We start from the raw sequence: 116,128 nt of genomic DNA on the forward strand, positions 1-116,128 counted from the left end.
GCAGAGACATCAGAGGAAATCTTTGACATGACTTTGCCTGACAGCCAATCATCCAAGATGCAACTGTGTGTCACAGCACAGAAATAGAGGATCTTGTTTTTTCCCCCCATCAGTCTCTAGCCTTCTATAAATACTCCAAAGCTCTATGTTCTCTCTCTGTCTGTCTCTTTGCTTTATTCTTTGCTTGGTGCTTTATCTGCTCACACCCTCCTTCCAATCATTTCTCCTCTTCTCACTAGTTGTCCTTTTTGATTCCCTTTTCCACTGCCTCCCACATCTTCCCTTTCCTTTTTGCTTTTGGAACATAACACAGGCATGTGTTACTTGTCGGCCTAGAATAAGGCTGTAGTGTATGGTGGAACAAAAGGCAGTTGTTCTGCTTTAGCGTTTCCTCTCTGTGAAATCTCTTTACTTTTGTTATTTTCCATTTATGAACAAAACAATTGTAACTCTTTTTTTCCAGCACAGTGACTGATTTTTGTTTATTCTCTGCTTTTATTGTTTAAGTGTTTGATTCGAAAATAGAGGTAACCCAGAAAGGCTGAGCTGATTATTTTTATACAATTGCCAGTTGGATGAGAATGCGGCCCCAAAATGCCAGCGTAGCGTGCCATTATCCTATCAGTGAGAGACGTCAGCGTGCCACCTATGAAGTCAGCAGTCCCCCTGCCCCCATCCTCAACACATGTTCCACATCCTCCAGGCACAGCACAGCACAGCACAGCACAGCACAGCACAGCACAGAGATGTAGCTGAGAATTAGAGAGGGAGAGAGCAGTGAAGTGGAAATATGAGTGAGCATCAGAGAAGGATAGAAATAGAGCAAGCAATAAAGCAGTGAATTAGGGAGTGGGAGGAGGAGGAAGAGGAGAAATAGAGGCAGGCTCTGGGTGAGTCTGTGACGCTTCGTGCTGACGAGGTTTGCGCACTCGTAGAGCTCTCGTCCTCTGTGCTGATCTCACAGCCGGGATATGGATACGACGTCAGTCTGAATCTCTGTGGAATTTATCACATCTGGTAGCAGAGAATCTGCGGATGAAGGATGCTTCTGTGTGTGGATGTGAGGATCGCTGAGGGCCTGTGACGTCTGCACCTCACCACGTTTACCTTCACCACTCACATGAGGATGGCTTCAGCATCACGGATGACCCAGATAGTGGTGGCGTAGCTCTTTGCTGTGTTCTACTCCTTAGGTGGTCAGCTAATGTGATGTGAATGATCAGAGGTGAACACTCAGCTCACCACTCGCCTCTGCTGACATCTGTCTCCGTGGAAACGCTCAGCCACTGGCAGGGTAAGGATGCTCCGCTATGACCTGCACGTGCAAATGTCACAATGATGCATTTCATGGCTTTGTGGAGCCCTGTCAATGTCACACATGTAACAGCTTCTGTACAAATGTCGACTGATTTCATTTGAGAGATTTTAAACAAACTGCCTCACATCCTAAATCTGCTGGGATAGGGTTGGTTCCAGCATCCCCTGTACAGGATCAGCAGTTATGGATGACGAGACAAGGTTTTAAACCATCCAAATATATTTGCTGTGGAATGACCTTAAAGCCTCACTGTTTGCATGCACTTTGCAGAATAGCTGCATGCATAATGCATGACCTCAGCGATATCATGCTGAGCAACAAGTAACGGCTCTTCCTCCAAACTGGAAAATAGGCCAGGATGGCCCAGACTCAGCAGACCTCAATAAAAAATTCATTCATGTCCTTTTGGTTCATGAAGGGTTTTTTTTTCCTTATCTGATCTCCTGGAGACAAACATGTAGAGCACAAGCCAATGCCATTTGTTTTTCTTCAAAAGATGGAAGAACTACTTCACTTTGCACAGTCCCATCCAAACCAGTGCAATAAATCCAATTTAGATTCCTTCCTGCCTGTTCAGCGTATTCAGGTCAGCTAAGGTCAGCGCTGTACAGTTGAATCATCTGTGAGACAAGCAGCCTTCTTATTGGGTGCAGCACACAGGCCTAAACTGAGTAGTGGGTGTCATGTCGTCAGAGGTCAATAGTTTACCAATGAGCAGTTACACACATGAATTAGCACAATGAGCATATTGGATTCTGGTCTCGGCCAATGTGTTTTGTTTCCCACTGGTATTTTTTATACAATTGGTGCTGCCGAATCAATCAGAGACCAGGCAACTTTTTGGTAATTTAAACACAAAAAATACAATTATGGAATATGAAGCTGGTGTGTTTATTTCTAAGATTGAGATGCACAATCTGCAATGCTTCATTGCTACATTGACATATAGAAAAAAGAAAGAAAACCAAACATTTGTTGTTACAGACAGAACTGATATTATTACGTACTGATACATAACAAATATCATCTTCATCAATATCAAATATTTTTGACAGCGGCAAATACAATTTTGAGCATCACTTTCCCCACTTTATCCATCCTACTCCTGGAAGTGCTTATAATTATAGTTAAAAGAGGTGGCAGTTAAAATATTTCAAATAAGGAACAAAATTAGTGAAGTTATTGGTTATGCTAATTTAGAAAACAAAAGGGAGCTAATCTTATGCATAACTGTCAAGTATCCCGTTTTGGCCCGGAAACTCCCGTATTTTACCCCTCTTTCCCACCATCTTCCCGTATTAGTATTTTCCCGTAAATATCCCATATTTTAATATAATAATTAAAAGATGCCTTACTAAAGTGAACGCCATCACTAGCCTCGCGAGAACTACCACCTGAAATGGCCTGAGTGGCAGTGCTCGCGAGATCAGTGCTGACAGCGGCAACAAACCCGGAAACAACTCAGAAAAGAGATGATGAATGAATGAAGATGTTCTGGCAAAAAAAAACAAAGAACTCGTGTAAATACGTTGTGAAATGAGACAGAGTTTATCTTCCTAAAGAGCAGCAGGATGTTACACAGTTACACGTTCTGTTAGATTAATAACTGAGATTTTAACGTCTACCACAGCAGAAGGAACCACGTAAGTCACCATTAAAAATCATTCAATCACAAGCGTCACAAATGTACACCGCTTTATAAAGTGTTTAAGAATGTAAAATCTGCAACAAATGTGTCTAACAAGTCTTTAGTGAATACCAGAGAACTACATGAGTGAGCATGAGAAACTAAAAGAAAATATATAATGAAAAAAAAATGTTAATGTCTGACTTAAAGAAATTAACAGTAAATATGCAACGTGTTGACTTGTATATAAACTGTAAGTATATTAAATAAACACATGTGCTTCATATATATATATATATATATATTTCTTATACACCTATTTTAAAATATAAGGGATACTGGAGCTTAGTTGGGTGGGTAGGACGGCTCGCAGTGGGCGCCAGAAAATGTCCCTTAATTTCAAATCCAAAACTTGACAGGTATGATCTTATGTTGTGATAGCAGTATACCACCTCCTGATTCCTGAAACTTTATGGGTGAAACAGAAGTGTGGGAAAGGGTATCTTGTGTGAAAATCACGCCCTTGAGAAATAACAAATCAACTATAAGCAGTTATAAAATGTCTCAGATATACAGTAATAATAAACACATTCGCATGAACTACAGCCGAGCCCGTGGAATGTCTCCGCGCTGAATAGCACGTACCAGGTTCCAGAGAATTCAGTCAAATGACTCGGTTCCACTGAATAAAAAAAGGTCTCCAAGAGGCTCTTGACATCCGCTCATAGAATATCCATGTCAAATTACATCCCGATTCAACGAACATTAACATCATTTGAAAAATCTCCGTGGCACATAATGGGCCCCATTCATATATTGGTATGTGTCAATGATTTGGTAACACCAACTTTCTCAATATTTGACTCACAAATAAATGAGAAAATGACTTGTTAATGGAAATTCCTGAAACATGGGGGTGGGCCCCCGGGCACCTCGGGCCCCTAATCGAATTGTATGAGGCATAATCATAATCTACATTGAATTACCTTTAAACAGTATATCACATGACTATGTTCCCATAAATTTGGAAATTACTGGGTCCCATTTAAAAAAAAAGGGCTCCAAGCGTCTCATCATATTCATTCATAGAGTATTCATACCAAACTGCATTCTGATCTAACAAGAACTAACGGAGGAGTAGTCATTTGAAAAATAGGGCCCCCTGGTGCCCCCGTGACATGTCTGGGGTAATGGACCCTATATATTGGTATGTGCCAATGATTCGGTACCGACCTTCGTAATATTTGATTGGAAAATAAATGAGAAATCGACTTTTGTTTACTTTTTTTTCTTTTGGGGCCCCTAATCGAAAACCGAGTTCTGAACGTCAATGCGTACACATCCATAGATTATACATACCAAATTTCAGCCCGATCCGTTCACGAATAACAGAGGAGTAGCGATTTTAACAAGTGTACATAACAACAACAACAAGAACAAGAAGAACAAAGTGAGGGGCATTTTGAGTCTGGTACCCCGGCCTAAAAATAGCAATGTGACAAAATTCTGTAAAAACAAAAACAAGGGGTTCATGTACAAGTCGTATCGCAGCCAATTCCATCATACAGAGAGCTCTATACAGATTACACACCGAACACTGTTAGCTAGTCCTCAGCCGTAAATGTCATAGGCACAACAGATTGATCCAAAGACATGTAGTTATGAAAAAGAAATTTTATATATCTTAAGAGGTAATTTACTTTTATAAAACAGTAACAGTAAACAAGCAGTAGAAGTTTTCCAAAGATTTGGCAGTAAAAGAAGCAGTAAAAGAGCCAATCAGTTAGACTTTGTTGGTAATGTGATACTGTTGTATTAAGGCACATAAAGACTAAATGCGCTAACTCAGGCACCATCACTGTAGAAATCATGGCATTGCTGCTTTGAAATCATCAGCTATGATGCCATGGTACTGTTAAAAAGATGTCTGAGTAGTATAATTGCTGCAGCATGACTGACCTGACCTCGATGTGGAAAAAGCCTTTAAACAGTAGCTTAAGGCAGATAAATCGCCATTGTCTGTTGGTACTTTTATTCCACATTTTTAAGCACTGAAGCACGTAGTCTAATGCATTCGATTAGAGGACTACATTGGGGCATTGTGCGGTCACAGAAAAGGGGTCAGTACTTGCCTTAAGGTTCAAGAATCTTTTTGATAGGAACAGCTAATATTGCTGAAAATATAGGTGAGAGGTGTATGCATTATCACAGAGTAAGACTGAGTCATTTACCCCCCTGTGGAGTGGTACTTTTGGCCTAATTGCCAAAACATTATGTCCAATATAGTCAGATATGAACAATTTAAGTAGAGTTAAAAGAGCAGACTGCAGATCAATGAGCATGGAGAAAGTGTGTGTCTGTGGGAGTGTGTGCTTTTAACAGTTTGTTAATAGTGACCCTCTGAGCGTATCCAGCATGTTCATGCACAATATTACTATTGACTACATTGTGTGTCTGTGAAACTTTATAACAGAAAATTACGCTTTATCCAAAGTGATGTACAACACGAGCAGCTAGGGTTAAGTAGGGTTAAGTGACTTTGTCAACATCTCACATTGATCACCGAGGTCGGATTTGAACCAGTGACTCTCTGATTCCAAGCCTGTTTCCTTAAAGCTCCAGTATGTAAAATATGTTTAACCCTTTGATCAAAAATCATCTTTGCACATATTGTAATTCAAAGTGTTCTGAGTGGACACTGAACCTCTTCTTTATTTATTTATTTATTTATTTATTCAGTTCATTTCCGACATGGTTGCATTCACAGAAATTCATTTGACATTCAGAGCAAAATCACATCATTGTTTTTTTTTTTTTTTTTTTTTTTTTTTTTTTTGTCCTTTTTCATGCCGGAAAGGGCGACGGAAAAAAGCATTATGCTTGTCTAGATCCGTCCCCTAATTTGAACACAGATAATTTTACATCCAACCTCGTTTCTTCCCTTTTTTTTTTTTTTTTTTTTTTTTTTTTTTTTTTTTTTTTTTTGTGATGTGTTCTCGTCTGCAGTCATTGTTCCTGCTGTTACTCCTCTTCACAGTCTTTTTCCCCCGTATTTCCTTCTTCTTCTCTTGGCTTTATATTTAGGCTTTAGAAATCCAGGAGCATGAAGCTGGATTTCAGCCAATCAGAGATCTTTCTACAAAGTGCTCCATGAGCTGTTTTTGGCGCTACTATTGGCTGCTTGACTGAAATCAATGCATTCACATACCATCAATAGTATAGTTTGCAGTCTAGATGTGCAGTGGAGTCTGTCTGCTCTGCTGGGATCGCTGCAGCTGCTTGTGTGTGAGCTTTGTGGCAGTGGAGGAGCTGTGAGCCTCTTACTGTCCTCACAGCATGAAATGCTACTTGCTTTCAGGTCTCTAAAACATCAGAAAACTCTCCTATAACACAAGATAAAGTCCCTACTTTGTCACTAGTTTCTCTTGAGAAAAAAGTCACAAAGGGCTGCACAGTTGTGCCCGTTCATGAGGATACCAGAAAGGGTCGATAGGTTTTGAAACAGGAAGGGAAGGGGGAGCATGGTGTCTCACAATTCTACATGCTGCAGCTTTAACCGCAGCACCAACACCCCTAAATAAATATCCAACCAGCCTCTGTCACTGAGAGAGTGTCACTTGAGCCACTTGCTCTTATTCTCACACACCTCGCATCACTATCGTTGAGTTGCGTAATACTTGAGTGTTTATGTGGTGGTGTGTACATAGGGCATGTGCTTTACAGTTAGGGTTAGGGTTTGGGCAAAACAAAAAAAACCCCTGTTGAAGTTTCTTCTCTGTTGTTCTAAGTTTTGTTTGTTGGTTAACCTGTCTTGGCCATCACATTTCTGCATCATTTTAGAACTACAAGGTGCAGTAACAAAACACATTTTATGTTTGGAGCCATAGGGTAACGTGGTGTAAAGGTTAAGGAAATGGGCTTGTAAATAGAGATTCACCGGTTTGAAACCAGCATAAACCATCACTGAGGGATGGTGAGCAAGCAAGTCCCTGAACCCTTATTGCTTGAGTTGTAAGTCACTTTTTGGATAAAAGCGTCTGCTAAATGAAATTGTTATTGTTTTATTTTTAAAGTCTCCTTTGCAGGCCAAATAAGAACAGACGGTGGGCCGCATTTGGCTAGCAGGCTGTAGTTTGGACACACCTGATGTAGAACTCAATGAAAGTGCAAAACATAACAAACTTGTTATGATGTGTGTAGATATGTTTAGAAATAAAAACACAAAAAGTTAGAAAATACATGCAAATAGATATTGTGGAGGGGTGTCCTACTTTAGGATTATAAAGTGGTGCAGGGGTTAGCATGTGTGTTTAATCACTTGGGTTGGCTCAACCAAAAAATGAGCTTGCATTATATCACAAATACCAAAATGATGTGCATTGCTAGTCATGACTGGTAAATTAAATAATCGACCCTTCAGTTTTTCCACATTGTAATTGGGTTCAAATCTTAACTGGAGGAATCAGACATTTTCTCTCACGTCTGTTGCCTAATACCTATGCCCCCAGCTTGTCTTGCTTGGGACCTTTCTGTGTACTTAAAGCTCGGTTTACAACTTTCTAAATACATTACGGCATTTGATGGATTTTTTAAGCTTCGCTACATGGTAGAATCAAGGCACAGAATCTTGAGCTGGTAGAGCTGTCTGAAAGGGGTTATGGAATAAAAATATAACATGTAATTAGTTGACTACTGAGTGCATTTGCACTTGGAGGACTGCTTGTTAGTCTGTGTTACTTAAAACATACAAGCTTTATAATTTTACATTTCAATATTTAAAGCTCAGACAGACTGATGCAGCAAGTGATGCAGCAGTTGTAGAATGCTGCTCATGAGCGATCACAAAATTCCCATATCCAAACCTGAGCTTCAGATATTCATTTTATTTCTGATTTAAATGTAGGCGTACAAACATAACACCACATTTAATGCTAAATATCCAGATCCAGCCTTATATCTGCTGTGATTTTATCTTCTCCAGGACAGGAGAAAAAGCTTGGAAAATAAAGCAAACACCAGTAACACAATGTTTGATTCAGGCATTAGTGAGGTGTGATTAAACAGTTTAACAAAAGGAAACTGAGAAAAATGCATGTTTGCCAAGCTGAGTCATTCCTTAAATATGTAAATGTTAAGAAGTGGTAATAAATAGCTCCTCATCAAAGATCAAAGCAGCAGAGTGCTGCAGAATCAGATTAGAGACTTGGGATGATAGGACGGTACAAACATTGCTGAGAGTTTGAACCTTTGCAACATCAAATGCATAAGAAATAGCTTTGTGCTAAAAATATCTCAATCTAGGACTATTTGTGGTTGAAGCTAAGAGGGGTGCATAAAGTGTACATGTTTCCCAGATTAAATAGAACCTCTCAGAGTTAGTTAAATCTGTAGTTATGAGAGAAAATGAGTTCATACATGTTTTAAGTATCTTACAATATGTTTTTCTTCACAAGTTAAAGACATGCAAGGTTTCTGGGCAATGCATTAAAAGAGGCGTCATCACTTGATTGGTCACAAGTTTGCTGTTTTTGTCATTTTTACACTTTTTATGCTGGAGCTTGCAAGTATGCCTTTCATTACTTCTGGCTATTGTTGAATATTAGATGATTAAAAAAGATGTTTCAGCAGATATTGCATTGTTCAGCTTTGATGCTGCACACTTTGTTGGCATTTGAACTGTCATTGAACCTGTGCTAACAGCTTGACTCCTGGGATTGCACTTTACCACTTGTTTTTGTGCACTTACCATTACAGCCTGCACAAAAATATCCCTACTGCAATTTAGATGGATGGATATGTTATATACAAATTAAAGCTCCCAGTGCATGCAGTGAGCTTCAAATGGAAAATAAATGAAACGCTATGAAGATGTCACATCATGTAATCAGGTCGTTTGTGAGCTACATTCATTAGAAATCCGATCATCTGTTTTCACGGCCGATCTTGGTCGGATACTAAGATGTTCACTAGACAAATAAGTTAGAAATGCACTGTGCTCAAGTTCAGAATTCTATCTGGCCACAAACCAAAACCTAAAATTATGTAACAGTATAAGAGGAGAAAATACAAAAACAATCATCAAAGTATCAATAAAATTCAACGGATGCACGGAAATCAGATCAGAGGCTTCATGTACAAAAAGGCCATTCACAAAAAAAAGGTTTTTTTTCCAAGCAAATCTTTGGCCCCAGGACTCCTGAATTTCGGACCTTGCTTGCCGCCGCTGTTTGGTTAATCCTACATTCCCTCCATTCCAATTCGTCCTGTTTTTCCTTCTCCAAAGTCATTCAATTTTAAGTCAGTAGTAAAAACAACAGAAGTGCACTAAAATATGTTAACGCATGAGGAACAGGAACATCAAACTGCATACTGAAGATAATGTTCATGTACATTTTCTCCATTGTTTACATGGTGTGTTAAGCATCATTTCCATGCTTCATTCACTTGTTCAACACGTCACTGCATAGATGAACATCAGCGCAGCTCTATTGCTAAGATGGAATATATGGAATGATACAAAACTATGGACTAACAAATACATTGGTATCCATTTCACTTGATGTTGTTTTAAAATACTCACCAAAAAAACTCCTAAAACCCATATACAGTTGCTTTCTTTTTCAATACAACCAATTTGAATATGTGCATATCACATGTTTTATTTCATTACTTTAAACGATACACTCAATGTGCTCATATAAACTCAATTCCACCTCCGTTGTTGTTGTTATCATTAAATGCTCTTAGAGAATTATGCAGAATAGATTATGAACAATATATATATAGAATAGACTTTATTGTCATATATGTACAGCTACATACACGAAATTTGTTCTCTGCATTTAACCCATCCCTGGGGAGCAGTGGGCTGCCACAATGTAGCGCCCGTGGAGCAGTTAGGGTTAAGGGACTTGCTCAACATCCCACAGTGATGGCCCAGGTGAAATTCGAACCACCAATTACAGGCCCGCTTCCTTAACCACTAGGCCACCACTATATCTCATGAGGATACTTTGGGTTAATGCTAGTCAGGAGTGTTGTTTTGTAACTGGTGCTCAGGGCAGAAAGTTAATCAACTTATTTATAAAAAAGTTAAATGAGAGCTCATGAGAAAATGATGTCAGTTTGTTTGTTTGTTGTCTGGTGCTTATCTGGGTCCTGGTTGTGGGGGCAACATCCTCAGCAGAGAGGCCCAGATGCTCCTTTCCACTTCCACTAGCTCCCCATGGCAAATCCCCAAGGTATTCCTAAGCCAGCACTCTGTAGAAAAAGGTCCAGGAGGCATCCTTCCTTTATGCCATAACCATAACCTGCTCCTCTTGACATAGAGGAGTAGCAGCTTTATTCGGAGTCTCTCCCACATGACTGAGCTCCTCACTCGATCTCTAAGGCTGAGCCCAGCCACCCTTTGGCAGAAACTTATTTCATTTGCACGCACTGATGATCTTTTTCTTTCTGTGGATACCAAAGACTTATAATCAAAGCTATGGGTTGCATAGGAGACCTTCTATCTTAGCTCTTTTTTCACTACAAAGTGCCTGTTGATCACTCGCCCATCCTATCCTCATAACGAACAAGATCTCAAGACACTTTCAACTCCTCGTGGCAAGACCTCTTTCTTGACCAAGAGTTGACAGTCCACCTGTTTCCGACTGTCAACTATGGTACTGATCCTCATCCCATCCACTTAAGACTGGGCTGCAAACCTTTCCAGCAAGAGCTGTAGGTCAATGTTTGATGCAGCCACTGAGAACAGGTCTGACTTAGCCCGCTATGCGGACCAGAATCCTGCTCCTTTGGTATAAGAGCTGAATGGCCTTTAGTAAAGGAGCACCCAACCCCATAACCCATACTCCCAAAACATCCCCCACGGGACGCCTTGGGGGACATGGTCATATTTTCCAGATCCATAAAACACATGTGGACTGGTTGAGTAAACTCCCATGATCCTTTTAGTACTCCTGTGAGGGTGAAGAGCCAGGGCCTTATTTATAAAGCTTGCTAACTTACAAAAGGGGTCTGAAAGTTGCACAAGTGATTTCCTCCAAAAACGGGATTTCTGAAAAGAATATATGCATACCTGTACGCTGACTTTGATCATTGCGCGTGGACATTTTGGAGACAGGGTAAACGGGCTAGTGAATTGAAGCCAAATTCATCTGGAAGTCCAGATGATTGGACCAGCAGAAGTCCAATACCTGAACACCTCTCGGGTTCAGATTGGGCAAATATAGATCTAACACTGACAATTGTTGTTCTCCATGTCTCTGTTGCTGCAGCTTTATTCTTACTGTGATGATGAATTAGATACTTCAGTATCTATAAGTGACTCCACCCAAAAATACTGTATATATATATTTAGATCAGCCATAAAATAACAAAGATGAATGGAAATAACAGAGACAATTCTGGATCTGGATAATGTGTCTTTAGATGATGAATTAATTTTCAAGTACTGCTACAATTCAAGTTCTACATCGACACAACCTACACATCGTTATAAGTACACATACTTGTAACAATGGCAAATGGACTTGATTTATATAGCACTTTATTACCACCAAAATAGCCCCAAAGCACTTCACAATATCAGCTCATTCACCCATTCAAACCCACATTCACACACAATGGGACAGAGCTGCTCTGCAAGGTACTAGTCAACTATTGGGAGCAACTTAGATCAGTGTCTTACCAAAGGACACTTTGACAGGCATAGAATATAGGATCAAACCCTCAACCTCTCGATCATAATCTCGTACTCCAAATTTTACTTGACCATGACATCTATAGTCTTGCAATGAACATACACTTTCAACAGTTTACTTTCCATTGCCTGTTTCCAGCACTGAGTTATCAGTGTTGGCTGCAGAGTTACTAGAGTGACAAACACCACCCTATCAGCAGGATGTGAGTTCAGAAGAAAAGTATTCATGTAAAACCCAAGGGAAATTTTTTTCAGCAAACTCCTGATGCATTCCAACTAAACTGGAGACTTTTGATTACGCTAAGTTATGCTTCCACCCTCCCAAAATGAAGGCATGTAATTAGTCTATTTACACCGGAGAGCTATCTCCTGAAAATCCCTAACACGCATGCACGCACACACTAAAACATTATAGCATAAACGTAAAGCATACAGTTATATTAATCTAATATATTGTCTTTCTAAATATACAGAACTTATTAAAACAAACTACTTTTAAAAACTATGTGTGTGATTATGTGGCCGCTTTATGGGAAATACATTGCCGAAACCGTATAAAACCTGACCAAAAATTTCATACACAGTTTAGAGGAGGTCAGTATCTCAGAGGAGGAAAAACACTTTTGAGTGAACGAGACAGATACAGAACACAGCCCTACACTTCAAAACACAGAAACATCCAGAGAAAAAACAATCTTTTCATTGGAGTTAAATTTAAAAAAAAAATACAAATGTTCGAAGTATTTTTAGAGGCAGATGGCACAGAAGTCAAAACAAAGAAAACAAACAAAAAAAAATTATATTGAGGGTAAGGTTGTTGCAGCATTGACCTCTTGATAGGTAGGAACATTTTTGTGTTACTGCTGCATGTCAAAAAAAAGGAGACTAGATTTGTCCCTATTGGATCGCCTGTATCTGCTGATTTTAGCAACTTATAATGAATCTATCTGCAAGTGGGATTTGGATTTGAATATCACTGACTTCAGCCCAATGTCGTCTGGATTATGCTCTGTATCACTAGTAGTAGCTCAGCAGATGGACACCAACAGTAATGGTTCAAGTAACACTTGCTGTGCCCACTGACCTGCCATACAGGCGAGTTTGACAGGATAGTTCGGCTGTGTACAGTAGAGCCCAGGTCTGCTTAAACATCATAAAAGTGCTATTTGTGCATCAAACACATGCCCAAAGTGTTTTTTACATTGATTTCCTCAATCGTTAGTTAGAGGGTGATTTGCTCCTTTCTTACTGCAGGGCGAGCCCAAACACCTCACTCCAATTTGATGACGTGTTCCCACTTTGATGACGCATTTGACGCGGCACTGAGCTGGAGAAGCCACTCCTCCAGAAAGCTCTCTGCCATGATTGACATGTAAACAGACACGCCCACGAAGCTGAGAATTTCAGCGTCCTTTGCGCAGTGCTATGTATGTATTTTCTACAGTCTATGTATGTACCGGCGAACGCTCTGCCCCCACGCTCTGTCTTGTGTTTATAAAGCAGCATGAACTCAGCTACTGAGTGGGTGGGAGGAGGGCGCGCCGTCCTCTGACCCTACGTCACCGTGTGGGGAGGAGGAAGTCAGTGTCCCGTCTATAGACACGCCCACTCATGAACATACATAAATAGGCCGCAAATCAGCCCGTTTCTGTAAAGTTTCTCAGAAAGTGACTTTTTAGAGGCTAAAACTCTGTAAAACAGCCGGGTTTGGGAAAATAAAAATCAAATGTTAAGTTTTTGAGGTTCTTAGAACAAATGGAAATGGGTAAAAAATAGCATGATATGGGACCTTTAAAGGGGACATATCATGGTTTTAAATCCTTCCTTTTTACATATAAATCATACAGTTGTGGTCAATATAAAGCGGAACTGCACTGCTTGGGTCTGAATTCCTCATTATTATAGCTCCACCCCTTTTCTACCCCTTTTCTGATGTGCTTCTAAGAGCAACTCGTTTTGGTGCGGTCTCTTTAAATGCAAATGAGACACTTCATACCCCGCCCCCTCTCCAGGTTCAACTCCACCCTGCTTGGCCATTTTTGTAGTTTTATAGAAGAGATATGGCTATGTAACGGCACAGAAAAAGTTTATTTACACGTTATTTACACAATGTCAACAACGGAATACTTGTCCATCCAGCTTTACATGTTTGAGCCAGAGTCTGACCCGGCGGAGCGAGATGAAAATGAAGATGATGAACCTGCAGAACCCTAACAAGTGAGCTAACACAAGCACCGAGCTAACGCTAGCGCCAAGCTAACATCACAAAATGCATTTTAATACAGTCTTTTCGGAGACAAAAACGGCAAAATGAAATGATTAATGAAAACTTTAGACTTAAATTAAATCACGTAGGCCATATCATCAAGGATCTAAAACGAGCACACAGCGCTAACATATGAAGACGGTGCAACTGCTAATGCTAACAAAACAATGACAGGGACGTCTTATCATCACACTTTTTAGCGTTATTTACAGCTTACCGAAGTGCTCTGTTCGTCGTCTCCAAAGATAGAAGGAATTGAACCCTCAATCAGACAAAGTCTTTCGGCAAATCCTTCTTTATACTGGCAGAGGTTGCTGAAGCAGTCATCCTTGAAGTGCTTCACGCACACAAAAATGACTTTACCCACAGATGTGGGTACATTTCCGTGAAAAATAAAACTCAACCAGACACTTTGAAAAGGTTCTGATGCTGGGAGACGGTGTAATGAAGCGTGTGGGTTACTACATCCAACAACCAAACATTTTGACTTATCCTCTCGTAACTTCTGCATCCTGGAGCTTGGACTACAAAATAAAAGCGAGAAATAAAAATGGCGAATTGCTCGAAGTGTTGGGCCTGGAGTTGATGTTCTAATTTGGCAGTTCCGCTGACGTTATTGTTCAAAAAACGTAATGGAGAATCGAAAAATCGAAACAGATTGAAAAATATGACCAAAACAGAATATAAAGATAACAACGGAGCACCTGAAGAGATGAATTTGAACTTTTCTGTGCTTCTAAACAATCTAAATATACAACAAAATGCATTTATGGGCTAAAAAAGTGGATTTAGTATGATATGTCCCCTTTAAAGAACCAGAGTCTCTGCTTCAAATCTACTGTGGGCCATCACTGTGGGCTCTTGAGCAAATCTCTTAATCCTTACTGCTCCCCAGGGATAGGTTAAATGCAGAGAACAATTTTCTATATATCTGTACATATAGAACAATTAATTAAAATACACACTGGGCCAAAAACAGTCATGGGTGGAGGAAGTTTTGACAGACCTAAGCTCAGAGATAAGGAGGACGCAGGCTGGGAGGTATGATGCTCCAAACCAGTCATTTTATTGAAAAAAAAAAAAAAAAAAGAAGCAAACAAACACAGAGCTAATAACTTGTATTAATTAATAATGAATCAACTGACTTACAAAAAAAAAAAAACACTGACTCAGGAACTGAACAAGAATGAATTACTCCAACATCATGACAAACATTATTAACAGAAGCTAATTACAACCCAAGTGAAAAAGATTACTTGAACTCACAATGTACAAACTCAATAATGTGTGGCACACAAATATAATTTAAGACAAATCATCCTAGATTCTGACAGAAATACATTTGTATAACAATTTACAATAACTACCCATTATAGTAGTTAATAAATCATTATTAAACTGTTAGTTAATGAGTTATAAATTGCTTGTTCAATATTTGCTAACAATTTGTTAAGAATGTCCAACTGTGTCTTATAGATAGCCAATTTATGACTTACAAGCTGTGAGTTAACAATTTATAAATTACATGTTAACTGCATGTTAATGATTTATAACTACAGTGGGGGAAGTGTGTATTTGATACACTGCCGATTTTGCAAGTTTTCCCACCTCCAAAGACTAGAGAGGTCTGTCATTATTATCATATGTACACTTCAACGGTGAGACACAGAATATGTATTTAAAAATCAAAATAAACACATTGTATAATTGAATGGAACTAAATATTTTTTACAGTAGCATTTGTTTACAATTACAGATGTCAGACATTTCCTGTAGTTCTTGACCAACTTATATACATTTATATGCGTTAGTAAATGAGGAATAGTTGCAACTTTAGAATATATATATAACATTTTTAACTGACACTTAACAAGTAATAAATAAGTAGTTTACTACTAGCTTATTTATGATCTATTGCTAATTTATTAAGTATAGTTATAAATCATTAACATACAGTTAACATGTAATTTATAAATTAACTGACAGCTTGTACGTTATCTATTTGTTGTCTATAAGACACAGTTATAAATCCTTAACAAACTGTTAGCAAATATTCAACAAGCAATAACTCATTAACTAACAGTTTATTAATGATCTAGTAAGTACTTATAACAGATAGATGTTATAAAGTGTTCTCTCAATTTGGATAATATGAAGAAAAAGTTCAGAAAAATGTGACCATGGAGTGACAAGCTACATGCCTTCATATCAATGCAGTTGATTGGAGTTAAGTATTCTTTGGAACGTATGAGAAATGCTACAAGAAAACTTTGAAATGAACGGAAGTACGCATCCTATATTGTCCATTTCCAAAAATCCATCTGATCCTCGTCTGAGTATAGTTCACAACTTCTCAGCTGATCGGCTGTTCTTTGTGAGTGTTCCTGTGTGATTTCTGAAGTGAATTCCTGTGCCTATTGCAAATTACAGTTTTTTGAAGGAGCATTATATCTCCTGCAGTAAACAAATTTAAAAGTGTGAATGTTGCATTCTATGAAAAATGCTTTGGTTCAAGAAAAAATATTCTGACAAGATGTCTTTCCACGTGTGAATTATTCATATATTTATATATATATATATACATATATAATTTCAAATATTAGTAATAAAAAAATGCTGATCAATTAATCAAGCTTTTGTGCTTTTCATTGTAGGTTAAAAATGGGATATGTACTTTTTTGTTTTATTTGGTCAACAATCCATAATCATCTTATTATATTGTAATCCAAAGTGGTCTGAGTGGACAGTGACTCTCTGCTCCTTCTCCTGTCTGTAAATGAGCTTTTGAAATACAGGAGCATGATGCTGGACTTCAGCCAATCAGAGATCTTTCTACCAACAGGGCGATCCCATGAGCTGTTTAAAGCATTACTATTGGCTGCAAGAGCTGCTCGTCAAAAGTCGATGTGAGTTCTGGATCTGAGAGTAGGGACGGTCCCATGGCTTTATATTCCATCTGAAGTCTCTAAAGCGGCTGTTCAGGAGGAATGCTTTCCACGGAGTCAGTGTGTGCAGCAAACTGTGAGCGATCCACTTTCAGTCAGCGCAGTCCGCCCCAAGTCAGACAGAGAGAGTAAGAACAGACAGAGTAAATCGCTTATTAATCATTATCTAAGGAGGAAAGAACAGACCCAATTCATCTGCAGTGTGGACGGAGTGTGTCTGCTCTGATCAGTTGAGCTTGGCTGCTTGTGTTTGAGGAGCAGCTGTGACTCTGACCCTCTAACTGTCCTCACAGCAGCAAGTGATACGTGTTTTCATTTCTCTAAAACATCAGAAAACTCTCCAATAACACAAGATAAAGTTCCTACATTTGTTACTCGTCTCTATGGAAGAAACAGTCACAAAGGGTTTCACATAGTGCGCGTGAAGGAGGGGAGGCGGGAGAGTGGAGCACCTCACGATTCTACATACCCCAGCTTTAATGGGTTTTTAGGTAATAAGAACTATTTTTTTTACCATGATACAATTTGTTGAACAGAAAATAAGGATGTATTTTGTACAGGTGAACACTTTCAGGTCAGCTTGTATGAAACTGAATTATTTCCTGGGTAATTGTGAAAATGTTTTGTTGTGTGGCTCTTTACATTGCTCTTTGTTCGCTCCAACGCAGACTGATTAACCAGCCCTGTTATGATGAGTACAATAAGTAACTCAATTTAAGACTCTTTTATAATTTTGCATATTTTGTATTTAATCAAAGAAGCTTCAGAGTTTTCAAACAACTACCGGGATGACTCATCATACTTGCAAAATGGCCGATGTTCAATATGCAATTATTTAAGTCCAGTATAGTATTTTTAGAAAGGAATATATCTAAACCCACAGAGCAAAGCAGGACAGTTTATTACTTTAAAGGTCTTTCCGCCTTTCAGCACAGCCTTATCCTGGAAACTGTGATTAGTCCTCCTTCATAATCCCTTTTTTTATTTAGTTGAATACAGTGGTTCTCAATCATTTTTGTCCCGTGTACCCCTTTTGCATTTTTTGTCAAATCATGTATAGTATACCCTCTCCATAATTTCATATGTTGTTTTCATTTGTGGTACATAGGGCTCTCATAAACCCCTAAATGTGTCTCCAACATTGGTTCCCTGAGGCTTAATCTACAAATTCAAAACAATGAGTGTAGTTTAAAGTGATATATATTTTTTTAAATACCAATACAACTTTAATGTGATTACTTCAATAGTAAGTAGATACAGTCTCCTATGTGAAATGTAGCTAATTATTGTCTCTTATTGTCAGAAGTGTGATAAAATGTTAAAATAAATTACAAGATAATATAGTATTTTATTAAGCAATAGTACTGTTAGTTTCTGATGAATTTGTCCAAAAATATCCTAAAAATGGTACATTCCCCAATTATTTTTAAATAATTGTTAAATCTTTTCTAGTGCCCCCTGCAATGTGCTCCTGTACCCCTGTTTTGGAACCACTAGCCCAATATATTGTATATACTGAATAAATCAAATGAAACACGTCTTAATTCTTTTTTACGGGGAGATGTAAAAGTTAATATTTTAGTGGATTTTTAATGCTAAAGTGCAGACCTTTTGGGTAGAATGCTTCAAAACCCAACACATTGTTGAATGGAAAAATGTAAATAAGTAGGAGAAAGATAGAGAAGAAAGAAGCTGATCATTCATGGACTTATTGAATAGTTTATTCAGCGCTTAGTTAGTCAGTTTAAAGTGTTTTAAATGCTGTGTGAGTCGTCTCTTTTGATAGATTTTGTAGCACAAGCTACATACCTGCGCTAACACCACTGTCCGCTAGAAAAATCATATCATTAATTTAATGCAAACTAAACAATGTGTTAGAAATTTAGTACATTTGTTTTGAAAAAAGAGTCTTCATATCTTACAAAGGATAGATCCTTACTTCCTGTATATTTCTTTTACAGCAGAGGTTCTCAACGGGGTCACGGCCCACATGTTGGTTCCAAACCCTGTGCCTGTGGGTCACAGGCACAAAAAAAAAAAAACCGTCCTCTAAAGATCTTCAACTCTTCTTTTTATTTTTATTTATTTTTATTATTTGCATCTTTGACAACAGAAGTTCAGTTTTACAAACTAATTAGAAGAAAGACTGATTTACAGTAGTTCTAATGCATTTTTTTCCTTTTACTTTTCATTTAATTTTGTTGGATTCTGCAGATAAAAACTGCCTTTCTTCTTTCGTGTTTTGTTTTGTTTAGAATTCTCCATCTCTTTGTGTCCGTAGTGTGTGTGGAAGCCTTTCTTAAAAGTCTCTTTAGGGTGAGTAGACAAAGCTTTGCAGAGAATGGACTCTGGGAACACTGATCTGATTTCTGTGTGTTTTTGTACCATTTGTGACCAAGATGTAGAAAGAACTGCATGTAATTCAATGAATTAACAGAGCACAATGTAGAAAAGAGATTCTTCAATGATACTGACACATAACAAAGCTTACATGCTTTGTCTGTTATACTGAATCTTAGTCAACATTCTCATTTCCATAAAGTGACCTTGTGTACCATTTGAGTTGGCTTTGTAAAGACTTGACTCAATCTAGATTTGAGTCCTCGAATAAGGACCCTGTGTATAGCCAGTTTTTTTTTTAACCTAAGAATGACATATTTTAGGTAACGCTAATAAATAACCAAAGTACAGTGTTTCATAACATGCATTTTTCAGTCATAATACATGTTTGATTATCACAGGCATAGCGACTCTAAACAGAAAGGCAATGGATGATGGATTAAGTATAACTACATATATCATATACACTGCTGAACAAAATGAATAAAGACCTCCATCTACTGGTCACATCCTAGGACCACAAGGTGCTTTCTCTGTTTAAGTTGCACATTGTGAGTCTAATCTAATCAGCAGTGCCACAATATCAGGTTTTGTGATGTAAAAATAGACAAAGCTTTTCGTATAAAACTCTTCCATCATAGATTTATTATTTTTAATGATACTTCATGACACTTGTCACATGTTAAAGGCTTCATTCAAAGCTGTGTGGGAAAAACTAATTTTATATCGATTAGAACAGAGTGACTTTAGTTAAAGTCAAATTAAAGGTGGAATTTATCTTTAGCTTTGAAAAAGTAAGAATGATGCAGTTACATCTCATGACTACTACAAAGAGCTGTGAATGTGATTCTCCCTGCAGGATCAGGTCAAAGGCCAACAGAAGATAAGTTGGTGGTCTCAGAGGTCGTGAGCTATAAGATCCAGGCCATTAGGGATGTGTCCAGACATTGTATTTAGGGCCTAGAGCAGCAAAACTGTTCTTAATCGAGCTGATTTGTGGGAACTTTTGCTGTTGGCTCTAAGAGGGACACTGTAGTGACGAGGGCTAAGTAGTTAAAGACCCCAACAGCTGAAGAGAATGAGAAGAGCAGCTTCTGACTCTGGTGGAAGAAGAGGAACAAGGCTTGTGGCCACCAATAGGTGAAGTACAGGGGGTGGTAGGGAGATGTCCCTAGGTACTTGAAGGGGCAAAATGCAGGTGATTGGTCTGTAAGACTTAACATTTTTTTTTTTTTTTTACTTTTCAGAGCTTCTTTTTTTGCCTGAGGAAAAACGTTACCGAATGATAATGCACACTGTGATATAGGATGTTGATCTGCTTAGGCCACACCCTTCCTCAACACACAAAAGTACTGTATATGACAGGAAATCACTTAAAGCAGATCTAAGTAACTTGGGCTAGCGCTTCCTCTAAAGGTCCCTTTTGGTTATGTCACGGTTATAAACACTCCACACCCCCCGCCGCCTGCCCCACCCCACAGCTACATGTGCACCTTTGCTCTCCCAAGACGGTAGCAACCGATCACTGAAAAATCCTAATACAACAGTGACACTAAGGGTGCTTTCACACATATAGTCCCATGTGACCATGTGAACAGTGTGAGGAAGAGAGACAAGTAAAATAAATGAATGATGTGGGAGTAATACGGAAGGGAGTGTGGAAATGTGTGTGATTGTGTTTGTTTGTGTGCTGACAAAGCGGCTCTGAAAATGGATGGATGGACATTTGTGTATGTGCTGCCTAATGGAGCACTGGGTTGCGAGTGTGTGTGCGTGCCTGTTGCCGTGACAACAGTGTGTGTGATTGCTGCTGAGCTGTCACTGCATGGAGTTGCTCCGTTCCTCAGACAAAGGTCTTCTCTTCTTATTTTGCTGGCTCTATCATGGTATAAGTTTGAGAAAAGTGAATTTGTAGACGACGGTGTGCAGCCACGGGGCTGGTCATAATCTAGCATTAGTGTGTTATGAGCTGCCGTAAAGCAGTACGTCTTGCCACCGGGTCGGAGGCAGGGAAAGTTGCAATTGCTGTTTTCTGGCCAGAGACAGCAGGGGGATGAAAGACCCCCCCAATCACCCCATAAACACTTGTATTACCCTCACAGGGACTACGAGAAGGATTTATTAAGGTGAAAAAGTTACTTATTTTTGCTTTAAATCCAATAAGCATTCAAGTTTACACAGGCTAGAGATAAGAAAGATGCATAATAATTCAAAATACTCACTAGCCTAATAATTGTGCACACAGTATATGTTACTAATAAATCACTTAAAGCATCCAAACACAGATATCCAGGACTGTACACAAGTTAAAAAAACAACCAAAAAAAAAAACAGGTTGTGTTAATTGTAATTTTCAATAAGCGCATAACTTCCTCCCACTATCGTTCACACACCTGCTTTAAGTTCTCAGTGAGCTTTGGATTCTTGTTTAAGATACAGTAAGGCACAGGGTTCTGAAAGAGTTCTAGACTGCGTAAAGCAAATTCTGACATTTTCTTCTAAACACATTAAATAGGTCATAAACGTATTCCTTAAAACATGTACAAAGCCATTCAACCATCTATCATTAAATTGTGGAGCTAGGCTTCAAAAACTGTGTTCTGTGTTCAGGATTTAAGAAATCAGGGTCCCATTACCAACGGAGCCCTTATTAACATAAACCCGACACTGCTCACCCAAACTTCCGTGCAGGGGCGGATCTACCGGGCACCTCTGCTGCCACTATAATTTGTACACAAGAGCACAGAACTATGCGGCCGCGGTCCACCGTGGTCCACCGCCAACAAGGAAGACACGGAAGTATCGTGAGAGTGGCACGGAAGTGCGTTGTTTACATTGGCGCACGAGAAGAAAGAGGTAAAAACAAAGCTGCCAACCCTTACGCATTTGTCGTGAGCACACATTTGTATCACTCCAAAAAGAAAAGGAAAAAAAGTCGTTCCAAAACGGACTCTCTCTCTCCACCCTCCCTCCGTGACTGACGTTCCACTGTCTTCAGACATCGTGGGTGTTTGTGCACGTGCAGGTTTTGCTCTTTTGAGTGTGTTTTGTTCGCTGCAGTTTGTGTGTTCATGGATTGTGTAGGTTTGAGTGTGTGTGAGGCAATGTGCACTGACATGGGTGTGTCCGGTGTGGGCTGAATGTGCACAATTTTGGGGAGCATATGTATATGTAGCATCATAACCCATGTACCCTTCATTCTTTGGTTATTCCGTTTTAAAACCAAATCAAAATAACAAATAAACGGTGTATTTGTAATTCTGTATATATTCATCTTCTCTGTCTCTCTCAATCAGTGGAGCCTATTCCTCCTTATTCAGGCCAGAAAGTAAAGTGCACCCTAAACATGTCGCCTGTCCATCACTAACACACACACAGATGGTCACAAGAGTCTCCCAATAATTTACCCTTCATGTTTTTGGACTATGGAAGGAAAGCAGACTAACCACACTACGAATGCCTATGTAAAGATAAAGAAACAAAGCATTTTGTATATGAAAGGTAAAAATATCAAAGCCTCACCAGCCACAAGAACAATAGTTCTAGATGTTTTAAATTCCACCTTCCCAGGGTGGTGTGTAGCTCAGTGGGTTGAGCGCCCGCCCCATGCACTGAGGCTGTAGCTCCTCACCTGCAGCGGGTCCGGGTTCAATTCCCGGCCTGGGACCCCCTCCTGCGTGTCATTCCCTGCTCTCTCTCACCCCCTTCCTGTCAAGCAACTGTCATATAAAGGCCACTAGAGCCAAAAAAAATCCTTTAAAAAAAAAAAAAAAAAAAAAAAAAAAATTCCACCTTCCCTAACAATCCCACTTCACTCACCTTTTCTTAAACAGTTAATAGCTTTGTACAGGCTCATACAAAGATAAGGTGTTCTTCATTGTGAGTGCTTCTTATTGCCTATGATGATAATAAGGCTCTATGTTCAGCTACACTTTAAATTTAGCTATTAAAAAATTCTGACAATGACTCTGACCTGTAATGCCCACTAGATGGCAGTGATCCCTCATGCTTTACTTTCATATCTAGAATATGAAGAAACCTGCAGTATATTATTTCCAAATGCAAATAATGAAACAAAAGGATAAAATATGTGTAACATGCTAACTGTATTATTTAGAGCAGTGTTTCTAAAATGGGGGTATGCGATAGCACTACAAGGGGTACGAGAGATATTCATACTAAATATTACCAGCAACTCACAAAACGACAACAAAAACACACAAAATAACAGAAAAATATACTGAATAATAAAAAGAACAAACAAAATACACAAAATGACACCAAAAACACATGCACTAAGAGAGAAAAATACTTACTATTACCAACAATACACAAAAAATAAGAGAAAAATAGACTGTATAATAAAAATAAAAAAAACAAACAACAAAATACACAAAATGACATAAAAACCCACAAAAAACCCACAATGATGATAGAAATGTTCTTGATTAGAACATGAGCTGAAAATACAGGGCTCAGTCCTGATAAAAATGATAGAAATAAACCTATTCAGGAGACACTAAATTTACTGTTTCATTCCACTTATTTACAAAATGAGATTCTTTAAAATGTGTGTTAACACTCATTCATTCCATCATTTTGCTCTCAAGGTGTTTTTTTCCGCAGAATTCTGAGCAAAATGTTCTAGCCGATCAAAGGGGGTGCTTGGATTCAAAAGTTAGAGAAAGGGGGTACTTGAGCCAAAAAAAAAGTTTGAGAACCACTGTTTTAGACAAAGATAAAGGCACCGTTTACACTGAATCCAGGAAATACTGTTTTAGATTAACCCAGACCGGGAGAACCCACAGTAGTTTTAACAAATAAGGTTTCCAAAAAGATCAGTCAATTTACTCAATTCAATAGAATCATTGACCTTGACCACAGACCGTACAATAATAATTGTTGTATTGTATATAATAATTGTTTTGTTACAGTTTTGTTATGTATATGTAAAATAAAAAAGCACCCCATGAAAGTGGTACAGTATGTCAAGGTTTAACAAGTTCTTTAGGTATAGTTACAAAAGTTACATACACAACAAACTTAACAATTGTCATTTTTATTAGAAAAAAATGCCTCCTGAAGTAGGTGTTTTAGGTATGAACATGGTCCTAAATTAACCCTGAGTAATTTCCCTACAGTGGTGTCAGCATTGTTGTTCATGTGTCATGTAATGCACAGGTGCTGACTTTAAATAAATGTGTGCCAAATAAAAATAGCTAAAACTGATTTCCTTTACTCACAAATGTATCAATCGTGCAGCCTTCTCACATAAATGTTTCTATTTCACTAAAACATGATTTGTTTACCATCTTTAAACCTCCATAAGAACAGCTTTAAAAGCCTGGGTGGTTATAATTTACAGCACAGTGTAAAAATATAAAACGCACTAATCATATACAGCTGTTCTGTTATTGTGCACTGGACCAAATTAGCTGTTACGATAAGACATGTACAGTATACAGTATAAACTGGTGAATATTTTTTTCTGTGGACAAACTTCATCGCTTTATGGCATGACACAAGTCACCTACAGTCCATTTTCCCCCTGATACTTTACGTCGTACTATTTTACTACAAGTTTCCATGCAGCGAAAGCTCCAGTGGCCACGATGACACACAGCCAGGCAGGCTGCTTGTTTCACGTTTTGATTTGTTGTGGCAAACTGCTGTCTGCAGTGTTGCAATGCGTGTGCACTACTGTGTCTACTGCACAAATGCACAGTATATTGAGCTTGCTTTTAAAATTGAATCCCACTAAGCAATCCAAGTTTTTATGAAATATATTGGTAATGTGATTACAGGTTTTTTTAATATACTGTAATGGATTACTGTAAAAAAACAAACAAAAAAAGGTTTTTGTCCAGTTTACATAATGCCGCTAATGATAGTACATTAATCCCCAAGCCTGTCCGTGGGTACCTGGTGATGTGGGTCTGAAAAACAACTAAAAAGAATAGTTGGAATGGAATAAGTTTACTAGACATAAGATATACCACACTGTAGAAACCTTTGATTGGGATTCTGAGAAACTGTGCTATAAAGTAAATAGTTTAAATATTGAAACACTGTAGTGAACTTTAATTGCAAGCTCTATTAAAATATTGTGTATTTTATTGCACATGTTCCTTGATACAACAGGAGTCACAGAACGATGTCATATTTAGCCAAAAATTATGTGTATTTTATGGAGAGAAAAAAAGGCTTTAAGGTGTTGTTCTTTTTTTTTTTTTTTTTTAATAAATGTACCCATCTTTTGGGTATTGCTAATACATAAAACAGAATTGATATTGGATAAAATGACTTCTACAGGTACCTGGGGCTAATATGATAGTAGTTTCTATCCAAAAGGCCCATTGGAATCGTTATTTTCTATTAGTGGTCCTCAGTGTGTTCTCCTTGGGGGATTTGCTGTAGCGTTTCAATAGAAAACTGACAAATTTTGCCTGACTGACAGAAGGTTTTTCCGTCAAGTGAATTGTCAAGAAACGTGCCCTTCTTTTGCAGCACTTTATATATGAGTGGATGAAAAGCCTTTGGCTTAAATCCAATGACAAACCATTCAACTGAACAACAAACAACACAGTGGAGATATCCATCAAAACCCTTTGCACAGCCACAGTGATAAATGGCCATCTTTTGACATCCAAAACTTTCATTATCTGGAGAGCCAGCACATAGACTTTCTTTGGTAGAATAATCCACTTTGTTCTTTTAGAAACACCAAAATGTGACATAAAATGTCATCTGTCTGCAAGGAGACGCTACTTCTGAAGCCTCTCTTATTGATCCGCCCTTTCTAAACCAGCAATAAAGCAAAAAATAAAAAAATAAAAAATAACATTATGTTCAGCCAACTGTTGGGCTACTGACAGCGCCCCATGATCAGTGTTCGATCGCATCTGCATCTGCTCAGTGAGGTGTGAGATTAGTGCCTGATGATTTGTGGCTGTGAGATAATTAACCCCTCACCGTGAAGGAGATCTTTGATCAGCTGTCCAATATTTAGAGAATTCACCACCATTTTTACTCCTCAGGGATATTAGCAGGAAGTGATGAATATAAACAAGATTGGTTATATTTACTCTCCCTATTTCTAAACTATTTTAATGATGGATATATGTTATAGCTTTTTAAACATGACGTAACTTCTGCTGAAATGCACTGTTGTGCTAATTGCTCTCAGGAGCTGAGTGAATACCGGTATATCATATCATAATCAGGGTTATGTTGTAATGGGAGCTTATTCAAGCTTCCTCAGGACCAAGGATATCATGTTGTTGACTTGATTAGTTATAAAACTTTTGGCCAGGAATAAAATCTTGCAGCGCAATCATGCTGGATATGTGTAAAGTATGGTGAGCACTTCCTGGAAGAGGAACTTCCTCTCCTCTGTTTACTGTAATTGCATTGCACTTGACATAACTATCTGTTGTATTATGCCATCAAGTGGTACTGAGTTTGAATTGCAACTAAAAAGCTGACAAAAACTTAAAAAATCCATAACATTATGTTGTTTGGAGCCAGAGCTGTGACACTATTTTGCTCAACCATGTGCTTTAAAAAGTAATGCACAAAAATGGCAACATGTAGGAATTTGAGCCAGTTTCACAAGCACTGAATAGATAGATAAATGGATAGATAGATAGATAGATAGATAGATAGATAGATAGATAGATAGATAGATAGATAGATAGATAGATAGATAGATAGATAGATAGATAGATAGATGGTTAGATAGATAGATAGATAGATGGTTAGATGGATAGATAGATAGATGGATAGGTAGATAGATAGATAGATGGATAGGTAGATGGATAGATGATAGATAGATAGATAGATAGATAGATAGATAGATAGATAGATAGATAGATAGATAGATAGATAGATTAATGGATGGATGGATGGATGGATGGATGGATGGATAGATAGATGGATAGATAGATAGATAGATAGATGGATAGATAGATAGATAGATAGATAGATGGATAGATAGATAGATAGATAGATAGATAGATAGATGGATAGATAGATGGATAGATGGATAGATAGATAGATAGATAGATAGATAGATAGATAGATAGATAGATGGATAGATAGATGGATAGATGGATGGATGGATGGATGGATGGATAGATAGATAGATAGATAGATAGATAGATAGATAGATAGATAGATAGATATGGATAGATAGATAGATAGATAGATATGGATAGATAGATATGGATAGATAGATAGATATGGATTGATAGATAGATATGGATAGATAGATAGATGGATAATCAGTGGCATTGGTAGAGTACAAAGTCTCATCACCCTCTGCTCTGCACAGGTGATGATGACTACTTTGTGACTGTGAGCACTGAAAGGCTGATCAAACCACTGTAACAGTATAAGGTTGATTGTAAGAGTGCCGTGTGTGAAGTGGCAGGTTTCTGTGAGAGGATCGAAATGTCATACTCACAGATGACAGTCACTTTACACTTGACCCATATTTAGTATTCAACTATTTTTCCATTTCCATTGAGATTCTGCGTAATGATGATAAAAATCGCTGAAGATGGTTCTATTTCAAAGTGATTGATTTTGTTGTCAACATTATAAACAAAATACTTTAACACTATGGGTGCAGGACAATATATGGTTCAACAAGATATTGCAATATTAAAATGTTACAAGACATATTGTTGAAAGGATACAAGTGGTATTGTGATACAAAGGGAGTGTTGAGGGTGAGGGTGAAGCATACCTTTACGTTCCTTGCCCAGAGTCAAAGGAAATAATTACTTTTCTAACTACAATTATTATTATTTTTTCTTTTATGTGAAGGGTCTTTTTTCCATTCCAAAAATATCTTCTCATATCATTATTGTGAGCCCAGTATCGCATATCGTCTCATATCGTGAATTTTGTGTATCACCCCACTCTTACTTAACACTCTATGTTGTCCAAACTTGTATATATATATATATAATATATCATTCACCAGAATGATAAATTATACAGTCAGTATTCAGCTTACTGGAAATCCCTGAGTGCCCAAAGACCCAAGACAGAATAACAATGAATGCTGCCTGCGCTGGGTTTGTTTTTAATGCAGTGGGTAAAGGGATCAATCTTATTCTTAAGAAAGAAACTAGACCATGTATTCAACTGTTTTCATACATGATGGCTAACGGTTGTGCTTCAGAAAAAATACTTTGTAAAGTGTAGCCTTTGGCTGAACATAACTAAGAAGCAGCAGCAGCCACTGGTTGAAAGGATTAATCATATCCCTCACAAGAAAAAACATGTGCAGAGTTAAATGATCATAGAACACATGCATGGATGCATCTGTGTCTGGACTACAATGTGTAAAGTATACAATATTATATATATACACATTTTTCCTACAATTTTGTTTTTGGAGAGACGGAGGAACAATCAGAATACCACTTTTAGCAATATTTTTTCAAATATGATAGATTACCTTTTATTTTATCTTTATTTTCTAATTTGACCTAATGCAAACATTAAGGTGTCATGCCCCCTATAGGGATATGCTCAACCTAAAATAAGATGATGATCCAAAGAAGACCTGCATCATCAGATACCACTAAAACTAAAATACATTCTGTTCAGACTGCAGCTCAAAACCCAGTCCTTGTCCTCGCTGACTGTCTGGGCTGACTCAGCTGATTTATGTCAAATCAAAGCTTGGACTGTAACTGGGTGGGGGGGGGGGGGGGGGTATCCTGGCTGTCAGACAGTAGTCGTCTCTCCTTCTATGTTGGGTGCTAGGCCTTGTTAGAGCAAAATCAGATCATGTGCCTGCTCATTTTTCTACTTTCTCTGACAGCACTTAGTTTTGCATTATGTATCTCTGGTAGAGCAGCAAAACTTTAATGCAAGCTCTGAATGATGACTAAGTGGGAGCAGAATGAGACTCCTGTTGTTAGCCTCATCTGGAACAACCAGCAGCCTGTTGGGCGATGGCATGGATAGAGCATAGATAAGTGGAGAGAAAGCACAAGCACTGTATTAAATATGGATGAATATGAATTTCAAATGGAATCCAAATGAGTTGATTGACATCTTGAAGAGTAGGTGGAAGAAGACATTCACATTAATCCAGTGAAACCATGACTAAAATTTGTTGACAGACTATACTTAGAATTTCTATTTTGTTTCTTCAAAGCATCAATTCAAGCAAAAAAATTATGTATTAGACACAATGGCAGTTTGTGCATGTGCTGATTGGCTGTCACAGGTCACATGGTTATTTGTGATGAATAGATCATCAATCCCATTGATTTTGAATGAAGGCATTCAGAAAATGAGAGAGAAAACAAGGAAAAGAAGAGGATCCACTGATTTTACTGCTATAAACACTACAGCAGTTAGAACTATGTAAGTTTTTTTGCTGTATGTGTAAAATTTAATTTGTATGAACCGTCCACCCTTTAATGTCGCCAATAAACAACACACTGCTGTTCTCAGCTATTGGGGAAGAGCAGCAAAAAGAGTATAAATGATTTGATTGCTACTTACTTCCTACGTACATGCACACTTTTAGAACAAGCCTAGTGAGAACCTGTTCAAGCTCATTTTTATCACAAATGACGCCATGACCACTGAAGTCACCAACCCCAGCTTGTAATTACAAAAAGGTCTTTTCAAGTAACAAAACAATCACGTGTTCAAATGCTTATAGTTGCAACATCTTTTTGGCATTTTATTGGATTTAATCATAACTTGAAATATTAATTCCACTTCTAGAATTTTTATGTCTATAATTGGTGATGTTATGGATGATACTGAAAAAACAGGCGGGCTAGGTGTGGTGGAGGACCTGATGCAGAGAAAGATGGAGGCAAAATGCTGGAGCATGTTGAAAAATAGAAGTCCATGATTTATTGTAAACAAAACCCAAAAAAGTAAAGTAGAAACAAGGCAGGTACAGGTAGAATTGGACACAGGGAGACACCACAGGTCGGAAGGAGGAGCAACGACATGATACAACAATGATGTAGTGATCATTCTGTGTCCATACACTCAGCAAAATAGTGAGGAAGGCTTGATTAGAAACGGTGTGTTGATAATATCACACATTGTGTACTGTACGGATGGCTCTTTTCTGTAGTGTGCTTAGTGATTGTAAGGTGGTTTTGTAGGTATTACCCATACTTCTACACAGTAATTTAAATATGGTAACATAAGTGAACTATACAGAACATACAGTGCTTTCTCTTTCAAAAATTGCCTTGCTTTCACCATCACTCCAATGCTAATTTTGCTCTAACATGTTTTATAGGTGGTTCCCAGCAGATTGTATTCAGAAAATGACATTGTTCTTGTACTGGTGGATATTGCATACAGTGCCACCCACCCTATGGTCTATAAGGACCCCAAGTCTGAAATAAAGGTATCTATCTATCTAATGAAATAAAATATACTAAACTGTTACATAGAGCCTAAAAGGTCCAAGTGTTTTCCACAAATCAGACAGAACAAACTCCTTTGAATTGAACTCAACCAGGAATGAAGCTCATGATTGTGCATGCAAACTGTAAATAGTACATTGTGCCTCTGCACCACATGGTGCCTTGGCATCCCAATTTATGACAAATGTATGTGATTTGAGCCCTAACCTTTTTGCTGTGAAGCAATATCATTAAACTACTGCAGTGGGCTGTCCATTTTATTCTATTGCCAACATTAACAGCTCTAATAACGGGACATTGACAGTTGGTTTCTGTCTCTTTGACCACAGCATGGAGGAGACGGTGCGAACATTATTACAGAACCAGGAATCACTGGATGGCCCCAAAGTGGACCCACTGGACCTCATGAAAGCATACAAGGTAAGAAATGTAATAGCACTACCTTTAAGTCCTAAATAAAGCCTGTAAATCTGTGCTGTTAGTTTTTGTTTTTTTTACACCTTTTTGAAAATTTCTAAGGCAGTGTGAAGTTGTGAAATGCCAATTGATTCATTTATTTTTACTCTTCATTCTCCATCTATAACCCAGATACAAATCAGGTGGATCATTTGCTTTCAGGTATAGTATTGAGCACACCCTGAAAAATAGATGTGAAACCTTTATCAAACTGTGTGTAGTTACTAGTTAAGGTATGAAACTTCTCTAGATGAATAGGTTGTTTAGCCTTTTCGTTTGCTGGTTCTAATAAACAATACATCTGGAGATATTTTGAAAGTAGAGATTGGGTGGGTTGTCAGTTTTCAATCTATCCACTAAAATGCCTCGATTAAAAAAAAAAAGTTAGTCGGTGGGGTAAAGTCTTTGCAGACTTTACTTACTGTTCATCATACATACATTTATTACAACTTGTTTCAATATTTCCAACATTTGGGGGCTGATTTAAGGTATGTGCCTGTAAAAACATTCAAAATACAATAATTTAGCTTGTGCAATCGACTTCATCAAACCTGGAACTGTTTGTCTGCTAAAATGTTGTGTGTTTACTTAGCATGTTTGAGAGGCTGGTCTTAACTGTCACAGCATTTTGCAGAGATTGCTGAAGGGATTGTTGGATGGTACAGATGCATTGGAAACTAAAGATGCGATGGAAACTGATGTTTAATGTTTGAGTTAACATTGTAGGTATCAAAAGTATTTGATTGAGAACCATTGAAATAAAACTATAGTCTTAATTAACTGCTCACCTATCAAAAAGCAATAAAAGTTGTCAAGTGTAATGAAAAATTAAATAGCATGTGTGGCACTACGTCTTTCTATTAGTCAAAGGCACTGCTACTCTCCTCTTTCTTGAGGCTGCCCTGTGTGCACCTGCAGCAGTGCACTCTTCTCCTCTTGCACTCTCTTCCTCCTCTCCAATATACTGGCTGCACAGATGAGGTTCTGAAGTTGACCGTCATCAAGCACTCTTGCCAGGCATTAATGGCGAGTGTCAGCCCAGAAACAGCGCTGACCAGCTTCCTGTTTCAGCCCCTCAGTGGGCTGCTGATGTGACAAAAACTTCACAGTCTTTGAAGACTGTTTATTCCTTTTTGTTCTTTCAAACATTACATTAAAATGGCCAAAACTTCTTCAAATATTATTTGATTTCTTTCTGTGTGAAACCATTGGAAAGTGTAGATTGTACACTTTCAGAATCTGTAGATATATATCAAAACACCCCCTGGCTGACATGTACCTGTTTTTTTTTTTTACATCGCGTCACATATAATCAATATATCAATGTATTCGCTAAAACTAATGAGTCTTTGCGTAGTTATCTGCTCAGAACAAAGAGAGAACAGCACCTGCTCTTCTTTTGCACCTCCAATTTGAAGAGTCTATTTTGAACACTTTACATGTGCAAAACGGCTTATTTGAATGTCTGCATGCGCACAGATTTGCGCTGAAGATTTAATAAATCTTAGTAAATAGTGGCCCCTTTTTATTGAGTGATTATAAACCCCTTAAAGCTGCAGTATGTAAGTTTTCTTTGGCATCATTTGGTCAAAGATTTATTATAATCTTTGAGCATATTGTAATTTAAAGTATTCTGCAAGGAGACTGGACCTCTGCCCCTTATCTTGGCTTTGTATTCAACCTTTAGAAAACAAGGAGCGTGACACTCTCTTGTAGCCAATCAGAGATCTTTTAACAAATAAAGTGCTCCATGAGCTGTTTTGGGAAATATATGTAACATGTTGTTATGCTTTGCTGTTATTTAAAAAAAATTGTTACGTCTTCTTTTAAATTTATATAAAATTATTGACCTGTTATTTCAGACACTGCTTGTTGCAGAAACACTTAATATTGACACTAAAGCCTGAAAACATTTTGCAAATATCTCAAGTCATTGTCAATCTTTACTTCATACAAAACTACGTTATGCCAGTTAAGTCCACCAATCATTAGCATGCATGGCTATGCTGTACACCCCAACCCCCCCATCCTCGTTCAAAAAAGGGTGTGACCAAATTTTGTGCTGGTGCGACCAACTGAAAAAGTTAGTGTAGAGCCCTGTGTGGAGTGGTGTGGGTCTCATCACTGCTCTGACCTGCAGCTGGGAGTGCTGCGGCCGCAGACCACTGTCAACCTGTCCACCTGTAAGCGGTTTGGGCTGGGGGATGGGGTTCACGGCAGCACCCGCTGCAGATTTACGACAGTAAACTCTGTAAAACATCAGAAAACTCTCCAATAACACAAGAAAAAGTCGCTTTTGAGGAAAAAAAATACTGAGATTTGGAAAGTTGTCAGATTTAAGCGACAAAGTCACTGCAAATAGCTCCACAGTCGTGCACGTTCACGAGGATGCCAGTGAAACCGCAGGGGTAAGGTTGTTTCCATGGCAGTCTCACCATTCTACATACTGCAACTTTAATACATTTCTAGAATGAAGCAAAATCAAAGTTTATAATTGTGTTGTTTATTAAAATTCACTGTTACAAGCAGAAGACACATCATCATTTGTTTGTGGCTTTTAGGGCCATAGCTTTGATCTGCTCTCTGCCTTGCAGGACAAACTTCTGGAGGAAATGTGGAAGCAGCAGGACAGTCTGGAGGGTCCACCCGCCTCAGCAGATCAACCTCCTTCTTCTGAGGCCAGCGGTGGATCTGAGGAAAGTTCTAAGGACAGTAATCCACTCCTGGAGCGACTCCAAGCACTGGAGGTAAATTAGGTCATCTGTATCTTTTATTATTCCATAATCCTTCACCCCTCTGCATGCTCTTTCTCCTATCCTGGATTGTCTGACCTACCTATGTAGATGCAGAGCCAGTGGGAAGCTCAGAAACCATGAATTTTTTGCAGTGGAAAAAGATTCTCTTTCACCTTTTGACACTTTGCTCATCACAGTTTAAAAACCTGATGCTGTTCACACCTTTAGATGTCTTTAAATAAAGTAAGTGTCTGGGATGGGGACACTTGGGTTTCATTGGCAATGAAACCAACAGGATAATCACATTTTTAATGGCGATGATCATGAAATATCAGTAAGTGTGCAGCTTGATTAAATTAAAATATTAGCAAAGTTACTTTGAATCTTCATCATTATCTATTTATCACAACTTTGTTTGACATTTCTGATGAGACATGACTGGCAACTCCAATTACAGTGTATTATGCCTCCATTTATCTCTGAATATTACAGAAAGGGAGCCTGCATTGTGTTGGGACACATGCCTCTGAGGGGAGAAAGCTGCCGACACCATAGATGTTATTCATTTTCAAGAAGTGATTATTAGAAGACTGACAGTGTAGTTAACAGATGCAGTCAATGTTCCAGTGAATGTACAGTGAGCCTTTCTTTTCAGACTTCCCACCATCTGCTTAGAGGTCTCAGGTGTACGTAACTGACAGCTCTTGAATGCTGCAAGCACAGACTCAATAAAAATGAGGCAGAATTCACTCCAAAATGCTTTCCATTATAAAAATTGAATACAATATTTATATATTTGTTTTATGTTTTGAATAGATTGGGAATGCTTGAATGCAACCAAGCTAAATGTGCAAATGTGGTATCCTTAGGGCTGAATGTTTAATATTTTTTTATTGAAAGTTGGAAAAAATTGTAAACAAGGCTGCTTCACAGCTAGAACATCATGGGTTAGCACCTCAGTGGTAGGATCTAACCATGTCATAGTAATATAGGTAGATGCTTACAAAGTCATTCATCTTAGGGGCACCACAATCTAGGGTCTAAAAAGTATATATTTCCCCATTTCTTTTATTTGATTAGAGCTGGTTCAACTATTTCACTATGTATTCATATGAAATAACAGTAACTGCTTCTGACAGTGCAGAAAAGCAGATAAATAGCCACATGATATTAAAGAATATTATAAAAGCTTTTTCAAGCCCCACTGATCTTACCCTCTTTGTGTTAAATATTAACTCAATTCATCAACTCAAAGTATCTTTTTTCTGCTGAAAACAAATGTATTTGTGTATGAAGTAGTGTTGTTGATTGATTTTTGTCCATCTCTTGACATTTTAGTCAAGTATTTAAATTTGGCCTATTTCTCTCCCACTGGATTGTGGGGACTATACTTTGTCATTTTTCCAATCTTACTGGGGAGTCGAGCACTGAGTTTTTCTCGCACTTGCAAAAACACTTGTTTTTTTTTTTTTTATTATTATTATTTTCATTATTGTTATTGTAAATGCATTTGTAAACTTACATTGATCTTTCTACAAGATACTGCTATGTGGTAGAGCCCCTACCAGGAAGCCTGATATGTTTTATTCAGCTCTTCTTGTGCGTGTCTAACACAATTTAGCAGTTAGCCTAACTCCTCTTGAATGAATACGTGAGTGAGGATGTAGCTTCCTTAGCTGTACTTTATTCTCGATGCACCACGTAAATGTTTCAAAATGGAGTAAAACTGTAGAACCGAAATATAGTAGCTACTATTAGCATAGCATCATAAGCAAAGGCTAAACACAGAAAATTAGCATATTATATTCGAATTCCAGTCAACCAACATAAACCCATTGGCATCTTAAAATAATCAAAGTTCTCATTATCGTAAATATTTCCCACAAATAAGGCTTAAACAAAATTGTGCTCATAAATATTAATCAAAAATGAAAGACATTGGTGTTAATGGCGCAAACACAAAGCAGATGGCAGTGGATGGACTTCTCCACATGTGGCTTAAAGCAGGCATACACTGTGCGATTTTAAGCCCATTTTGAGCCGATTTTTGACTCGTGCGTCTATTTTTGGGATCGTACAAGTCTCTGCTGGATCGTGTGTCGTGCATCGTGTAGTATACATGGGGTCATGAGAAGTAATGAACACCTCACGACCAGCTCCCGATCAGCAATCGTATGGTCGTAAGGAATTCAAACATGTTTGAAATCCTGTCACTCCTCGTGAGGGTATCTCACAGTGGAAGCAGTGCCACGGACCGGCTTACCGTAAATGCTCACACAGCGTGTGAACACCGTAGCACCGCTTTAAAATTGATGGTCTGTACTGCCCATGTCTGTCCAGTCAGCTCCTGGTCCTTTACATCGCGGTCTTTTCTTTTTTAAAGCTCTTTTTGCTGAGATTTGCGAGTGTTTCTCCACTTCCAGGTTTTTCTTCTTCGTTTGTTTTAATGGCGACGCTTCAGAATTCTTCTTCTTCTAATTTGTACGTTACATTTCCGGAAACAAGACTCGACGTGTCGTGTATGATCGTACAGTGTGAGCAGTCAGGTTGTGTCAGAGTGTCGGTCCGTGTAGTGTGAGAATATGCATCGTGAGCTGCGCACATTTGGGCTCTGCACCTGAGTTGCACAGTTTGAGCTGGAGCTGAGTACAACGATTGAAAAAATTGCAGTGTATCTTAGCCTTTACAGAAAACTAAACAAGATGGCTGACTTCCTGTCACATGCCCAAAACGTACTTTCAAATCAAAAGACTCCACTGAATAGACTGAAACTTGGGCTGTATCCGAATAGTCCGTCCTATCTTCTTTCTTATTTAGTGTTCCTTAACCCGTGGATGACGTCATGGGGTTAAGGAAAGGTGTTAGGAGAGGAATTAGGAAACAGCCATCACGTTTGTTTTGACAGTCAGATGCAAAACTACGTGACGTAATAATCTGACGACCGCGAAGGTTAGTGATGTCTGCCGTGGTGAAAAAAGTACAAATTTCCAAAAAATTGACTAAAAGCACAAGTGTATCTGGAGAAAATCGCCTACCTTAGCTTTAAGGGCAGAACATGTTTTATTTTGAAGGTTGTACGAGTGTAACCCTGTATACTTCCTGTATTTAAGGCGCTAAGACTGAGTCGTTGTGCATCATTATGCCTAAAATAAACAACTGAAATGGACATTTTTCAGTGCTGACACCTCTTTATTTAATTTTTTTCACTTTTGTGTTGGGCACTGAAAGGATTTCATCACTTTGAGGGTGCTTATTTTAGAGAGTTTATATCTGATGTTGTCTGTGGTTTAGTGCTTTAGAAAACCCGAATAACTAGACTATCAGTAATCTTTTCGATTAAAGTCATATCCTAAATTACATCAATTTTCTTGCTTACTTTGATTACCCTAATGGATGGTATCAGGGCATTTTGACGTTTTTATGATGTTGCCTTTTCATGGTGACTGCTTTTATTTTACACACCCTGTAGTTAAATGTCGATGTCTAAATAGAGTAACATTAAACACTTTCCCTGCATCCTTATTTACGCTTAATGGAACATTTGGGTTTATTACTGGAGGTTCACATTAAAATGGAAATATTTAGATCATTAATATTGCATACACATAACCATAAAAATATGACCAGGCCGACACCTGAAGCGATTAACACTGATTATCTCTTCATCACTGCTCCTGTTGGTGGTGATACATTAGGCAAGCATTAAAATATTTTGTCCTTAAAGTTAATGTTTCAGATGCAGTATTGAGAGGTAAGTTTAAAGATGAATGAAACAGAAAACAGTCTGAATGGGCTTCTCCAAAATTTCTATAAAAGTGGTTAAAGAACGGACAAGTAAGGATCTGGTAACAGAGGAGTCACTCAGTGTGGTTTAATGCAGCTTGAGAATTCCAGAAGAAATGGACGATAGAAACTGGATTTTTAAATGCATGTAACACATTAGTTTGGCTGGATATGGACTATACGTAACTCGAATAACACTCCTCAATAATGCAATTGACTATCTAGCTATTAATGCATGTGTCAGTCAGACACAGCATTCTGTGCTCCTCGGCAACTATCCTCATGAAGAAGAAGGAGATTGATGGTTGAAGATAAACACTAGAAGCACTTGTGGACAGATGAGGAGATCAATTTCATGCTGCTACAGCTAAAAGAGATGAATATCTTAAAATACATGGGCATGAGAAAAATGCAACAAACATAATTAATGAATAAATTAAAAAGATTTTAATCCATTATCTTTCTCCTCTAGTCAATTCATTTTTTAAATTATAAAGTGCCACCTATCGAGGTAGAGTCAGACGGAGCTTGTAAACGTTTTAAAAAATGTATCCTGTATGTATACTTAGACAAGACGAGAAGTCTCAATCTACCGTGTGCATGCAACGCACTAACTATTTCTTACCCAACAGATACATTGTCCCATAAATTATTACAGATAACCAATATTTTTGCTAAAAAAATTTTTTTTACCCCAAATTTAGCACTAATGTATTGAAAATGTATCATAATAATGCAAATACACCCTTTCAAATGCAATATACTTTAACTTCCAATGAGTATTGGAATGTCTGGAACTTTTAAATATCCTAAATAAATGAAAACAAAAAACTTTAAAAAATAAGTCTTTTTAAGTCAAATTGCACTTTAATCAAAATCACAAACAAAAACAATAAAATTGACCCTGTCTCTGTAGATTGGCTTATCAAGTCTCAACTAACAAAATTGCACTTTAGTTAATATTGAACATTTAGGAAGAGGTGTGTGATACTGCAAGATTTGGTACTGAACCAATACCAAGTAAATACAGAGCCAGTATCGCCGACACGATCAGATATTTTTGATAACTGTATGTGTGGAACATCAAACCTTTAGGTTATTTTGTTAAAAGTTAGGACAGAATTGGCACCCTGTTGTGTTTAGAGGGGTGGAGGTGTCATCATGTGGCACTGCAGAATGAATATTATTATTTAGATCAAGTACCGTAGAACCAAATTACTGATGAAGACAAGAAAGGTGTCAGATAAAGACAGATTATTTTCAATAAAATAAATCAGAACTAGTACTGGCACATTCTTGATTAACTTGTGAATCCTCATCTTGATAAAGTGATTGACCTTAGAAATTAATCTGATGGGCTTGCTGAGTGATCGGCAGGAATTGTGCAGTGAGAGCATCCTGAGCAGGATATAGTAATGCAACACAAACAAGTTATTTGTGACACTCTTACATTATCTTTACGACTACTTATGTCAGTTAATTTCAGTTCCTGATGTAGAATCTTTAGGTTCATAATATTTGTTGATATAACCTTGAGTGACTACTATTAATGTGCAAGTATTAATGGCACTGCATTGGTTACATACTGTAATTTACCGCGGCTCAGGTGGTAGAAGGGTCGTCTACTGATCGAGAGGTTGGGGGTTTGATCGCATGGCTACACCTGCCTATGTGACGAAGTGTCATTGGGCAAAACACTGAATCCTTAGTTGTTTCCAATGGTTTAGTAGGGTTTTGCATGGCAGGTCTGTCCCATTGGTGTGTGAATGGGTGAATGAGCTGATACTGATAACTACTTTGTGGTAATGAAGTACTATACAAATCAAGTCCAATTACCATTTAAGGACTTCCAGTGGTTAACAGACCATAGTTTGAGAAATCCTGATTTATGAAACATGCATGACATAACATTAATGATCAAATTCCATGTGGTATTGGAATTTTTTGTAAAGCAAATCATGTGAAGCTGCACTTTAGTAATTAGCATTTTTTCCCGACATCCAAGGTAATTAAACATGTTTCTGTAGCAAATGCATACAAACAGATGTAGGTCTAGTCAAAATGTTTTACCTGCTTACTTATCTGTTTTAACCCAAATAATCAAGTATATCTAAAAAAAAATTATGCAACGCCATTGTAATGTTGTGAACTCATGTGCTAATAACAAATTAAATACTGTGCTACATCTACCATCAGATGCTGGCCTTGCCACACTTGCCACACTTTTCTTAAGTGCTATTCTCAGAAGCTCACTGTTCCATATACTCTTGTTTTTTATTGTGACCATTTGCTTTCAAAAAGTGTTATTTCAACTACTAATTGCTGCAATGTACATCTGCTGTAACCTCATGGATGGGACTTGAGATGCTTTCTATCTGAGTAAACTGAGCTTCTCTTTGAACTTGTTTGCCCTCTTAACAGCTATAGCCGTATATTTTCTACAAACCTGTTATTCAAGAGTTGCCTTCGGCATTTTGGTGGAAACAAGCTCACCTTGGTGGTTCAGCCTTTAAGATTTACTGGATCAATCATCTCAGGGAAAGTCACCCCCTGCTTTCCCAGAATTGTTTGTGTTCCCCTGTTGGGCAAAATCTCTATTTGTAATTGAGAGATTCTTAGGTTAGCCACAGAAACATTGAGGTTCTGAAAAATGTTTCCAAAAATGTAAAATATTAGCTACTTAAGAATGCCTTTTACATGTGTAGTCCTCAATCATTTCCTCTTAAGATGCAGGTAGCCAAAGCATGTCTGTCCTTTCATCTCATATTTTTATATTAACATCGCTACATCAGAACATGCTAAAATAACTGTGGATCATTTCATTTATGACTATGTTTTCTATCTGCACAGGCGGAGAACTCTGCCCTCTCAATGGAAAATGACAACCAGAGGAAACAGTATGAACGTTGTTTGGATGAGGTACGTGTCAACGTGTTTCAAAGTCTGAGTTGCAGGAATCCAGCTGTCAAATGACAAGTCTGTGAATGCTCTAAACCAGGGACCCCGATCTGATTCTTAGGCTTTTAAGTGCCTGCCAATTTCTAATTTTTTTGCTTATAAATTTTATGAAAATGATTAACTTTAGTTGAGGATAGTATGCTGCTCACGCTTGATGATTCATATCAGATACTGCTTAAGTCAGTGGTTGCCTTTTAATATTTCCACTGGAGTTACCCCATAATGTTTTTAAAGCTAATTATGTGTTTCTGCATGGTACTAGTCAGAACCCTCATTTGGCTTTCCCTAGAGTCATCATAATAGTTTTTAGAGTTCATAATTTCTTTCCGTAAATGATATTTAATTAAAACCCATGACTTCAAATGATAAATTAAATAATTTACAGATAAAATGTGCTTTAGTTATTGCCAGGCTAGTTTCTATATAAATGCTATAAATGCTGAATCTGGCTAGTCTGAGTCTTGGTCCATACTTTGAACGCTAGGAGCTTTGTTTCTACTGATTTAGCACTCAAACCACTGACGCACACCTAATAACAGATACATTATCTATCCATACATTTTCTGACCCGCTTTCTCCTTCTTTCTGGGTTGTGGGATCTGCTGGTGCCTATTTCCAGCTCTCAATGGGCGTTAAGCAGGGGATAAACCCTGGCCAAAGCGCCAGTCTAATGCAGAAGATAAATTATATTATTTAATATGTCAAAATTAGGGTCTTCCTACTTGCCAGGAGAAGTAGTCCTTCAGTTTAACTTGGACTTATATCCTTTGATCATTTAGTTGGTAATACATTGTATTTTAGACTTTATGTTCTAATAGTTTGTGAGCTCAAGTGTTATCCAGCATTAACTATTTTGATAGTATTCCTATAGGGGTCTATTCTCCCGTCTGGACTTAAGCTCTTTTTTACGCGCCTGCAGTTACACGCTTCTCTTCTACGCATATTCTCCGGTCCAGGCTGCTGACACGCCCACCACGCGTAAAGAGCCAAAAAGCGAGTATGTGTGAATGAAGGCGGGCTGAAGGAAAGGAGGCGGTGATGTCATTTTTTGGGCTGTCTAGAAATCACGGAACATGGAGTTTTCCCAACGCTTGCAAATGTAATTGAAATCCGTGAAAATAATAAAGTTCACTTTTAATTTGAAACACCTTCATTGATAAACAATGTAACAGGTTGATTTCAGAATCAGAATCAGAATCAGAAATGTTTTATTTGCCATGTACAGTTTTGAGGACAGTACAAGGAATTTGACTTGGTGGTTGGTGCACAAAACAAGCAACAAAAAGAAACAAAAGAAATAAAAACAACACAACAAAGAACAACCCAGCAACAATAATAATAATAATAATGATAAATATAAAGGATGAGGGATAAATAAAGGATAGATAGAGAATAAATGATAAATAGGATAAATATAAATATATATATACAGTGCAGCAGGTATCAAGCTGGCGGAGGTGGTGATCGGGTGGGGGGGGGGGGGGGGTGGGGGGGTTCAGTGGGTGACTTGGGGTGTGTTCATGTGGATGGTGGCAGAGGGAAAGAAGCTGTTTTTGTGTCTGGAGGTTCTGGTCCTGATGGACCGAAACCTCCTACCAGAAGGGAGAGATTGAAACAGTTTATGACCGGGGTGGGAGGGGTCGGCCACAATCTTTCCTGCACGCCTCAAAATCCTGGAGGCGTACAGGTCCTGGAGGGAGGGCAGATTGCAGCCGATGACCTTCTCTGCAGAGTGGATGATACGCTGCAGTCTGGCCTTGTCCTTGGCCGTAGCTGCAGCGTACCAGATGGTGATGGAGGAGCAGAGGATGGACTGGATGATGGAGCTGTAGAAGTTCACCATCATCTTTGTTGGCAGACTGAACTTCTTCAGCTGCCGCAGAAAGTACATCCTCTGCTGAGCTTTTTTGATAAGGGAGCTGATGTTCAGCTCCCACTTGAGGTCCTGAGTGATGATGGTCCCCAGGAAGCAGAAGTACTCTACAGAGCTCACTGTAGAGTCTCCCAGGGTGAGGGGGGTGAGGGGGGCTGGGTTCTTCCTGAAGTCTGCTATCATCTCCACTGTCTTTAAAGCATTGAGCTCCAGGTTGTTCTGGCTGCACCAGGACACCAGCCGGTCTGTCTCCCACCTGTAGTCGGACTCGTCTCCATCAGCGATGAGACCGATGATGGTCGTGTCGTCTGCAAACTTCAGGAGTTTGACCGACTGGTGAGAGGAGGTGCAGCTGTTGGTGTACAGGGAGAAGAGCAGAGGAGAAAGAACACAGCCCTGAGGAGATCCAGTGCTGATGGTCCGGGGAGCAGAGATGGTTTTTCCCAGCTTCACGTGCTGCTTCCTGTCAGACAGGAAGTCTGTGATCCACCTGCAGGTGGAGTCTGGCACGTTCAGCTGGGAAAGCTTGTCCTGAAGGAGAGCTGGGATTATTGTATTAAAGGCAGAGCTGAAGTCCACAAACAGGATCCTGGCGTAGGAGCCTGGGGAGTCCAGGTGCTGGAGGATGAAGTGGAGAGCCAGGTTTACAGCATCGTCTACTGACCTGTTGGATCTATAGGCAAACTGCAGGGGGTCCAGGTGGGGGTCGGTGATGTCCTTGATGTGGGAGAGCATGAGGCGTTCAAAGGACTTCATGACCACAGATGTCAGAGCGATGGGTCTGTAGTCATTAAGTCCTGTGATCCTCAGCTTTTTAGGGACAGGAACGATGGTGGAGGCCTTAAAACAGGCTGGTACGGTGCATGTCTCCAGTGAGGTGTTAAAAATGTCTGTGAACACTGGAGACAGCTGATCAGCACAGTGCTTCAAGGTAGAGGGAGAGACAGAGTCCGGTCCACAAGCCTTACGGGGGTTTTGTCTCCTGAAAAGTCTATTCACATCTCTCTCTTTGATGGAGAAAGGTGTCTCTGTAGGAGGGGGGGAGGAGGGGGGGAAGATAGGGGAGAGAGCCTCTGTAGGCAGCTGGGGTGAAACTGTAGCTTTGATGTGGGGGGTGAAGGTGTTGGAGTGAGGCTGGTCAGAGGTGTGAGGGGGGTTGGAGTCAGGTCTGTCCCATTGTCTGTCAAATCTACAATAGAACTCATTCAGACTGTTGGCCAGGCAGAGGTCGTTAGCAGCAGCAGGGGCTCTGGGCTTGTAGTTTGTAATTTGCCTGAGCCCTCTCCAGACAGAAGCTGAGTCATTTGCAGAGAACTGATATTGTAGCTTCTCTGAGTACAAACGTTTGGCTTTTCTCACCTCCTTTTCAAACGTGTACTTCGACTCTCTGTACCTGGCTCTGTCTCCACTCCTGAAAGCGACCTCTTTGTCTGCCCTCAGCCCTCTGAGCTTAGCTGTGAACCAGGGTTTGTCATTGTTATAACTCACCCTGGTCTTTGATGGAATGCAGCTGTCCTCACAGAAGCTGATGTAGGACGTCACAGCGTCTGTAAACTCATCCAGAGAACTGTTCGCAGACCTGAAAACATCCCAGTCAGTCCAGTCCAAACACTCCTGGAGTTTCTCCACTGCTTCACTGGTCCATTGTTTAGATTCCTTCACCACAGGTTTACAGAGCTTCAGCCTCTGTCTGTATGATCAGATCATTGCAGTGTGACTGAGGATCGGCCGCATTCTGTCCGAGTCACAGTTAAAATCTCTCTCCTTGGTCGTCATCATCATCATCATCATCATCATCATCATCATCATCATCATCATCATCATCATCGCCGCTGTAAAGCGTGATTGAGTCAGATGCGCTGGAGATATGAGGAAATAACACGGCCTCAGAGCGTCCTGCTGTAGTACAGAGGGATGTTTGCAGCAAACAGAACTATTCGTTTCCATAATACGCAGTTTTAAACATCAATTGTTTAAAGCGACCTGAGCTGAGCCTCATTAATATATGTGAGGGAACAGTTTGTGGTCCATCCTCATCTGCATATAACAGCTTGTTTCACTCTGTAGCGGATCAAACTGTGACTTCAAGTTGAACATAGTATGAAAATAGTTTAATCGCTGTGACCAACGTGGACAAAAGTCTGAGTCTGTCAGAGTTTTCATTAATCATGCAGCAGCAGCTGAGTGATCACAGCTGCTGATGCGCGACACACAAGTCCGTGTGGCTTCAAATGTAACTAAGTAGGGATCGACCGATGCCGGCCAATGACCGATACGGACTGCCGATTTTCTTCAGCTGATATTTGGAGCTGATACTACTTTTGCTCCCTCAAATTACATCATAAAAATTACACAAAAATCATAACAAATGGTACAAGTCTCAATTTTTAAAAAAAGGAACATTTATTGGAATTAACGAAGGTGAGGTAGAATGACACCAAGTAAAGAATATTTAACAAATAATACAAACAGGTGATGTAGAAGAAGAACAAGTAGAAAATAGAATGAGACATCTCATGAAATATTCTGAAAGAGAGCTGTTCGTCCTTATCCTGAAAATAGCTTTAACAAATAAGTTGGCCTGACTGAAGATATATTTTATTAACAGGATTATTGAGTATAAAAATAAGTAATTATAGTATTAAACAAAAAAAGAAACCATGAATAATAGTCCATTCCAACACAATCCAAGAACACAACACGGAAAATAACATGTATTAAGCACTAACTTAATGCGCATCCAACATCACGTTAATAAACTCTTCTAAGTTGCATCAACATATTCAAACAAGTAGTAAACTGCTTCTCAAAGTTAAAAATTTCTTCTCAGTGCAGCACTGAGTGAGAAGCAAAGCGAGAGGAAAAGAAAGACACACACGCCAAACCTCCAGCAGCTGCTCGTTAACTAGAAGTGCGACACAACACCTGGACCCATGGAACCGCTAAGTTAAACGGTTAAAAAATGCTTTGAAAGTTTAAAACCTGCCTGGGATTGAAGAGCTTGCTTCACGCTCTGCTAGTGGGGGGAGTGGCTCTGCACTCTGTCTGCAGCAACACGGAGCCCTGTAGCAGCCGCTCTGTTGATAAAGTGGATTGGCGAACGCAGCAGCGGCCGATGCTGATACACGTAAAACATGCAAAAATCGGCCGATTAAATCTGCCGGCCGATGAATCGGTCGATCACTATAACGAAGTCCATATTTCTCGTACAATATAACGTTTCACCTTATCTGGGAGCTGCACTTCTATCTACCTACCTCACTTGAGCTTTGTTTGAGACTATTTGGGTCATCAGTGTTGTCTTGAGAAAAGAGAATGAATCCATCTTCCCTTTCAAGGTTAACAATCATATAAACCAGGTACTTTACAGTACTGGACTTATATATATATATATATCTATATATAATTTATAAAATTATAATTCATAACACCTCCTACATGGAGATATTCAGTGTCATACTGTTGTAGGCTGTCTCAGACTTCATATTAAGCTACCCTCTCTAATTGGAGTGGCAATATGAGCGTTAAAGCAGAAGGAGTTATTGAGGAGCACAGTTTTCCAGTCCTCACCTGTGAGCTGTCAAACTGTCATCTGTCCCTCTTCCTCTCACTTTGACACACTTCTGGAAGTCTCTTTATTTCACTCGATTTTTCTCCAGCTGCCAAAACGTCTCCACTTTATTTCTCATCATCCGTCACTAATGGGCTTGTTACCATGGAGATCACCACCCCTGAGAGTCTAACGTATCTGAGGAAAGACATTTCAGAGTTTCTGCAGTGGGAATAATTTCTCTTATTACGCCTTTCAGTCTTGTTAAGCACAGCCATTTGTTTTGGTCTAAATAAACTAAGGCAAGTCATGGTGTTGAAGAGAGGATAAAGATGGACATAATTCCTTTAATGGCTCCAAACCACATAGAAACATCCATCCATCTTCCAACCTACCTGCTGCTTTTCAGGGTCGTGGGGGTCTGCTGGTGCCTATCTCTAGCTATCATTGGTCACTAGGTGGGGGTACACCATTGCAGGGCAAACTACACTTAGAGAGACACTCACACTACCATTCGCTCCTACGGGCAATTTAGAGACTCTAATCAACCTTACAGTCGGATTGTGGGAGAAAGCCGAAGTACCCGCAGGAAACCCACGCAACCACGGGGAGAACATGCAAACTCCACACAGAAAGGACCCAAATATCTACCCCAGGGCTTGAACCAGGATTTCTTGTTGAAAGGCAGATATGATAACTACTACAGCTAATCAAGTAGATGTAGTGTTTCCCATTTCTGTCATTCAACAAATATCAACACCATCATATATATATATATATATATATATATATATATATATGATTGATAAGATCAATTAATCATTTTAAAAATCATAAAGGTCATTTTCATGCACCTTCTTTGCTCATCTTATTTTACCAATGGCCACGATTACATGATGTTTTTTTTAATTTGGAATTAGTTATTCCGAATTAAATCATTCAGAATTAAAGTGTTCTGCTTTGTGTTTACATGGAAATAGTAATTCCAGAACTAAGGTTTACGTGGGAAACCAGTTTCTTCGGCTTCAGTTGTTTCCGCTTTAGGTCTGGGTGTTGGGAAGAATTTGATTGGACGGGGGTGAACATGACATATCACGTCTATCGGGAGAAACACACAACAAACCTTTTATTGTCGGCTATAAGACAGACGACCACAAGCAGTCACCATTTCGAATATTAAAATTAATCTGAGCATTGACAGGAAATAAAACTTTTGTTTAGCATTATTTTCCTCTTTGGTTTCATTTTGTAAATTTTATTATATTAGCACATTTCAGTTAATACTGTGTATCAGTAGTGGTCTTATTGGCCATTTTGTAAAATTGTCACTTGTTTGAGTAATGCCATGCATTTATATTGATGGCTACACTAGTTTATGTCTAGTATAGAATGTCCTTGAATTTTGATAACATGTTAATGCATTTGTGAGATTACCTAAATGAGTCTATATAGTCACCTACACAATACCAGGAAAGCCGTTAAACTAATGATTGCCATTAAACTAAATAAAGATATCGTACTAATTTACAGCTTTAGGTGAAACCATCTTGTCAAATATATTTTGCTTCAACTTCTCTGAAACTTTTTTGCAAATATTTACAAAAACTGTCAACATAAGGGTAAGTTTTAATTATATATTTGTCAGCAATTACTTTTTATTCCACCACAGTATTTTAAAAGCCAGTTACATTAGCAAACCATAGAAACTCAGTGGAGATGAAAACTGTACAACCTGCTTACATCATAGATAACGACCATCCTCTTCTTCACCAGCATGCTGCTACTGTCACAGCCAGAAATTATTTACCACTCAGGTTATTATGAAACCTGCTGTACTGTCTTCAAGGTTTAAACTGGCAGTAACTACTTTTGTTGCATTTCTGTAAATGCAAGAGTGTCTTTGGGATTAACAATCAATTGTGGACCATTACCCGGAAATTAGTCACTTTAAATTCAAAGATAAAGAAACCTACAAACCTTTTGATTACTTTGAACTTGACTCTTTAGCATAGCATCAAAAAAGTAGAAAGACTAAACCAACTCAAAAACTACAACAAGAATGTAAGTTTAACCTTTTAATAACCACTTTGGTCACAAAACCAAAACTCACATTTTAACTTATCAGAACAAACAAGGAATGATATTTAGTGTCCACCAAGAAGACGGAGGACAAGGTGGAGGGTGGACTCCTTCTGGATGTTGTAGTCGGAGAGGGTGCGGCCGTCTTCCAACTGCTTTCCAGCAAAGATCAACCTCTGCTGGTCTGGGGGAATGCCCTCCTTGTCCTGGATCTTGGCCTTCACGCTCTCAATGGTGTCACTGGGCTCAACCTCAAAGGTGATGGTCTTGCCAGTGAGGGTCTTCACAAAGATCTGCATTCCTTAAAAGTACCATATATGTTAGACTGATAAGTACATCCCTCAAACATATAAGTTACATTTTCATACTGCCTAAGGTGTTGATTAATATGACTAAAGTATTCCATCTCTGTTGAAAGTTCTTCACACCCACATGTCTGACATGAGAACGTAGTGGACTGAGCACCTGCTGTAGAAATTGTAGGCTTAATGAGTTTTTTGTATCATAAATCAATAATTTGTGCTTTTAACTATACTTACTCTAAATGTTTCCAATTGATATTGCAAACAATTTTAACTACACATGAACTGTAAATTAATATGAACTTCATTTAAACTGTGCTACATTTTGATGTGTACAACTTTTCACTTATACTTACAAACTATGTTGTCACATGGAGGTGAGAACACAGCACATGAGGAGAATGAGACAAATACCCCAAGAGTTAGGTATCTGAAAAAAGAAAAGAAAAAGAAAAATAGAAGTGAGAAGAAAAACGGCATCTAACATTCACTTCTGAAATTCAAGTCAGTATTTAAATAAAGTACTCTATAGGGTAGTCACCTAGCTAATACTAGCTAACCATCATATTGGAGTCTAGATTCTTGACTCAATTCTTCTTCAGTTCTTTACATTAATTAATTGCAGTTACATAGCTCAGTTTACTATGTGAAAAATCCTTACATCACTGATCTACACAATTTTTTCCTACAAATGACAACCATTAGAGAAAATATCTAGAGCATTGATGCAATTTAATGCTTCCATGTTTACTCAAACAAATATGAATTATGTCAGCCAACAAAAAAAACAGTAAAATGAAACTCAAAACGCAGCATGACCAGCAACGTTTAACGAGCAGGGAAGCGCGCATCAGGAAAAGAGGCTTATGTATCAACAAAACTAGTTTAGAAAACAAACACTAGTTTAGAAAACACAAGCAATGCGATTTATATTTATGACTGAGCTCGCGAATGTTAATTGTATAGTAGACCCAAAAGAAGAAGATATAATTAAGCTAAAGTTTCAAGAAAAAAAATCCAAGAAATCCAAGAAAAAATAAACTTTCCAGACATCATTTCCAAACGGCTTATATTTCTTTTGAATATGCTCTCAATTAATAAAAATTACTTTCACTTGTTGTATTGTGTGTACATTTAATGTCGAAGCTAAAGCAAGAGATTTCGAGATTTTTAATGAATATGAAATTTTGTCATTTCCATCACGTTTAGGGTTAGAGGTCATATTTTAAATATGTTGAAAAACTATACATTGAATATTAAAGCAACCACTAAAGTGACAATAGACATTGCACTGATACATTACATGTAAAATAATCAAAAATAGAACATTTGTTGTTATTTTCCAAAAACTACAGATGCCAAATTTGCCCATAGTTGAAGAATCACCCAGAAAAGATGAATTCATGTTGGGTGTGGGATACATATGTATGTGTATATACGTATATATGCATATGTGTGTATCCATAAAATGAAGAGTCCATCCTTAAGACTGCTCTACTGTAAAGTGCCTTGAGATACCATTGGTTATGATTTGGCGCTATACAAATAAAGATTGATTGATTGATTGAAAAGCCATATTTAGCTAGTCTGGCTATCGCCATACTAAATATCACAAGTTATATTTAGTCTGGAGAAAACCAATTCATTTTCTCGTAAGAGAGGTGTGTTTTACGATTGTCCAAAGCCGTTTATTGGGCGCTACGAATGTCTATCATATGCGTCTGCACGGAGCATATCAATTGTACCTGAAGACGTATGATGTACCTGCTGTAAACTTTCGAGCTAAACTGTTTTAGAACAACTTTTTTAATAAGTTAAAACCTAGAAAATGGAAATGAGCCACTATATTATATATTAACTTAGAGAACAACCTGCAAAAGCTTACTTGTGAGCATGCATTAATATATGACGGATTTGGACGTCCGATTAATTAACTAGAAGTAAAAGAGGCGTCATCACCCGTCTAGTCGACTCGACTTAAACTACCGTATTTCGATAAATAAGTGGACCTCTGAAGTCGTTAATGCCCTAGTACGTGGATGTGGTTCAGTATCAAGCTGTCTTATCAAGCTAGCCAAAAATAGCTAAACTTGTTAGCTACGATGCTAGCGGGCGCCGGTACACGCGACGTGACCAAGATTAAGCTACTTACAAGAATCACGAAAGCCACCAGGATTGCAGGTGACCCCACCCACCCGTCCTACAGCCTCTTCAGCCTGCTGCCATCTGGGAGGAGACTGCAGAGTCTCCGTGCTCGAACGAGCAGGCTCAAGAACAGTTTATTCCACCAGGCTGTCAGGAGACTCAACCCCTGCTCTCCCTCCCATTCGTCCACTCATCCCCTTTCCCTTTCCTGCCCCTGCCTCCATCCCCCCTCCGCCTCCTTCCACCCTCTGCCCTCAGTTGTCTACCCTCCTTCACCCCTCTGCCCCCTCTGCCCTTCCCCCCCCCCCCCCCTTCATCCTGCCACAGTCTGCCCCTACAGGACCTGGCATCACCCCCCTCCACCTCCACCCCCTGCGTGCTCCACTAATTCACGCACCCTAAACTCTGCACAGCCGTCATTGTATTGTTATGCTATTTGCACACTACCTCACTTTTTAACTTCATCTGCACTCTGTTTATATTATTAATACTGTAATTTATTTATATTCTACCTCATAGTAATTTATCCACATTCTACCTCATTGTTGTTCGTTATTTGTTATTTGTTGTCCGTATGTCTTTAGTTAAGTTATTTGTTGTATAGTATTGCTAGTTGTTTTTTTTTGTGTGTTTGTTGTGTGTTTTAAGTGCTCTTTTTATGCACTGCAGGTTTGCACTGGGGGTTGGGGGGGATTGCAATTTCATCTGTGCTGTATGTTTAACATGGGGCATATTTGACAATAAAGAACCTTGAATCCTTGAATCCTTGAGAACTGTTTTCACCTTTATTTTGATTGTAGTTTTGAAACAACAGCTCGACAATAACACACGGTTTCAGTTTGGACCGTAGAGCGGAAGGGAGATAGGAACTAATCACCGGTTAAAAGCCCAGTAAAACTCCGGAAAACAATCACCAGGAATAAATATTTGCTCCCTGGTAAAGATAGTAACTCTAACAACAGGTAAAATGATAAACTTGTGATATTACAGCCTGTGAATGCAGTACTGGGACGCATTTATTCCTCCTCTGGGTCCAAATGCCAGCTGTCAGGTGAAGCCTCTTCCGTTTACCGAGGTCCGTGTGTGTTTAATAAGTCCGTGTGTGTCCATGTGAAAGTCTGCATGTTTATGCCTACGTTCATCCACTCTTTTCATTATATCCATGTCTTTTAAGGCTCTTATTAAATAGTCTCAGTTGGCGGCCATCTTGAATTATGTCGTCACCAGTGCGTCATCGCCGCAAGTCGCGCAAGCACAAAACGATCTGAATTAACTTAAAGTAGCTTTAACCAAATTACGTGTTTACAAGAAAGAGGAATTATCTCATTGGGAATTAAAATCAAAATAAACCAGCCACTTATTTCGGATTTAATTTTAAGTAAATTAGCATTAGGAATTAACTGTTTTAAAGGTCAGGTTAAAGACCTTGAAAACAGTTAACTGTTTTCAAGCTCAGGATAAAGAGGAATTTTATTCCAGGAATTAAAGCTCCCATGTAAATGTGGCCAATGAATTTACGTTTACGAGATGGACAGAATAACACAAGCTGGCATCCAGTGTGCATCCAATTGCACAAGAGATGATGCAACATGCTGCCAATTGGTCCTCACGGAATCTCACATGCCTTTAGATTATAAATCATTGAGTCATGTTCATTTCTAGTATTGCTGCATCTCAAAGTACAATTCAAACAATGATACTCTTTTAACTTTGTATGTTCCTAACAATTGGACTAATGTGTCTTTTAGGTGGCTAACCAGGTGGTTCAAGCCCTCCTCACACAAAAGGTTTGTATTTTGAGAAATATTTGTTACCCACATCTTAACAATTTCCCATGCAAAAGTAAAAGACAATTTCAAATTTAGCTGGATGTACTTTCCAACCATAAGTCTACTTGGGAATAAGTAAGTAATAGATGGCTATGTGTATTCTATTTTCAAAGGAATCTATGATTTAGATAAGAGGTATTGCTGAGAAATTGCATTTATTGATAGCACAGCAGTTCTAAACAATTCAACATCAGTCACTCAGCATGCATACTGATGTAGTTGTGTATTTAATATTTTTTCTTCTGTAGTAGTGACATCTTAGTAGTGACATTTTACCACTTAAATGAGGAGCAATACATTTATAAAAGTTGCTTGAACCCAAATGTCTGTCATTGCCAGTTTTTTTTTTTTTTTCAAAACAAGTTGCAATTTCTGCAGTTTGCATAAATTATATGTGAAATATATGTGTGTTGAATACTTTTCTATAAACATGAAGTATTTGTGTCCAGAAGTCCATAGTGAAGTTCAGAGAAATGAAAAATCCCTCGAAGACATTCAGCTTTGTGTCCTGCAGCGTATAAATTACCATCTGACCTACAATTTGGTTTCTTGCCTGAGTCCTACCTGGCAGTCATCCTGAATTTTTTTTTTTTTTTTTATGTGTTTCTAGGACTTGAAAGAAGAGTGTGTGAAGCTGCGGACCCGTGTTTTCGACTTGGAGCAACAAAACCGTATTTTGAGCATGCTGTTTCAACAGCGAGTCAAAATGTCCACTGCTCCTGTCTCCCAGGTAGGAGCCAATGGTGCACTGAGTTCAGACAAGGACACAGCCAGTTCACTTCAAGGCTGTTTGAATTTTACATGTGTACTGCTCCACTTCTAAAGGTTTCCAACTTGAAAACAGGCCACCTTAAACAACCCTTAAACCCTGACCCTATACTGTCAGGAATGGGTCTTTGTTTCTTCTTAATTAGTGCAGTTACTGACATAGCTGCTCGGGTAAGTGCACCAGAGGTCATGAGACACAAGCTAATGTATCTTAGCCTGCTTTTATTTTATTGTAATCATGTCAAAGTTCAGTGGTTCCCAAACTTTTCACAGTCCTGTACCACTTCAGACATATACCCTAAAGTCATGTACCCCCTACTCCTGCACACTTAAAAAACATAATAATGTCACATCATATTTCACTAGAGTGAAATTTGTCTCTGAATTATACCTAACCTGTTGAAGAATAATATATAATTAAGAATAATAATAAACTGTAAGGACACAAGAAAACATCTTATTTAGAATCATCACTCGATTTCTTTAACTAGCCTACTGGCATTTTCCGTGAGACAAAATCTCACTGTTTCATCACCTGAAAGTGGAAAATATCAAATATCACTACAACTTAAATGAGAAACGTGAGTTTGAGAGGATGCACAAAACTCAGCAATATTTGGCTGAATTTGAGACAGTCTAGTCTTAAATCGTTCTCCACGATGTATTTTGTTTTAATGTTTGTCAAAGCTATAAACCAACTTTCACACAAGTACGTGATGGTTAAAGGGCATCAAAGTCTTGATTGCATGTTTTTCTAGTGCAAAGCAATGTAGCTCTCATCATATTTGCGCTTTGTGGATGGGATTGTTTTTCTGTCACCATGGGTAGTCCTACACAGGCCAATGTGTAATTTGTGGTAATGCATGGAGGCTCCTGACTGCTGGTCTATTTTTTATTCTAGTCAGGGTTGGGAGGGTTACTTTAAAAAAACTTATCTGGTACAATTACAAGTTACCTGTTAAAAATGGAACCAGTAACTTACTCTAAGTACCACTATATTAAAGTAATGTAACTGATTACTTTTGGATTACTTCAATACCAAACATGCAAATAAAGACACAAAAGGATAGAATATGTGTAACCTGCTCAATGTATTATTTTAAATAAACATAAAATCACCTTTTACAGCCACAGCATTAAAGGAAATGTTTTAGTTTAACACAGACCGGGAGAACCCACAGTAGTTTAAATATATAAAATTATCAATCAATTTACTCAACAATTCAGTTGAATCATTGACCTAGACCACAGACCATATGATAATGATTATTGTACAGTATATAATAATTGATATTGTTACAGTTTTGTAATAGCCTATCTGTAAAACAAAAAGCACCACCTGAAATTGGTATGTCAGGTTTTAACAAATTCTATAGTTATAGTTAGAAAGGTTACATACACAACATTGTAACAATTGTCAGTAGATGTTTCAGGTATTAACATGCTCCAAAGTTAACTATAAGTCATTTTGTCTCCACTGGTGTCAGCCTGTCTTTCATGTGTCATGTAATGCACAGGTGTTCACTTTTATTCAATATGTGCCGAATACAATTTGCTGAAAATTATTTCCTAAAGTTATTCTGCGTTCACACCGAATGCGTCTTCTGCGGCAGAGTTAGGTTTAGGGTACGTTTTAGTCTTAGTCACGCGACCTAAACTGACCAATGACTGACCTATGACATGACCTAAACTGACCAATGACTGACCTATGACATGACCTAAACTGACCAATGACTGACCTATGACATGACCTAAACTGGCCAAATAAGGGCCCTGCGTACGGATAGAATGTCGGTATATTGATACTGCAAACATATGGATTGCCACTGCCAACATTGTCACAGCTTGTTTCACATGCTCATTTTTTGTGGAGAGCTGCTGTGAAGTGTCACAATGCGTGCTCGCGCACTGTATGTCTGATGCACTGATGTATATTCCGCTTGCGTTTAAAATGTAATCCCCCGAAGTAATCCTTGTTTTTGTAATCTGATTTCACCTTTTTTAATATACTGTAACGAACTACAGCAACATGTTTTTAGTATCCACATTATTTGACGCTGTTACTTGTAATCCGTTACTCCCCAAGTCTGATTCTAGTTTACAATTTTACATTTTTGGTCACATACCCCCATCACAGTTTGGGTACCCCTAGCGGTACGCGTACCCCACTTTGGAAACCTAGGTTCTAGTGCACAGCTGAACCCTTCATGCAGCTTTTGCAGGTAGTTGACTCAGAGCTCCCAGACAAATCTTTTCTAACTGGAAAGCTCTGAACCATAGAGGATTGAATCAGTTTTAACCCGTTTTTTTATTACAGTGTTGTCATCTTGGTAGTCAGTTGTTGAGAATTAGTGCTAACTGTACACAATAACTTTCCAGGCATCATGTTTTGATTAAGAGTTGTAATACAATAACAAAAAAAGCATCTCACTGATGTTTGCAACCGTACAAATGTTTTAGCACCATTTGGTTCATTGTTTGGTCTTTGTGGATTTGGGTTCAATGTTATAATTATTACACAGCACACATTCTTTAGTTCACTAGAGCTGAATTCTGGCAGTATAAAACTTAATTTCTCTCAATATCTTTGCTTGATTCATGTCAAGAAGAAAAATCATACTTGGTAGAAGGCAACTTAGTAAACTTTTTTAGGAAGTAAAGATGTGTAGCAAAAGTGTTAACATACCCATATTTGGTTTGCTTTATTGCTAAATTTAGTTTTAGACAATTTTATTTAAATGGCACCAATTACAAAACTGTTTTTCAATAAAAAAAAATATATATATGTTCAGCAGATATCTGCCTCATCTAGTTAGGGGTTGTTAGTAAAGAGGGAATACACACAAGATAAAGACAAAATGTTGCAAGATTATCTACTCCAAAACCAGACATGTAGGAGCGAGGGAGGACTGAGGAAGCTCAGGCCACAGGAGACAAGCACGTACACAGTCCTAATGAATCTATTTAAATAAATACTCAGAAACAATGAAGAGATAATGTTAAGTTTCAGTTCATTAAAGGATTTCTACTAGCAGCCTTGTAAGTTATTGTAGAAAAGTGAAAGGAAATGAAACAATAGTTTCTATCAACACCACTATGACCAATTTTCTCACCATTAAGTCACCACATTTATAGGAATGGTGGCAATGCTGGCATTGTGGACTTGAAATTGGAAGGTTTGTGGTTCTAATCTACAAAAGACCATCACTGTGGTACTTTGGACATGGCTCCCCACTACTCCTCCGCAGTGACGCATTAGGGTAGGGTAGGCAGGGGGTTCCGAATCAAGACCACCAATGTCAACACCAATGAAAATTTAATGTTTCTGCTGGCAAGTGTTAATTCAATTCAATTCAATTCAATTGAACTTTATTTGTATAGCGCAATTTAAAACAAAGTCATCTCAATGCGCTTATCAAAATATAAAATTCATAATAAAGAAAAAACCCAACAAGATCCACATGAACAAGTATTTAGCCATCTAACAAAATGAACGTTGTAAAACACCATTACTCTCCCACAAGATATATCTCATGACATGGCAGCGCATCCGTTGTTTGTGTTGGAAACACAGAAACACGGACAACATAACAACAACAACAACTCAGAACAGCCTCAGTGAGGCGCATCCACAAAGCCAATCCTTCCTTTTGTACCATTCACTGTAGAAAATACAAACAGTGTTCTGACCTTACCTTTGCTGAAGCTCTGGTAGCTCAGGTGTTGGTCTCCCATCTTTTAAAAGCTGTCGTTTTTTCCTCAAAAAAAAGTTTCTTTATCGTCTCTAGCGCTGTCATCCTCACTGTAGTGTTATCCCGCTCACTAGCTAGAGAACGTAGCAGCAGAGATCACATGGCATCAATTCACTAATGCACTGTGAACTTAGGTATAGCATTTAGCATAGCGCGGTTACGTCCAAAGGCAGCGTAGAGAGCTGCCTTTGGATGTAAATGGTTGTCATCTTGGGGAACTGACTGTGCATGCGCAAACACATAAAAACACGCTCTGGGAACAGAGGCAGAACAATGTGCCTTTGAGAAGGGGTGAGGCCTCCTCCTGCCATACAGCAGTTAGGAAATAGCGATGTTTAGCAATTTGGGCGATGAAAAGCACAAGATGCTGACACTTTCAAACTTATAGGTATTGTAGGCTATCAGAAATTGAAATATAAATAATTTATAATTATATTATAATTAAAACAAATAATCAAAATATCAATTCACCTTTGGGTAAGCACTGCCTACCTTGCCTACCCTGACTGCACGCCACTGCTCCTCGGGCTCAGCACTGTGGCTCCCCACTGGTCCAAAGATATGGGTTAGAAGCAAAAACAATTTTGTCTACGTAGCACATATTACAATAAAAGTGAATTATCCTTACCATATAGATACAGATACATATAGAGGCCTAAAACGTGTGCACATCACTAAATGACTGACGAGAAGTCAATAGGTCTAGAAAGCATTTTCATATCTTACACAGTGTGGGCTTGACAAGCCTTCAACTCTGGTCTAGACTGCCATTTTAACCCCTGAAACAGTAAATATGTAATATGTTTGCTGTACATGGTGTTATCAATCTGAAACTTCACACAAATTATGACTTTACTACAAGTAACACCTACAAATAAAAATAACTGTAAACACAGCGCCACCTACTTGTGAGCATTAGATGTTTTTTCAAAACATTTCAAAAATTCATAAAAATTATAGGTATTTCCGGGAAGGCTGAAACCTGTCTCCACGTAATCAGCTTTCTATGGCCAACATTTTATGCACTGCAGCCTATGGTCTACAAAGAAGTCCGCCACACTTGATCTTGGCCAATAGTAATATTTCATATCACTGCTTTATGCAGGACACACATAATTTTTTATGCTTATGTCCCCGATTCTGCCCTTACCAACATCGCTTAAACGGTCCAGATCAGACTAACGGTTTAATTACTATGATTTTTTTACTAAATTAAATTTCTTTGTGATCAGCTCCTGTCTACTTAAGCACAGCTAAAAAGCATTTAATCTCCTCATTGGTTTGTTAAATTCATAGGAGGTTTTAAAATGATGTTAAATTGGGTACTTGACCCTAATGTAGCCAAGTTTGGTGAAAATATTCCCAGCAGTAATGCTTTTATGCTACATTTTTCACAGGTAATGCATGTGTGACTGATCATTCACCGCTCCTAAACCTGAGTCCTGGGTATCAGGTTACATATACACACATTGGCCATCACACACTGAGCTACACACAGACTTAAATCAGCAGTCTGTAGAATCAAGAGACGCTCCACCCTCCCCTCCCTGTAGAATCATATACTGTACACTATAGCACTTGGGGTGTCCACACTTTTTTAAAAACTGGGTCAGTGATATCCAGTTTTGTGAAGTATCAGCAAAGGATAATCGTCATAGAAATGATTATTGCCTACTTAAAGGTCCCATATCATGCTATTTTTCACCCATCTCCATTTGTTCTAAGAACCCCAAAAACATAATATTTGAGGTTTATTTTCCCAAACTCGCCTGTTTTCCAGAGTTTTAACTTCTGAAAAGTCACTTTCTGAGCAACTCTACACAAACAGGCTGATTTGCGGCCTAGTTATGCATATTCATGAGTGGGCGTGTCTATAGACGGGACACTGACTTCATCCTCCCCGCACGGTGACGTAGGGCCAGAGGACGGCCCGCTCTCCTCCCACCCACTCTGTAGCCAAGCTCATGCTGCTTTATAAACACAAGACAGAACGTGGGGGCGGGGCGTCGCCAATACATACATAGACTGTAGAAAATACATACATAGCACTGCGAGAAGGACACTGAAATGCTCACCTTCATGGGCGTGTTTGTTTACATGTCAATCACGGCAGAGAGCTTCCTGGAGGAGCTGCTTCTCCAACTCAGTGCCGCGTCAAATTCGTCATCAAAGTAGGAACACGTCATCAAGTTAGAGCGAGGTGTTTGGGCTCGCCCTGCAGTAAGAAAGGAGCAAATCACCCTCTAACTAACGATTGAGGAAATCAATGAAAATAACACTTTGGGCATGTGTATGAAGCACAAATAGCACTTTTATGATGTTTAAAGCACAGAAAAGTTGATTTAGTGTAACATGGGCCCTTTAACAATAGGTTATTTCTTAATAAGTGGAACATGGGAGAAGAAAAAAAATCACACTTAAACACTGCACAATTATTATAAACTTCAAAAACAAAACCTAATGTTTTTCATTATTTGTTCTGTTTTTTGTGGGCCTGTAAGAAGTCCCCATTGTCCCTGTTCTGGGCTGCAGCTCGCTGTTTGAGGCTTTAAAGCAGAACTAAGTAACTTCCGCTTTGTGCTCCCCCTAATGGTCCCTTTTGGTTATGTCACTGTCATAAAAACTCTGCACCCCCCGCCGCCTGCCCCAGCACACAGCTACATGCGCACCTTTACTCTCCCAAGACGGCAGCAACCGATCACCAAAGAAGCCTAATACAACAGTGACAATGAGGGTGCTTTCATACATATAGTATCATGTGACCATGTGAACAGTGTGAGGAAGAGAGACAAGTAAAATAAATGCTTTTCGATTTACCTCTCTCCTTCTCTGGCAACCCAATTTTAATATATTTACCGATGTGTTGGCAAGTCACGGTCTGAATCTCAAGCGTTGACTCAAGCCTCTCTTGCGCATGCGGCATGGGCAATACTTACTAAAGGTGGAGGGAGGGGCGTGACCACACACATTTTGACACTTTTTTGAAAATAACTCGTCATGGGGGGAAAAAATGGTAAGAGCAACATAAAGGGCCTCTTGTACTAAGTGACAAAAAAATAAATTAATAATAAACAGAATTTTATTTTTTGGGAGGATTAGGGAGGAGGCCCCCCCCCCAGGCCTGGGCCCGGTGCAATTGCTCCCGTTGCAACCGGCCCTGGATGGATGGATAGATAGATGATAGATGGATGGGTGGATGGATAATTGTGTGTGTGCTGCCTGATGGAGCGCTGGGTTGCGAGTGTGTGTGCGCGTGCTTGTTGCCGCGACAACAGTGTGTGTGATTGCTGTCTGCCGCTGCTGAGCTGTCACTGCATGGAATTGTTTCGTTCCTCGGACAAAGGTCTTCTCTGCTTTTTTTTCTTTTTTTTGCTGGCTCCGCCATGATATACGTTTGAGAAAAGTTAATTTGTAGACAACCGTGTGCAGCCACGGGGCTAGTCATAATGTAGCATTAGTGTGTACTGGGCTGTCGTAAAGCAGTATGTCTTGCCACCGGGTCGGAGGCAGGGAAATTGCTGTTTTCTGGCCAGAGACAGCAGGGACGAAAGACCCCCCAATCACCCCATAAACACTTGTATTACCCTCACAGGAACTCCGAGAAGGATTTATTAAGGTGAAAAATTTACTTATTTCTACTTTAATACAACAGTGAAGTTTAATTGTTGGGGAGTTGGTTCTTCAAGTTACTGTAACTACACAGAAATCATAGCTCAAGCAGGTTATTTGTAGACATATAGCCATGTCACTGTTTCCATGTTAATGTTATGTTTGCATATTTTGCAGTGTAAACATATATAATTCTATACCTACTTTTTTCTGAAACCAAAATCAAACATTTCTGAATAGTCATTTATTGTGAAAGCAACAACTTGTGAGATTGTTAAGGCAATACCAATGAAAAAGCAATATAATGATAACAGTTGGAAACCGTTGTCATTAATCATTCATCACTCATTTGCACCAGACACAATGAGAAACCACTTGCTTGGCTCCTCTTGTTCTGTTAAAGATCCATTGCATTACTGCCATTCTCCCACAGTCATCTCTTTTTTGTCTAGCACTAATGAGCATTATTTGATGTTACTCATGTTCTGAGCAGTCAGCCACGTTTCTTTAAACAAAAATAAAAATGATTCTTTATTGACCAATAAGTAACTGAGAAGACGTGACTTGGACTTTTACAATCTGTTAATGCATGTCAAGACTGACAGCAACAAAACATCTTTACTGTGATACAAATTCACACAAAAAGTATTATCTTTAATACATGGATTATTTTTTTCACTCAGACCAAATTACCTTTGATGATTAGATTAGATGGAAGTTATTGTCTGTCCTACAATGGTGGCAGATACTTGTCTTTAGTGGGCTTCTTGGAAAAAAAAACCCATTTATGGCATTTTCAAAAACACATTGAAACCTTACATTTCAGAATAAAACATTTAAACAACATGCAGGACAATGGAAAATGCATTAAAATAGACAGTTGACAACATGCTTTTCACAGTTTCATCTGCTGTTGTTTAGTAAAGGTATTAGAGAGGTAATACAATATTTCTTACACAGTAAATGCCTTTCCAAGCCCGTGGGACTATGTATCATTTGCCTGAAGGCACCAACTGAAACATGTTGTGAAGCGAGAGTGAGTGCTCCTCTGAGATCTGTCTGGCTTTTCTGATCACTTAACAGCTTTGAGGAATGAGTGAGGTTAGAAAAGAGCATGTGATTGTGCTAGATTGACTTATTATGTGATAGGTTGTCTTTTTTTATTAAAGGTAAGGTGATTGTACCAAGATGAGATATTGTTGGTAAGATCTGATTCGATGGTTAAGCAAAAGCCCAAGGAAAAAGATCCTTCTTGCTGATATATAAAGTCATTAGTTTCTTCAGCCAAAGTCTAAGGACTGATCGACTTCCCAGGCTGACGCTGAATACTGTGAGGACAGAACACAGGAAAAAAAAAAAAAAAAAAAAAAAAAAAGAACACAGGAGACCATGTTTTGCTTCTTCCCCAGACAGCTCATTTGCTGTTTTTTTTTTTTTTTTTTTTTTTTTTAAGTTTAACCTCCAGTAATTTTACAAAAACTTAAAGGGTATCTACATTTCATTGACTGCAGGTTGGAGCATCAGTGCCAGTCATGTGCCACCAGGGCCATGTCATCTGCATCCAGAAAAAGTGCAATTATTTTTTTGTTGAAAGTGTCTATTCATACTGTTGCCGTACGGACAACCCCCGGTGCTATTGGTAGGTTTACCAAAGTACATGTACGTAGTGTCTTAGGGTTGGGTTTAAGGTTAGGGTTAGTTTATAACCCTATATCGGAACAATTTTTAGGATTAGGGTTAGGTGACCTAAACCGGCCACAGCGGGGTGCTGCACACGGACAGAATGTCGGTATATTGATACGGCAACCGCACGGATAGCCACTGCCTTTTTTTTTATTAAGGTTGTCATTTACATACATAGAGTAGAAAATACAATGAAAAACAACTTATGAGGACATTTTACCTAGGCAGGGCTCGAGACTGTGACCAAATTGGTCGCATATGTAGCTCTTTTTTCAGTGTGTGCGAGTGAAAGTTTTATCTGGTCGCATCCGTGTGAGTGTGTATGGGTTATCTTATTTTGTGATGGAGTGGCTGAGCGTTTCGTCACGTCCCACAGAGTGCACTTCTCTCTCTCTCTCTCTCTTGCTCCGCGCTGCGGGTGAGGAGACGGTGCGCGCTCACACAACTTGGCTGCGGGTAATGCAACGGTGAATGTGCCGAGTATAAACACCAATGCGCTCCTTTGGAGTGTGCGCAGTCCGCGAACGGAGCCAGGCATAACGAGCCCTTCACTGAGTGCGCACTCACAGGGCAGCAGTAAAAAGGAAGATTGTGCCGAGTGCAGTGATTGCGCGTACACGCTCATCAGAATCGGTATGGAGGGACCAGAACTGATGGACTATGATACCAGGCCAGATGTTCAGCTGTGGTTCTGCAAAATAAAAAAAAACAATACATGTAACCTGTTGTTATGCTTTGCTGTTATTTAAAACATTTTTGTTACTTTTTTAAAATTAGCCACTGCTTGTTGCAGAAAACCTTATTATTGACACAAAAACATTAAAACAATTAGCTAATACATCTCGAGTCATTGTCAATCTTTACTTCATACAAAACTATGGTACGCCAGTTAAGTCAACTATTCATCAGCATGCATGGCTATGCTGTACACTCTCCCCACCCCTGCTCAAAAAAAAATGGAAAAAAGGGTGCGACCAAATTCTGTGCTGACGCGACCAGCTGAGAAAATTAGTCGCACCAATGCCACCACTGGAAAAGTTAGTGTAGAGCTTCGCTAGGGCTGTCACTTTAGCGCGTTGATTGCGATTAAGTAATCACCAGACGGAAAACAAAAGCCCAGTTATGTACAAATAGTGCAAGAAAGAGTTTGTGGATCACCGGAGCTTTTGCAGCCCCCGCTATCACCTCATTGCTAAACATGTAGCAACTAGCGTGGACACTCGGACAGCGCTAACTAGTCAGTGGATAAATATCAAGTTAAGGACGTTTCTCAGCAATTGTTTAGTGAGATTAAAAAATATTTTAAGATCGATTAATTACAGAGTATAATTAATTAATCACACATTTTGGTAACACTTTAGTTTAGGGAACACCTATTAACAATTAATTAGTTGCTTATTAGCATTAATAACATATTGCCTCTTAATTAGACATTATTAAGTACTTATTAATGCCTTATTCTTATTAATGCCTCATTATGCACTTAATGGCAGTCTCTCAGTCCAAACAGGGTTAGGGTTAGGTTTAGGATTAGGATTGGGATTAGGTTTAGGGTTAGGATAGGGTTAGGGTTAACTTTAATCCTAACCATAGCATGTTGAGCTCGTAAATCATATCCAATAACTTCCTTACTTACTATTAATAAGTAATAATTCTGAGGTTAATTCTGAGGTTAACTCTTAGTTAATGGTTTACTGGTTGTATAATAAGGCCATGCAGAATAAGTCATTAATAAGTACTTAATAATGACTGATTAAGAGTCAATATGTTACTAATGTGCATGATAATAAGCAACTAATTAATGATTAATAGGTGTTCCCTAAACTAAATTGTTACCCACATTTTTTTTAATCTTTTGACAGCACTAGTCCTACCATTTAAATGAACTTGAAATGGTAGGAGCTATTACAACAATTAAAACCTCCTACTCAGTGCTGAATGATACTGAAGATCAGAGAAGTGGTGCCGCAGGATGTTTGTGTTGATAACGTTAAATACAGATAGAGTGTCACGTTCTGTTGGTTAAGTTCAGTTATTCTGTGTCTTTGTTTATTTTGAGTCTCGTCTGGTGTTAACTCTTGTCTGTGTTTCAGGGATTCCTGCTTGTGGCTCCACCCCTCAGTGATGTCTGTGTGAGTGCTTGGTGATTGAGTAGCTCCCTCATGTTTGCACCCAGGTGTGGCCCATTCCTAATCAGGCCTCCTCCACTATTTAATGAGTGCTTGGTCACAGTGTGGTTGCTGGTTCGTTGTGTAATGTCAGGTTCGTTGTCTCCCTGTTCGTGTACGTTAGTGTCTGGTCTTGCTCCCTGTTCCTGCTCCCCTGTTTTTTGAGTTTGGATTTAAATTTTGATTTTGAAGAATAAATATGGACTGGTTCCACGAACGTTATTCCTCTATCCTGCCTCCATCTCTCCTTGCATTTGGGTCCACACCCACACCGGACCATGACATAGAGTCAATAAATAAACGCTGTGTTGTCCAGATGTTTGGTGACAGTGTCCTCTGCACACATATCATCACAGAAGTCCAACAAATAAAGGGCCAAACAGACAAAATCCCAAGCGGTCAGAACCCTTGTAGTCAAAATTTTGGATTTTGTCCAATTCTGTCCATTAAGATTTTGTCCACTGGGAGTTTGTAATGTCACCCGGACAACACCGTGTTTTTATTAGATTAAGCACACAGTATTGTCTTGCAGGCAAACTGTAATGGATCCACTGTATATGAGAGTGTTAAAAAAGTGCTTACAGACTACTCTCTACATAAGCTTTGGTAGTGCAGAGGTGAAGGTCAATGCTTCATAGCCCTCTTATTGTTCAGCAGAAGTTGTTTTAAGGAAGAAATTGATTTTGGATTCCTTCCATTGTTGGGGGACAATGCAGGTATATGGGAGGGGCTGGAACAAACCCCTTCCAACTTTTTATTTTTCAGAGGACGATTCAATTTTTCCACTACATCGGTATAACAAACGTCTTTATAAGGACATTTATTTTAAAGAAAGCTGACACTGACAGACACTTTTAAATCATCATTTTAGATTCTAGTCTTTTGTTGTATTAAGAAGTTGAGTGAACCCAAACGTCTCAAACTCATTAGATCTGCATGGCTTTTCCCTTTATAAAGTGACCTTTCCATTATTCTGAATGCAGGCAAGATGCTTCAAGTAGCTTTGTTTCTAATTATCTGTGTGGATTCTCAAAAGTCCCAGCATGATTCCTTTCCACAGACAAATGCCCACTATGTGTATTCAGGGGACCAGTTTACTCTCAAAGGCTGACTTGGTAACTGGTAGCCGCTATCGGAAATCATTTTTACAGCTTTGTGTAAATTGTGCTAGAAGGCCTAACAAATCCCACACGAAGTTATTAAGTATGCTGCAGCCTGGAAGGGCCGGGTATGCTGTCTTTCATCCTCCACCTCTTCTGTAAAGGTCAAATACACCAAAGGCACTATGAAAATTCTCAGTAGAAGAATTGTAGAGATAGCATCTCGACTCAAGTCACTTGAGCTTCATTGAAAATCCATGCACAGTTTCTTTTACCAACAAAATATAGTAAAATGCAGTGAGATGACTTGTTGATTTGGTACTATATACTGTACATATAATTAAAGCTTTCTAAGAAACTAATTGTAATCCAAATGTTTGACAGAATTCTTTAAAAAATGTTACGCTAATACAAGATTAACTTCCAATTCACTAGCTCCTTTTCAGGGTTGCAAAGGTCTGGTTAATGAAATAAATAATCAATACTTGCACTGTGATTGGACAGTACTGGCAGAAAATATTCCTCTGTGGATTCACTGACCATCGAGTCTCTCATTATTCATCATTGTTACTGCTAGGAATGCAAGATATATTAGTAAAAATATAAATATTTTATGTCAGTGGAAAAATAAAGCACAATTTAAAAAATGGACTTGAACATGAAATGTAAGAATTTTGAACGTCACTGCACAGACTACGTACACCGCTATGGCAACCAAGGTGTTTTTTTTGTTACTTGTTTGTTTATGAAACGGCTGTTCCAGTTAGAACCTGGTTGAACTGAGGTGGACTATCAGGTTTGAGCTGGGCAAAAACTCTAAGATAGGTTTCGTGAAACACCCCTTAGGTCTGTCTGCAAGCTGCTCTTTAGTGAGTTCACAATTTCCTTATTATTTGGTTAATTAGTTAAACAAACTTTGTTTTTAAAAATGACTACTGCCTTCCTTCCCCATTATCTCTGAATCCATTTTCCACAGTCAACTATCACCCTCAAACACTCCCACAACTACCCATGCTGACAGACGTCACTGTTAATACATGAAATGTATCTAAGCAAAGTGCTTTTAGTCGTGAAACACAAGCTCTTACCAAAAATGCTTTGCCCATATTTAAGGTAGGGCAAAATACTAATATTATCCTTCAACATCATTCTTGCTCGGCTCCATGTCATCTCCACTGCTCTTTGGGATGCGGCGAAGTGAAATAATAATAATATAGTAACTTGTATGTAATAATTCAGAATTTATTTCATAGTTTACACAAAATAATATTTACAATCAATCGATCAAAGAAAGAAAGAGTACAAAAAAATCTACTTAAGTAAAAGTACTGTTACTTTGATTAAATTTTACTGAAAGTAAAAGTACAGTTACTGGTGTAAAAATCTACTCAAGTAAAAGTGAAAAGTAGCTCACTTAGACGTTACTTAGTTAGTTGGGGGGGAGCATCTCTTCCATGCAATAAAAAAATAAAAAGACGTGTATACAGATCAAACTAGGTTCTTATTGGCTACAACACCTGTAGCTGTTATAAAAAGAAACGTGGACACAATGCATAAAGAAGCACAGTGGCTTATCAGGCACTGCTGGAGGACAAGGTGCATGGGAGACCAGAGTCGGCGCCGGGCATTATTAAATTGGGGGCATTAAGAAAACTTTGGGGGGGCACAAAAACACTCTGAGTCGCACACCACCTATTTGCTATATAAACAGAGCCACAAAAACAAAGTTAGCTCGCTAACATACCTCTGACGAAGTAGTCGCTACAGACACTGGCATCAGCAGACTCTGCTCCTCCTGACCGCAGACGTAGGTTTAAAACCTCTTTTTAATCTTCAGTACTCTATAAAATCTATTTTCCTTTTCTCAGTTAGAACGATTGGAGCAGCCGTAAACTACACAAAACATGGGCATTTTGATGATTTCAGACGACAGATTCTCAAGTTTCCTGCTCTCCATCAGAATTCAGCGCTCTCGCTTTGTCGCGATGCAACAATGTGAGTGACATTACGTGATTCAACAGAGTAGGCCATAGACATATACACACTGACCCTAACAACAGCTCCCGTCCGCGTGCGTGATTTAACTGAATCCATTTCAAATGTAGCAAAGTACTGTTACTTGAAACAAAATTTACTTAAGTAAAAGTAAAATTACAAATTTTAAAAAGTACTCAAAAAAGTAGAAGTACACAAAAAAGCTCTTTTTTCAATTTCAGTAAATATTAAGTATTCATTTTTATGCTGCTTTTTTTTAACTTCTGTTATGTTATCAGGACACATTTCATACTTGTATGGTTATGCACATATTTATTTGAGTTAAATTGTTCTGTACATGATCTTCACTCATATCTGTACACTCGCTTGTGTGCAAATGTAAATTCCACCATTGCGAGATGAATGAAGGATTATCTTATCGTCAATTTCATGCCTATCTTCTTAAATGCCTTTCTTCATTGACAATAAAGATCATTAACACTAAGCAAAACACCTACACACAAAGAAAGTAATACTGGGAAGCCTAAAAATGTAGTAGAAATTAAAAGAGCATTAAGTCATTAGACTGGGATGAAAATGTAACGTGGAACTAAAGTGCATAAATAAAGATTTATGTTGGCATGTGAAGTGAAGCAGAACATTATCCAAAATACACACACAGGATTCTATTCTTCTGTTTGCATTTAAGCTGGTTTTTTTTAACACGCACCCTTGAGGCTAATTATGCAAGGTGGACTTTGACTAGAGTCTGTGATCCTGCAGAGAATCCTGCTTTATTATGGATATAGAGATGTTTGCATCAAGTGAAAAAGGCCCATTGGCTTCCTACATGATACAATGTTTTAACGTTTTAAATTTAAAATGTTTGATGCCTTATACCTCCTATGTGACCGAGGCCAACCTGAAACCGAGCATCATTTCTAAATATCCCGGCCTGACCCGTAGGGCTCAGTTCAGGTATCCTAATGTACATTTCACCAACCTTTGCATAGATGACAGCTTGTTTTACTCGTAAAACTGTGGCTTTGCGCTTTACATAGTATTAAAATAGTTTCACAAAAGTCCGAGCAGTGTGGACAGAAGTCTGAATGTGAAAAAGTAAGTAAGAAAGAAAATAAAATTAAACTAACTGCATCCAAACTTAACTGCTACATTGTGATTACCTTTTTGGGGTGCTGCACTTATTCCAGGTGACATGACTAGGAACACCCACATTTCAGGGCTGCCCCACCCAGAGCACATATCTGGGATGAAGGTGGGGTGACAGACCTAAGTAGTGTGGAAGAAAATCGCGCAGCCAGAATCAATGCAGCTGCACGGCTGTTCTGACTTACACGTATTGGAGAATATGACCCATAACAACAAATGATTGCAAACTCAGCCTACATGGATGAAAATCTGCTTTCAAGCACCCCTTTTTGGATCGGTGGTGGCAAAACTGGAAAAGATAGATCCAACAAGGACAGTTGTTTTATTGCTTAATTTGAATCTTCTTTCCAAGACAATTCCAACATGAGTGAATATCAACATTTCAGAGGAGCTCATAAAGAATAAAGCTCCTGATCTGCTTAAATGTTTGGGTGATAACGTTGACTTGCTCAGCCTCAGGGACACAAGAGCATTGTCATCAATGTAGTGCGAGATCACGATTTTAGCCTTTCCTCAGAGTGGGCACTAAGAGGCCAAACCCCATTTGGCGCTAAGCTCTGTATCAGATCTAAAGAGTACTTGAAAAAAAATGAAAGACAGATCATTTCTCTGTCCCAATTATGACTGATGAAAATCAATGGTGAAGAAATATGTGCGGTGCGATGGTGGGTAGTGATCAGTGTTGGGCAAGTTACTTTCAAAATGTAATACATTATATATTAGTAGTTACTGCCATTTAAAAGTAATTAGTTACATTACAATATTACTGCCTCTGAATTGTAATGCGTTACACAACTTTTGAGTTACTTTCACCAAAATAACCACAGAAGTATGACTAGCATTCTAAAATGCTCAAATATAGTTTATTGCAACTGAATATATATCCAGTGGAGTGTGACGTGGTATAGTATAATGACTGTGTAGGCTACTAACAACTTAATATAATAGGCACAGTGAAGGTTCATGGCACAATACAATAAGTAACGATGACTGTCAGAATCACAAAAGCAAACAAAGTTAAAGTCTGGTAAGTTACGATAAAGATATTGTAAATATTTAAATTTTAGGCCTATTAATGTGAAACACAATAGAGCTAGAATGTAACATATAGCCTTTGTTATGACATGACAATCTCTTTCTTTTTGTTTCTATTTTATTTTTTTAAATTAAAGCTCACAACACAAAGCTGGCATGCAGTTTATGTCCTCATAACAAGTAATCAAACACGTAGGCGGACTGGTACTGATCGTTGTCTTTAGTTTGCTCTTTCACACGTTCACACACACGGCTGATGACGTCACATTTAACAACGGGGACGGTGTCTCTGAAGGTCCATTTATAGAAATGTAAACAAAGGCTAAACTAAAGCTTTACCATTCAAATACATAACAGGTGCAGCTGTACTTTTGGTTAATATGTTCTTTTTCACAGAATAATCATTTGTTTTATGTCTGAATTAGTTTGGGATCAAGTTGTTCAAAAGTTCAAAAGGAGCACTGTAAATATTATCAAATGTCTGTAGCCAAAATGTGTCATGTTGTAATAATAATAATAATAACAATAATTCATTAATTTTATATAGCACTTTTGTATATATTATTATCCAGTGAAAACAATCTATACCTGGTGGATTAAAAGAGAGCTGAGATCCCTGCAGGAAATTAAAGTGACAATAATAATATAATGAAGAGTTAAAGCAAACAAATTCATTTGTAATATTTAATTCCCTCACCCAATGAGTATCGATAAGAGAATCGGTAAGGAATCGAATCGATAAGCAGCAGTGTTGGGAACGTTGCTTTAGAAAAGTAATTAGTTATAGTTACTCACTACTTGTTCCAAAAAGTAACTGTGTTAGTAACTGAATTACTCTATAATAAAAGTAACTCATTACCAAGGAAAGTAAATATTTGCGTTACTGTTAAAAAAAAAAAAGTTGCTCTATGTCAAAGAATTCAGATTTTTTAGACGCGTATGTCGTTGTGAGGTGCTTCATTAAACTAGAGTTGCTTACAACGGATGTCGACAAAGTCTTCTCTCCTGGATATAATGAACAATTCACATACACGTTCTTGCCTTTGACCACAATTAATTTAAAGTAGTGTTTGTATCGTCACCTTAAAAATGACAACTTTTCATCAGACTGCTCCACACTCGCCATCACTGCTGCTTCATCCAATCTGCAGTGTGTGTGTGTGTTTTGTGTGTGTGTGTCGCGTGTGCTGGCACGTCGCCTTAGCCAATCATAATCGCTCACCTTGTTTTTAACCCACCTCCTCACTACATTGAGTAAGAAGCCAGGGAAGCTTTCGGATAGCATTTTATTTAATCAATGCATGTAACGCACCGCATTTAACGTTCAGTAATGATAACGGCATTGTAACGGCGTACCAAGTAATTAGTTAGATTACCCCGTTACTGAAAACCAAATGTCGTTATTGAAAAGCGAATGCCGTTACCTAATGCCGTTATTCCAAACACTGATAAGCAGTATTGATAATGGAATCGGAATCGCTAAATTCTGATCAATTCCCATCCCTAGTAATGCGTTACATTACTGTGTTACAGCAAAAAGTAATACATTACTGCAATTGCGTGACTTTTGTAACGCGTTACTCCCAACACTGGTAGTGACTTTGGAGATATTCGTATTCCTTTGTCGTTTGATGTCTAATATGGCAGTAATAATTTTGAATGAAGTGTAATGTTAATAAATGTCCCGGTCTCCTCTTCTGTTTACACGGACTGCGACATTTTTTCTCGGCGAGAAGTGGTCATGTGTTCAGGTACATCACATCATGGGACCATGTACGTCACGTTCGGTGACGTGTATTTGTGGGAAAAGGGTTTTCATAGTGCTTTTGCAACACATTTCAATATTGAAACGTCTGAAATTCTTTTTAGCAATATTTGAGTGTTTTTTTTTTTTAAAGGTGTTTCCATTAGCAGTTTTTATTGTACTATTTAGATTTTGTGCATTTCCAAGAGTAATGGAATCACAGCTTATGATACCTAACACAGTCAAGTTGTAAACAAAAGGACTGTAAACACAGTCTAATAAGAAGAGTAGGCCAACTGTAAACAATGAACTGGTGCACTGCATTTCTCCCATTGTCTCCACAGTAAATAAATACATTACTTGGAACCTTTTGAAAATGTCTTTAAGAAAGACATTAACTTGTGAATTTCTGAGCCTGGTAAATCCTACAATGCAGTATATAGGGAAGTCCAAAAGTGATTATCCATTCTAGGCTTTTTTTCCCGGATATTCTGCTTCGTTTGGTCCTAGAATAAATTACCGGTAATCACTTTATCTAGTGTTCGCTTAGCGTGGAGCCCGGCAGGCACAAACATTGTGCTGCATCACTGAGGTGAAGGTGAGTAAGAGGTGATGGAGACCAGTGGCCTGAGGCTCACTAAATGAGTGTGATTGTGAACAAAATGACAGTAGCAGAGATGGGATTTAAAGACTGAGGAAGGGCTGACTCCTTTAGGTCCTGAGAAATGCATCATTGATTTTTGATGAGATTTTAGATGTTATTAAATTATTGAACTGAATGGCCAGTTGATCACAGCTTAGTCCATGACTGTAAGTTAGGAATTCATTGCTTATATAGTGCATAATTTCCTAACGTTTATAAAGGTGATGGAAAAAAGAAGAAGTAGAGAGGGAAAGAGCATCATTTTCCTTTTAGTAAACAGATGCAGCAAAATCCAACCCTTTTTGTGAGCATGCATGAATAGAGGTTGGAAGGCCCATGTTTATAACCAGCTTTGTAGTACAGATGCTCTTGGATTGCGAAGGTTGGTTCCGTGAAGCCCGCTAATGGCGAGATATCGCAGGTATATTTATCCAGCTTTGGTTTGTTAAACCCTTATAAAAATGTTTTATACACTTTTGGAGTTGTCACGGTAAATTTGCGGTTGACCTCATTTGGAGACATAATTTATTGCTCTGGTTGAATGATGGAGTCCAGTGTGATTGATGATTTTATAAAAAAAAGTATTTATTATAAACTAAATGAAAAAGAGTACAAAAGAAGAAGTGTCCCATCCTGTTGGGAGTAAAGGCGGCAAGGTACTAAGCAGGATGGTTCAAAAGGTCTTGTCCCCAGCTCAGGATATACATGACTGACTAACAGTTTTCACAGTTTAAGCTTTATACAGATATGAGAAAAAGTCCCAACCCTGAAAGAAAGAAAAGGAGGTGGTCAGATGCTCCCAACAGTGGAAGTGGAGGAAAGGTTGGTGCCACTGTAATCTGTCCTTGATAGTGTGTGTGCGTGTATATCTGCATGTGAGTTTGAGTTTGGCCTTCAGCAGAGACAGTGAGTTGCACTGTGGATACAATACGATCTGTACTGTTTAATCTAACGTGACTCAGCTGTTCAAAAGAGTAATGCAGTCATGTATTAAAACATGACAAATTGTACACATGAACACACATTTGACGATATGATGATGAATATAATAATTGCCATAACATTCCCCACTTTTGGTCGCCATCAACGACCAAATCAAGAAACGAAATTATTATATTCTGGTAGAATAACCTTGGATCCACCTTTGCTGTCTGTCAGGGTTAATCATTAGCATCGTTATTGTCATACATTGGATATATTCTTCTTTTGTGAGACACAGACATATCTGAGAGATCAAGAAAAATGTGGAAATAAGCCTTAAAAACTTCATCATTATTATCAATGGCATGAATCATCAAAAATCAACCTCTACTACTGTCTAGATAAGCAAAAATCATCATTTACATCAAGGACATCACTCATGTTCATTGACTGAGTTCAGTGGCCCCGTTGGTAACTGGGGTCACCAATAGCTAGAAGAATAGTGGAACCATGGTTAGAATCACTGCACTTGATTGGCGGCATCATGAGTGAAGAACCTTGAGTGTTTTCCGCAATCACAGCAGAAGGTTTTGTGACTGTATCATCTTTCAGCCAGGTGTGAGGTTGTCCACCCTCCACCTAGCTATAAGCCTTCCATGGGTGTGGCTTATAAACAAAGCAAAGCATGGAGAAGCGTAGCTGGAGTTGCAGTGATTCTCAAACTGTGGTACGTCTACTACCAGTGGTAGGCTGATACCTGGTGAGAAGCAACAATTTGAGAACCACTGTTAACAAGGGAATGCAAGTCGGACAGAGAAGGGCATGCAAGTCAGACGGAAAAGTGTGGAGCATGACTACATGTCTTCTCAAGATGAATGCATACAGTTGGGAGACATGGAGATGTTTAAATAAGTTTAACCAAATAAATAAATAAGGTCATTTATTCATTTAAATTGTTTGTTTTGTTTTTCTTTTCTATCTCTTATTTATGAAGGAGAAATCTTATTCTATCCTCTATTTATTCTGAATAATGTTTACACTCCACACCTAATTACATAAGCTAATTATTTTATAGAGCTGAATTTGTCAGTTCATTTATTTCTAAATTGGTGGCAAAAGTGTCTCCTATTCTGTGTCTGAACCAGAGTTAAGCAAGATTATTGGCCCTTTTAATGTTAGATAGAATTAAAGTTAAGTTGAGTCGAACAATCATATTGTCTTTTGCTCTCTGCATTTATCGTATTCGTAGTGATGAGCCATAGCACAGTTTGGAGAGCTTCCTTAAATGCTCGGAAGTTACTTAACTTTAAACTATCTAATTTATATCAATTAATTATTAACAATTTCAGGAGGACCCTCTTTAATCTCAGGCGACCCAGATTGGGCCACCAACCCAATATTGAGAACTATTAATTTTAGTCTTAAGAACGTCTAAACCCAGTGAAAGTGTTTTGTGGCCCTGCATGCTCGTGCTGGTGGGGGAAGAAAAGGGTTGGAGGGTTTTGAGGTAAATCATTTTCCTATGATAAAATACAAATCAAAAATCAGAGGAACGTTGGCCCTCTCCCTTCCCTTTTTTTGCATAAGAATACATTTGGATTCTTAAAACCATATGATATAATTGGAAAATCACTTATCTGATCATTTTGGATGTGTCTCCGTTTTCCTCTCTCTTGTGCCCACCTGCTTTTGTGCCCTCCAGCCTCCTCGACCTCCTCCTCCTCAGCCATAAAGGTCAAAGCCAGGGTCAACTCTACGCTCCTTTAGGAAATTTGAAGATTTGTCCTCACTTTCGCAGTTGGATTGGAAGTCTCTGTAGTCTCTGGAATAGATATTATGTTAGAACATCCACAATATGTCATATTGTCACGTGTCTATTTCCATCTGTTTCCCCTTTGCTTCTCTGTTATAGTTTAAGGACAATACTACTTTGAATATACAGCCAGCGACCTGTATTTTGGAAAAAACACAATAACAACAACTAAGACTAAGACATAGACAAGTGCACACAACAACGAGTATACACATACAACAACAAAAAAACATGGACACTGAACATGAACAGTAAGGTCAGTCAAGGTCAAAGCAAGTCATTCCACTGAAAGTGGTACTATATATTAAAAATGTCATTTGGTGTTTTTAAACACCCAGAAAAATACCCTTTAAAACCTGGTAAACCATTTAGAAGACCCAAGGCCAAAAATCATAATTCCATTGACAAGCAGCAGTGTTTTCTGAACACCCCACTACATAATTGGCAAAAACAGGGAGAAGATCTAGATTCTAGAGCAACAAAACCCAGGAGGAAAGGAAGGTGAAACAGAGGAACATGTGTAGTCAAACAGCCATTCATCGGTCAATCACTCAATGACACGTCCACTGGCACATTCACACTCACAACGCGGTTCTCTCAGGCATACGTAACGTGTCATCATTCAGCCATTCATGCACCGCACGCGTTCATGCCTCAATTTTCACGTCCATGCATTCACAAGGTTTCGCTGTGCAGTGTCTAAGTAGAATACAGGCCTCATCTAACCCACCAGCGGTGATAGCCAGTCCACCTCCTCTCTCGGGGTCAATGAGCTCTTATTGCCCCCCCCATGCTTGGCAACCTGTTGATTAATTGCTTTTCACTGGTATTCAACCCAAATAGGTAACTTTTCACAACATTCTTCATCTGATTAATAAGAGGTGCGCCTCCAATCCACTTCCCCTTTGGGGGACGATTAATTTTGATTATTGCCCATAATTGTCCTTTCGGTCTGTCTAATGCACTGGCCAGTGACTCTGAACTTTCGTCCGTAATGAGATACACACACGGCTCAACTGAAGTCGCACAGCAGCTACAGGAACCTTCTCAATGGACTTTAATTGCCGTAGAACACACAAACACAGATAGCAGGCTCAATCGAAGTCACACAACAACTACAGGAACCTCCTCAACGGACTTTAATTGCCAGAGAACACACATGCACAGAAAGCAAGCTCAACCAAAGTCGCATAACAACTACAGGAACCTCCTCAACGGACTTTAATTGCCGGAGAACACACACACACACAGACAGCAGGCTCAACCGAAGTCGCACAACAACTACAGGAACCTCCTCAATGGACTTTAAACGCCGGAGAACACACACACACAGACAGCAGACCGCCAGGACCCTGGGCAATGTATTGCTACTTAACAGGATTGGAGCCAGCCTCTAACAACCCTCACTCTAAGGGAAAGTACAATATTAATATCGTGGACTGAGAAATTTGTTCAGAATGATATTCGGTTACCAAGCATGTATCAAATCAGGTGGACCGTTATCCCCTGGCAAGACATATGACGCATGTTTAGCGAGTCAAGGATGGTGTCCGGGAGAGAGAAGCATTCCCCAGAAATTGTTCCGCCTGTCAGAAAGGAAAGACCCACAAAGAGCGCTTCCCCTCGCAAGGTTTATCCTTTATTTTTTTGTTTTTTTTTATTATTTATTTGCACATTAAAACCAGGACTTCTTGTTTGAAAAGTAATTGTCTATGTACTCATAGCAACTAATAGGACAGTTTTCTCAGGAAAAATTTGGTACCCCCCCTGCTGTCCAGTGGCTTCGGGCCGGCAAGACGGTCCGACGCGGTCGGAAGAGGCACGCAAAATGAAAACAATGAATGTTGAACTAGGCTGCCTGTCGCAAGCAGCTTCAAAAGGGTAAGGTACAGTGCGAGCTCAAAAAAAAAATCATGGCCAATAAAAAAATTAAAAATAAAAACTTCAGCTCCAAAAGCTGAGGCAGTACAACAGAGGATGTAACCATATCTTGCATTGTGGGGGGCCTCCCCTCAACAAGAAAATAAAAGCAAACAAATACAAAACCATTAGTAACACTATTTTCCTCCCTTTTGTTTGTCTTTCTCATAAAGGCAACATAATGAATAAAAGCAAAGATAAATGATGGGCACAAATGGTCTCATGTGGCAAACAGAAGGGTTCTGTGTGAAGTTATGGTGGTCTTGTGTTTCAGCTCATAGTTATGAACGCGAGTGTGTGACTGTATGTCTGGTCTGTCTGCTTAGAGCACACCTTCTTTTAAGTGTTTCTCGAAGCGTGTCATAGAATGAATGAAAACAAAATAATCTAGCGTACAGTCAGAAAATAGAGGGGTTTAGTACTGTCCAATCGAAGGAGAAGCTTGTTGGCTATTTGCAAGTTGTCCCCCCCGTCGCCAAAGTTCAAGGCGAAAAATGATATAGCACTACCACCAAAGGCTGTGGTGGACTTCATGTGAACAGTCTTATGGCTTGGTATCCTCGTGGCTTTTGAAACAGTGTCTCTTTTTTTTTTGGTGAAGGTGTTCCAGCAGACGTGTGATCCGAGTCTGCAGTTGCTGCCGCATCGTTCAGGCAGTAATCGTGGCGTTTAACCCGCAACTCATTGGTGGGGGAGTGTCCAACCAACTCCACCGCCCACAGGTTCTCAGTCTTTGATGATGGGGCAGGATGTGTTAATCCCAGCATTGGCCCATTCCATAGACTATGAAGAGTTGACTTGGGACTGAGCGAGTCATTTTGTTACAGCATTGTTTTGCTGAATGGGAGAGTTGAGTCCTTTGATAGTCGATTTCCTTCTGAAGCTTGGTCCTTTGAATGATGTTGACATTTTATTAGCATAAGGGTTGAAGGTGATTTCAGTCATTAAGAGCTTTCATTGAAGATGTCGTTTCTTCAGGGACAACCGCAAAGCCAACAGAAACTAACAATAAAATAATAGAAAAAAAATTATAATGTTGATAACAGTAATATTAAAATAAAATAAAATGAAATACTGTAATCATCTGTGTGTGTGTTTGAGTGTGTGTTGCTCATAGTCATTTTAAGTGGACCCCAAAAATATCAAACATGAAATCAAATGAAAATGTATTAATAGCAGACCGTATTACAAGTACGTGGTGTCTTGATCACGTGACCTTTCACTAAACTGGCCAATGAGGGGCGCTAAGCCTGGATAGAGTCCAACAGTATGTGTGTATGTGTAAATCATCTCTCTGTGTGTGTGTCTCTCTATCTGTCTGTGTGTCTCTCTCTCTGTATGTGTGTGTGTGTGTGTGTGTGTGTTACACGCGCACACAGGGTTTAGCACACGTCATGATCAAGATGAAAACAGGGCTCAAAGTGCTGTTAATATCCGTACTTTCAGCTGAGAGAAAGCCGAAACGCACTGAAGACAGAGCAGCTGACACACGTCCAAAATGAAAGCATCAAAGCCAAACAACCAGAGGGAGAAATCTGATTCCATTCACACGTTTAAACAAAATAAAAACAAAGATTAAAAAAAAGTAAAACTCACCGAAAGCTTGTCGGTTTCATGATCTGAGTTCACATCATAACGAGATTGTATATGCGCATGCATATATTATTTGTTTATTGGATTCTTCTCATTTTCTATAAATAGTACTAACTTATCCAATAATATCCCACTGATATCTTCATCTGTCTGTTTGATCCCCAATATTAGTGTTTTACCCCCTTGTCGTCTTCACTACAGTTTATTGGATTAGGTTAGGGTTGGGATTTTAATCTATTTTGATATCGATACAGAGATGAACTCGGTAAATGGCACCGGGGTGTTTCGGAAACTTTGGTTGCCTGTCTATCCTATGGTCAGGACCTCGCAGGCTGTCCGTGGAGGTGCCTGAACAAAATCAAAGTAAATAATGACCCGCCGTCCTAGATGCCTGAACATATATATATATATATATATATATATATATATATATATATATATATATATATATATATATATATACATACATATATATACTTAATAAGATGACTAAACCTCTACTATTACATATTATCTTTTCATTCAATTCAATTCAACCTTATTTATATAGTGCAAATAACAACAAAGTAATCTCAATGCGCTTAACAAAACTCCATAGTAAGAAAGAAAGAAAGAACCCACCAACAGCCAAATGAACAAGCCTTTAATGACAGTGGGAAGAAAAACAGGCAGAAATCTCCAGGAGAACCAGGTTCAAAGGTGGCAGCCATCAACTTTGACTGGTTGGGGTTAGCGAACAGAGGACGGACAGAACAGGATAGAACGATAGATAGATAGATAGATAGATAGATAGATAGATAGATAGATAGATAGATAGATAGATAGATAGATAGATATACTGTATGTAGCTAAAGTCTCAGGTAATCCAGCATTTAAGAGATTCTTACAGGAAAAGTATAATTTATTTATCTAAATAAACCACTGGTTCTTCATGTAATATTCTCTGCACTGTAAACTTTTAAAATGTGATGAAATGATCCACATCTTGTTAAATTCTTGTGAATCCGAGCCCTTAACTTTATTGTTATGAAAACATTCAAAGGCCAATGGGTTTTTTTTCTTCTCAAATTGACCAGTTCATGCAAAGTTATGGCAAACAATGAAGGAATAATAATAATAATAATAATAATAATAATAATAATAATAATAATAATAATAATAATAATAATGGCACAACTTTAGCTGCAATTTTCTTTGAAAAAAATGCCGCAAAATCAGGCGTTTTAAGCTGCAACAATCACACAAATTGACCACAAAATCCTGGAGGGAATGAATAAATATGATTAGAACATTTGAGCATGTGTGTTTATCTTGACATTCCTGGCACGTAGGGCTTGTACTACAAAGCTGGATAAGTATATCTAGGATATCTCTCCGTTAGTGGGCTTCACCTAACCAAACATTCTTCGTCAGAGATCCTCTGTCCTACGAAGCGGAATATAAACACATTCACTTCAGCGAAGTGATTTCAGTCCATGCTCCAGTGACAGGAGTGGAGATTTCAGTGTCAGACGAATCACAATCACGGAGATACTGTGTAGAGCAGAGGTCTCATTCTCGGGGCCCGCGGGCCGCACGATAATTTGTGGCCCGCAGGACAATGTGGAAATGTATTGTTAGTGTGGCCCGTGTGTTTTATACTGTATTGTAATGACGTGACTCGAGCCGTTATCAAAGGTTTTGATGTATGTACCCCTCATTCTCCGCTTACGCCCGCCCTCCCCCAGCTTCCCAGCCAATCAACACGCAGAACACGTAAACAAAGACGAACATTGGCAGAGAAAGGTACACGTAAAGATGCTTCAAATGCCATGAGAAACCACAACACCTGTTAAACAGTGAATAAACTAGACGTGGATCATAGCTCGCACTCGCCGTCCCGCTTCTGAGGCTGGGGGCTCATAGGGGACCTACCCGCCTCGGTTATAGTCAACGAAACATCGGTGTTGGCAGGAACGTACAGCTGATTCCATGGGGTTATTATAGAAAATAAAAGCCAGTAAATGTGGCTGCGTCCCATGGTTTATATCGGCTATAATCGGCTAATGTCCCACTGTCCTGACGGATAGTAAACGCCCCATTGGCGATCGCCTTTTTCCGCTCTCTATCTCGGTACTTTCTACCATCTACAAATGTCATGATGTTCATGTCATCACAAAATACATGAACACTGAGCGCAAAAAGAAAGGCGATTGCTGCCGAGTGGTTCATTATTCGCCTTGTCGTCGCCGGAAGAAAAAGCGAAAATTACATTCTCTGTGCGTCTGGTTAGCTAAACGCGTGACTTGAACTTTATTGCTTGAAAAAAGAAAAAAAAAACTTTATTAGGAGAGCGACAGCAAATAGCCGACATCATGTCATGTTCCAAGTCTGCAGTGAAGAGAAAGGTTGGTGATGAGCACGGATTATTTCTTCCCTCAAGCCAAATGTAGCTCAGCTATGTGAGAGGAAGCTCTGCCAGGTCTCTGGTAGCAGGGAGAAGGCAAGAGAAGCCATGTTCAGAATAAATGTTCATGTTCATCAATGTTGCATTCATGTTCAGGGCAGTTCATGTTCAGAAGAACCCAATGAAATTAAAGAATTGCTAGTAATCACATTTATGAAGATTTTATTTTTTTTTACCAAAGTTTGTGGAATACCTGAAATTAAAGCTAGGGTAGGCAATTTTCTCCAGATACACTTTTTAAGTTTTGGGTTGAAATTGTCTTTATGTCCTGACAGAAATTAAGATCTTATGTGTGCTCTGAAAAAGGAAAGAAGAAAATCAGTGAACTGTAGCAGCTGTAAATCTGTGATAACCAATTAAAAAAACAAACCGTTTTTTTGTGGAATACCTGATGCGGCCCAGCCTCCCCGGCTGCCCTTTCGGCTCGGCTCTGGCCGTCGGCTGGGCGTGGGCCTTGGCCCCTCTGCTGGGGTTTCGGGTGGGGGGCTCTCTGGGCCCTCCCCTCGGGGGATTGGGTGAGGAGATAGGAGTGGGGGGGGTGGATGTTGGTGGGGAGCCTTGGGGTTGGGGGTTGGGGTCGGTGTCGGGGTGCGCTGAGTCCTCGGCTCCTTGATGCTTTCTCGGGTGTGTATGTGGGGGGCAGTGGCTGCCTCTCGGCTTGGTGTCTTGGGGCGTCTGGAAGGCTGCTCGGCCGTGGGGGGGTTGCCTGGGCTCCCTGGCCCCTGCTCTTTCCACTAACCTGGCTGCATCTTCGGGTCCGGGGAAGCGCTTGGGTTTGCAGTGGCGGTTCTTGCACATACATTGGTCTATGATGTACTGGCATGCCTTGGACTGTGGGATAAAAGTCTTAGTGGGCTTAACTTTCGACACGTTGATCCCAAATACCTGTTTTAGGTATTATCACTCACTCCTTCCCTCTGTCCGCAGTCACCACCATTATACCTAAGTCTCACGCCTACAAGTTCACATGACCAAAGACAACTGTTGCTGCGGTAAACACAGGAAGGAAAGAACAGAGGCAGGAAGCTGATTATACAATATTAATACATCGAATGATAAATGGACAGCGCTCTGATCAGTTTCACTTTATTATACTGTATGTGTTTCTATTCAGGTAATCCTCCTCAATTGATCACACACACACTGGGATGAGAGAGCATTGTTTCACTGTAGTGTTTTCCTGCTGATGCTGTCAGCGTCACTATTGCTGTGTGTATGTATGTATGTTTGAATAAAATTACTTGATCTGTCCGCGATACGGAGAATGCCCGACACAGGCTTCATCACCTGACTGGAGACCAGTCCATCAGATGAAAATCTATACCTTTCCTATAGGATGTTATTGGTAAATGAAAGAATTGCATTTATTCATTAATAATCTTTCTTTCTTAAGCGCAGTTGTCAGATCTGCACCCACCAGGATCTTCCAAGGATGGGCAGCACATTTTCCAAGAGAACTGATTGGTCAGGAGGCGGGACTTTTGTAGTCGCTCAGATTTTATCCAGCACTAAACCAGGTCCTGACCAGGTTAGGTGTTCAGCCAAAATTATCATGGTGATTTTGCCCTGTAAGACGTCAGCCACCGTTGTAGTACAGAACACACTGAATAAATCCCGAAAGTTAGCGTGATAAGAGGAAATCCAGCTCCGTAGTACTGGCCCGTAATATTTCACACTATGGCAATTTTTTTGGACAAAATCATACATACAGTGGCCTTAATACCGTGACAATATCATAACCTGAATTTTTTTTGTTTAATGCACAAATGAGTATCTCTTTATGCACCATTTAACTTAAAACTAACTTAAGGCAGCACAGTGATACATGGCTGCTAAATTGTGTTAAAAGAAAAATATTGATAGTTTGAAACAGCATTAGGCAGCATTAGTGTGTCATACATTCATCAGTTTGAATGCTCTCCCTGTACCAAACAATAATTAAGCTGCTTCCTACTCATTAGAGTGAAACAAGTCTCCAATGTGGGAGTAGGTCTTTCAGTGACTTCTACAGTTTTTTTTTTTTTAAATGCTCAAGATTCCATTTAAGATAACACTTTTGTTCATGCATGTAGGAAACACTAACAGAACACCACCCACTTATTTTACAACATTTGTTTATTTAATATCTGCTGAGGGTGTAAAATATCAAAGAAGACCCATTATTATACAGTATGTGAACAAAACCCTTTAAATCTGCGTATTTCTGCTGCTCATGGACCATTATATTCATCTTCTGTAGTTCAGTCAATGAGTATAACATGATTTTCTTTCTTATTCAGTTGTTACATTTTTGTCAAAAGGAATTCATAGCAATAATGTTTTTGCTTTTCATTTCATAGGAAATCTTCTGCAGCTCTTTGGCTTAGAGCTCCGGATCATCCTCTGAAGGACTCATTTGTCAAACTGTAAAACTTCTATTAAATCTCAGCGAACCCACAACATGGTGACTGTAATTAGTGCAAGGACTAATCCACCTAAGCATGGGCTGATGAGGCCCTTTTCCACAGAGCTTATGAAGTAAAGCCTGGCATGGATAATCAAATAATAGGTGAATATCAATGAAAGGACGGAATCGCCTCAGTCCCCAGCTCCCCAATGCAATTATTTCCTATTCACATTAATTATTGCCAAGAGAGGACACTAACGGCTTTGGGTGGAAGCTGGCTATGACAACCTTGCCAAAGATCACTGTTGTTTTAAATGGGGTCAAAATACTTAACACCATTGGGTAGCTCTGATTAGAACTACTAATGCATAGTCTGTGAATCCCGCTTCAGCAAAAATACTTACAACAGCTTGTGAAATGGAAATAACCACCAATGGGTTTGCAGGTTGTTGTTTTTTAATTTCTACTGCTGTATATAAAATATTCTAAATACCAAAAATATAAAAATGATTTACATTCAGTTATACCTATCAGATTTGTACGGATCTATTCTAATATATCTTTTATTCTGTGGTTCATAAAATAAACATAAAATGTTGGATTTTGCTATGCAAAAAAAAAAAGCTGAGGACACAATAATTACACTCACACTTAAAGGTGCAGTCCGCAACTGTCAGATCCCTCTTTCCTCATCTCTTTCCGCTGCTGTCTTGCCCTGCTTCCAAACTTTCTAAAGTCCCTCCCTCAGAGGAGCTAACAAGCTAACGTTTGTCCGGCAGCAACATCACAGTAATACAACATGCTCTTTTAAAAGCATATTACTGCAGCGCTTCTCTCTAATGCACACACCTCAGCGGCAGCAGCAACAACAGTGTCACATACAGCACCCACACAAACAATGCATGCACCACAGAGTTCTAGTGTATCAATTACACTTCAAACATAATGTAAATCAAGCAGCAGTAATTAAAGTCGCTAATTCCATCTTCTATTCCTCCAGACCATACACTGTAAAGACGGCGCTACAGCCCTAGGAAAAGGGGGGGCCTGTGAGCAACAGCTGTCACGCAGTCCATCAAACAAGCCTGACTCTGATTGGTTCTTTTTGCTCGGTCGCAGTGCATTCTGGCAATCTGCCAAAGGCTGTAGGAGCAGCAGGGGGGCTCAATGAGCCTGTTTTTTTTCACACAGTTTTAGCAAATAGTAACTTTTATAAGAGTTGAAAATTACACCTTTAATGTGTGAATTTTCTCTCTCACATGAACCTTTTAAACCCCTTGGAACATACCAACTTTTATGTTCATTCTCTTTTGTTTCTTGATACTGTTACTGCTCATCATCTCCATGTGTAACAAAACCTTTGATCTTCAAGTAAGTTATTCATGTAAATATTTCACAAAACACTTATTTCAAATATCGTTTATTTAGTATAACAAATAAGGGTGGGACAAGAGTTCACGATACGATAGACAATAATGGGCACACAGTAACAAAATGATACAATATTTTTAGAAAAGGAAAAAAGACAACAACAATTGCAGTTGAAAAAAATTAACAATGCTTTCATTGGACTTTAACTCTGAGTTTACTTACATACTTACTCTGGATATGACCCTTTCAACTCAATAAAAAACATTGTTTTGCAGTAGATTGTGTGAATGATTTTCATCTGAACAGGGCTTATATGCTTATAATAAACACAATGCAGAATTAAAAATTGATTTACATAGTTTTTTAAATGAAGGAGAAACACACACACACACACACACACACACATATATATTTATAACAAATAATAAGAAACACTTGGTGCTGCTCATTTCTAAATAAACAAAAGGCTAGAAGTGACATACACACTGCAACATGCAATTTGTCAACATAGTTTACAGATACTGTTCACAGCAAGAAACTAAGAAATAATGTTAAAAAAGAAAGAATGATGGAGGATGCATAACTTCTAGATACCAATTTATCTCTCACCTGTTTGAACTCTTTAAACAAGCTTTTCATAATGTAACAAGGCAATGCTAAATAAATCACAAGTCGTATGTGAGCTTAAGGAAATTGAACCAGTTTATTTGATCCTTTTGTTTGTTTGTTTGTTTATTGTTGTTTCATGCCGAGCATTGAGAGTCGTTTTTACAATTACAAGTTTACAATTTCATTTAACAGACACTTTTATTCAAAGCCTTGTATAACACAAGCAGTTAGGGTTAAGGGGCTTGCTCAACATCCCACAATGATTAGTTCAGGTTGGATTCGAACCTGTGACGCTATGCCATCACTGCCATCGTTTTATCAGACTTCATGTACATTTTGTTCTAAGTTGTCTCACTAAACGGCTTCTGTGTAGTTTTCCTTCAAATTAAGTTGGGTTAGAAACCCATTGGTCTTTTGAAACAGGGGACATCTGACTGGAGAAGAAAGTGCTTATCTAATCCTTAATTAGCTTTTAGATATGAAGTGAGACAGTTTGATTTGATTTTTTTTTTTTTTGTCTCAAACAAGCACAAACATAAAAACACAGTATATGTAAAAAAAAATAAGAAAATAGCAAACTGTGAAGAAGTGCAAGTTTGAGAAGGGGCTGAAGGAAGCAAAGCATTTCAAGTTCAGTCCTTTCTTACAGTGTCATGTACTGTACTTTAAAAATCACTAAGTGCAAACATAATCTGTAAATTCATATAAGCTTAAAAGATGAATACATTTAACTTTAGTATGATATAGAGCCCTGCATATAAACTTACTGACATCCTTTAAAAAAAGAAAAGAAAAAACACAACAAAAGAAAGGTATAAAACTTAGCTGTCCAGTGCTTTATAGCTGACCAAGTTTGTTTTAATTTAATGCCAATTTTTATGTCCTAATCTAGATGATTCCACGATGTAACACCACAAACAGAGATGCACCTGCTTTTCAGAGTTAAATGGATGGTAGGCTGTTTAAAATTACAATTCCCTCTTAGACTGCGTGTCCCTTCTCTGACCATGAACAACATTTGGATGTTGCTTGGCAACAACTTATTTCAGGTTTTAAACAAAATCTGACCCGATTTGAATTTAACCAGGTCCAAGAATTTTAAAGTACCTGATTTTAGGAACAAAGGTACCCAACTTGTGTATCCAGGATATCAATTCTAGTCCTGTGATCTGTGACACAAATAAATTGAGAGCCACAGGGCACTCTGATTAGCACATAAATCATTGAGCATTAGATACGTGCTATAAAATGTGTAGTTTACTTCTGTAAATCTGAAGCTGCATTATTAATCAAAACTAACATTTTATTGATTTGTCCTGTAATTACAGTTTGTCTGGAGTGGTGAAAGCCGTGGCATTATAGTGTGTGGTAATAATTTGGTCATTTTGAGCTGTTGTGATAATTGTTTATTAGGAGGTTTTGACTAATGCTTTATTGTTTTAAGTTGTGTGTTTTTTTTTTTTAACTCATTCCAAAAATGTGTTTTTCTTCAGGAGTTCCAAAGAAATGGAAAAGCTGGAATTCCAGCAGGAAGGTGGCCAAGCCTACTTAGTCTAACATGCCCACGAAGCAGTGTGAGTGGCAGTGGGAGTGAGCAGTCACTGTCCAGTGCATGTAGCGAGTACTCCAGTGGTTCCCACACATGGGCAGAAGGACGTGGTTTCACCAAACAGGTATGTTTTACATAAATATTTCATCTAAATTTTTTATATACTGTATTTTACAAAGAAACTGTCAAATTTTGGTTAGAAAAAACATAAACATGTCTTACATTGCACAGTGTGCCATAAACAGAGACAAAAGGATAAGTGCAGGCTCAGTTTCCAGCTACCATTCCACGACCAGTGAACAAGCAGACTTGGGATGGAAGGAAGGCCACATATTGAAAGGCTTGAAACGTCTTCAAATGTCCAACTTGAAAGAGGCTTCATCCCTTGCATCTGTTCCACACTGCAAAGATTGTATGACTTCAAATGAAGGCATTTATTCTCTTGGTGTCAAGTGTGGCCAGCAAAGTACTGCAACAAAAAAACCTGCACCTACAACCAAACTCGTCATCCCTGAACTGCAAATTCCCACCCTGGACTCTGATGGTGCAGAAGAGGAACCAAATAAACTGGGAAATGGAGAATCTAACAGCCACACAGAAAATGTACTTCTCTGCTTAGAAAATCTGGATGCCAGCAGGGATATTGTTCAAAATATTCAAGATGATCCTGTGAAACTGTTTCACTCCCCCGTCACTGACAATTACCAATTTTTGGAAAGCCCTTTGTTAAAACCTGGCATAAGTCCAACTGATAGCCTCACACAGTTGGGGGACAAAAACAAAAGTTCATTAGAAAAAGGCAAAAGTATTAAATTTAGTGACAAAAATAATAATCAAGAAAGATCTACTGAACGCAAATCCCGACTTGATCAGATCAAAAGACAACAAGGGAGACTTCCTATTAAGCTGATTGAAAGTGGAACAAATATTGTTAGCCTCTCTGTTCAGCATACTGGCACACAAGCTTTGAGCTGCATGAATGAAGCCAGACAGCGCAGCTCATCACTGGATGTCCCTTACTACCGAAATCAGGGAAGTCAACCTGGTAGTGAAAATCAGGACCTCAGCGATTCAGAGTCTTCACAAAGGAAACCCAAACCTCAGCTTTGTGACTCAGCAAGAAAAGCGTTCATTCTCCGAAGCAAAAGTGCAGATGCAGGACAAGACCAACTCAAGCATACACATTCCCCTCTTCACCAGAAACTTATCAAAGACCCTAAATCTAAAGGACAGTTAATCCAGAACCCTACTGCGCACAGTGTTCCCAACAAGCGAACAAATCTAAGTAAAACTCAAGCTTCAAGCAAAGGCTTGTTGTGTGAAATTGAGAAAGATGGCTCTTTGCCAGTATCAACAAGCTCCAAGTCCCTTGAGTGTGTACGATCCCCTCTTGCCTCTCCTGTGAAACACTCAAAGACGTGCAGGACCCCTGTGGTTTGTGACAGCTCAAAAAGTCCAACAAAATCATCTTGGCCAAACACCAAATTCCCTTTAAATAATGACTCCATCGAGGAAAACATCTATGACAACCAGCCCTGTTCTCCAAGAAAACAACGGCGTCAAGACAAGCACTGGGATGCATCCCTTCCTGAATATTGGCCACAATCCCCACCTCTACCTCCTGGTCGAAGTACCTCTCTACTTGAGCCTATTAACAACTCAACAAATGATCAAACATCTTCAGGTCAGCTACAAAGCTCTACTACTGGGAAGATAATCAACATACAAGACAATCAACACATGGGTACAGATGGTGAGCTACTGAAAAACCTTCCTGCTCAAAACTATCATGGCCACTTATCCAAAATAATACAAGGTCAAGAATCACTAGGCACAGAATCAATTCAGTTACTTACAGATCAAACCGCTACATCCTTTAATGAAAATTGTGCTTTCTCTCTTTTGCCAAGTCAGAGCATTTTGCAAAGATCCCAGCAGAGTATTAGCGAGCCAAAGCTTTCTGAAGTAATACCTCCAGTTTACTCTAATATTTACTACCATGGGATTGCCAAGAATCCTCAGATTTCTGTCTCGAGAGCTATTAAAAGAAGTCTTCCAGTAAATGCTAAGTCTCACGAGGCTATTGCAGGACAGGAAACAAATACCTTTCTTATCTTTGGAAGACAAAACCAAGAGGATTCAAATATGTCCGCACAGAGAGCCCAGAGCTTTCAGACTTTTACATGTGATCCCCAGATGATTCATGACTGTGGAGCACATGAGAAAGCCCACAAGAAGATTGAGCTACGATGTAACTCATTAGATTCAGAGCCCACTGTTCAACCAGTCGCATCAGACAGTGGTGTAATGTTAGACTGGGGATTTGATGAAGAAGGTTGGCTTTTCAAGCGCTCTGTGTCTGTATCTACAAGGCCTCCACTGAAACCAGTTATGGGAATGAATGGAGCAAAGGCTAGAAGTCAGAGCTTTGGTGCACGCTACATGGACAGACCAAGCTTTAACAGATCTGGAAAGGTTCGCACACAGATCAAAACACACTCAGGGAGTTCCTTGAACTCTCTTGGTGATGTTCTTCCAGGCAGTATGAGTTGCTCCAGCAGCTACCATTGTCCAATGAATCGATCCCTGTTGAATAACTTTTTAATTGAAGAAGGACTAGCTGTTCCCTCACATTTGGGGTCTTCCAGTGAGAGACTACAGAGTCTGAAACAACAGCGAGAGCAGGCTAGGCGTCTTCAGATTGAACAGCAGTTCTCAAGTGCATTTGGGGAGCCGGTCTCTGAAGAACCAGAAAGGCAAAGTACAATAACTACAATTGAAGAGAAAGTGATGCTCGGTATCGAGGAGAACTTACACAAATCTAAAGAGCAGGAGCGAAGCCAAGAAGTTAAACAAAAACCTGGCTCAAGCTTGGCAAACTGGTTTGGCTTTCGTAAGAGTAAACTTCCTGCTCCAAGTAACAAAAAAGCTGACCCACCAAAAGCTAAAGAAGAAAAAAGGGAGCAAAAGATTACATCACTTCTTGGAGGAAAGCAGACAAAGGCAGAGAAAAAGAGAGACAGAAGGAAAAGCGATGGCAAAGACAGGTGAGAAATTTGGTACAATAGATAAAAAATACACACTAGCAATGCTTTATAAATCTTTCTCACAGCTTTATCTTTTGAACAGATTTTCTCATACCCAGTTTTCTAAGAATACTCGAACCATGTAGACCCATGTATTAGCCCCTATCCCCTTGATAATTTTTCAGATGGTTTTTATTGAGTATTACAGGCATATTTCATTATATTGGCAGTGATCTATCACTGAAATTACACTTGACCTGTTTAATAAGAATCTTAGGGTCTCAGTATGTTGTTTATTGGCAAGCTGTTTTCTTTCAGCTCTGTGGGGAGAAGAGAGTCTCATGATGCAGTGCGAGCCTGCATCTCAGTACCATGCCCGGGAATGTCAGTGAATGAGATACAAGGGTGTACAGACATCAGTGGTGATCCAAAGGCAAGTAAATCCACCAATATGGATGGATGAATATTTTCTGTCCTGAGGTTTATTTTAGTTGTAATTTTTGTCTAAAAGACAAAGTATTAGTTAATGAATCATATATTGAAGTGCAGCTTTGTGATTTCAATACAAGAATAAAGCACTTTGACATATTTTGGACACTAAGATGATTATTATATGTGATTGTTCAAAATGTTCTTTGTTACATTTATACTACTCAGTATAAATGTAGCTTCTGTTTTGTTAAAATGCTTATTTAAAGTTTTTAATTGGAAAAACTAGTTTGGTAGTGAATTGCAAAATTTTGATTATGATGATGATGGAGTGAGCAAATTAAATGCATTTTGGCCATTTGTTATCCCTCATACTGTCTTACATAGAGTTACATCATTTTACACATTACACAGCATTTTTGACATGTCAAGTTTTCTTTTGTGAAAAAAGGCCTTTTCCAGACCAGTCATCTCTGCTTTTATAAGCCCACTGATTCTCCAAATGCTTTCAAACACATCTAAGGGGTTCAATCAGAAAGTACATTGAATCTGGAGATAAATTTATTGCCCTCTCGATGTGAAAATATGTCTTAAATATTAGATAAAGTACATGTCTTGTTTTTTAAATTGATAGACGCAGACGATGAACCGAAGAACTGATGGTGAAAGTGGAACAACAGTGAAGAGCCCCACTCAAGACACAGTAATAGGTTAGACTTTCAACAGTCACTTTATTCTGAATAAAATCAACTTATCCATTTAAGTTGCAATGCTAGTTGCTCTAATAAGTAATAGCTCTAAGATGTAATGTGTGCTTACCATTTTGCAGTTTGCAAGCAGAAGTGAAGACCAAATATGACATGTGTAAGTCATGAACCTGATGACTAGCTATGGGCAGTCAATCAAAACATGCCTAGTGCTGAATTTTGTCAGTGTGTGCTTTCCTCCACCATATTTATGTTCATTTCTTGTCAGCCGTATTGTTTTTTGGTAGCAGTTTGAAATTCAGGTGAATGGGAATCATTTCACTGCAGCGCTACACCATGCAGCCTGTGCTTTTCAAAAGAATTGGTTCATAGGAATGACCTCTCATTCTCAGGCTCATATACAGTGTTGGAGTTTGCATGCATACACTCATTCATCCACGTTTATTCTGCTCTGGCTTGTGCAACTCCCGATATTTCCCAAGTCATATTCATCAGGCATTGCCCTTATATAAATGAAAATGGTAAATGTTGGTTTCACTTTCACCAATTGACACAGCTCAAATCCAGAAGAGAATGTGTTACCTTCTGATGGCAATAGTGGGATAGTATGACGTTATTCTCATTCACACATTTTATAGAAACACACTGTAATTTTGAAAAATTTAAGAAAGATGGACATTTTTCATCTTCCCACACAAACCTTTTAATGTTTTTTATTTAGTTGTAAGGATATATGAGTAGTCCAAACCAGGACAACCTAGGTAGACAAGCCCGTGAACGACGTTAGCAAAATGAGCCATCTTGTTACTTGCAAATTCTGAAGTGGTTGTCCAGAGAGAACTTGATGAGATAAACTAATCACACGGATCGATTTCTGAACTCCTTTACTTTTAAGGAATTTGGTCGTACATGTCAGTTACTTACACTAATCCTGCCTGGGCTGGGATTCCTCTAGATCAATTTGGCCCTTTTGACCTTAACCCTTAATTTGAAGGAGGTTTTGCAGGTTTCCAGGTTCTAGGGCAAGCACCGATGATTTTCTCAACTCTTTACCCCTCACTCTGCAGGTGAAGTTTTATTTTCTAACTTTTGATTTATTCAGCCAGTATTCACAAAGCTTTGGTTCTCAACATGGTGGGTGATGCATAAATGGAGCATCACATGAATCATCCTAAAGTCATTTTTCACATTTACATTCACAATTTAACATTTACCTAATTTATTGATTTGCTCGTTGCAGCCCTAATCTGAATAATTTGTAAATTACATGCAAGTGCATTCATGTGTAAAATTGCCTATAACTTAAGGTAATGGAATTTAGTAAATTGATTCAAGATTTTGTTGGAAATTTTTGCTGAACTGTTGGGCAAGCTTTTCTGCTACCTTCTACACTACTGTCAGTGGGACCTGAATCTAAAGCAAAATTGCTCAGAAGAAAAGCACAATAAACAGTCTACAGAAGTTTTCACATAAACATATGACTGGTAACAGACTCTGTTAAAGTTGTGTTGACTAACTATTGCCAGGGCTCCACATAAAATGTATTACTTCTGGGCGATATATCGAGTTTTCAATTTTAGACGATCTAGAAAATGGCACTATCACCTAAAGCAATGTAATTTCATTTTCAAGATTTCTTTGCATTGAGCTTCATTTGCTGCTTCTCTGCTGCAAGACTCAGTGACAGACTGCTGCTTCTTATGAGCAGGAACGGCCCACCCTTAATCACTGCCCCTCTGTCCGCATGTAGAGAAACAATGAGAAAACATGCAGAGCGTGATGAGCTGTGTGGTCGGAGGCATGGTACAAATGTCCAGTTTGTTTGAGCCTCATCGCTACAGATTTTAGATTCACACACACACACACACACATGCATGCACGCACGCACACACACTGGTTTCCTTCTCCACCTTCTCTTGCTCTTAACTAGTGCAGAATGTGGCTCCTAATTACTTAAAGAGACCATGTACTGGATTGCTGCACGTGTCCTAAAACTGCCCTGAAAAAAGCCACACTACATCATTTTCTCACACAATCCATCCTAATGAGAGAAAAAGCCAAAAGTGCTCAAAATGTTGATATTGTGCTACTGGTGATTATCAGAAATAGGCCTTTGTGGTATCTTTTCACCCAAGATTGTTTCTCCTATCAATATTTATCAAAAAAAGAAAACAAGTTTATACCATCTATCGCATTGCGTATCTTGTATGTATGCTGGAACTGTGGAGTTAATCATCCCATTAAAAGTTCAGTCTTGCAAGAGCTCACATCAACAGTGACAAGCATTGATACTTTTGAGAGCTCAACTCATTGTCACATGTGGATGACACTAGCCTGAGGAAGGATTGAAGGGGCAGTTTAATGTGCTTGATAAACATTTTATACTCAAAAATAAAATACTGTATGAATGTTTTCTCTGTAATAACAAGTCACTAGTTTTAATGTCTCCTATATAACCTTTTGATTTGGTATTTCCTATCCTAAAAGCCATCCAGAAGCATGTAATACTTACAAGGATTACAAGGACAAAGCAGTAAGTAGCAAAATGAAGTTGTGGTACAGTGATAATTGTTGCCAGATTGGACAATTTCCTGCCATTCAGGTGGATCAGCATTTAATTTCCTATGTTTTCCAAAGGAAATTCTAAAACACAACCCACAGAAACTTCATTGATAATAACTTAAAATAACCCATAATCAAATTATCCCACAACCTGCGCTAATGCGCTACATAAACACAGCTAATGCCACTCAGGATGTATATTGTTTGAAGATGTGAATGTATGAGCAGTTGAAACATAGAACAGTCAAGTGTGCAGCCATCGCTAACTATGTGAACAGTTTGGGAAAGAGAGAGAAGTTAGTGAAATAAAGGAATGATGTGGGAGTAATACAGAAGAAAGTGAGGAAATGTTTGAGATGTGTTTGTTTGCGTGCTGACAAAGCGGGTCTGAAAATATTTGTGTGTGCTGCCTGCTGGAATGTGAGTGTGTGTGCGTGCCTGGTGCCGTGGCGACAGTGTGATTGCTGTGTTCCGCCGCTGCCCTGTCACTGCCATCAGTTGCTCTGTTACAATTGTGCTTCAATGTAAAGTCCTATATTTGGTCCCGGTTTGCTTTCTCACATGATTAAAGACTGCACCATGCTTTGCTAGAGGCGAACCGAGACCCACATTTTATAGAGGACCAGAGTTTGCTTGTTTGCTCCGCACCAAAGTTCCAGTGAGCTTTCACATATCGCAAAAAGACCGGACTATCCGAGGAAACGAAGCATGGTGTGGATCAAAGAGGTATGAGTGAAAGCCCCCTAAAAACACACACACACACACACACACACAATTTGTTTGTGACAGAACAAAAGTTATGCATAAAACCACAAAGCTGAAAGCTGTTTTGAAAGAAAACCAAAATCAAAAGACCTGTATCTATCTCTTGGGCTAAACCTTTGCACATTAATTTGATTAATTAACCTGTGTATTATTAGTTTTTACCTAAAATACACCTAATGGCAGAGTTTCCAGACTTCATACCACATGCATTATTTGCATTTCATGTTCTTCATGTGACCAATGCATGCCAAACATCACACACACACACACCCATTGTCTATTGTTGATATTAAACAGTGGTTTAAGTCCTTCGGTATTGGATTGTGGTGGTGTAGTTGGAAAAGGAATTATTTTCTTGCAAAACGTGACTGAATTGTAGAAAATAATTTTTACAACACGTGGTTAGAACGTCTTATCTAAAAAGCACCACACTATGAGGATAAGAAAAAAAACCAATAAAAACAAGAGAGCTGGACTAACAAGGACACTTGAGGGATGCAATTATAGGCTACTGCAGTGAAGACAGATTATTATTGATTGATTTGCATTCTCAGTTGTCATTTATAATCGTGCAAAAAAAAGCAAAGATGCTTTCCTCAGAGAGAAATTGTTCATTACATGACTGGATGAACAATGACTAATGAGCTTCTCAATGATCATATTGATGTAGAGTTGGTGTGGTGGTATCACTTCAAACATGGTCGCCCTGCTGTTTCATTCCTGTTGTTCCTCTCTATCCCTGAACCACTTCAGCTGTTCTGCTTGTGCCTTAGGCTCCGGCTGCAAGATGCGAACGTTGGACAGTGGAATTGGGACCATCTCCCTTCCCGAATCCTGCTCCTTCTTCTCCTCCATCCTGCACCTCCTCCCCAAATCCACATCCACCCCAGAACAGTCCCTCAGTCCTCCCAGTGTCCCCTGTTCCTCCGGAGAGGATGTGTCCCCCTCCCCATTACCTCGGTGGAGGATCCCCTCCAGCGTTAAAGACAGAGGGAACACAGGGGTTCCTAACTCCCTGTCTGACTCCTCCATGACTCGTGTCCAGTCAGTGCCTTTCCCCACGGTGGCCTTCCTGCAGCCCCTCCAACCCCTGTCTCAACCCCTTATGACCTCTGCAAGTGTGTATGATACCCAGAGCAGGCTGCCCAGACCACCACAAGGTATGGTGGACTCATTAAGTATCAAAACTGTTGTCACTGAATCTGTCTTATTCAGGGAGGTTTGCTCATCTGACTTTATAATTTGTTATAACAGATCTTTGTTTTTTGGTAAAGGACGTATTTACCACTAGGGTTTCAAGGAAGAAGCTGTGTTTGAGTTAAAGTATGTTTAAATAAATAATTTTAAACTTATTGCGGGATCTGGAGTTTGGTTTGAAGCCAACAGCAAAAAAGAGAGTTTACAAATTTAGGTTAGTCAATTGTAGTTATCAGGATTTATTTCTAATTTTAGCCCTTCTGTGCTATTAAATATACTTGGTTGTGTTTAAAGGGATACTCAACCCAAATTGCAAAGATAGCTCACCTGAAAGACAGTTAGGCTAAGTTCACAATGTAAGCATTAATGCTCAATTCCGATTTTTTGCTCAGATCCGTTTTTTTGTTTGTACGTTCACATTACCATTTATAAGGTGACTTACTGTATATCAGACTCTACTGTGACTACACTCCATATTGTGGCTCCAAACTGACCCGCATGCACATTGACGCGTTTGTCTTAAAGTTTTTTGGAGCTGGAGAATGAATGAGCAGGTGCAGAGGAGGACAAGGAGAAAGAAAAAAAGAGACAAATATTTTGTTTTAGCTTTTTGTGTTGCAAATTTGCTCTTAAAAACAAACCATTTATGATATGAACCTTCAAGCTTTGACCCAAACCCGACAGAGCAAAAATGAAATCTACAGGCCCGACAGACATTAGGTATTTATATCAAAGCCCGACCTGAAGTCGACAGTTAAAACCAATTTTTATCCTCATACAAATGACATATTTACACTTGTTTTAGTGCTAAGCCTGCTTTTATTAACAAACAACTGTTAATGCATTGGATTTCATATAGCGCTTTATCATAGACACTCTAAGTGCTTTACAGAATCAAGGCATTATTCTTTTACTCCACAGTTAGTGGTGGTAAGCTACCTTTGTAGCCACAGCTTCCCTGGGGCAGACTGGCGAAAGCGAGGCTGTCTATTTGTTCCATTGGCCCCTCCTACCACCACCAACACCAACACTCACTCACCCCCTATATTCATACTAAGTGTCTTGCCCAAGGACAAAATGACTAAAACCACTGGAGCGACTGTGGCACCTGGAATTCTCAGTGGTCTCCGATTCAACTACTAACCAGGCCCAGACCTGCTTAGCTTCCAAGATCTAACCAGATTGGGCAGGCTGGTATGGCCAAATATAATGATAATCCATGTTTTTGTGCAGAAAAAGGATTGATTCAACAGTGGATGCTTCAAGCCTGTCTCAATTCTGTCCATGTCACCTCTCTGCTCCAGAGCAGCACTCAGCTGTTACTAATAACGTCAACGTATCAAATGCGCAATAAATCTTCCATGTCCGTTCACACTGAGGTCGCATTTAAAAGGATCTGATCTGTATCTGATTCAGGACCACATGAAAGTGGTCTAAATCTGATTTGAAAAGATCAGATATGGGTCGGATTTGAGTGATCACACTGCTTTTAAAAAATCAGATCTGGTCACTTGACTCCCAAATTTGCCTGCAGTGTGAACGCAGCCTGAGATTTAACCTTTGCTAGTGAGAATGAATGGTGATTTGGAAGCTGTACATGCAAATTTAAAAAATTAAATGCACGCATGTAGAGATTGACATGCTAGACAAACCGTGACATAGTAATTACTCAAGGAACTTCTGCATATCAGGTAACTCAAACTGGTTGTTTTAGGTTAAAAGCATAGACTAACTTGTTTCAGTCATGCGTTAATCTGTAGTATGATGGCTGGTAGAAGCGGCATCCAAATGAGTGCCAACCAACACCCACCTGGTCTATTTAGGAAAAATGTCACAACACTTGAGGAACCGGCCCGGGGGCGGGGCAAATGACCGGGCCCTTTAAACCCAAATAATAAAGCTCACGATAACATCATTTTACAACATGCACATGCCCGCAACAGTCCAAGTTTCGGCACCACGGAGAGCGACTATGTCATTTTCATTTCCATCAAACGGACATGAAGTATAACAAAACAAGAGAACAACAAAAACATTAGGATGGCCACTAACACAAATTCAAAGCATCTCAGCACCACGGATAGCGACCGCATCATTTTGACACCCACTTCAACCATTTCAACTTAGAGCCTGTATCAGTAGCTCTAACATTTAGTAAAACTGGCACAGCGGCCCACATGTTCACAAACACTATTTCAGTATGAAATAGGCCTACTCGCCACTATTTGAATGGCATATGACGAGCCTTGCGATCCGCAAACTCGTCCTCGATGCTCTGTATGTCTATTTCCTTTGCTCTCTCATTCTCTATGGACAACATGGCAAGTCCACTCAGTCTCTCCTGCCCCACTGTGCTCTTCAAGTGGTTTTTAATAAGTTTTAACTTGGAGAATGAGCGGGACACGTGACTGACTTGCGTGTGCATACTCTGCAGAAACCATGTGGTTTACATATGTGACACTTCGTCGTGTATATACAGTATGTTGTTACACATATATATTGAAATTTGTCCTCTGAAATTTAACCATCCGTGGGGAGCAGTTGGCAGCCATTTTGCGGCACCTGGGGAGTTTGAACCGGGAACCCTCTGATTACAAGGCCAGTGTCCTTAACCACTAGGCCACCACTCCCTAACCACTAGGCCACCACTCCCCTTAAACGTACACGTAAATAGTTCGTAGTATGTAGAAAGCTTGTCACCTGAGGACGCGGCCGCTTATTAAAGGAAACTCACTTTAAGTGCAAGTAAACGATTGTGGGACCTATGCAGCATTCCTGAAAAAGAGTGGTCATCCGATGTGCGCTCCTGGCCCGATGTTCACTGGCAAAATATTTGTACATATCTGATAGAAAAACCCAGTGTATAAACAAAAGAAAATCTAAAAGCATAACTGTTATGAACGGGCAGGTAAGCGGGCTGCTGTACTCCTGTTACCGAAGGTTTCCCTGTATTTCCACGTATTCTGATCAGTTTCAACGGATGAGTTTCCATCTCTACATTAAATCTCCTCCTCACTGTCCCACGTCTGCATATCAGTCCATTTACAGATTTTTATGGTCACTTTTTACTGGATCAAGACTGAGATAGCACTCCGTCCGCTCCGGTGCACCATCGCCTCAGCAGTCCTCCGGTTGTTTTGCGCCGAGCCTTTGCGCATGCATCTAATTTAGTATGCATACGTCACACGAAATGGGTCTATATAACTGTGACGTGGTTCGGATTAAATAAATGATGGCATAGCCAGGATATACGTTTTTAGTGCTTTTATTCCATAAAGTGAACAACAACAAAAAAACTCCAGGATGAAAAGGAGCACTTTGTTGTACCCAGACAGGACATACACTGACAGGGAGAGCCGAGACTGGCTCCCTTCTATAGCCCTTGGCTCCTCTTCCTTGTCCATTAAAAACATAATCAGGGTTTTCTACCTAAAAATCCATTCATTCCCACCATAACATATATGTAAAAATCGGGACATTTATTATTGATCCATCCCCGTTGTATCTGCCAACATGACACACTCAGGAAGATTAATTCAATTATTTTGTCATGGAAAACTACTATTTGTTCTGACGTCACTGATGATGTCAGACGCCGATGTCCCCCATGCAATAGATAAACCCGGAAGTGTGGGCGGTGCTCGGTTTTAATAGATGGATGGGGAAATGGGAGATTGTAAGTTGTTTAAACTTTATGGACTACTAAACTATGGCTATGGATGATTTACACGGTGGCCTTGTGTGCACCCAAGACTACTGTGATGGATGGATGGATGGATGGATGGATGGATGGATGGATGGATGGATGGATGGAGAAACCGAGCGGAAAACGAAGCGGATAAACGGGTAAGTAACTATGACGTGTGTATGTGTGGATGTGGTTAGAGAGAGAGACTGCTGCCTGCCTCTTACCATGCTTTGCCAGTACCGTATGTTTAGGGACGGGCTCGCACCGTCACATCATGCTTCCCCTCTGGGAGGTTTGACTTTCCTGCTCTGTCGTGGATTACGAACTTGAGTTAGAGTTGAGTTGAGTTTATTTGTCATTGCACATGTTACAGCGCAACAAAATTACATTTCAGTTTCATCCCGTCCAAGAAAACATGAAAAGACATTCATAACATGGGAGCACAGGAGCGGGAGAACTGCGGTTCGCCACAAGGGCGGCGCCCTTATTCAGATGAGAAATGGGATAACAACGATGGGGAGGAAGAAGAGATAAAAAAGGCAAAAACCAAACTAGGCCCTTGTAGAGAGGGGCAGAGTTTGGGATCATGAAAAAAACTCTTCAGCAACATTGCGACAGAAACCCACAAACACAACATTCAATTCAATACAACAGCACGTTAGCACAGGGGATGGGTCTTTAGGATGGGTAGTTCGCAAGTCAGCCACAGTGTGGCGCTGCCTTTATGGCGTGCCTCCTATTGCCCACCGCTGGGAGGGAGGAGGGTTGGAGCCAGAGGAGATGGTGACAAAGATAGGATATGTAGTGATGTAGGGGGAGTGAAAGTGTTCGTTGAGATAAGCCTGTTTACTCAGACTCTGCTGCTGACTCTCACATAGAGCTGACCTCGAGAGTTCGTTGGCAGAGCTGGGTCCATGAAAAGTGAGGGAAAGGTCAGAGCGTCTTTTCAACATTCCGTCCTTGGAGAGTTTGGAGAGAAGAAAACAGACCACAGGCTGTTCATTCGGGGGGGGGGGAGCGAATGAGAATAGAGAAGGTGTTTTGAGATGGGCTAGCCATAACATGGCTGCCAGCCAATAAGTAATCCAATAGTGTGGCCATATCCTGTGAGACAAACTATCCTCCTCTTAAAGTTCCACGGTGGAATCCATCTGAGAGAGTTCGAAGAGTTTGGCTCCTTTCTTCGTTAACTGCGGCTTCCAATAGTGCTGCCAACGTAATCCAATTTTTGCAATAATTCAGGAAAATGCCAGATCCAATCAGCATAAGACCCGATATCATACATTCCAATCTGGTGGTGGACATCTTCCACATCCTCAGGACTTTTGAACTCTCCCATTGCCCGTCCTTCTAGTAGAGAAATTTGACCAAGAGCGAAGAAAGACCAGATAATGAATTCCATGATTAGATTCAGGATTGGGATGCTGATAGAGACTCCTGTTAGATTTGAACAAGACAAAACAAGACAAAAGAGCAGCAAGCAGGGAAAATGAGGGAGAGGGAAAAATAGCGTCCGTCTCCTCCAAAAGCAAGCAGAAAAAAGATCAGTCTCTAAATCAAACTCTCGGGCCAAGGTGGTAGCAGCGAAGGCTATCCAAGGCCCATTTCAGAGCGAGCCCTTCTTTTTCAACAACTGAATACCTTGTTTCTCTTGGCTGCAGCTTGCGGCTGAGGTACAGAATGGGGCGTTCCTCACCAGGTTCTCCCTGAGCCAACACTGCCCCCAGGCCCACATCAGAAGCATCCACTTGCACCAGAAATCTTTCATTGAAATCTGGGCTCTTCAGAACTGGAGAGGAACACAGGATTCTCCTCAGAGTACTGAAGGCCTGCTCACAATCCTCTGTCCAGTTCACAGGATTTCGCTGGTTCTTCATAGTGAGGGCGGTGAGCGGAGCAGCAATCGTGGCATACTGGGGTACAAACCGCTGATACCAGCCAGAGAGGCCAAGGAACGACCGGACCTCCTTTTTGGTGCGTGGCCGTGGACACTTCAAGATGGCCTCAACTTTATCCACCTGGGGCCGAACCTCACCCCGTCCCATCTGGTATCCCAGGTATTTGGTCTCCTCTCTGGCCCACTCACACTTGGACGGGTTCAGCGTTAGGCCAGCTTGGGCAATCTTTCCCAGGGCCAAGGACAGGTGCTTCAGATGCTCTTCCCATGTTGAAGACAAAGACGTCATCGAGGTCGGCTGCACTGCATTCCTCACAGCCAACCAAAACTTTGTCCATCAAACGCTGGAACGTTGCTGGAGCCCCTTGTAACCCAAAGGGCATGACTGTGAATTGAAAAAGTACTGCTGGGGTCCGGAAGGCAGTGTACGGACGGGATGCATCTTGCAGCGGCACCTGCCAGTATCCCTTGCAGAGGTCTAGCGTGGTGATGTACCGCGCTGCGCGATACGTTCCAGGAGGTCATCGATCCTCGGCATGGGGAAGGCATCGAACTCACTGATGGAGTTTAGCTTGCGAAAGTCAATGCAAATCCGCAGGGAGCCATCTTTTTTGAAGACAATGACAACTGGACTGCACCATTCAGAATTAGACGGCTCAATCACGCCCAGCTGCAGCATGTCCTTCACCTCCTCGTGCAACTTCATCACCAGCTGCTGGGGTACTAGGTACGGTCTCTGGCGGATTGGTTTTGAGTCCTTCAGACAAATCACGCACTTCCCCAGGGTAGTCTTCCCAGGTTTGGGTGCAAAAAAGGAGGGAACTTCTTGGAAGACATGGAGAACACTGGCTGCTTGCACAGGGGTAAGGTGAACAAGTGACGCAAGAGCAGTGTGGATCAGAGACTCCAGAGTAGTGTCCACATCCTCTTCCTCTTCCTTGTCCCAGCTCCTTTGCTGGACCATGAGAACAGATCCTAGCGTGGACCGTTCCTTCCACAGCTTCAACAAGTTCACATGGCAGGTCTGTTTGTGTTTCTTCTTCTCTGGGTGAAGAACTTCATACGTTACGGACCCATTTTCCGAACGACAGTATATGGCCCCTGCCACTTCTTCAGAAGCTTGTGGGAAGATGATGGCAGTAACAACAGGACTCTCTCACCTGCTTTGAATTCACAGTGGTGAGCCTGCCGATCATACCAGGCCTTCTGAGTCTTTTGAGCCTTATGAAGATTAAATTCCGCCTGGTCCAGATATGTCGCCAACCACTCACGCATTTCCAGGACGAACTGTATAATCCCCTTTGGATTGTCCGTGGTGGAGGGAGCCCCCCAGGTCTTGCTCAGCAAATCCAAAGGGCCCTGAACATCCCACCCATAAAGCAACTCGAAAGGTGATGCTTGCGGTACTTCTCTGTATGCAAACAGTACAAAGGGCAGCCAACGATCCCAGTCCTTCCCAGTGTCATCAACGAACCGCTGTAACATGCGCTTGAGGGTCTGGTTGAAGCGCTCCACAAGTCCATCCGTTTGCGGATGGTACGGATGGTACTTCTGCGAAAAGGAACAGAGATCACAGGCAATTGCTGAAGGTGAGCACGGCCATTATTGTGCGGAACACAGTGTTTTTGACATACAGGACACGTTTCGCAATACTTTTGCACGTCACGGTACATTGAAGGCCAGTAAAACCATGAGCTAATGCGGAGGTAAGTTTTATGATGACCAAAGTGGCCAGCCCACGGAAGCGAATGTGCGAGATTCAAAACTACTGGTCGACATGTGGCAGGTACAACCAGACGTTTACAGTCATCATAAATAGAAAATAAAACACCATCTTCTATCACAATCATTTCCTTCCCCACACAGCCCCCCTTGGTACGGTCTCCCACTTTAGCCAGTAAGCCCTTCAAAGTTTCATCCTCTCTCTGCAATGCACCTATGTTCTCTGGCACTTCCCATAATCCCTGGTCAGGATTCCCAGTCCACAAGTTCTTCTCGAACCTTTTTTGGCGTTTAGACTTTTTAGGTCCCTTAGTTCCCCCCCTCACACAACTCATTATCTAGGTCAGGCAGGGGTTCTACACCAGCCTTGGCCTGGGCCCTAGTAACTATAGGACGGGAAACTTTGCTGGACATCTCAATCACATCATCATATACAATTTTACATTCCGTGTTCTGCAACAGGTCCAAGAGAACAGGTAAGTCCGTACCGAGAACTAAATCAACAGGTACGTTTTTGACCACAGCAACAGTCAAGAGATATGGTTGATCGTCAATTACCACATTGATCTCCGCTCTTGGTTACAAATGACGATCACCATGGACGCACACAATGACTGTTTTTAATCCATAATCAACACAGTTTACAGGCACACAATTTTTCTTCACCAGTGAGGTAAAGCTGCCACTGTCCAACAGTGCGGTCACCTGCTGGCCATTCACAGTCACAGTCTTAAATGTACGCTCATTTATACCCTGAGTACTGAACAGTTTGCCCTCCTTACGAGGCGCATAGCACACCCCGGTGAGCTTGTCTCCGCGTACTGGACACACAGAAACTTTATGTCCCTGCTGCTGACAGTAATAACAAACAAAAGGGCATACCAGTCATTGGCTGAGTCGGAGCAGTGCTTGGGGGACCTCGGGTGTCGTGGCTGGTCTCTCTGGTGTGTCTAGGAGGTGCAGACTGGTACGGAGGTCTTGGTGCGGAACTGGTGAAGCGTGGAGGTCCTCCTTGCTGAGCGTTCTAGTGCTGCAATGCCAACCTGGCAGCGGTGAGGCCATCCTCTGCTTCATGCTCTCGAACCCAGTTACGGACGTCGGGTGGCAGGACACAAAGAAGCTGCTCCATGATGACGAGCTCTCCTATCTGTTCCTTGGTGAGCTGGTCTGGACGAACCCACCATCGATACAGACTTTTAAGGCGGTGATATGTCTCAGTCGGGGTCTCTCCTGAAGGCACAGTGGGACAACGGAACTGCTGTCTGTACGTTTTAGGGGAAATGTCAAATTTCACTAGTAAAGCAGTTTCAAGTCCCTGTAGCAGTGAGCTTCATCTTCGTCCATGGCTGTATAAGCTTCTAAAGCTTTCCCGGACAGGAGTGGCTCTAGACGGCAGGCCCACTCAGTCTCTGGCCATCTCCACGTCTTAGCGATGCGCTCGAACTGCAAGAAGTAATTTTCAGTGTCCTCTCCACTTTGGAATGGAGGAATCTTTGGCTCCCCAGAATATGGTCACCAGTCCAAGGGTGGCGCATTATCCAGAACACTAGAATTCTCCCTTGGTGTTGTCAACTCGCCTTGGGCTCATCTTGAAGGTCCTGGGGTTGGCAGGGCCATCCTCGGACTCGGACTACTCGTCCCGGAACTGAGTGCTTCGTTGTACCCAGACAGGACATACACTGACAGGGAGAGCCGAGACTGGCTCCCTTCTAAAGCCCTTGGCTCCTCCCCCTTGTCCATTAAAACATAATCAGGGTTTTCTACCTAAAAACCAATTCATTCCTACCATAACATATATGTAAAAATCAGGACATTTATTATTAATCCATCCCCGTTGTTATCTGCCAAAATGACACACTCGGGAAGATTAATTACATTAGTTTTGTCACGGAAAACTACTATTTGTGCTGACGTCACCGATGACGTCAGACACCGATGTCCCCCATGTGATGGATAAACCCGGAAGTGTGCGCGGTGCTCGATTTTAATAGATGGATGGTGAAATGGGAGATTGTAAGTTGTTTAAACTTTATGGACTACTAAACTATGGCTATGGATGATTTACATAGTGTCCTTGTGTGCACCCAAGACTACTGTGATGGATGGATGGCATCGAACTGATGGATGGAGAAACCGAGCGGAAAACGAAGCGGATAAACAGGTAAGTAACTATGACGTGTGGATGTGGTTAGAGAGAGAGATTGCTGCCTGCCTCTAACCATGCTTTGCCAGTACCGTACGTTGAGGGACGGGCTTGCACCGTCACAATAACCCCTGTATAAATCTGCATGATTGGTGATGTTAAACAGACTGCTCATACTGTGTGCGCCGCTGGGCACAAGTCATGGAGGGCCCGCCTTCACCAGCTCCCCTGAGCTGTGGTCAAGGCCCGGCTCCCAGTCCTACCTCCTATCTGGGCCGGGGGCATGCCGCCCTCCCAGCTCCATTTGAAGCCCCGCCCCTGCGTCAGGTTGAAATCCTATTTCACCATTTACGAATATGCCTGTCGTGACTTTACATGATATGAGAACTCTGATTGACTGAAATTTCCAAAATGGCTATGTCCACACATTAAGGAATATTATATGTATTTGAAGGCTAACAGATGATATAAATTACTTCAGACAATTCTGACACAAATTAGTAAAATAGATGTATTGTTAGACCTATCATTTAAATCGCATTAATGTGTTGGGTTGCTTAGCGCTTTAAAGATTAATAGGGATTAGCTTCTGGTATTAGTTCTCACTGATGGTATTCTCTACAAATTCATCAATCCATCAGTGTCCTAGTCCTCAGATGGATTGTCCCTCAATAGCAAAAGCATCAAATGGAATTTCTTCAGTCATTCAAATGACATAACACATAATTAGACCAAACCCATTAAAGCCATTGAAGACTTGTGTTTCTTGTGACATAATACAGTGTATTCTATACACTTAAATATGTCAGGGTTTTTAGCTGATTTCACTTCCCAAATCCAATTCCTGACCAGGCCAGTCATGTGAACACAGGTGGAAAACACTAAGGTTTTAGACTTCTGAACGAAACACACAACAAAACCATGATAATCTGAAAGGGCATTTGGGGCAACGTGTAATGAGAAAGACACTGCTGACATTGCCTTTTATTTACTCTTCATTGCAGATTAGTGATTCTCAACATAGAAAGGGACTATTTTAGACACTTCGATTTCATTTATTTTACAGCAGACACATCCACTACCTCAGTTTAACAAGTTAAAGTTATCTATTGACATTTATAAATAGCTCTGTTTATCAGACGAGCATAAAAGTAATTTCGGTATCATTGTTAGAATGTATCTGCTGCATCTATTTGTGTGATAATAGCTTTGTCAAAGGATGACACTCTTTTGATTGCCATATTAAAACATGGTTTCCTTCTTTATCTCAATTTAAGCAGTTCCTTTTCTCTTCAGGCATTAGAAACTTTTAACAAGCTTATCTGCAAATTCGGCTGAATGATATAGATGTCAAGGTTTTCTCACACATAGTATAGAATAAGATAATATTATTTAAATCAATATACTCTTTTTTGAAACCAAGATATTTTGTTGCTACTAACATCGGATTTCCACTGAAAGCATAACTACTCTGTAACGCCTGCAGTCCGTCAATCCCCACCGCCTCTGTCTGTGATGCGTATCTGATGCAGCAAGGACTAATTTGCACATAATCACGTGGTATAGCAAGGTGTAGTCAATACAAAGAGAACCACAAATCCATACAAACAGTTAATAATGTTAATTAGCCAATTTTAACCGCATGCGTATACAGTCCGTCAAGGCTGCGCAACAGTTGCAGCATGCCGGAGCAAATACGCAGCCCTTCTATTTTTGACGGACGCTGGAGCTGTGCTGCATAAATTCAGCAAAGATAAGCCTGTGCTGGACAGGAAGTAATGCACCACGGACACAGAATAAAATATCTGGTTTATTTTCAAAATAAATGTGTTCAAGGCAGATGGTACTTCCGCTAATCTTCTGACCCGCTTGCTCCTTTGGGTGGCAGGGGTCTGCTGGTGCCTATTTCTAGCTTTCTTCATGCGCTAGGCAAGGACTTCACCCTGCACAGGATGGCAGTGGATCTCATTGCACTCATAAATATTGACCATAGTTTCACTCATAAATATTGACCATAGTTTCACTCATAAATATTGACCATAGTTAAATCACAAATCCCCAACACAATCTCCACAAAAGTGGAAGATCTACAGGACAGGACCAAGTTGATTTCCTTCTGCTCCTCTACAAGGACACAATGAACTGTTTGTATGGCTTTGTGGTTCTTTTTGTATTGACTACAACTTGCTATATCATGCAAGTACATGTGAATTAGCAGGATCTCCTGAGTCCTTGCTGCAACAAATTTACATTACAGATGGAGGCAGTGGAGATTGACAGATAGCGGATTGTGCTTCAGTTACGCAACAGAGACATAAAGGAATAGTTACGCATCTAGTGGAAATTAATTGTAAGTTGCTACTCTCCCTATTTCTTTTTAAACTATCTGTCCCTGAAACAAACTCCTCTCTGCGCAATGGCCCCACCCCCCACTTCAGAGCAAATGGTCCCTGGCCTTACTTATTGTGTCATAGTGACAGACACAGGCATTAACTGTGCGTCTGTCTGTGTCTAATGTTCAGCAAAAAAAAATACAATCTGCAGTAAATGTTGAAAACAAGTTCTTACTAAAGGTTGAGAATGACTAATCCCTTCCACCATCTACAACAGCAGCAGAAGGTACAACACAAAGAGTGTGTTCAACTGTGTTTGGCAACCCAGGCCATGAAACTCACTCACACAAGCAGTCACTCATGAGACAAAGCAAAAAATGGTGTGACATTGATAATGAACAGCTGGATGTTAATAAAAGTGTCTAACTTTCATTATCGCCATTTTGAAAACAATAGTGAGATGAGAGTTTTGGGTCATGGCCAGCTCTGGAAGCTTGCATATTATGTTGGATTTCACATTTGCTTATGTAGATAAACTGATATTTCTCACTAAAACATTAACGTTGATTAAAAAATGAAATACATACTTAAAAAGTTTATCAATTTCTGTGTGTAAACGGTTCAGACAGTTTGTGCCAATCCAGTGTTTGTTTGACTTTTTACCGCCGTTTCTTTGTACACCTTTAGTCGTCTTTTTAAGAATCTGATGCCTCGATATATTGTTTACTGACAGTTCTCTGATTTGCCCTTAACTTCTAATGAATTTTGCTCTGAGGGTTTTTGGAATCATTTTCCTGCTATATAATCTTTTTTGATGCTGGCCTTTCCAGAGATTTAACTTTCTGTCCTTGTCCTGTGCCAGCAACCATTACCTCAGAATCTCTCAACCCATTAATGTCATTGTGCAGCATAAAATACTCATTTCATCTAATAAAATAATACACCTCTAAAATGCTTTTTTAATGCCCTGAGATTAGCAATGACCAAAGGCAAGTAATTTGTTAAGTCATTCATGGTCTATTAGGTGTTGATGGTGTGGTAATATACAACATCGTTGTTTTTTTTTAATTAATATCTACAGAATGAGGTCACTATGATTCTTATCATGTTTACCAATACCCTTGCTGTTATAGAAGTATAAGTAGGTTTAGAAACTGACACTATTCATGATGTATTGCATGTGTTACAGCACTGTTTTTATCTTTGCCTTCGAAAAAAAAAAAAGGTCCACTCTCATGTGATGTTTCATTCACCATCTATCTTGTTGCTCCTTGTCATAATAATTCAACCTTATTTCAGAGTAGGCTTCACTGGTGAAGTGGTTCAAGGTCAACTTGTGAAATACCAGATGATATCAGCTGTTACTCTTCAGTGTCTCTTAGATCTCCTGCCACTTTGATTGACTTCTTTTGAAAGTGCCTGTCATGTTGCACACTTCTATGATCTTATCCTGACGCAGAGACAACCACTAAAAACATTTTTTTTCATTTACTTTTGCAAGGTGGAATGGAACCAAAGAAGATGACCTATGTCAAATCGAAATCACGAGCCACAGTGAGTCAACAGACGGAACAGACAAGGCTTCAGCTGGCCAACTGTAAGACAATCATGTTTTCACTGAGTAAGATTTTAGGCCACCATCAAAACTTGTATTGTGCTTATGTTGTTCACCCAACCAGTGTAGTCTTCTAGCCCCATTGAGAGATATTTACTGTGAATATAAAGATGATTATAAATACTTCATAACTAATAGTAAGATAGCAACCATGGATTGGGTGGTAGCATGGTTGTAGGGCTGGGCAATATAGACCAAAACTCATATCTCGATATTTTTTTTTTTCAAAATGTCACTATACAGTATAAAGCTCAATAATTTAAATTCAAATTAAGTCTGACCAGGAAGACAATTATGGCTTAAATTTGCTGATGCAAAATGCCCCACGGACACATTTATCAACAAACTATTGCACAATATGTGCCACTTTTGTCCCTATGGGGTCGTCTTCTGATCAAGGTTGGGAATTTAATTTCAAGTCTATACCTGTCTTGTCATGGTTTGTGAACAACAAAAGGCTCAGACATAAAAGAAAAATAAATAAATAAAGAATTGATTGTATAACCATGTCTTTATATAACAATGAATTAATAGATATGTAAGTTACAGGAGGAATGCTATCCAAGTAATTAGGAGAAATTAAATCATGTATGGGGACAAGAAAAATGAATGAAATAAATTACAATGAAAAAATTATTCCAACAAACACATTACATTTTAAAGAAGAAAGGAAAGTTTAGATTTTGCCTCAGAGGTCTATTTTTACAGCCACTGGGCAAAGAACAAAACTAAGCACAAAACTAGCAACTACACACATGACTGAGTTCCACACACATATTTTGCATCTTGCTACATTAAAACTGGCATTTAGTGTGTGTGTGTGTGTGTGTGTGTGTGTGTGTGTGTGTGTGTGTGTGTGTGTGTGTGTGTGTGTGTGTGTGTGTGTGTGTGTGTGTGTGTGTGTGTGTGTGTGTGTGTGTGTGTGTGTTTGATAGGTTGTAAAACATGCCCGAGGGTTAGAAATAAAAACATTTGCTTCACTTCTGACAGTCTGCATCAAGGCAGCTGTGGCTACAATAGTAATGATATTAATAATAATAATAATAATAATAATAATGCATACATTTTATATAGCACTTAGTGGCTTACCACCACTGTGTGTGGAGTGAAAGAGTAACTCAGTATAAAGCACTTGTGTCTATGAAAACCACTATATAAAATTCAATGTATTATTATTATGAATTATATGATATATTATATTATCTCTTCTTGCAAACACAAGTTACTGCATGAGTTGGTGTTTGTTTTTCTTGTTCTTATTTCATCTTGTGCAAGATTAGTCTGAGTCTCACGTTAATTGGAATACATTTACCAAACTTTTGAATTTTTCATCATTCTTCCTGGTCAGCCTATCACAGTTTTTTAACGACATAATACAGTGTTCACCTCGAACACACAGCCACCACAAAGAGATGAACAATTACACACATCCACTCCTGCATGCATGTTTTACATCAGTGGTCCCCATATACTTCTTAAAAAGAATACATTTTTATAAAGTATGTGCTATTTTTTTATTTTTGAAAACTTTTCATGTCCACCTTAACATGCATCACTCTTGTCTCTAATGCTTGTTGTGATAGATCAAATAAGATTTTCTTTTTGAGCGCCAGAGCTGCAATCCTGCTGACAAGCAAGCAAATAAAATTGATAATAATTTGTATTTCCAGGTGTATTAATATATTCTATTCCCGCTTCTGCTTTAAGGCACAACACTCTTAAGTTTGTCTTAAATGTGCTTGATGCAAACACACACACACATCCGCTTGCACACACAGTCACACATGGCCAACACCTGGCTATCTTTTGGACACTAAAGGGTGTTTAACATTTTATATGTTCAGTGTCACACTGTTCTTCATTTTCAGAGCTCCAACGCCTGAGGCGGAGACTTAAAGAACCAACAGACTTATCTTCCTGACACACATGGGGAATCTTGCCACCCACAGTTTGGACTCTGCTGGTGTTTCCTGATTATACTGAAACTGAACAATGATTGAGTCTGGCATTGGAAGTTTCCACCAGTGTTCAATGCAGCATTAAGATAGAAAAACACCCAAACTATGTTGGCAGCTATTTTGGAGGATGTGTCTCACTGAAGTCAATTACTAATCAGGTTCCAAAATGTAACAGTTCGTTTCATCTTCAGACACACACATCGCCTCAGAGCTCATATTTCTCTTCTAGCTGTGTATGTTTCTGCTTTTGCGGCGACTATTTTTCCAAACATATGTGACTGCTTTTCTGCTTCATCAGTGGCCGGCTAGCGACTTTAACAGGGTACAAGTCATTTTTATTCTGAGCTTTGAGGAGCTACAGTTAAAGTGAGTAAAGTGTAGTTTAGGAGATATGTGTAGTGACAGAGCTACACGCAACTGCACCAGGACAGTTCAACCTTTGACAAAATCCAAATACAATAGAACCAGTAGGCTACTCCTTTTACACAAGTCATTCATCAATACAAAGAAAAAATAGCTTAATCACTTACATTTTATTCCATTTTATTTACTTTCATTTACAATGTTTTACATTTACTTCAAGTCAATCTGTTTTTACAGCATTATTGCTTGTGTACATGCAATGGCTGTACAGTAATTTAACACAAGCCTCATCGTACTGCATGTTTCTGTGCTTGCAAAAGATAACCAACATAAAGAAAATCACGATATATCATTATGCCATAATCAGCAGGTATAAAAAGCTGGAGGTTTATGTTTAAATGAGTTCTCTATGCATGTGAATGCAGCTCGAGCAGAATGTTTGCTTGTTTTCAAAATGAATGAATCCAATAAATGAGCATTTACTAGTGTTCTGTAGCTCGATAGATTGTCTGTTAGCTGTGGACTGGACAGGAATAAGGAGTTTGCATGGTCTGGCAACAGCAAGAACCCTGTAGCCCACCACTACACATTAGGCTAATGTAGGGCATCCACTTAAGACACAAAACACTAATGTCCTCCTTAAAATGTTTGATGTAAACAACTTTACCCCTGCCTAAATACACTATGGGCTAGATCTTTATTCCACTTGTGTTATAAATCAAAAGCACATTTAACATATCAAATGTCTCTTTCAGCCCAGATGCCTCCAACAATAACTCCATCCTGTACCATAGTTATCAAGTGGTGCTTTCCATTGTCTGTTCAAGATGGAGGTAAAATATCTCTCAGATATCGCACAATGAAGCACATTGATTCAAATCATATCAGACTTTGTTGTGCAGTGATGGCTGCTGCATTACCAGCACGGTTTATCCTATTACTGCTAGCTTCATTTTACAGTGTCTACTGTAGATTTTGTACAAAAATAGAGAAAACATCAAACCTCTACACAAAGACTTGGTGCTAATCGGCTGTTTGGATAATGAATATTAACAGATTTAGCTGATTACATTCAGAGCTGTTGTTTCAAGGTGCCAAAGGTTGTTTTTTCCCCAATTAGAACAAAAAGATAAATGTTTAATATAGTTTTTCATCAGGCATTAGTGGGACGCACAAAATTAATGCCATACCTGAACAGGCTTAACTGATTTGGGCAAAACTGTGAACTAACCTCACAGACAAATGCTCGTTTGTGTTTGCAAATAAGGTCATGTAGCTTTGTTAACTTAGATATGCGACACTTCACTAATATTTTATGCAAAGCACCTCTGAGTGAATTTTTTGTGCTGAAAAAGAAGACATATTAATCTCTTTTATTGCCATCCTGTAAAGATGATGTACAGCACAATCTACTGATTGCAATGTTGACCTCTGTAGCTGACTGAGAATTTGACATTGCACTAACTTCTTGGTAACTGTTTTAGATATTATTGTTGTGATGTTAATTACTAACCTGCATGCCACTGTTTTGCATTATTTTTCTATGCATCGTATAAATCTTCCTCATTAAATGTTGATTTTCATTACAAAGTTACACGTGGGATTGTCACATACCGAAAAGTATTTAATAATTATTACTCCTTCTCAGCCTCTGTTGTGTTTTAGATCACGCCATCTTATTTTGAAATGAAACTCTGCACATGTGATCTGAACTTTGTATTTCCTTCATCATCTCCACAGCGATGACATCAAGACAAGTAGTGAGTTTGCATGTAATCTCAGTTTAAAGCCCCCAGTTGACACACTATGAACTTTGTTATGCTAGCTCAGGGAAAATACCAATTACTGTCTCTGATAGATGCTGTCGATTTGATAGAGTCTCAACTTTTTAATGAAAGAATACTGTAAAAAAAAAAAAAAAATCAATAATTAGACTTCACCTGAATGGGTAAATTCACCGGCGGGGTATTCCATAAAGCGGGTTATGTTCAAACTCTGAGTATGTTCAGGCTCAAATGAGGGAAACTCTGAGTAACCCATTCCTAAACGCTAGGTATGTTATTCTCTGAGTATGTTACCATGGCAACATTGTCTGTGAATTAAACCTGGTCGCTGGCAGGTTTTATCGAAGAAACCCTGGGTTTCTACCTGGCTCCGCCCACCTGAACATTTTAATGTACCTTGACACTTCTCTGAAACACATTAGTAACATCACACACCACAGACGTGCACACATCATTACTAATATGTTGCTTTACGTTTTTTTTTTTTTTGTGCAAGTGGTAGTTTTCTTTATAACATTGTGGATGTAGATAATTTAGGGAAAGACACTGAGCGGTTGATCTGCATTAAAACATCTACTGATGTCTGTAGTAAAGTTCACTGAATACAAACCTGTGAATAATATAAAGGATGAGATGACAATTTACATGAATCCACTTTTGAGGCTCAGTTGTTGTTTTATACTGTAATACAGTTTGATCTATAGATGATACAACTTTGAAGTTATGATGGCGCAGTGAATTATGACACCGCTTTTGGTAGCCATGGGTCGCGGGATTGCGTCCTGCTTAATTTTTTTTATGACATATTTTTCGGACGTTGAGATGACTCTGGCGACAAAATTACATTAAAAATCCATATAAATTATGTGATATCAAGTGGCAGTCACTGTCTTTATAGCCAGTGTAATGGGAGGGCTCTCTATGCAGCCATCCTATGCTGCTGACACGTCTCCTCGTTCAGTGTGAACGCACCTTTAGAAAAGGCTCATATTCCTCAAACACCAACTTATTTCACCCATCAGGGTGAATAAATTACTCTCTTCCGGGTGGTTGCCATGGTAGTTTGTGTAATCGTCGATCCATTTTTATTGCGCACGTGCACGTAAGTAACCCAAGGTTTACATACTCAGGTTGATTGACCCACTTCATACCAGCTGTAATGGAATCCGATACCCAGAGTTTCCCATCGCTGGGTATGTTGACCCAGAGTTTATGGATAGACTCAGAGTTTGTTAACCCTTCTTTATGGAATACACCTCGGAAGTCAATATTTTTCCTTCGTCACATTGTTGTCTGTGCACTTGGCTGCAAGATATTGCAGCCTGGTTGCTCAGTTTCTCTCTTTATTATGTATGCTGTGTTGTTTATAGTAATGTTTTTGGTGTTCTGACTGCATTTCCATATATTTGAAACTTTTTCATGCTTTTGCCATACCAACCTGTCGCTGCAAACATCCCCATCGATCTTCTCTCTGCTTTTGACGTGTAGATGTTTGTTGATATTGTCATATTGCCAAACAAATCTGAGCTGACCACACATGCACAAAGTGAATGCAACATAGCAGCCTTGTCATGGTGACTATAGCCATATAGTTTTGAAAGACTAAAGTCAGTTTACAGTTCCACAAGTGATATAGAACTATGAAGTAGTATAACATTGCACAATTTCATTTAACACATCATCTTACTGTATTAACCTCCACTTGCCACATGTGTGTATTGAAGCCAACACAAGTTTACATTAGATTTGCCACTGTTTTCTGTAGCAATGCACATCTGTAGCAAATGGATTATGTAGCACATACAGGTTAGAGGTGATTGGCTGGATTGATACGGGTAGACAAAGTATGGCGCCAATGTACTAATGACGAGCAACTAAAAGGAGTGCAGTATTTTTCTAACCTTTACATTTGGAATGCCCTGTATTTGTACTCTGCACTGATTACTGATATTATTTATTATTGCACACACACACACTCACTATTACAGTAACCCTCCTTCTACAAGTATTTTTGTTCAGAACACAATGATATCAGTGATGTTCATGTGTGACGGTCATCATAGCAGTACAACAAGAGAATTGTATTTTAATGATATTCTTGGTTTTATGTGAAAAAAGAAAGAAAAAAAATAAATTATTTCAGTACTATACTACAAACAAGAGTTGGCCTGGTATTATTCACCATTCACCATTTATCTGAATTGTATAGTTCGTCCATGCTATTCCTTATCCGCTCCATGGTGGATGTCATACTTTTCTGATATAATACACATCACTTTGACAGAAAAATATTTTAGAATTTTAGTGTAAGATTGAAGACCGACAGGGTTACTCTTAAAACTGGAGCAATCACTGTGCAAGTGCTGTGTGCTGAGCTTTTCCCACACAAGGATAACAAAGGCCCATCAGCCAGAATTCTGATGCAGGAGACTGTATGAGGGATAATATGAAGCTTTGGAGAGGGGGTAAAAAAATCCATCATACTTGAAGAGAACATATTATTACACTGTCCACAGAAACATACGACGTGACAGCCTATTACCACTCATGCTGCTATTGTCTGACCGCCACAGTTTTGGTTTGGTCAGTAGAGGAGCGAAAAGTCTTGAAAACTTGACATTTTTCAGTGAAGCGGCTTGCCTCAAAATCTAGATTGAACAGAACCAAACTTTTCAAGTGTTAGATGGTTTCACACTCCAGTCCTGCCGGTAGCAGTAAGTACCTGAATATGAGTAATAACCACGATTTCAAAGAACGAGAAGAAGAAAACAGAGGGAAAATAAACACAAAAGCGGATCACTAAAGCGCTGCTCTTCATCATAACTTTAGGTTTGCATTAGCAAAATTAATTACATTTACAGGATACTAAGTGTTTTTTATTTAAAAATACAACATTTTCTCAACAAACATACCTGTTTCTAATAACTGAAACAGCTAATGTAACAGAGGCCAATATGTGCTGAAGGTTATTAATAACAACACAAGTACGGAGATGATTTGTTGTTATTCATTCAACTTCTTTACTTTATACTCAGGCTCAGCTGGGGTCTATCCCGCAGCTCACATCAGGCACAAGGCCAGGCACACCCTGAAAACAAAGTCAACACACACACATGCGCGCACACACACACACACATTCTACAAGCAATTTTGAGCAAACAAAAATACATACTCAGCATAGAAATAAAATCAATATAACCAGGGCTTGACATTAACACCAGCCAACCAGCCAAATGCCAGTCAATGAGATTATGACACTACAACTCCCATGAGCACAGTGTTTGTTCATTGGTGTAGTCGTGAAGCCTTTTGCTGACGACGCTGCTGACAGCGGGTCAGACTTGAGTCCGTG

At 39.4% G+C, this 116,128-nt stretch overlaps 1 protein-coding gene and 1 long non-coding RNA gene across 5 annotated transcripts; one reads left to right on the forward strand and one right to left on the reverse strand.

Annotated features, from left to right (window-relative positions):
- The first annotated feature begins 709 nt into the window (after positions 1-709).
- On the forward strand, positions 710-113,172 carry LOC114454937 (nck-associated protein 5-like). Of its 4 annotated transcripts, XM_028435881.1 has the most exons (13): positions 710-1,294; positions 30,953-31,043; positions 33,674-33,826; positions 40,448-40,516; positions 52,253-52,291; positions 52,944-53,063; positions 86,532-86,711; positions 86,819-89,634; positions 89,932-90,046; positions 90,677-90,752; positions 94,850-95,236; positions 108,558-108,653; positions 110,540-113,172. In XM_028435881.1, coding segments are annotated over exons 2-13 (4,143 nt in total). In that variant the 5' UTR covers positions 710-1,294; position 30,953; the 3' UTR covers positions 110,542-113,172. The 4 variants fall into 4 exon arrangements, with proteins under 4 accessions (XP_028291682.1, XP_028291683.1, XP_028291684.1 ...); XM_028435882.1 differs by lacking the exons at positions 108,558-108,653; positions 110,540-113,172 and adding an exon at positions 90,872-90,906 and having other exon boundaries at positions 94,850-94,985; XM_028435883.1 differs by lacking the exons at positions 86,819-89,634; positions 94,850-95,236; positions 108,558-108,653; positions 110,540-113,172 and having other exon boundaries at positions 90,677-90,745.
- LOC114454981 (uncharacterized) lies at positions 48,134-75,754 on the reverse strand. The gene is made up of 3 exons (XR_003672645.1): positions 75,719-75,754; positions 56,706-56,715; positions 48,134-48,358 (listed from the first exon to the last, which is right to left on the reverse strand). It is a non-coding gene; the product is annotated as an uncharacterized LOC114454981 (long non-coding RNA).
- Positions 113,173-116,128: the final 2,956 nt, after the last annotated feature.

This window comes from Gouania willdenowi, chromosome 21, assembly GCF_900634775.1.
Source record: "Gouania willdenowi chromosome 21, fGouWil2.1, whole genome shotgun sequence".
NCBI classification, from domain to species: Eukaryota; Metazoa; Chordata; class Actinopteri; order Blenniiformes; family Gobiesocidae; genus Gouania; species Gouania willdenowi.

What these genes read in the sequence shown, in the direction of transcription:
- LOC114454937 (XM_028435881.1), top strand. Translation starts at nt 30,954, where the DNA reads ATGGAGGAGACGGTGCGAACATTATTACAGAACCAGGAATCACTGGAT. An exon ending in ACCTCATGAAAGCATACAAG is followed by an intron (nt 31,044 to 33,673) that starts GTAAGAAATGTA and finishes TCTGCCTTGCAG; the next exon opens with GACAAACTTCTGGAGGAAAT. An exon ending in CCACTGCTCCTGTCTCCCAG is followed by an intron (nt 53,064 to 86,531) that starts GTAGGAGCCAAT and finishes GTTTTTCTTCAG; the next exon opens with GAGTTCCAAAGAAATGGAAA.